The sequence below is a fragment of the Macaca fascicularis genome, chromosome 8 (assembly GCF_037993035.2).
Source record: "Macaca fascicularis isolate 582-1 chromosome 8, T2T-MFA8v1.1".
NCBI classification, from domain to species: Eukaryota; Metazoa; Chordata; class Mammalia; order Primates; family Cercopithecidae; genus Macaca; species Macaca fascicularis.
The window spans coordinates 46,595,421-46,696,486 of NC_088382.1; the positions used below are offsets into that span (position 1 = coordinate 46,595,421).

Below are 101,066 nucleotides of genomic sequence, written 5' to 3' on the forward strand. Positions count from 1 at the left end.
AGACCAGTCTGGCCAACATAGTGAAACCCCATCTCCACTAAAAATACAAAAAATTAACTGGGTGAGGTGGTATGCACCTGAATCCCAGCTACTTGGGAGGCTGAGGGCTGACGCAGGAGAATTACGTGAACCTGGGAGGCAGAGGTTGCAGTGAGCCAAGACCATGCCATTGCACTCCAGCCCAGGGAACAGTGAGAGACTCCGTCTCAAAAAAAAAAAAAAAAAAAAAAAATATATATATATATATATATATGTATATATGCATATATCTGAGCATTACTGGGTGTCTCAGTTGTTTTGTGTTACCATAATAGAATACCTGAAGCTGGTAATTTATACAGAAAAGAGGTTTATTTGACTCATGATTCTGGAAGCCGAAAGGTTCAAGACTGGGTAGCTTTATCTAGTGAGGGCCTCAGGCTGCTTCAACTCATGGGGCAAAGTGGAAGGCGAGTAGTTTGTGCAAGGAGATCACATGGCAAGAGGGGAAGCAAGAGAGAGAAACCAAGGAAGACTATCTATTCTGGAAGAGCAAGAACCCACTTATCCTTGAGGGAGGGCATTCATCTATTCATGAGGAATCTGACCCCATGACCCAAACAGCTCCCACTAGGCCCTGCCTCTCAACCCTGAATGAGTTTTGGTAGGAACAGAACACATCCAAACTATCACCCAAGCACTGGGTGATAACAATGTGTATCTTCAGCTTTCCTACATAATGCCAACCTATTTTCCAAAGCCACTTGGAATTGTTAAGCTTTTCCATTTTTGCCGATGTAGTGGATGTGTATGGTATATAAAGATATTTCTAATATGCATTTTCTTGATTACTAATGAAATTGATAATCTCTTCATGCATTTATTTGCCATTTTGGGTTTTCTGTTTTGTGCAGAGTCTTAAGCTTTTATGTTTTGCCTTTCACATTGAAGTCTATGTAGTATAATGTAGGGATGTAATTTCTTTTCCTCTGTGGGTGCCCAATTGACCCAGCACCATTATGCAGAACACCATCCTTTTCTCAATCTTCTGCAATGAAGCCTTTGTCTAGTCTCAAGCATCCACATATGCATGGATCTGTTTGTGAGTTCTCTACTGTGTCCCATTATTTAATTATTTCTGCACCAACACTTTTTGTTCAACTTTGAACAAAAAGAGGTGATTTAATGCTAATATATGGAGTGGAGAAACTCAACAAGGCCTGTCTGTTCAGGTTTTCCTTGGCCTCACTGTTCCTCCCTGCAACCCCCAGAGGGAAAGGAGTCCTCTGGAACTAGGGTTTAGTTTCTTAACAGCCAGCTGTCACATAGAAAGGCAGGGCTGGAGGAAGGTTAGAGTAGTATTTGCAGGTGCCATGGCTGGCTTTGGGGGAAAAGGGTTCTGGTTTCTATGACCTGTGAGGGGGAAGAGGGATTCTAGTTGCTGTGGCTTGCCTCAGGAGAGGATGAGCGGCCACAGAGAGAAGGGCAGGAGAAGGTCAGAGAGAGACTGTGCTTCTGAAGCTGATGCTTAGACCTTCATTTGGGATATTCTTTTCTGAGCCCCAACAACATACATTCATATGACCCATTGTTAATGCAAAGAGTCAAACTCTGGAAAATACTTGAAGAGATTTATTCCGAGCCAAATATGAGTGATTAATGGCCTGTGACACAGCCCTTAAGAGATCCTGAGAACACGTGCCCAGGGTGGTTGGGGCACAGTGGGGTTTTATGTATTTTCGGGAGGCAGGAGACATCAATCAAATACATGTAAGATACACATTGGTTCGTCTGGAAGGACAAGACAACTCAAAGTGCAGGGAGAGGGGTGCTTCCAGGTCCTAGGTAGATTTAAATATGTTCTGATTAGCAGTTGGTTAAGTTGTTATCAATAGAATGTCCAGGTTGTAATAAGGGGTTGTGGAGACCAAAGTTTTATTATGTAGATGAAGCCTCCAAGTAACAGGCTTCAGAGAGAATAGAGTGTAAATGTTTCTTATCAGACTTAAGGTTGGTCTTGATGTTAACGGCCCACCCCCACCCCCTTCCATCATGGCCTGAACAAGTTTTTCAGGTTAACTTTGGAATGCCCTTGGCAGAGAAGGGTCTATTCAGATGGTTTGGTTTTGGGTTCAGAATTTTATTTTTTGGTTTACACCATTATATCCGAACATATATAAATACAAACAAAAACTTCACCAAAAATTACTTTCTTTTTCTAATGGTGTGTGTTTTGAGACAGGGTCTCTGTCCCTCAGGCTGGAGTGCAGTGGTGATCTCTGCTCACTGCAGCCTTGAACTCCCAGCTCAAGTGATCCTCCCACTTCAGCCTTCCGAGTAGCTGGAACCACAGGCACCCACATGACGCCCAGTTAATTTTTGCATTTTTGATAGAGATGGGGTCGCATTAGATTGCCCAGGCTGGTGTCGACCTCTCTGGCTCACACGATCCTCCCGCCGCGGCTTCCGAGCGGCTGGGTTCAGGCTTGAATCACTGCGCCAGGGCTTTATATTTCGTTTTGAAAATGCTGAGATGGATGCAAAGGGCTGAGTGCTCAGTGTCCGCCAGCCACCCTCAGTTGCGGCTTCCGTCCAAAGAAGGAATCGCACTCCCTGCTGGGGCCACTAACAGCACTAACACGGTCCGAGTGACATATGCAAAGCTCGGGAACGGCGACAGATGGGAAGATGCGTGGGAGCCTGGGGGGCCCTCGGGAGAGCCGCGCACCCTCGCGGCCGACTCAGCCAGTACCCGCACCCTCCTACCCAGATCCCGGCCGCCCGCCAGGACTCTCTGGCCCGCACCTCTATGGTAGGAAACCAAGAAAACAGGAAGTGGCCTCGAGAGGGGGAAGGGAGGGGCGGGGCCTCCGAGGGGCGGGGCCTCCGCCACCACCTCCGCTGCGGACCCAGGCGAGATGGCGGCCACCGAGGGGGTCGGAGAGGCTGCGCAAGGCGGCGAGCCCGGGCAGCCGGAGCAGCCCCCGCCCCAGCCGCACCCACCGCCGCCTCAGCAGCAGCACGAGGAAGAGATGGCGGCCGAGGCCGGGGAAGCCGTGGCGTCCCCCATGGACGACGGGTTTCTGAGCCTGGACTCGCCCTCCTACGTCCTGTACAGGTAACGCCCCCGCGGCGGCCGCGGCGCGGGGCGCTCCCTGGAGGCCCGGCAGCCCCAAGACCCGCGGCGCGCGCTTCCGGCCCCAGCGCGCCCAGGCGAAGTTCCCGCGCGCCGCGTGGGCTGGTGCCGGGCGCTGGGCCCGGGCTGCTGCCGGGAGGTCGCCGCTTGCCAGGGCGGCGCCGGCGCGAGACCGCGGGGACGCGGAGCAGCGAGGTCTCGGCTTCCCTCCTGCTTTAAGCCACGCGGAAACTGCTGCACCCTGGACCGCACTCGTTCAGCTGTTCAGATGTCGCGATTCGTAAATACAAGAAATTTCCCGCTCTCTTTCACGGCCCCAGAACGCTGTGCCGCTAACAACCAGTGAATACCCAAGGGCTAGGGTGCAGTTCTGGTAGCCGGGCAGGAAACCAGGGCCAGATTTGCTCACCCTAAAAACGAGATGTGAGGCTCGTTCCCTTGGCTGGCTCTGCTTGGAGCACTGAGACATTTTCATCCAATCCATATTTTAGCGCCTCGTATCAGCCAGGCTAAAGGCTGAAAAGAGATTTGCTGCTGAACCTCTCTTAAGCCTCCCTGCATCGCCTCGTAGGTAATACAAGTGATGTGTACTGGGGACTGCGGTAACTTTCTTGCCTCTAACACCCCGTCTTTGCTGACGCCCAGTTCCATCAGTTCTTTGCTTTCAGATGGTAATGCTGATTCCCTAATTCCCTGTGAACCTGCAGAGATAATCGCCTTAGGTCTTACTTCTGTAGTTCTAGGTAAACCCATTCGATGGTTTGTTTACCTTGATTTTATGAATGAGTCGTAAAAGCCACTACCCAGATTTTTTTTTTTTTTAACTGAAGATAATGTTTTATTGATTTAAATTGGTAGCCCCATAACCCTCAAGTCGGCTCTCTGGATTGTGAAATACTCAGGTTCTCACATGACTGTGTGTGATTCCCTAGTGACTAAATGACAGCATTACTTTTCCCAGGCCATTCCCCCAGACTCTAGGTGTCACGTCTTTGGTCATGATTTCTCTTGTAGTTCTCTTTGTATAATGGACGCAGTTTCTAGCATTGGATGCCACAGAATATCTCCTGTCAATAGCTGATCATTATAGAGAAATAAAAAGTGAAAGGCGTCTCACGCCTGTAATCCCAGCACTTTGGGAGGCTGAGGTGGGCGGATCACCTAAGGTGAGGAGTTCCAGACTAGCCTGGCCAACATGGTGAAACCCTGTCTCTACTAAAAGTACAAAAATTAGCCGGGCGTGGTGGCGGGCACCTGTAATTCCAGCTACTTGGGAGGCTGAGGCAGGAGAATCACTTGAACCCAGGAGGCAGAGGTTTCAGTGAGCCGAGATTGCGCCATTGCACCCCAGCCTGGTCAAGAGCTCTGTCTCAAAAAAGAAAAAAAAATGGAAAGAATATAAGTGAAAGTGTTTAAGAGAAATTTGGTCACACTGGGTAGTTCACAGAAATTTCTGTAAGCACTCACTGTTGTCACTATACAGTTATTTTAGCATTGCTTATTAAGTAGTCATTGAATGCCTCCTGGGTGCTGTGGATGTTTTAAGCCCTTAACGTCTGTTACCTCATTTAATCCTCCAAAGACCCTTCTAAGGTTGGTAGGTAATAATATTGCCCTGATTTTATAAATGATGAAACTGAGGCCCAAATAAGTAACTTTCTGAAGGTCACACAGCTAGTAAGTGCTAGACCCGGTGTTACAACTTAGGCAGTTGTCAGATTCCAGAGCCTGCTTTCTTATTAGTGATCACCTGCGCCACCTCTTGAGTAAATTAATAGTGCTTATTTTTATCTTAAAATGTCAATTCCTAGTATTTTGTTATTCAAACGTTTTAAAAATGCTGACTCAAAGAATCTTATTAGACCAATGAGTTAGATTGATTTCTAAGTTAAAAATACTGTGAGGCCGGGCATGGTGGCTCATACCTGTAATCCTAGCACTTTGGGAGGCCGAGGCGGGCGGATCACCAGGTTAAGTTATTGAGACCATCCTGGCCAACATGGTGAAACCCCATCTCTACTAAAAATACAAAAATTAGCTGGGGGTGGTGGCGCACGCCTGTAGTCCCGGCTACTCGGGAGGCTGAGACAGAAGAATCTGTTGAACCCTGGAGGTGGAGGTTGCAGCGAGCCGAGATCACACCACTGCACTCCAGCCTGGGTGACAGAGCCAGACTCCTCAAAAAAAAAAGAAAAAATCAGAAAACTGTATACTTGCTGCAAAAACTTATAAAACTTTAAATTTGAAAACTGTTGATTAACTGTTCATCTGAGGGTTTTTTTTTTTTTTTTTGAGACGGAGTCTCGCTCTGTCGCCCAGGCTGGAGTGCAGTGGCTGGATGGATCTCAGCTCACTGCAAGCTCCGCCTCCCGGGTTCACGCCATTCTCCTGCCTCAGCCTCCCGAGTAGCTGGGACTACACGCGCCCACCACCTCGCCTGGCTAGTTTTTTGTATTTTTTTAGTAGAGACGGGGTTTCACCGTGTTAGCCAGGATGGTCTCGATCTCCTGACCTCGTGATCCGCCCGTCTCGGCCTCCCAAAGTGCTGGGATTACAGGCTTGAGCCACCGCGCCCGGCCCATCTGAGGGTTTTTTGTTTTAATTTTACTTTAATAGTTTAATATGTAAAGCATGTTGGCAAAACTTTGTCATGAAGAATCCAACCATGATTGCATTATGAGCCCTGTAAGTTACTAATGTCAATGTAAGTTTTAAAAACACTAGAGTTCTTTTTCTTCTGTATTTGAATGTAACCACTGGTTGGGAAATGTCTGTTTTCAGGGACAGAGCAGAATGGGCTGATATAGATCCAGTGCCGCAGAATGATGGCCCCAGTCCCGTGGTCCAGATCATTTATAGTGACAAATGTAAGTTTGTTTATATTAGGAAAAGGTCTGTAAGTTACACTTAGTAGCAGAATTGGAATTCACAACTATGTAGCAAGGTAGATGACAAATTTCTGTCTAATAAAAATCTGAATGACTTAAGATGAGTTAATTTTGTGTGTTTTTTTATGTATGATTTATCTTTATGATTAAAAGTTTTATTTTGCCCAAAGACTAGACATATTCTAAATAATAAACGTTACAGTATAATAGGTAATAGCTACTATGTGATTGTGGTTTTCTTTTTTTTGCTGGAGACTCCACCGCCTGGGAGATTGTGCATGTAGCACACAATGTAAATGAGTTACTGTTTTTAGAATAAACTTTGGTTGCTGAAACATCAGCATTTAAAAATATATTTTGGCAGTGAAGTGTTTGGCTCAGTTGGAATACATTTATTGATATTAAAATGAGTAGATTTTTTCTTTGACAAAATATTCTTTTATAATGTGGAAATGTAAATTGAAGGTCATGGAAATGTTAATTGTTCTTCTAGGAAAGGGAAAATGAATAAAATGGAATGATAGTTTTGTAATTTTATGTATACATATTTCTTTCAGTTAAGTCTTTACTAAGATCATTCTTTTACAAAAGCGTTTTTTTCTGATAATAAAATGACAATGTTTAAAAAAGAATAATGATGCAGAGGTTTGCCTTATTAAGTGTGCAGATATATTACTAAACTTCAGTGGAAGTAGCACAGAAATAGATAAGTAAGGACTCTAGAAATAGATCCTCACTCTATGAAAGCTTAATATGTGATAAAAAGGACATTTTATACCTTTATGAAAAGGGTGGATTAATCAAATAATGGTTGGAACAGTTGGCTGTGCACTTAGATAAAAGCAGAATTGTATCCCTATCATTCTTACGACGAAGAAGGTATTATTAGGCATTTTGTAAACCTCAGAATTGATTAAGGAAAAGGTCAGAATATATAACTGCACGAAAATGCAAAACTCTCATACGTTGAGAGATATTACATGTGAAGAGACAGTTCACGAAATAGAAATATCTATGAAGAGATATTAACCATACTAGTGATTGGAGAAATATAAACCATAACTTTTTCAGATTCATAAGTACTTATAACAGAGATGTTGGGGAAAACTAATATAATCATATGTTTCCATTGAGGATAAATTAATAACCTTTTTTGCAAGGCATAAAATTAACATTTTGGGCCAGGCTTGTTGGCTCACGCCTGTAATCCCAGCACTTTGGGAGGCCGAGGCAGGCAGATCACCTAAGGTCAGGAGTTCGAGACTAGCCTGGCCAACATGGTGAAACGCTGTCTCTACTAAAAATACAAAAATTAGCTGGGTGTGGTGGCGGCTACCCGTACCCCAGCTACTTGGGAGGCTGAGGCAGGAGAATCGCTTGAACCCGAGAGGTGGAGGTTGCAGTGAGCCAAGATGGTGCCATTGCACCCTAGTCTGGGCAATGAGCAAAACTCTCTCTCAAAAAAATATATATCTATGTATATATATATAACATAGTGAATTCTTACATACACCATGGTTAGAAACCCTGAAGGAAAAGATAAGTTTTAACCTGTCAACCATTTATAGACAGATATATCAATTTAAAACTTACACAGCAAAAGAAACCACAAACAAGTTAAAAAGCAAGCAGCAGTGTGGAAGAAGATACGTCATTTAAACAGTATCCATATTAAAACTAAGACGTTTCTACAACAGGATAAGGAGACAGTTTAATGAAAAAATGGACAAAGGGTATGAACTGGCAATTCACAGAAAAGAAAATGCCATTGGCCAATAAAATAGGAGGAAGAATCCCTTATCATTAGGAATGACACGTTAAAATGAGAATTCCATTTTCTATCCATGATTTAAGTGGCAGAAATGAAAACTGTCTTATGATATTAGGTATGAAGATATATGAAGAGCTCCATGTATTTCATATGGGAGTTTTCATATGTTTAGCCGTTTTGGAAAGCAGTTTGGTATATCTGTTAAAACTGGAAACTGCACTTACCTTACAACCTAGCAGTGTTGCTTCTAATTTAATATTCTGGGTTCATTCTGGCACATGGCATGAGAAGATATGCACAGGAGGTTAAACATATGGGAGTATATTTGTGAGAGAACTTTCTAGAGCTGGAATTACTGGGTCAAAGAGGATGTAAATTTTAATGATTTGTTGTAGAAGTTTTTATACTAGTTTACACTATCTTTAATAATGTATGAGTGAAAAATGCAAAGCCCAGACTTTGGAGACAGACCATCTGGTTCACATTCTAACTTCACATTTTACTGACTGTGTAATCTTGGACAAGTTATTTAACGCCTATGTGCCTTTGTTTCCACCTGTGTAAAATGAGGATCTTGATAGTAACTGTAGATGTAGTAAATTATTCACATAAAATAATAGAATACTTTCTGGTTCATAGTAAGCACTATATATGTTAGCTACTATAATTTGCAGCGTTTTTTTTAAAAAGCAAGATATTGGAAGCTATGCCCATCTTTTGGAGAAATGGATAAAATGTATCATTGTCATACAGTTGAATACTATATAACCATTAAGAGGATTTAGATCTATTATAACATGAACAGATCTCAGAAACAATAAAAAAGTCAAAGTTTTAGAAACTTTAAGCATGACAATATGTTGTTTATATTTTTGTTGTTGTTGTTGAGATAGAGTTTCACTCTCGTTGCCCAGGCTAGAGTGCAATGGCGCAATCTTGGCTCACTGCAACCTCCGCCTCCCGTGTTCAAGTGATTCTCCTGCCTCAGCCTCCTGAGTAGCTACACCATGCCTGGCTAGTTTTGCATTTTTAGCAGAAACGGGGTTTATCCATGTTGGTTAGGCTGGTCTTGAACTCCCGACCTCAGGTGATCCGCCCACCTCGGCCTCCCAGAATGCTGGGATTACAGGCGTGAGCCATCCCACCTGGTCTGTTTTTATAATTTTTGAATTAAAAGAATAATGTTGTTTCGTTTTACCTTTTACATTGAATTGGATTTTGGTTGTTTACCTAGGAACCTGAGGCTTTGGAGCTATCCCAGCCTGATAGCCTCCCAGTTTATTTTATCAGTGTGCATATGTATGTGTGTATGTTTTGTGTGTGTGTGTGTGCGTGTAAAATAATGTATTATATATATATACATTATATACTAGTTAACATGTTATCATTTTGTTTTAAATTTAAATTATTTGGAAACTTGGTTCTTTTTGTTTTTTGAGACAGAGTTTCGCTCTTGTTGCCCAGGCTGGAGTACAATGGTGTGATCTCGCCTCACTGCAACCTCTATCTCCCAGTTTCAATTGATTCTCATGTTTCAGCCTCCTGAGTAGCTGGGATTACAGGCATGTGCCACCACGCCTGGCTAATTTTTGTATTTTTAGTAGAGATGGGGTTTCACCATGTTGGTCAGGCTGGTCTCGAGCTTCTGACCTCAAGTGATGCACCCACCTTGGCCTCCCAGGGTGCTGAGATTACAGGCCTGAGCCACTGCTCAAATTCAACTTTTTAAATATAGTGATTAGAACCAGGTAACCTTTGCATAACTCAGAATTTTGTGAAGAGGAGTAATTGTTCATATTCTTATCCGATATTTTCACTTTCAGTATTATAGGCTAAAAGGAAAAACTGTTTCTCTGTAGTCAAAATACTTTGACACCAAATGTTTGGAATTTTCACACGAAGCAATTTTCTGTAGACACCAACTAGTTGCCCTACAATTTAATTCAGTTCTGACATTACCCAGACAGACCCCACAGGCCAAGGGATCAGTGCTGCAACATCCGTCCCACTTGAGATGCCATTGCAAGTAGTGGGTCCTCACATTACCCACATCTAATATTCTACTTGGCTATAAGTGACCCCTTCCTGTTTTTTTCTTTTCAGAGACAGGCTCTCACTATGTTACTCAGCCTGGTCTCAAACTCTTGGGCTCAAGCAGTCCTCCTGCCTCAGCCTCTCGAGTAGCTGAGATTACAGGTGCAGACCACCATACCTGGCAGTTCCTTATTTTTTTTTTTTTGAGACAGTGTTGCACTGTCACCCAGGCTGGTTGCTTGCGATCATGGCTCACTGCAGCCTTGACCTCCCAGGCTCAAGCGATCCTCCTATCTCCGCCTCCCGAGTAGCTGTGACTGCAGGCCTGGATCACCACACCTGATTAATTTCTATACTTTTTTGTAGAGGCAGGGTTTCACTATGTTGCCCAGGCTGATTTCAAACTGCTGGGTTCAAGTGATCTGCCTGCCTCTCAGTCTTTTGTTTTTTATGTAACCCAGTGCTCCCAATAAATATCCTTGGATACTTGCACACATATGGGAGTATATTTGTGAGAGAACTTTCTAGAGCTGGAATTACTGGGTCAAAGAGGATGTAAATTTTAATTATTTGTTGTAGAAGTTTTTATACTAGTTTACATTATCTTTAATAATGTATGAGTGAAAAATGCAAAGCCCAGAATGTGATGGGATCTCGTTTGCATAAAAAATGAAGGATGGAATTAGGCTATATACTTGTAGATGCATAGAATATATTTGGAAGGATACACTAGAATGAGTTAATAATGGTTGCTTCTAGGGAGGAGGATTGGGAATTTAGTGGAATGGAAATCTAGCGTGAACCTTTTTGTACTGTTTGAGTTTTCTGCCTTTGGGTGGGCATATTTTTCAGATCAAAATAAAATGTCAGAAAAACAGGTATATGAATATATTTGAATATATGCACCCCTAATTTTCCTTTTATACATAAGGTCTATGGGAGATTTGGAATCTGGCATTAACTCATATGCGCACACGTAAGCAGTAAGCATACGGTTATACATAAATAGCCCATGCTTTTTGTGGCTGTGACACTAGGGCATTATCAGGGTGGGGCCACAGCCACTTGACTCTATTTTGCTTGTTGGTATAAATGATACACAGGCAAATAAAATATCTTTATAGGTATAGTGACATTATACATTATAGTGATAATTTTAAGTAAGATGATCCTAATGTAGTTGTGTGCTCTATCTCTAGTTAGAGATGTTTATGATTACTTCCGAGCTGTCCTGCAGCGTGATGAAAGAAGTGAACGAGCTTTTAAGCTAACCCGGGATGCTATTGAGTTAAATGCGGCCAATTATACAGTGTGGTAAGTAATACACATCATCAGTATTCCCTGCTTAAATATTTTACTTCAAGTGGCTTTTCTTTTTTTAAACTGCACTTTTCTTTTTTTAAACTGTACTTTAATTTTTTTAAACTGTACTTTATTTTTTTTTGAAGGGGGGAGGGAGTTTCACTTTTGTTGCCCAGGCTGGAGTACAATTGGTGCAATCTTGGCCCACTGCATCCTCTGCCTCCTGGGTTCAAGTGAGTTTCCTGCCTCAGCCTTCTGAGTAACTGGGATTACAGGCGCCCACCACCACGCCTGGCTAATTTTTTTTGTATTTTTAGTAGAGAGACGGTTTCACCATGTTGGCCAAGCTGGTCTTGAAATCCTGACCTCAGGTAATCCACTCCCCGCAGCCTCCTAAAGTGTTTGGATTACAGGTGTGAGCCACTGCGCCTGGCCTTTAATTTGTATCAAAATAGCAATTCGCGTGTGGGTTTAAAAGTTAAGCTGCGTGAAAAGTAGCGATCTCCAGTCCATTCCCTCCCACTGCCAGTCCCACTCTGCAGAGATGGTAACTCTTAGGGATTTTTTTCTTGAATTAACCTCCATATTCTAGATAATTTGCTTAATTGTTTTTATTTTTTTCATTTCATTTTATTTTATTTTATCTTATTTTTTATTTTTATTTTTGAGATGGAGTCTTGATTTGTCACCCAGGCTGCAGTGCAGTGGCGTGATCTTGGCTCACTGCAACTTGCGCCTCAAGGGTTCAACCGATTCTCCTGCCTCAGCCTCCCCAGTAGCTGGGATTACAGGCACACACCACCATGCCCGGCTAATTTTTGTATTTTTAGTAGAAACGGGGTTTCACCATGTTGGTCAGGCTGGCCTCCATGTCCTGACCTTGTGATCCACCCACCTGAGCCTTCCAAAGTGCTGGGATTACAGACGTGAACTTCTGTGCCCGGCTTATGTTTTTCCTTTAAAACATTATTCTTTCTGTGAAAGATGGTTCTGTGAAAGATGGTTCATTCTCCACTACCCTCCCTACATCACAAATGAGCACTCAGTTTATGTCCATGCTGACACAGTATTTTTTTTTTTTTGAGACGGAGTTTCACTCTTTTTGTCCAGGTTGGAGTGCAATGGTGTGATCTCGGCTCACCGCAACCTCCGCCTTCAGGTTCAATCAGTTCTCCTGCCTCAGCCTCCCAGGTATCTGGGATTACAGCCATGCGCCCCCACACCCGTCTGATTTTGTATTTTTAGTAGAGATGGGGTTTCACCATGTTACTCAGGCTGGTCTTGACCTTCCGACCTCAGGTGATCCCACCTGCCTCATCCTCCCAAAGTGTTGGGATTACAGGCATGAGCCACTGTGCCCGGCTGCTGACCCACATTTAATAGTGTAATTACATTCCCTCTGTCATTTTTGTTTTCTTTGTACCGGTAAGTAATTTGTCTTCCAGATGCTCTGATATATGTGAAGTGTCATTTTTCTGTTGAACACAGGTCATCCTTCAGTTCCATTTTTCTCTTCACCAGTTGGATGCTACATAGCTGGTCTTCAGCTCATTTGTGTGTTAGATCCCCTGTGTCCTAGATCCCATACCTTTCTCTTTCTTGATTCACTTTCTCATTTTATAGAGCATATCATTGAATAGAAGGATGGAAAATAATTTTTGAGATTTATACAATTAAAAATCATTAGTCTCCCTTCAACTTTAGTAATAAAATTCTAGATTGGACATTTCTTTCACTCAGCATTTTAAAACTCTTTTTCTGTTTCTCTTAGCTTCTTTTCAGCTTGAGAAGATTTCCATTCCTTTGTTTAAAACTTTTCTTTTTCTCTTTATGTTCTGGGGATTCTTCTGTGTTCTTCTGATAATTTCTTCTCTTTCCTCTGTTTTCTTTTTCTGAAATGCCTTTTAGTTCTATGTTGTATCTCCTGGATTTTTTTTTTTTTTTTTTTTTTTTTTTGAGATGGAGTTTCAATCTGTCGCCCAGGCTGGAGTGCAGTGGCGCAATCTTGGCTCACTGCAAGCTCTGCTTCCTGGGTTCATGCCATTTTCCTGCCTCAGCCTTCCGAGTAGCTGGAACTACAGGCACCTGCCACCACGCCCAGCTAATTTTGTTTTTGTATTTTTAGTAGAGATGGAGTTTCACTGTGTTAGCCAGGATGGTCTCGATCTCCCGACCTCATGATCTGCCCACCTCAGCCTCCCAAAGTGCTGGAATTACAGGCGTGAGCCACCACGCCCGGCCTTCTCCTGGATTTTTCTTATTTTCATGTTTATGTTTTTATTTACTTTTGAGATATTTCATCAATTTTATTTTCTAACTTGTATGGATTTTTAAAGATTCTGCATACAGTTTTAATTTGGGGGAGCTGTTTTTTTGTTCTCTGAATTTTTTTTAAAATGCATTGTGTGTGTGTGTTTTGTTTTTTTAATTTCATGGACGTGAGATCTTTTCATCTCTTTTGTTCTCTTTCACATAAATATTTTTCTCAATGGTTGGTAATTTTTGATTTTCTCTTTTTGCGTATGAGAGAGACAGGAAAAATCCTGATTGGAAGCCTTGTATGTGGCAGGATTTATCAGTTGGAGGGCTTCACTGTGAAGTTACTGAGTGGGGGATGTGGCTGTGTTGTAGTGAAATCTCACTTGTCAGTATTTAAGTCTTTTCTCTTGGACAGTGTGTCTCTCAAAGAGTATTAAGTGGTTTATTGCCTCAGTAATGTACATTTGACTGCCATAGTTCTGAGGGGTTAGGCAAGGGAAGATGATAGGAGAGTCTCACTGTTTAGGATATCAACTTTTTGCTTTTTTGCAAATCTTATCCTGTTGCAATTTGAAATAGAAACTTTTTTTTTTCTAACTTTGTATATCAACGTTTTAAATGTCCTTATTTCCACCCTTTAACTCACCCTGCCTTCCAATGTGCCTTGTAACCCATTCTGCTTCAGATTTTTCCAGAGAATAAAGCCACTTGTCTCCTGCCCAAGACAGGATGTCACTTCTGCTCAGGGTAGTGGGAACGGTCTTGGCAACCAAGGACTCTTTCTATAGACTTTCCACTGCTTTTAGTCCCACCTTTGACCCTCAGTTTTGGAAATATGTCATACCTCTGACTTCTGGAATTTTCTTAAAGTCTTATTCTATTTTTTAGTCAGTTAAATCTTGTCTATCTGCTTACACTTCCCATAGTGTCGTTGACCTCTTCCAGTTGCCGTGGTGTCTTTGTCCCTGATTCTCTTTGTTCTTGTGGGTTTATTCCTTTGTTGTCATTTTACTGGGGTTTTATTAGGGAGTGAGAATAAACTTGTTTACTTAATCTACCCTGTTTAACTGGAATTCTCAGTGTGTTTCATCATTTTTGGAACTTAGATTACACTTAAAGATTTCCTGTGAGTTTATTGCTGTTTTGAAAGAAGCAGTATACCTGGAATCAATTACCGATAAAAGCCAAGGGCTTATATTTACATCTGGGAAGTCTACTGGTTTTTTTTTTTTTTTTTTTTTTTGAATAATAATGGGGAGAAATACTGTTGTCTCTCCTGTTTAGCGTTTTATTTTACTTTATTTCTATTAATTTTTTTGAGATGGAGTCTCATGCTGTTACCCATTGGAGTACCGTGACATGATCTTGGCTCACTGCAACCTCCGCCTCCCGGGTTCAAGCGATTCTTGTGCCGCAGTGTTGCAAATAGCTGGAATTACAGGTGTCTGACACCACACCCAGCTAATTTTTGTATTTTTGTTTGTTCATTTGTTTGTTTTTTGAGACGGAGTCTCGCTCTGTCACCCAGGCTGGAGTGCAGTGGTGTAATCATTGCTCACTACAACCTCTGACTCCTGGGTTCAAGCGAGTCTCCTGCCTCAGTCTCCCGAGTAGCTGGGACTACAGGTGCCTGCCACCAAGCCCAGCTAATGTTTTTGTGTTTTTAGTAGAGATGGGGTTTCACCATGTTAGCCAGGATGGTCTCAATCTCCTGACCTCGTGATCTGCCCACCTCGGCTTCCCAAAGTGCTGGGATTACAGGCTAATTTTTATATTTTTAGTAGAGATGGGGTTTTGCCATGTTAGCCAGGCTGGTCTCAAACTCCTGACCTCGAGTGATCTGCTGCCTCGGCCTCCCAAAGTGAGTAGTTCATTTTAAAAGCTAATAAAATTAGGTCCTGGAATGTCCCTTACTATATATTGAGTTAAAAATTTTGAAGTAAAACTAGACCAGAACTAACGACGTCTTTAGGAAAATTGTGTGGTGGTGGTGGTGGTGGTTAAACCCCACCTATGGGGAATTTAAAGACAAACTTGTTTCATTTACAAGTAGCATTTTTGTGGTGGTTCTAAAAGTAAATATTTTGTTAATGTGTATAATAGAATTAATTTCTTATATGGATAATGTATCTACACGAACAAGGTATACTGTATAGGGATAGAAATGTCTTTGATTCTCATGTTATAGAACACTGGTGACCAGAGTAGTACCTGAATATAATTTTAGTTGGTTGTCTGTCATTACTTAAGAATAAGAAATTTACTTTTCTTCTATCTCATACTTGTTACCTTTCACTATTTTTTTCTTTTTGAGACGGAGTTTCGCTCTTGTTGCCCGGTCTGGAGTGCAATGGCATGATCTCGGCTTACCGCAGCCTCTACCTTCTGGGTTCAAGTGATTCTCCTGCCTCAGCCTCCCAGGTAGCTGGGATTAAAGGCATGCGCCACCTTGCCAGCTAATTTTGTATTTTTAGTAGAGACGGGGTTTCTCCATGTCGGTTAGGCTGGTCTCAAACTCCTGACCGCAGGTAATCTGCCTCTCAAAGTGCTGGGGTTACAGGCATGAGCCACCGCGCCCGGCCACCTTTCACTGTTTTTACTAAAAGGGCTTGATTTCTTCCAGTGACCAGATAGTCGTATGAATTTGGACACTCACAAGCAGTTAAATTGTTAAATTTTTTTTTTTCTTTTTTTTGGGGTGGAATCTCCCTCTGTCGCCCAGGCTAGAGTGCAGTGGCGTGATCTTGGCTCACTGCAACCTCTGCCTCCTGGGTTCAGGCAATTCTTCTGCTTCAGCCTCACCGAGCAACTGGGACTACAGGCGTGCACCACCATGCCCAGCTAATTTTTTTTTGTATTTTTAGTAGAGACGTCGTTTCACCACATTGGCAAGGATGGTCTTGAACTCGACCTCATGTGATCCGCACACCTTGGCCTCCCAAAGTGCTGGGATTACAGGCATGAGCCACTATGCCTGGCCTATATAATTGTTAAATTATACAGATTACCTGACAAAAATTTATCTAACTCTATTGCTGACTTTTAGCTGTATTTGACATTGTTATTAGGCAACTTCTGTGGAATAATGCGACTTTGGATGTTTTATGTTTGCCCTAGGCATTTCCGGAGAGTTCTCTTAAAGTCACTTCAGAAGGATCTACATGAGGAAATGAACTACATCACTGCAATAATTGAGGAGCAGCCCAAAAACTATCAAGTTTGGTAAGTTTGGAGTCTTGCCGTGTCTCCCAGGCTGGAGTACAGTGGCGTAATCTCGGCTCACTGCAGCCTCTGCCTCCCAGGTTCAAGTGATTCTCCAGCTTCAGCCTCCTGGGTAGCTGGGATTACAGGCACATGCCACCACACCTGGCTAATTTTGTATTTTTAGTAGAGATGGGGTTTTGCCATGTTGGCCAGGCTGGTCTCGAACTTCTGACCTCAGGTGATCTGCCAGCCTCAGCCTCCCAAAGTGCTGGGATTACAGGTGTGAGCCATCCTGCCTGGCCTAGAATTTTATTTAAAAACTACGACTCTAGCCAGGTGCAGTGGCTCATGCCTGTAATCCCAGCAGTTTGGGAGGCTGAGGCGAGCGAATCACTTTAGTTCAGGAGTTCAAGACCAGCCTGGCCAACATGGTAAATCCCTGTCTCTACTAAAAATACAAAAATTTAACCAGGTGTGGTGGCACGCCTGTAATCCCTGCTACTCAGGAGGCTGAGTCAGTAGAATCACTTTAACCCGGGAGGTGGAGGTTGCAGTGAGCTGAGATCACACCACTGCACTCTAGCCTGGGTGACTGAGTGAGACTCTGTCTGAAAAAAAATAAATAAATAAAAAATTAAAAAACTAAAAACTTTACCATTGTGGCCTCTTGATTACAAGATTGTTGTATTTCTAAGAAATTACATTATAAAATAATTGGTTTAATGAGAAAAGAGATTAACTGGAGAGTGTCATACCCTCACTAAAGTTATTTACCCTGTGGAATTAAGGTGCTTTTTTGTAAAAATCTGTAGCTATAAAATTCTGACATCACAGGCATTAGTATTTGATTACATCGTGTTTTTGCTAAAGAGAAATTGTTTTTCTTTTCTGGATACTGCAGACAGTGTCATTAGCACTTCATCACCCACTGTTACGTAAAACACAAAACCACTCAAAGTAGCTGCTACAGAAAGCCCAGCAGTTTTTAAATTGTTGTACATTTCTAGTTGTCCATTCTGTTCGTTTTATAACCAGTATAATACAGGTAATGCAAATTATGTATCCCAGTTAACTAATCACTTTTATTAACTTGTAACTATGAAAACTTATGCTGTAACATAAAGCCCTGTAATTCCTTAAATCGGAGAACATCAGTGTGGACTTTTTCTTCCTCAGTTTGATATCCTGGAGGATCTGATTCTTAGCTTTCTAAATTACTGAACTCACCAGCAACCTGGAAAAATAAAATGCAGGTAGTGTTCATTGACTTGGAGGATTTCTAAAATAAATTTGGAAACCTTCTGTCTAGGCTTTTGTTTTTGGTAGTATCTTGTGTTAATCTGTAAGACGAATTTTTTAATTTTCGAGGCATGTAGAATAGTCATTAAGCATTAAATCCTTCCTTTTTTCCTATTATTCTGCTCACTTTTTGTTGAATGAATGTTATACTCTAATAGATTTTTTAAAGATCCATTTTGAGAGAGAGTTCACTAACCATATAATTCCCTCATTCAAAGTATATAATTCAGTGTTTTTTAGTATATATACAGATCTGTATAATCATTACCATAGTGAAGTTTAGAACATTTTCACTAATAGAGTTCTATAAATATTTCAGCCAAAGAAAAAAATGGAACCCAATATAAAATAAGCCTTAAGTGTTTTCCTAGTACAGAAACTCCTCTGTTGACAGCTTGCAACTTGTCATAGCTACTTGCCGGTGTAGCAGTGAATTCAGTTCTGCCCACTAATTTGTAGACTGAGAAGCTGCTTGTTTGGTGACACTTTGCACTTAGGGAAAATTGATAGGTGTTTGTTAAGTAGAGAAACTTACATATTTAATAAAATAATAGCACATTTTATCTTGTCTCTCATTATACAATCTAGTAATGTTTCTGAATTTTTTGACACAATTTCATGGTTGTCGAAAGATACTACCAGATGTAGTTTGAGATAAACTATCTGATTTTTTTTCTATTTTTTTTTTGTGTGTGTTCCTTTTCTCTCCAGTAGAGTGTTGAGAATTAGAGATGAATTTTTGTTTGTTGCATATCAGCTTTACAACATGTGCTGCTGATGTTTTAGTTCTTGGGTAAATTAACACAAAACTTCTCTCCCTTCTTCTCTGGGCTTTAGGCATCATAGGCGAGTATTAGTGGAATGGCTAAGAGATCCATCTCAGGAGCTTGAATTTATTGCTGATATTCTTAATCAGGATGCAAAGAATTATCATGCCTGGCAGCATCGACAATGGGTTATTCAGGTATTGCCTTTCTTGTACAGTGTTTGTCAGATTTTTATTTTTATTTATTTATTTATTTATTTATTTTTTATTTTTGAACTAAATTACTCTTAAAGTCTGTTTGTAAACCAAAACACACGCATATGTAGATCATTGCACACAATGTATAATAATTAAAAATTATTGGCCATGTTTGGTGGCTCATGTCTGTGATCCCAGTACTTTGGGAGGCCAAGGCAGGAGGATTGAGTGAGGCCAGGAGTTTGAGATCAGCCTGGGCAACAAAGTGAGACCCCCGTCTTTACAAAAAATAGAAAACTTAGCCAGGTATGGTGGCGCACACCTGTTTTCACAGCTGCTTGAGAGGCTGAGGCAGGAGGATTGCTTGAGCCCAAGAATTCGAGGTTGCAGTGAGCTATGATTACACCACTGCACTCTACCCTCGGCAACAGAGTGAGACCCCATCTATTAAAAAAAAAAAGGGAAGAATTATTAAGGTAATTAAAACCTGACATCCTTCATGTTAGCCAATCTTAATAATCTCTTTGGATATGGTACATTTTTAGTATTTTTTAGATTGAATTTGTATCATATTTGCTAACAAATTGAGTATAAAAAGTAGCATATTTTTACTACAGATGTATTATTTTAACTAACAGGTATATATAATATACATTAAGTTTTTTTCATATATAAACTTTGGAATATGATTTTACAGTAACTTAAATAAAACTTAATAAAAGTTAAGTTTTAATAAAAGTAACTTAAATAAAAACTTAATTTTATTTCTACCCACATGTCAAAAGTTTTCTGCTAAATCCTGAATAGAATAGTTGTAACTCCCACTCTGGGTATTTTATTTATTTTAAACAGTTCTAGTATTGTTTCCTGTGAATTTTTTCCAGGAATTGCTACTTTCTGCACTATTCATTAGACCAAGAGCATTTCACCAAGTATTTAAAACTTGAAAATGTTTAAACTTTTCCAAATTTGATTAAAGGGATAACGTATTCTAAAGGTATTCAATATTTTTACTTATTTCTGAAAAACTTAATCACATAAAGGCATACATTTTACACATACAGCTCTCTCCATCTACCACAGTAGATTAAGACATAGAACATAACCAGTATTTTTGAAAAGCTCCCTTAACTGACATGCTTCTTACTAAAATTATCATAAAAGATTCCTATGAGAAAGGATTCCAGAATATCCCTTAATTGTGTTGTAGCTTATGCATTTCTATTTATTTTATAAAGTGTACATAATTGTCTTGTTTTCATATTTGATATATTACGGTTTTATATGTTTCCAGCATAATTTTTAAAAGGTAGTGATTTCAACTATAATGAATTCTGAAAACTGAACAGAGAATCTGTTCTATACATTTTAATATGCGAAATAAAAAGGAAATAACTTGTCCCAAGTGGGACATATATACATCCTTTAATTCATGTGAGTTACTTACCTGGCAGGGGAGATGTCATGATCTCTAAGGTGGTTTTCCCAGGGCAAAGCATACTTGTTGCACTCCGGATATGTTGACCCCTGCAATTTCCCCAAATGTGGAAAGCTCAACTGCATAGTTTGTGATAGGAAGATTGTGTGGCACTTTCTTCCGGTCTTCACGATTTAAGAGCAGGTTTTCTCTGTTTATTTTTATTTAAAAAAAAAAAAAAAGCTGGGTGCGGTGGCTCATGCCTGTAATCCCAGCACTTTGGGAGGCTGAGACGGGCGGATCACGACGTCAGGAGATTGAGACCATCCTGGCTAATACGGTGAAACCCTGTCTCTACTAAAAATACAAAAATATTAGCTGGGTGTAGTGGCAGGCGCCTGTGGTCCCAGCTACTCGGGAGGCTGAGGCAGGAGAATGGCATGAACCTGGGAGACGGAGCTTGCAGTGAGCTGAGATAGTGCCACTGCACTCCAGCCTGGGCGACAGGGAGACCCTGTCTCAAAAAAAAAAAAAAAAAAAAAAAATATATATATATATATATATATATATGTGAGTCAGTGGTTCTCAAGCAGCGGTGATTGTGCCCCCAGGGGACATTTTTGGTTGTTAGAACTTGGGGCATGTTGCTCTTGGCATCTATTGAGTAGAGGGCCAGGATGCTGCTAAACATCCCAAAATGCACAGGACAGTCCCCCACAACAAAGAATTATCCAGCCCGTACTCTCAGTAGTGTCAAAGCCAAGGAACGTGGTCTGTTTCTATATGGAAAGCTGTTTTATCAATATTTCAATTATTTTCAATGAGGATTTAATGAGTTCAGCATAGTCTTTGATGACCTAAAATGGGACTATGAGATGGTTGTTTAAAAAATATTTCGTGACATATATATAAAAAAGTGGTAAAATTTTAGTTTTAAACGTTAGTTTTAAACATGAATCATAAACATTCATGGCCTGTATGTCATTGGCATTGACTGTACTAGAGCCTCTTAAGTGAAGGAGTGGAGGACCCTTCTTTGTCCCCAGCCGATCACAGATTGGATGTATTTTATTGTATTTCATGTATGTCTCATTTATATAAAATACAGTAAAAATCAATTACTTTAAAAATGAGGCTGGGTGCAGTGGCTCATGCCTGTAATCCCAACACTTTGGGAGGCCCAGGCAAGTGGATTCCATGAGGCCAGGGGTACAAGACCAGCCTGGCAACATGGCAAAACCCCGACTCTACAAAAAATACAAAAAAAATTAGACGAACGTAGTGGCGCATGCTTGTGTTCGCAGCTACTCAGGAGGCTGAGGCAGGAGAATCACTTGAGCCCAAGAGGTCGAGGCTATGGTGAGCTATGCTCATGCCACTGCACTCCAGCCTGGGTGACAAAATGAGACCCTGTCTCAAAAGAAAAAAAAAATTAAAAGTGAAATACAGACACACGCAATACTACTCACCAGTCAAAAGAAGTGAATGATCCATACAGGCAACAACTTGGATGGATCTCAAGGGTATGATCCTTAGTGGAAAGGGAATTCTCAGGTTTCAAACTGTATGGCTCCATTGAGATAATATCCTTGAAACAGCAAAATTATAGATGTAGAGAACAGATCAGAGGTTGCCAGGGTGAGGGAAAAGGGGGTACAGCTATAAAGATAGGGGTAGCATGAGGCAGTTTCTGTGTGCTGAAAATCCTGATTGTGGTGGTTATACTATACATGAGATAAAATTGTGTAGATTTATATTCTACCCCCACTCCCCCACCTGTACCACGTACACACAAGTGAGTACATGTAAAATCTGAACAAGGTGAGCAGTTCCATTAACACTAATGTACAGATGTCATTTTCTGGTTTTGGAATTGCACTTTAGTTAGTAAGATGTTTACCGTTTGGGGAATCTAAATGAAGGTCATACAGGGCACTGTGTTATATTTGTAACTTCCATGAATCTGAAAACAAACAGAAACCTGTATAGGGCTGGGCGCACTGGCTCAAGCCTGTAATCCCAGCACTTTGGGAGGCCGAGACGGGCGGATCACGAGGTCAGGAGATCGAGACCATCCTGGCTAACACGGTGAAACCCTGTCTCTACTAAAAATACAAAAAACTAGCCGGGCGAGGTGGCGGCGCCTGTAGTCCCAGGTACTCGGGAGGCTGAGACAGGAGAATGGCGTAAACCCGGGAGGCGGAGCTTGCAGTGAGCTAAGATCCGGCCACTGCACTCCAGCCCGGGCAACAGAGCCAGACTCCGTCTCAAAAAAAAAAAAAAAAAAAAAAAAAAAAAAAAAAAAAAAAGAAACTTGTATAGAAGACCCTACTCCCTGTTTTTCATTATTAGACTCAACAGACATAAAATTGTTACATTGATACAAAAGCTTGTAGTTGTTTACTCTCTTTCTATACTTAGCATGCTGGAGACTGAGAACAGTGGGAGGACACCAATCAGTGCCCACCCTAGGCACTGGTTCCTGAACTTGACTAGGAACTTTCACAAAAATGTTACTTTCCTTAACGTGTTTATTTCTATGATCACCTGTAAAATCGGGGACTATCATAGGAGATTTTTACGTTTTTGCTGTTATCAAATAAGAAGACTCCATTATCTTTTTCAAAGTGAATGTCCCCTACTTTCAAAGTATTTGTAAGTTTTATCATTCTCCTCTTTTAAATTATCTTTATTGGTTCTCTTCCCCCATGATTTTTTTTATTAAGACAGCTTTATAATATAAAAAATTTGTATTGGCCAGGTGCGGTGACTCATGCCTGTAATCCCAGCACTTTGGGAGGCCGAGGTGGGCAGATTGCTTGAGCTCAGGAGTTCAGGACCAGCCTGGCTTGGTTGGGTGCTGTGGCTCACGCCTATAATCCCAGCATGTTGGGAGGCCGAGGCGGGCAGATCGCGAGGTCAGGAGATAGAGACCATCCTGACTAACACGGTGAAACCCCGTCTCTACTAAAAATACAAAAATTAGCCAGGCGTGGTGGCAGGTGCCTGTAGTCCCAGCTACTTGGGAGGCTGAGGCAGGAGAATGACGTGAGCCCGGGAGGTGGAGCTTGCAGTGAGCCGAGATAGTACCACTGCACTCCATCCTGGGTTACAGAGTGAGACTCTGTCTCAAAAAAAAAAAAAAAAAAAAAAAAAGACCAGCCTGACCAACATGGTAAAACCTGGTCTCTATGAAAACTACAAAAATTAGGCGGTTATGTTGGTGTACGCCTGTAGTCCCAGCTACTTGAGGGACTGAGGCAAGAATGTCGTTTTAGCCCGGGAGACGGAGGTTACAGTGAGCTGAGACTATGCCACTGCACTCTAGCCTGGGTGACCAAGTGAGACGCTGACTCAATAAAAATAATAGAAATTTATATCTTTGTCCAATTGTGTATATTTCTTTCTTTTTTTTTTTTTTTTGAGACAGGGTCTCTTTCTGTTGCCCAGAGTGCAGTGGTGTGATCATAGCTCACTGCAGCCTTAAACTCCTAGGCTCAAGTGATCCTCTTCAGCCTCCTGAGTAGCTGGGATCTAGGCATGTGCCACCATGCCCAACTAATTTTTTTATTTTTATTTTTGTTATTTTTATTAATAAAAATATTGGGCGTGCCACCAATAAAAATACAAATAAATTTTTGTATTTTTAGTAGAGACGGGGTTTCACCCTGTTAGCCAAGTTGGTCTCAAACTCCTGACCTCAGGTGATCCGCCCACTTTGACCTCCCAAAGTGCTGGGATTACAAACGTGAGCCACCGTGCCTGGCCTGTCTTTATTATTTTTCCAGATGAGGTCTTGTTATGTTGCCTCAGCTGGTCTCGAACTCCTGGCCTCAAGTGACCTTTCTGCCTCAGCCTCCTGAAGCAGTGGGATTGCCCATGATAGCCACCACTCCTGACCATGTATGCTTCTCTCCATGTATTTTAATGTAATTTTATCATATATGTGCACTTTTGAATGCTACCCTTTTACTTAATTTTCATTTTTGAATGCTGCCCTTTTACTTCGATTATTAATATCGGCCAGGCATGGTGGCTTAAGCCTGTAATCCCAGCACTTTAGGAGGCTGAGGTGGGTGGATCACCTGAAGTTGGGAGTTCGAGACCAGCCTGACCAACATGGAGAAACCCCATGTCTACTAAAAATACAAAATTAGCCAGGCGTGGAGGCGCATGTCATCCCAGCTACTCGGGAGGCTGAGGCAGGAGAATAGCTTGAACCCGGGAGGTGGAGGTTGCAGTGAGCGGAGATCACGCCATTGCACTCCAGCCTGGGCAACAAGAGTGAAACTCCGTCTCAAAAAAAAAAAGATATATTAATATCAAGTCACATCAAATTTATATCTATACTCATTCTCTTACTAGTGAGTTTGTTGGGGTTTTTTTTCCTCAAAATTTTCTTGGATGTCTTTTTGCCTGCTTTCTGTATGTGTCTTTCCAGGCTCTGTAATCAATTTCATACTTATATCCCCCTCTATTTCTTTTACTTGCAGCTGTCACTACTTTCTGAATTTGTGATAAATCCTGTGTCCTCAGTTCCGTCGTCTTTGTTGTAGTTTTTTTTTTTTATTTTTATTGTTCATAAATAATGGGACATTTCTGATTGGATGATTTTTCTAAATTTTTCCTTTAGGAATTTAAACTTTGGGAAAATGAGCTGCAGTATGTGGACCAACTTCTCAAAGAGGATGTGAGAAATAACTCTGTCTGGAACCAAAGATACTTCGTTATTTCTAACACCACTGGCTACAATGATCGTGCTGTATTGGAGAGAGAAGTCCAGTTAGTAATCTACTTCACTTGCTCATTCATTACAAACATGTTTGCATGCCTACCATGTCTCAGGCACTGGGGATACAGCAGATCAAGATCCTACCTCATGGAACTAAAAGAAAGAGGACAGAGTACTGAGTGAAACATATGATAATAAATTTACAAATAATGTAGCATACCTCTACTTCGTTGTATCTTAAGTTTCTTGAAATATTGCTACTGGAGATTGAAAAGAAATCTTAATGTTATGAGGTATTGTTTAAGAAGCTTTATTTTAAAACCATCTCATTAAATTCCGTTGCATTTTAGATAGTTGTCCCTAGATGCCATGTTACCCTAGTGCAGGGTTTGGGGCCGGTAAGTTTTTGTTGCAGGGGGCTATCTTGTGTTTTGTAGGGTATTTAGCAGCATCCTGGCCTTAAAACAAAAATGTTTTCAGACATTGCCAAATGTCCCCTGAGCGGTAAAGTCACCCCCAAATTGAGAACTAGTATACAAAGAGCTATTATTAGAGCTAGAAATTTCTGAATTGGCATCAATTTCTATATTGTATCCATAAACATTAGTAGCCGCGATTTTTTGTGACCTTATTTGTCCATTGTGTGTGAGTGTCTGTTTCATAATTTGAACAGGCTTGTTGTTTTCAGAGCCTGATGAGATGGGAGTCGTGATTTGAGTGTAAACATGTATGAGTGACTATTGGGTGGAGCTGACTGGTATGGTGCATCTCCTCTCCTCCAAGCTCTTGATGTTGCCTGGATCGAGGCAGCTTGCTCTTCTTTTATCTGCTCTATACAGGATTCTGGTGACTTAAAATTTATGAAAGGTTTTAATCCATGTCTCACCTTAACATTCTGCTCTGGGCTTATATCTGGAGCGTGCACTACCCCTCAAGCACACTTTATGTTTTTTTTCTAGTGCTCTCCTATATAAAGCTCTACAGGCATACCTGATTTTTTGAGCCTTGCAGATACTATGTTTTTTGTTTTTGTTTTAACAAGTTGAAGGTTTGTGGCAGTCTTGTGTTGAGCATGTCTGTCAGTGCCATTCTTTATCACTGCACGTGTTCACTTTGTGTCTCCGTGTCACATTTTGGTACTCCTCAGTATTCCATATTTTTTCGTAATCATTATGTCTGTTCCAGTGATTTGTGATCAGTCATCTTTGATCAGTCATCTGTTGTAATTGTTTGGGGGTGCCACAAACTGCACCCATATAAAATAGTGAATATCACTGTTGCATGTGTTCTACCATCTCTCTCCCTCCCCTCAGGCCTCCCTATTCCCTGAGACACAACAATATTGAAATTAAGCCAATTAACCCTACAATGTCCTCTGAGTGTTCAAGTGAAAGGAAGAGTCACACCCTCTCACTTTAAATCAAAAGCTATAAATGGTTAAGCTTAGTGAGGAACACATGTCAAAAGCTGAGATAGGTGCAAAGCTAGGTCACTTGCACCAAACACCAAACTCATAAGAAAGAGTTCTTGAAGGAAATTAAAAGTGCTGCTCCAGTGAACACATGGACAAAATAGCATTATTGCTGATATGGAGGAAGTTTGAGTGGCCTGGATAAAAGATAAGACCAGCCACAGCATTCCCTTAAGCCAAAGCCTAATCCAGTGGAAGCCCTAATTCTCTTTAATTTGATGAAGGCTGAGAGAAGTGAGGAAGCGGCAGAAGAAAACCTGGATGCTAGCAGAGGCTGGTTCATGAGGTATAAGAAAGAAGCCATCTCCATAGCATGGAAGTGCAAGGTGAAGCAGCAAGTGCTGCTGGGGAAGCTGCAGCGACTTCTCCAGAAGATGCAGCTCAGATCACTGATGAAGGTGACTGCGTGTAAACAGAAGGTTTTCAGTGTAGATGAAACAGCCTTCTATTGGAAGAAGATGCCATCTAGGACTTTTCATAGCCAGAGAGAAGGCACTGCTTCAAAGCTTCACACAGCTGGCTGAATCTTGTTAGGGTCTAAGGCAGCTGGTGACTTTAAGTTGAAACCAGTGCTCTATGATGATTCTGGAAATCCTAGGGCCTTTAAGAATTATGCTGAATCTCCTCTGCCTGTACTCTATAAATGGAACAACAAAGCCTGGATGACAGCACATCTGTTTACAGCATGGTTTACTGAATATTTTAAGCCCTCTTTGAGGTCTATTGTTCAGAAAAATTTCTTTGAAAATATGACTGTTCATTGACAATGGACCTGGTCACCCAAGAGCTCTAATGGAGATGTGCAAGGAGATGCTGTTTTCAAGCCTGTGAACACAACATCGGTTCTGCAGCCCATGGATAAAGGAGTCATTTTGATTTTAAAGTCTTACTATTTAAGAAATAAATTTTGTAAGGCTATGAGCTGCCATAGATAGTGATTCCTCCAGTGAATCTGCGGAGTCGATTGAAAACTTTCTGGGAAGAATTTACCATTCTAGATGCTATGAGGAATATTCGTGATTCATAGGAGGAGGTCAAAATATCAACATTAACAGGAGTTTGGAAGAAGTTGATTCCAGCCCTCATGGATGACTTTGAGGGGTTCAGGACTTTAGAGGAAGAAGGAACTGCTGCTGCGGTGGAAACAGCAAGGAAACTAGAATTAGAAGTGCAGCCTGAAGATGTGACCGAACTTCTGCATTATGACAATACTTGATCAGATAAGGAGTTGCTTCTTACGGATGAGCAGAAGAAGTAGTTTCTCAAGATGGAATCTAATCCTGGTAACGACGTTGTGAAATCACATTGTTGAAATGACAACAAAGGATTTTTAATATTGTAAATATTACCTAAACTTAGTTGATAAAGCAGCAGCAGAATATGTGAGAGGATTGACTTCAGTTTAGAATAAAGTTTTACTGTAAAATGCTATCAGACAGCATCACATGCTACAGAGAAATCTTTTACTGTTGTCTTATTTTAAGAAATTGCCACAGCCACCTCATCCTTCAGCACCCAGCACCCTACCCTGATCAGTCAGCAGCCATCAACATGGAGGCCAGACCCTCCACCAGCAGAAAGATTACGACTTGCTGAAGGCTCAGATGATCATTAGCATTTTTTAGCAATAAAGTATTTTTTAATTGAGGTATGTACATTGTTTTTTTAGATATGATGCTATTGCATACTAGACTACAATATAGTGTAAACATAATTTGTATGTGCTGGGAAACAGAAAAGTCGTGTGACTTGCTTAATTGTGATAAAATCGCTTTGTTGAACCTTCGATATCTGTAAGGTATTCCTGTACTGTTCAATATGGTAGCCACTAGCCACATACAGCTATTTAAGTTTCAACCAGTGTGATTATAAAAAATTAAAAATAGAGTTCTTTCATTGCACATGTCCTATTTCGGGCATTCAGTACCCGCATGTGGCTAGTGACTACCATATTGGACAGCACATACAAAGAACATTTCCATCATCCCTGGCAGTTTTATTGAACTTTATTGGTCTAAAGATTGACAGTAGTTAGTGGTAACAAAGTATTTTAAAAGTTGAATATGAAGAGTTTTCAAAATGCAAACTTATAGCCTTTTCAGAGGCAGATCACTGGCTTCCTATTGCCAAATAGAAACAGAAGTATTTAAAATGTGAAGAGTAGCTGTAGGTATCTAGAATTTACAGGTTGTTAACTTTTTTTTCACTCTAAGCATACACACAGATGTACATAATTATTTTGTCATCTTTTTCCTTTTATTACAAAAGTAATACAGTGTAGTTATGGGGGAAATTGTACCGAATTCTATAAAGTAAAACGTCAAAGTCTTTTACTGTTCTTCATCCCACATCCCATTTTCCAGAGTGAGGTATAATTGGGTGAATTTTTCCAAACTTTGTAAATACACTTGCAAACATTTATACACAGCAACCTAATAATAATTATATAGACATTGCCTTTTCACTTAATGTGTCATGGCCCTTTTTCTAGACTATGAGTGCATAGTCTTCTAGTACTACCAATAACAGCATTTGTCAAGCATTTACTATACGCTACTAATTCTAACAGCTCTCTGAGACACTTCATGAAGAACTTGAGGTTCCAGGTAATTCTGTAATTTGCCCAAGAGCACATAATTTATGGGACCAGAATTTGAAGTGAGGTAGCCTGACTTCAAAGTTCATCGGTCTTTTTGTTTGTTTGTTTTCCTAAGAGACAGGGTTTCGCTCTGTCACCCAGGCTGGAGTGCAGTCACAGATCATAGCTCACTGCTGCCTTGAGCTCCTGAGCGCAAGGAATCCTCTCACCTCAGCCTCCGAGTAGCTGGGACTACAGGCATGTGCCACTGCACCCAGCTAAGTGTTAAAAGTTTTTGTAGAGATGAGGTCTCATTATGTTGCCCAGACTAGTCTTGATCTCCTGGCCTCAAGCAGTCTTCCTGCTTTGATCTCTGAAAGCGCATGTTTTAACCATAAAAATAGGTAATGCTTTAGTACACATGTACATAAATAAAAATTTAGATATTGCCAAGATGAAATTAAGAATCTTAAATAAGGACCAGCTAAGACCTGCAGGGACATGGTTTCGCAAATAATTGGAAACAAGTCATGTAAAAGTAGTTGGAAAAATACTTTTATCATGTTGAATGAGTTTATTATTACTCTGTGGAAAAAAAAATTTACAGTAACCGCGCTGCAGCAGAACCATGACTACCAAACTTGTCAGTGACTTACTCATCTGAACAATTATGTGGTGAAGCACGTTCTGTGGCTCCCTTGGGATTTGTAATCGAGTCTGAATTATATTTAATCTGTTTAAGGGGAAGACAAAGGTATGGAGCACCCATTTTGACAGGGAATCACATCACAGTTTACTAGTCATCTTGCTTTGAAATACAAGAAATACGTTGTGTTGATTTTTCATTTTTATTCTTTGTCTATGTAATTTCCATGCCATTTTTTAATGATAGCTAAAGATTATTGGGACGTAAGTAGAGCTTAGACTGCTTTTCCAATGTTGCTTTACCAGTAAATGGAAAGTCTTCTTTTAGCTGATGTTTTCTTCAAAAGGAAAATCTTCCATATTATTTAAAGGAAATATTTTATGTTACTTTTATTCCTATTGTGAATTGAAGCTTTTAGATTAGTTTTGTGTCCTTCCCTAGAACTGAATTGACAGCTGCAGTCTTAAGGTATTCTCTGATTTAAATATGACCTAGAGAGGTGCCACAATGCACTAAGAGAGATGCTTACACAAGTGAAAGTGTGTTTCCAAAGTTGCGCCACAATCTTAGTAAAACTGTGTCTCGGCCGGGCGCTCTGGCTCACGTCTATAATCTCAGCACTTTGGGAGGCCGAGGCAGGCAGATCACAAGGTCAGGAGTTCGAGACCAGCCTGGTCAATATGGTGAAACCCTGTCTCTACTAAAAATACAAAAATCAGCTGTGTGTGGTGGCGGGTGCCTGTTGTCCCAACTACTGGGGAGGCTGAGGCAGGAGTATGACTTGAACCTGGGAGGCGGAGGTTGCAGTGAACTGAGATTATGCCACTGCACTCCAGCCTGGGTGACAGAGCAAGACTCCGTTTCAAAAAAAAAAAAAGAAAAGATGTGTCTCATCCTTGCACTGTTCTTTTAAAATTGTATATATATATTTTTTCTTGCAGATACACTCTGGAAATGATTAAACTAGTACCACATAATGAAAGTGCGTGGAACTATTTGAAAGGGTAAGAGGTTGTTTTTGCTTTTTTTATACAAAAAATGAAGTGGCTATATAATGCATCATGGAGTATATTCCATAATCAGATTCCAAAAGGATAGTAAAGAATTTTTCATTTTTCTGGACCTAAGAGCAGAAGTATAACAGCATTATGGAAACTCTCTGGAAAAGTGCCTTCTGCCCTTCTCTGCACCTGCCAAGTACCTACCAACACCGTTTTCAGAATAATCCACCAGTAAATAATGCCATTTTAATTGTATTTACGAATTCTGTAGTCTTTATATCAAAGAATGGAGCATACACACACCCAGGCTCTGGTTGGCTCAGGAACACAGTAAAGCAGGGTAGTTTACGGGTAGATTTTGCCAATGGGCAGCCAGCCTTTCTGTTTTCATTTCTAGAGATCTCTACCTTCAAGTTAATCTCAACTAGAAAAGGTTTCACTTGCCTGGCCACTGTCATAACTAAGCTCCTTGTTGAACATAAGAGGTCTTCAAGGAAACTAGGCTCAAAGAGCACAAAATATGGAATCAGTCACCCTTGGAGATGTGTCAGGGGAGGTGCCTATAGTATCTGAAGAGCTTGAGGGATGAGAAGCCATCTCAAGAGAAGATGAGGGCTGGGCATGTTAGCTCACGCCTGCAATCCCAGCACTTTGGGAGGCCAAGGTGGGCGGATCACTTGAGGCTAGCAGGTCGAGACCAGCCTGGCCAACATTGCAAAACCCCGTCTCTACTAAAAATACAAAAATTAGTTGAGCATGTTGGTGCACACCTGTAATCCCAGCTACTTGGGAGGCTGAAGCACGAGAGTTGCTTAAACCCGGAGGCAGAGGTCAGAGTGAGCTGAGATCACACCACTATGCTCCAGCCTGGGCGACAGAGTGAGACCCTGTCTCAAAGAAAAAAAAGAAACAAGAACATCTCTCCTGGTTTTGCCCTTCACTTTTTAAGATGATTTATTCTGTGTGTTGTACAGTTTAAGTTATAAATGAATACTTTTAAACTTCATTTTTAAAAACTTTTTTTACTTAGCTCTTAATTATCCTTTTTTTTTTGGAGACAGGATCTCACTCTGTTCTCCAGGCTGGAGGGCAGTGGCATGATCATGGCCCACTGCAGTCTCGATCTTCTAGGCTCTAGTGATTCTCCCACCTCAGCCTCCCAAGTAGCTGAGACTATAGGTGCCACCACTAGGCATGGATGATTTTTAAAAAAATTTTAGTAGAGATGAGATCTTACTGTTTTACCCAGGCTGATCTTGAACTCCTGGGTTCAAGTGTTCCATCTGCCTGTGCTTCCCAGAGTGTTGTGATTACAGGCATGAGCCACTGCACCTGGCCAGTTCTTAATTAACTAATGATCTATGATAAGACTCATGTAATGTAAAAGTTTCATGATAGTTTCAGCCTCATTAATTCAAAATAACTCTCCTTTTCTTGTTTGTGTTTCAGGGTTTATTTTCTCTTGATCTTTCTACTGCTTTTCTTCCTTCACAAAATCAAGTGTTTGTTTTTTGTTGTTGTTTACAGGATTTTGCAGGATCGTGGTCTTTCCAAATACCCTAATCTGTTAAATCAATTACTCGATTTACAACCAAGTCATAGTTCCCCCTACCTAATTGCCTTTCTTGTGGATATCTATGAAGACATGCTAGAAAACCAGTGTGACAATAAGGAAGACATTCTTAATAAAGCATTAGAGGTAAGCTGGTGGGGCTCAGTGCTATTGTTTTTGGTATCTGAGAATTGGTCGGCCCAATGCCACTAATATCCATGTCCCCTTTCAACATCGTTACTCAGAATTCAGTTCAGGGCTATTTCTGGTTAGGGGCAGCATTGATATCACTTGGCAACACAGCCTGTGACTCTTAATAGTGTGTCTCATTTGAATGTGATCTAAGTTAAATTGTATTGGCTCAAAGGCATTTGCCCTTGAGATTGGATTACATATTACTTTAATTTTTATTTTTCATTTTCAGTTATGTGAAATCCTAGCTAAAGAAAAGGACACTATAAGAAAGGAATATTGGAGATACATTGGAAGATCCCTTCAAAGCAAACACAGCACAGAAAATGACTCACAAACAAATGTACAGCAATAACACCATCCAGAAGAACTTGATGGAATGCTTTTATTTTTTATTAAGGGACACTGCAGGAATTTAAAACGAGAGTGGTCCCTCCCTTTGCCTGTGGTGTGAAAGTGCATCACACAGGTAATTGCTTTTTAACAAGAACTGATGCTCCTTGGGTGCTGCTGCTACTCAGACTAGCTCTAAGTAATGTGATTCTTCTAAAGCAAAGTCATTGGATGGAGGAGGAAAAAAAAGTCCCATAAAGGAACTTTTGTAGTCCTATCAACGTGTAATCTAATCCCTTAGCATCAACTCCTCCCTCAGTGGTACACACATCAAGATTTGTAGCAGTAATAACTGCGGGTCACTTGTATGTAATGGATATGAGGTAGCTGAAGTTTGGTTCAGTAAGCAGGGAATACAGTGGTTCCATCAGAGCTGGTCTGCACACTCACATTATCTTGCTATCACTGTAACCAACTAATGCCAAAAGAATGGTTTTGTAATAAAATTATAGCTGTATCTAAAAACAGTGTCACAGTAGTTTGATTTTTTAATAGCATTTATATATTATACAAGACATATTGTCTCAGAAAAGCAGTTAGAAAGAAAATACTGCTATAAAACTATAAACTAGAAACATGATGTGTTGGAGGAAATGTTAAAATGTAAATTGGTCAGTTCTTGACTGAAAGTGACAAAATCCACTCAAGGTAGTTTAAACCCAAAGGGTTTATTCAGGTATATAAATATCTCACAGAAGAATTGCCTGATCTTTTAGAAGTACATTTCCCGAACCATACTACACAACTGGACCATCCCATTGCTGCTGCCTGTGCCCGAATCAGGAAACTGCTGGATGAGGAATGAGGAAGCCACAACCCTGGCTGCCAGCTCCAGGACTGTGCTGTCTCTGCACGTTCCTTGCAAAGCACATCTGCTGCTTTTCCCATGTAGTGTGGTTCCAAGTTAAAGGCTCACTGCAGTGCATCTGATTGGAAGGAACCAACAGGATGTCTTAAAATCTTAACTACAGAGGAATCTGGAAAGTGTAGTTTGTAGCTTTCCAGCATGTATGATGCAGGATGCCATGCCAGGAAAGAGTTGGGAGCGGTTAGCAAGCTAGCTTGCTGTACCTGCACTTAATTCAATCTCACTTTATTTATTTTTATATATTGGGTTTTTTTTACATGGAGTCTCACTCTGTCACCCAGGCTGGAGTGCAGTGGAGTGATTGCAGCTTACTGCAACCTCCACTGCCGGGCTCAAGTAATTCTCCTGCCCCAGCTTCCCTACTAGCTGGGATTATAGGCGCCCGCCACCATGCCTGGCTAATTTTTGTATTTTTAGTAGAGACGGGGTTTCACCATGTTGGCCAGGCTGGTCATGAACTCCTGACCTCAAGTAGTACGCCTGCTTCGGCCTCCCAAAGTGTTGGGATTACAGGCATGAGACACCAGGTCCGGCCTCAATCTCACTTTATCTGTAATTTTTGTTCAATGTCAAAGCACCAAAGTACAACTAAGGAAATCATATAGAGTTAAATAGTCATCCTTTCTCAAGATAAATTTAGGAAATAATATTTTAATACTTTTGGAAGAAAATATATGTAGTGAGTGTTATTTCTAACATTTTACATGTTTTTGTTGTTTTTAGAATCCAAAAATCTCAATTTTATTTTTGAAGCTGCCATAAAGTGCCATTTCCATGTAGACCATTTCAAAGGTGTCATAAGGATCAAAAGCTACATAGAGAAGTTCTCACAAGATAGCCATTACTCTCAGCCGGGCGCAGTGACTCATGCATGTAATCCCAGCACTTTGGGAGGCCGAGGCGGGCAGATCATTTGAGGTCAGGAGTTCAAGACCAGCCTGGCCAACATGGTGAAACCCCTGTCTCTACTAAAAATTCAAAAATTAGCCAGGCGTGGTGGCAGGCATCTGTAATCCTAGCTACTTGGGAGGCTGAGACAGGAGAATTGCTTAAACCCAGTAGGTGGAGGTTGCAGCAAGCTAAGATTGTGCCATTACACTCCACCCTGGGCAATAGAATGAGACTTAGTCTCAAAAAAAAAAAAAAAAAGCCTCAGAAACCGTAATCGGTGACTCAAAACTGATTGGATTTGGGACTTTGGACTCAACAGCTTATACAGACAGCTTAATAAAAAGCATAATGAGGCCGGGCAGAGTGGCTCATGCCTATAATACCAGCACTTTGGGAGGTCGAGGCGGGAGGACTGCCTGAGCCCTGGGATTCAAGACCAGCCTGGGCCCATCTCTACAAAAATTGTTTAAAAAATTATTAGCCAAGAGTGGTGGTGTGTACCTGTAGTCCTAGCAGCCCGGGAGGCTGGGATGGGAGGATCACTTGAGCCAGGGTGGTGCCACTGCACTCCAGCTTTGGCAACGGGAGTGAGACCCTATCTCAAAAAAAAAAAAAAAAATGCATAATGGAAGTTTATTAATTTAACACTTGGGTCACTATGAAGCAGACCAAACAGTTATGTCAGCCTAGCCACTTGGCATTTTTTGCCTGACGTTTAACTGTGTAGCAATTCGTTAACCAAAAGGTTGCTTAGTGAGCACTGAATCAGGTGAGGAGGCTCCGTGACTTAAAGGCAGAATGACTTTAGGCTCTAATCAACCTGAGGGTGATCTCCTAAGGGCAACTGGACACAGGACTTGCAGTGCAGTCATTTCATTAGACCAAAGTGAGGTCTATGGAAAGGCCTGCTAACTCAAAACTATCTGCCTAATAACTGTTATATTTGCATTGGTACAAAAACAGTGGTGGGTAAAACTGCTGGTGCCACAGCATAAAGCAAGGCAGTGGTACTCAGAAAAATGAGTGGCACTCTTGCTTCCCTGCTGTGCATATAGTGAAGAATGTCCTTGATTAGTCATGTATTTTTTTATTCACAACACCCAACCTGTATTTTAATGTGACTGAATGAAAGTATGCATAATACATATCCATATGATTGTCTTGAGGAAAAGCATTTGTGCAGCTGTGTAAGCTGTGGGCTGTACAGGACGCATTTTCATGGAACACCATTTACTTAAACAACAAATACACTGGTTATTCATTCTTGGATGGTTGGTATATAGTCTCTCAAAAACGAATGATAGGCCGGGCGCGGTGGCCCACCCCTGTAATCCCAGCACTTTGGGAGGCCAAGGCAGGCGGAACACGAGGTCAGGAGATCAAGACCATCCTGGCTAACGTGGTGAGACCCCATCTTTACTAAAAATACAAAAAAAAGAAAAAAGAAAAAAAAGGCATGGTGGCGGGTGCCTGTAGTCCCAGCTACTCAGGAGGCTGAGGCAGGAGAATGGCATGAACCTGGGAGGAAGAGGTTGCAGTGAGCTGAGATCACACCACTGCACTCCAGCCTGGGCTACAGACCAAGACTCTAAAAAAACAAAACAAAACAAAACAAAAACGAATGAAATGAGGCTGGGCACGGTGGCTCATGCCTGTAATTCCAGCACTTTGGGAGGCCAAGGCAGTGGAATCACCTGAGATCAGGAGTTGGAGATCCGCCTGGCCAACATGGTGAAACCCCATCTTTACTAAAAATATAAAAATTAGCTGGGTATGATAGCTATTCAGGAGGCTGAGGCATGAGAATCGCTTGAACCTGGGAGGCAGAGGTTGCAGTGATCCAAGATCACACCACTGCACTCCAGCCTGGGCGACAGAGTGAGAAAGTGTCTCAAAAACTGTCTTTTAAAAAAAAACCAATGAAATGAGTTTGTCACTTCAAGGAAAACAACTGAATGTTGCCAATGATAAAATGTGAGCTTTCCTTTTAGTTTTTTTTTTTTTTTTTTTTTTTTTTTTGAGACGGAGTTTCGCTCTTGTTGCCCAGGCTGGAGTACAATGGCATGATCTCGGCTCACCGCAGCCTCCACCTCCCGGGTTCAAGTGATTCTCCTGCCTCAGCCTCCTGCGTAGCTGGGATTATAGGTGTCTGCCACCATGCCCAGCTAATTTTTTGTATTTTTAGTAGAGACGGGGTTTCCTCATGTTTGCGAGGCTGGTGTCGAACTCCAGACCTCAGGTAATCCACCAGCCTCAGCCTCCCAAAGTGCTGGGATTGCAGGTATGAGCCACCATGCCAGGCTAAAACTGTGAGCTTTCAAGTGACAATTTTAGGCCAGACATGGTGGCTCATGCCTCTAATCCCAGCACTTTAGGAGGCTGAGGCAGGTGGAACACTTGAGGTCAGGAGTTTGAGACCAGCCTGGCCAACATAGTAAAACCCCATCTCTACTAAATATACAAAAACTAGCTGGGCGTGGTGGTGTGCACCTATAATCCCAGCTACTTGGGGGGCTGAGGCAGGGGAATCACTTGAACCCAGGAGGCAGAGGTTGCAGTGAGCCGAGATTGCACCACTGTACTCCAGCCTGGGCAACAGAGTGAAATTTCATCTCAAAAAAAAAAAAAAAAAAAAGGTATTAATTCCCAGGGGTTTGGAGATTTTCCTATTATCTTCTGTTATTTCTAGTTGTTTTTATTTTGTTTTAGTGGTTACTCCAGGGGTTACAAAATATTCAACTTTTCACAGCCTATTTAGAATATTTTGTCACTTCAGTTGTCATATGGAAACATTACCACCATATGTCTCCTTACCGTTCACCATTTCTTACACTGAAAGCCCCATCAGATAATTTTATAATTCTTTTTGTATTAAACCACCAAACATAGTTTAAAGAACTCAAGAAAAGAAGGATAGTGAATTGTATTTACCCAGTTATTTGTATTCTCTGTTATTCTTTCATTGCTGTTAACATTCTGTCTAAATAACTTTCTCTTTTTTTGAGACAGAGTCTCACTCTCGCCCAGGCTGGAGTGCAGTGGCATGATCTCGGATCACTGCAATCTTTGCCTCCCAGGTTCAAGCAATTTTCGTGCCTCAGCCTCGCGAGTAGCTGGGATTACAGGCGTGTGCCACCACGCCCATCTAATTTTTGTATTTTCAGTAGAGATGGGGTTTGGCCAGGCTGGTCTCCAACTCCTGACCTCAGGTGATCTGCCTGCCTCAGCCTCCCAAAGTGCTGGGATTACAGGCTTGAGCCACCAAAGAACTTTCTTTTAGCAGTTCAGTTAGAGTAGGTCTGCAGGCTACAAATTCTCTTAGTTTTCCTTCTTCTGAGTTTATTTCAAGGTTATTCCTGAAGGATGTTTTCACTGCATGTGGAATTCTGGGCTTGCAATTCTTTTCTTTCAGCACTTGAAAAACGTTGTGCCACTTTGGTCTTCGTGATCTCAGAGGATAAATTCACTGTCATTAGGATTGTGGGTCACCTAGAGCTTGTGGCATTTCTCTTTGGTTGCTTTCAATTTTTTTCCTTGTCTTTATTTTTCAGCAGTTTGATTTTGATGTGTCTGGGCATGGATGTCTTTGGATTTGTGTTTGGGTTTGCTCAGTTTTTTGAATCTGTAGGTTGGTGTTTCTTTCCCAAACTTGGGAAGTTTTCAGCCATTATTTCTTCAAAAACCTTTTAGTGCTTTCTTTCTCATCTGCTCTAGGATTCTGATGGCATAAATGTTATATCTTTTGTTATGTCCCACAGGTGCCTGAAGTTTTATTAATTTTTCCTTCCTCTCTGTTGGTCAGTTTGGATAATTTCTATTAATCTGTCTTCAGGTTCACTGACTCCTCTGTCATTTCCATTCTGCCATTGAATCTATCCAGTGAGTTTTAAAATTTGATTATTGTATTTTTCTGTTTTAAATGCTTATTTGGTTCCCCTTACTTTCTCCAAGTTTTTTAGTCATACTTCCTTTTCTAAATTATTATTTTTTATTTGTTTGAGACAGAGTCTTACTCTGTCGCCCAGGCTGGAGTGCATGATCTTGGCTCACCACAATCTCCACCTCCCAGGTACAAGCGATTCTCCTGCTTCAGCCTCCTGAGTGCATCTGCCACCATGTCTGGCTAATTTTTGTATTTTCAACAGAGACAGGGTTTCACCATGTTAGCCAGGCTGGTCTCGAACTCCTGACCTCAAGTGATTTGCCTGCCTCGGCCTCTCAAAGTCTTGGGATTACAGGCGCGAGCCATTGTGCCCAGCCCTATACTTTCTTTTGCTTCAAGAATGTTTATAATTGTTTGAGCATTTTCATAATAACTAATGTCTTTTTCTGATAATCCTAACAGTCATTTTATAGTTGGTGACTGTTGATTATCTTTTCCCATGCAAGTTGAGATTTTTGTGATGGTTCGTATGCCTAGCAATTTTGTATCCAGAGCATTTTGAATATTATGAGGCTCTAATTCTTGTTTAAATCCTATGGAGAATGTTGGCATTTTAATTATTGTTATCATTATTTTTCGAGACGGAGTCTCGCTCCGTCGCCCAGGCTGGAGTGCAGTGGCGTGATCTCGGCTCACTGCAAGCTCCGCCTCCCAGGTTCACGCCATTCTCCTGCCTCAACCTCCTTCTCCTGCCTCAACCTCCTGAGTAGCTGGGACTACAGGCGCTTGCCACCATACTCGGCTAATATTTTTGTATTTTTATTATTTATTAATTTATTTATTTACTTATTTTTTTTTTTGAGACAGTGTCTCGCTCTTTCACCCAGCCTGGAATGCAGCGGCGCTATCTCGGCTCTCTGCAAGCTCCGCCTCCCGGGTTCGTGCCATTCTCCTGCTTCAGCTTCCGGAGCAGCTGGGACTACAGGCGCCCGACACCATGCCTGGTTAATTTTTTGTATTTTTAGTAGAGACGGGGTTAGCCAGGATGGTCTCGATCTCCTGAGGTCGTGATCTGCCCGCCTCAGCCTCCGAAAGTGCTGGGATTGTACAGGCGTGAGCCACCACGCCCGGCCTTTTTTTGTTTGTTTGTTTGTTTGAGAAGGAGTCTTGCTCTGTCACTCAGGCTGGAGTGCAGTGGTGTGATCTTGGCTCGCTGAAACCTCTGCCTCCTGGGTTCAAGTGATTCTTGTGCTTCAGCCTCTCAGGTAGTTGGGATTACAGGCATCCACCACCATGCCCGGCTATTTTCTTTTCTTCTTTTTTTTTAAAGTAGAGACGGGGTTCCACCATGTTTTGTTTACCAGGCTGGTCTCAAACTCCTAACCTCAGGTGATCTGCCCTCCCTAAGTGCTGGGATTCCAGGTGTGAGCCACCGCGCCTGGCCAACATTTTAATTTAAGCAAGCACATAAACTAGTTAGGGACAGTCTGTAGGTTGCAATCTTCTTCTGGGGTCCATGTTCCAAAGTGAGTTCTGTGTTCATACCCTCTGTGGGGTTATTTGGATCTGTCTCGTGGCTGCAACCTCCAGTAGTTTGGTACTTGAACAAAAATCTGTTCATGAGCACAGTTGTCTGAGTGTTTGGTGTGCTGGTTAGGTCTATGATACGCAGGTCAGCGGTGAGCCCAAGAGTTCAAAAACAGCTCTCTGAGGTTGCTTGCCAAATGCTCTCACCTTCCACTCTCTTCTCGGTGCTTTTAGGTTCCCTCAGGTTTCAGTGCCCTGGCCTGAAACTTCCCACTTTCAGTTTCGCTTGGTGGAGCTGCCCACTTCCACAGTTGTGCCACAGCGGTGGGAAACAAATAAAAACAACAAAACACCGAGTTTGTGTCTGTCCTCTTGGAGCTGCAGTGCCACTGAATGGAAAGGACTCTCTCTCTCCCTCAGACTTTTGGCTGCTGAAGCTTTTTGCTCTGGCCATGAGCTTGACTGGGGTCTGGAGTGCAAAGAAATGAAGAAATAGAAAGAACAGGGAATTTTCTTCACTCCCTCTGAGTTAGGAGTTTCCTTTTTTGCTCCACGAGCCAGAATCAGAGGGTTTCTCCCGAGTCTCTGTATGTGCCCCCGACACTCAGTTCCAGGCTTTGGGCTACGTTCAGCTTGAAGAAGGGTAACACAACCAGTTTGATAGTGTGTCAAATTCTGCTGTTCTTTTTACTTTTAATTGTTTGAATTTAATTCCTCTAATTTTTCATCAGTGTTAAAATTTCACCTTTCCCCAGCACACCCAAAAAGCCCATAGGCACAAAATGGTGGCCATGTGGCAAAGAACTCAGCAAGGAGAGCTGCCGGTTGGTTTCTATCTTTTTGTTTGTTTGTTTGAGACAGAGGTTTGCTCTTTTGCCCAGGCTAGAGTGAAGTTGTTGGGGAAACCAGCCCCACACCACCCGGCGGGTACCCCGAGTCCAGCGGAGACAAAGTAATTAGAAAGAGACAGAATAAGAGTTTAAAAGGCAGGTCCAGGGGACTGGAGCGTTGGATGTGTCTAAACTACTTAAGATCTTTAACTTATCGGGACTGAAATGGGTGGGAGTGGGTTTCAGGAGGAGCCAAGATGTTTGATTATACTCCACTGCTTCAAAGGAGTGTTATTTCCCCCAGCAACCTGTGGCAGGCCGCTGAACTGTTATGCTCTCAGGGCATAAAGAGATGAAGGCAATAAGGAGACTTTTCTCCTCAGAGGCCACCCATGGCTCCCCATGGGTGTCTCGCACAGGGGAGACCAACTCATCTGGCATTTCAGAAACTTTTTTCCAGAGAAGTGGCACGATTTCATCTCACTGCAACCTCCACTCCCCAGGTTCAAGTGATTCACCTGCCTCAGTCTCCCGAGTAGCTGGGATTACAGGCACCTGCCACCACACCTGGCTAATTTTTTTGTATTTTTAGCAGAGACAGAGTTTCACCATGTTGGCCAGGCTGATCTTGAACTCCTGACCTCAGGTGATCCGACCGCCTAGACTTCCCAAAGTGCTGGGATTACAGGCGTGAGTCACCCCGCCCCCAACCCTGGCTGGCTGGTTTTATCTTGATGCCAACAGCCAACTCTGTCAGCCAGCAGGTTCAATTTTATGAAAAAACTAAAAAACTCGTCATCCTATCTTTATAGCAATTCAGTGGTATCTGCCAAGTAGTGTCTACTTCAGTGTTGAAAACAGGGCAATGCTGGCCACAGCATCTCACACCTGTAGTCCCAGCATTTCAGGAGGCTAAGGCAGGAGGACCACTTGAGTCCAGGAATTTGAGACCAACCTGGACAACATAGTGAGACCCTTTCTCAAACCAAACCAAAACAAACCAAAATGAAACAAAACAAAACCAACTAACCAAACAGGAAATTTGTGTTATGCTTATTTCTTAATGTATCAATCTTACTGAAAGAAATTAGTGTTTAAAATGTGTTATAGATGGCCGGGCGCGGTGGCTCAAGCCTGTAATCCCAGCACTTTGGGAGGCCGAGACGGGCGGATCACGAGGTCAGGAGATCGAGACCATCCTGGCTGACACAGTGAAACCCCGTCTCTACTAAAAAATACAAAAAAACTAGCCGGGCGAGGTGGCGGGCGCCTGTAGTCCCAGCTACTCGGGAGGCTGAGGCAGGAGAATGGCGTGAACCCGGGAGGCGGAGCTTGCAGTGAGCCAAGATCACGCCACCGTACTCCAGCCTGGGCGGCAGAGCGAGACTCTGTCTCAAAAAAAAAAAAAAAAAAAAAAAAAAAAAGTGTTATAGCTGAACTGACTACACTTTATTCGTTTATTTCCTCAATTCTCTACATCTAATAAAATTTCAATGCCTGATTATTTTTCCCTTCAAAGTTCTCATGTTCACAGTTTCTCATATCTCACCCATTTTCCTTTTTACTTTCTTTCTTTCTTTTTTTTTTTTTTTTGGTTCCAAGACGGAGTCTTGCTCTGTTGCCCAGGCTGGAGTGCAATGGCGTGATCTTGGCTCACTGAAACCTCTGCCTCCCCAGTTCAAGCAATTCTCCTGCCTCAGCCTCCTGAGTAGCTGGAATGACAGGTGCCCATCACTGCACCTGGGTAATGTTTGTATCTTTAGTAGAGATGGGATTTCACCATGTTGGTCAGGCTGGTCTCAAACTCCTGACCTCAAGTGATCCACCTGCCTCAGCCTCCCAAAGTGTTGGGATCACAGGCGTGAACCACTACGCCTGGCCTACTTTCTTTTTAAAAGTTATTATTAATTTAATAGGTTTGTTTTATGATCTTTCTAAATGGCTTCCCTCTAAGACATGTCATAATACATGTCTAATACTGCTAGCAGGCTCATGGTTCATGTATGTATATACATATATATGGAGAAATACCTATTACATAAACATTTAAAAATAAATATAAGGAAGAAAGGAGAATTTAAATTGCCCCAAATTCTACTTATTGGAGGTAACCATTGGAATATATATGAATACTTATGATTATAAATACATGTTTTAAAAAATGACATTGCTTACTCTCTTGGCCATATATTATGAATATCCTTTCCTATCAATATATATAGATCTACAGCATAACTTTTTAAAAATTGTAGTAAAAGATACATAAAATTTACCATTGTAACAATTCAGTGTACAGTTCAGTGGAATTAAGTATATTCACATTGTTGTGCAACCATCACCCCCATCCATCTCCAGGACTTTACCATCTTCTCACACTGAAACTGTGCACCCGTTAGACAGCATTTTTCATGGCTATGTGTAATATAATTTCTTTCAGAAAACCCTATTGTTATACATTCAGGTTTTTTTCTCTAGTATAAATATCTTTTACCAGCAATGCTTCAGCAAGATCTCTTGTGTATACATCTTGCAGATGTATTATTTCTTTTTCTTTTTCTTGTTTTTCTTGAGACTGAGTCGTCGCCCAGGCTGGAATGCAGTGGCGCTATCTCGGCTCACTGCAAGCTCCGCCTCCCGGGTTCACACCATTCTCACGCCCGCCACCACGCCCGGCTACTTTTTTGTATTTTTAGTAGAGACGGGGTTTCACCGTGTTAGCCAGGATGGTCTCGATCTCCTGACCTCGTGATGTGCCCATCTCGGCCTCCCAAAGTACTGGGATTACAGGCGTGAGCCACGGTCCCCTGCCGCAGACATATTATTTCTGAAGGATAAATTCCTAGAAATGGATTTGCTAGGTCCCGTAGGAGGAATTCCAATTTACACTCACTTGTATGTGTGAGGAAACTTTCAGACTCTATTGTAACGACAAGAGGTGTTACCATTCTTTTGCTATTTGTCCATGTGACAGGCAAACGTTTCTGGTAGGTTTTTTTTTTTTTTTTTTTTTTTTTGAGAGACTGAGTCTGGCTCTGTCGCCCAGGCTGGAGTGCAGTGGCCGGATCTCAGCTCACTGCAAGCTCCGCCTCCCGGGTTTACGCCATTCTCCTGCCTCAGCCTCCCGAGTAGCTGGGACTACAGGCGCCGCCACCTCGCCTGGCTAGTTTTTTGTATTTTTTAGTAGAGACGGGGTTTCACCATGTTCACCAGGATGGTCTCGATCTCCTGACCTCGTGATCCACCCGTCTCGGCCTCCCAAAGTGCTGGGATTACAGGCTTGAGCCACCGCGCCCGGCCTCTGGTAGTTATTTTAATACTGTTTGGATCGCTAGTACAGACTCAGTTTTTTTTTTAACCCACACCATGTTAGTTTCTTAATTCTGGACTTTCTCAGTGTGTCAGTGTAGAAGCAGCTAACGCTTCCAATGTACACAACCCAGACTTTTCATGACCCCAGCCTGACTTCGACGCTGCAAGCCTCCCTCTAGGTTCCCCGGGGCGAGTGCCCGAGTGCGTGTTGGGCTCCCGGCGGGGCTCCAGGCCGGCCCCGACGGACTTCCCCGCCTTTGCCCAGTCGTGCCCCTCCGCGGAGGCTTGCCAAGGTCTTGTCTGCTGCACTTGATGTGTGCAGCTCAGCTTTACTGTGTCTGGGCTAAGCCCCACAGTTTCTTTTACAGAGTGATTGTCCAACTTCAGGCATCTGGGTCCGCGAGTGGTGGGTATGGGCCGGAGTGGGGAATCAGCCTTTCCAGCAAGGTCCCTGCAGATGCCGCGGATCTGAGAAATACGCTTTGGAAGGCCTGGCAGTGCGTCTAGATCTGACAGCTGCTCTGCATGGGCCTGGCTCCAGGCTGAAGCAATAGTGGGTCAATGCAAAATCGTTCTCTCAAGTTCGGGAAGCAGAAGCCAGAGAGGGAGACTGGGTAGGTGCGCGCTGGTACCGCCGAAGCGTTAGCTCTGGCTTCAGTGCGCGGCCTGAGGAGGACGCCAGGGGGCAGCAGCGTCACGCCCGCCCGCCCAGGACGCGCTTCTGAACGCGCAAGCGCAGTAGGCCCAGTGCGTGCTGTCCTGGGGTATAGCAGGGGGCGCAGAAGCTTGGGCTGCAGGTAGGTCCTGGGGCGAGGGGCGAGAGGGCGAAGCGGTGAGGGGGCGTGTAGCTGGGTTTCTCGAGGGGCCTGTACGTGGCCCGGCCCGCAGCGCCGGCCGCCTGTGCGGAGGCTCCCTGGGAGGCTGCGCTTGGCCTGGGCGGCCGGGTCCACCGCGCCCAGCCCCCGCCTCCGCGTCCAGCCCTGCGCGGTAGCGGGAAGTTAAAGGACCCGAGAAGGGCCAGGCGAGGTGGCTCCAGTCTGTAACCCCAGCGCTTTGGGAGGCGGAGGCGGGAGGATCGCGTGAGCTCAGGCGAGAGCAGCCTGAGCAACATGGCGGAACTCTTGTCTCTGTAAAAAAAAATTTAGCCGGGCGCGGTGGCGCCGCCTGTAGTCTCAACTACTCGGGAGGCTGAGGCGGGAGAATCGCTTGAACCCGGCGGGGGCGGAGGTTTCAGTGAGCCGAAATCGCGCTACTGCACTCCAGCCTGGGGGACACAGTGAGAGACTGTTTCTATTATTATTACTTTATTATCATTATTATTATTATTTGAGACGGAGTCTCGCTCTGTCGCCCAGAATGGAGTGCGGTGGCGCGGTCTTGGCTCCTGGGATCACAAGGCGTCCGCCACCACGCCCAACTAATTTTTGTATTTTTAGTATAGACGGAGTATCACCATGTTGGTCAGGCTGGTCTCGAACGCCTGACCTCAGGTGATCCGCCCACCTCGGCCTCCCAAAGTGCTTGGATTACAGGCGTGAGCTACTGGGTCCGGCAGAGGCTGTCTTTGTTTAAAAAAAACAAAAACCAAACCAAACCGAAACAAAAAACGAAAAACAAAAAAACCAGAAAGGACCTAGGACTCTGTCTCGGCTCTTTGCCTTTGGGTGTTTATTCTGCACGAGATCATTGTTGCCAGGAGGTGTTAAGTGTAATCATATTCTTCTCTTTTTTTAGAAAGCAAAATTTCACTCTTTTGTTGCATAATCTTGTCTTTGTCACCCTTTGCCTTTACTGTAGGACCCTAAGGCTAAATAAGCATTAAGAATATTTAAAATAATCCTTCTAATGTACCTTGTGCTTTATTGGCACAATGGAATTCTACTGTAAATTGCATTGGATGACACTACTCTGTGTCTTCCCTAGTTGTAGAAAATACCTTGTAAGTCGGTAAAAACTAGTTTTGTCCCTTTTCTTTTTTCTTTAAGCCAAGCTTTTCTCTATCAATAAGCCTGCCTATCAGTGTCAGAAATGCTTTGTATATCAATCGTGCCTGAATTTCTCCTGCCCAACCTGCCCCACCATCTTTATTCCTTAATGTGCAGGCTGTTTTCAGGACCAGTAAATTTCAGCGGTTTTTGCTTATTTCTGGACACGAAAGTTCCTTCAGCCACACAGCCTCATGCTATGCTCTGGGCGGCCTACTCCAGAATATGCTCTGAAACAAAAAAGCAAATCGGGGCTGAGGTGGGCTGAAGTCTTCTTTAAGAAACAGGCAGTCCCAGGGTCCCCTAGACCAGTCCCTAGGTGACCACACTGGGTTTGATTTAGTTCAACTCCTGAGCATTGTGGTATTTAGGGGAAAAATGGGCTTGAGTCCAGAAAACTTGGCTCCTCTGTGTATAGTGACCTTAGACATATTACTTCACCTCTGACTCAGTTGTCTTATCTGTGAAATGGAAATAACAACAATTATATCCACTTCACAGAATTGGTGTGAAGTTGACACTGTATAAAAGTCAAATGAATTTTTGAGTTTTTTTTTTATTTTGTTTTGGTGTTTTTTCTTTTTGCTGAGAGAGGATTCAGAAGTGAATGTGAGGACTTAGGGATACATAAAAGGTTAATGGGGCATATAAAATTTGTATTCAGCAAGAAATGCATTAAAGGTTTTCTTAGTAATGCGGAGGGTCCAACACAGATTAGAAAATATGCATTTGTAGAGTCCCACAGAGTTTTGTAGCTGATGTTGGCAGCCTTTGAGTGGAAATGAAAAAGTGGACAGGGCAAGTTACATGGGGCTGGTGAATGATAAGCAGATCTGGGTTTATGATGAAGCTTCTAGTCTCTTCACTTGCTCAAATACCTTCCAAAACTCTGGCAAGGGGCTCAGCACTTTTACATTCATAACTGTGTATTCTTAAAGAATTACCACTCGTCGTCCCAACTTATATAAGCTTCAGGCCCCATAAAATCTGAATCCACCCCTAGTGGCAAGGAAGGATTGGTGGGAGGTTAGGGGTAAGGAGGGTTGGAGGGTTGAAAGGATTTACCACAGGGTTTGAGCTGGGAAACTTGGATTGAAGAAGGAGGTGGCAGATGAGGGGCCTCAGAGAATGGGAGCTGTGAGGAGAGGAAGAGCGGATGCGGTGGGGTGAACACAGGAGAGGGAAAGCAGCCTTCATGGCTGAGGCCATGAAGAGGGAGAGGCGCAGAGTGACCAGGCAGTCGTGTGTCTTTGCTGAGTACCCACTGTGTGCCAGGCACGGGGGTGCACTGGTGAACAGGACAGACAGGCAGGCCTCTTGGTGCTTAGAATTTAGAGGAGGCCGGGGCCTGGGTATCCCAGAAAGGGAGCCTTTGAGGACTGAGGAAAGCTCAGGCGCCAGAGAGTGGGGTGCAGGGAGGGTTTAGGGAAGCAGATAGGGGCTAGATTTCAGGAGGCCACCTAAGAGTTTGGACTTGATCCTGTGGGCCGAGTCAGGGGCTGTTGAATGTTAAGCCAAGTGGGATCACATCAGTACTTAGGAAGCTCTCCCTGCATGGGCCGGACACGGACACGGTGGCTCATGCCTATAATCCCAGCACTTTGGGAAGCTGAGGTGGGCGGGTCACGAGGTCAGGAGATTAAGACCATCTGACCAACATAGTGAAACTCCGTCTCTATTTTTAGTAGCTGGGCGTGGTGAGGTGCCTGTAATCCCAGCTACTCAGGAGGCTGAGGCAGGAGAATCCTTTTAACAAGGGAGTTGGAGGTTGCAGTGAGCCGAGATAATGCCATAGCACTCCAGCCTGGCGATACAGTGAGGCTCCGTCTCAAAAAAAAAAAAAAAAAAAAATAGCTCCCTGCATGTATCAGAGAAACTTTCATGTATGCCTGGGGAGATGTGTACACAGCTTGTCTCACTAATTGTGGAAAAGTCAAACCAGTTGAAAATAGTGAACTGGAGTTTTGTACCTCTGCCTGGATAAATCTCAGAAATGTAATGTTGAGCTTTTAAAAAAGTTAGTTGCAACAGGATAATACCAGCCCATCACTGTTTGTATAAAGCTTGAAAACATATGTATGATTTGTGAAAATAAAAAGCATGTATGGGAAGCGGAGTTTGGTAGCCCATCCCTGTAGTCAGTCCCAGCTGCTTGGGAGGTGGAGGCAGGAGGATCACTTGAGTCTAGCCTGGGCTACATAGTGAGACTCCATGTCTTAAGTAGATAGGTAAGTAGGTAGGTAAATAGATATGATCGATTAGATAGACAGACAGATAGATAGATACATAGATAGCATGTATAGGAATTATATACACCAGTGGTTTTCAGACTTTAGCATGCATCCAAATCACCTAAAGGATTTATTAAAACACAGATTTTCATTTCTGATTTAGTAGGTTTGGAGTGTGGACCCAAGAATTTGCATTTCTCCCAGGTTCCTGGACGATGATGCCACAGGTCTGGCGACCACAGTTTGAGAATCTCTGATGTCCACCGACTTGAAGATAGAGATCACTTCTTGGGAGGGGGTAGAATTGGATGGGGAGGAGTCCAGAGGGGCTTCGACTCTATTTTTAATATTTAATTTCTTTAAAAAAAGATCTGAAAAAATGATGCAATGTAACTTGACAAAGCTGGATGAATGCTTATGATTTTTTTAAATTTTTCTCTGTGTGTGAAACAGAAAAACGATACTGTTTGCTGTGTAATCGTGAGAATGGGCTGCAAGAGAGGAAAAACTGGGTGTCTGCTTGGGAATCTCTTGCGGAAACCCAGGTGAGAGGTGCTGCTGGCTCACGGAGGGGAGTGGAGGGTAAGGGCAACAAGGAAGGAGAGATGCTAGCAGCTGTGAGAGAGGTTTTGGTGGGAGCATTGAATGCATGTGGTAATTGGTTGGTTTGGAGGTTAGGGGAGGGAGGAATCAAGTCACACACGCCTGGTCTGTAACTTGAGCGGGTGGTTGGGTCATGAGCCCATCACAGAGGGAACCCTGGGGGAGGGTCATGTAGGGACGGGGGAGTTCTGCAGTGGACATCCCATACCTTGATAGGCCAGTGAGCGAAGCGTAGGAGAGATCTAGTCTGCAGTGCAGACTTAGAAAGCATCAGAGTTCAGATGGCTGCTAGTGTCCCAGGTATGGGTGAGGTTACCTGGGCCTTTGGCAGACCTGGAGGAATGCCTTCACCTAAGGCAGGGCTTGGCCAACCACAGCTTCTGCTTGTTTTTGCATAGCCTGAGAGCTGGGAATGCTTTTATCTTTTTAAATGTTAAGGGGAGACTTCAACGAAAATATAATTCACAAGCCATAACATTTGACATTTTAAAGTGTACAATTCAGTGATATTTAGTATATTCACAAGCTTGTACAACCATCATCACTGTCTAATTCGAGAGCATTTTAGCTAAAAAGAGACCCGATCCCCATCAGCAGCTATTCCACCCCCCGCCCCCCCAGCCTCTGGGAGCCACAAATCTACGTTCTGTGTCTGAATTTGCTGTTTCTGGACATTTCATGTAAATGGAATCATATGGTATGTGGCCTTTTTGTCAGGCTTATTTCACTGAGCATGATGTTTCCAAAGTTCACCCATGTTGCAGCATGAATTAGTGCTTTATTTTTTATGGCTGAATAATACTCCATTTATGAACGTACCACATTTTGTGTATCCATTCATCTGCCAGTGGACACTTGGCTTGTTCCCACTGTTTGGCTGTTGTGGATAATGCTTCCGTGAACATTCATGTATAAGTGTGTGTGTGAGTGTGCATGTTTTCATGGGTACACACCGGGCAGTGGAGTTACTGGGTCATGTGGTGACTGTGCTTAACCTTTTGAGGAGCGGCCAGACTGCTTTCCACAGTGGCTGCATTTTACTTTCTCACCAGTGATTTTTGAGGATTCCAGTTTTTCCCCATCCCCATACACTTGTGTTTTTACTGATTTTTGTATTATAGCCATCCTCATGGGTGTAAAATGCCATCTTGTCACACTTCTGATCTGCGTTTACCTTGATGATTGGTGAAGCTGAGCATCTTTCATGTGCCTGTTGGCCATCAGTGTATCTTCTTTGGAGAAATGTCTATTCAAGTCCTTTGCCCATTTTAAAAATTTTATTTATTTATTTTTTTGAGACAAGGTCTCACTGTCACCCAGGCTGGAGTGCTGTGGCACGATCACAGCTCACTGCAGCCTTGGTCTCCTGGACTCAAATGATCCTCCCACCTCAGCCTCCTGAGTAGTTGGGCCTACAGGCGCATGCCAACATGCCTGGCTAATTTTTAAATTTAGATTTTGTAGACAGCAGGTCTTACTATGTTGCCCTGGCTGGTCTGGAACTCCTAGGATCAAGTGATCCTCCCGCCTCGGCCTCCCCAAAGTGCTGGGATTACAAGTGTGAGCCACCAATGCCTGACCCTTTGCCCATTTTTTAAATTGAGTTGTTTTTTGAATCTTTTGAGTTGTTCATCAGACATCCACATGGAGATGTCAAGGAAGCAAGCCTTGAGTTCTGAGGAGAGGCTGGGAATGGAGTTTTACTTTTGGAAGTCATCAGCAGGCAGTGATGAAAAGTCCTGAGTCTGGGTGAGCTCTCCCAGGGAGTGTGGCAGAGGCCTGAGCTCTGAGCTCTGGGCGACCCCACTAAGTGGACTCAGAGATGAGGAGCTGCCAGTGTAGTTTCCTGGAAACCAATTATAAAAGGCGTTTAAGGAGGGAGTTATCAATCACGGTAATGTTATTGATAGGTCAAGGAAGACTGGGGCTGTGCTTTGACTGTTGTGTTTAGTTATGTGGAGGTCACCTGTGCTGACTGTGATATGGTCAGTTTGGGTGAAGTGGCAGTGAGTTGGAGAGAATGAGAGGACAGAGCTGGGGGTGGGGTTTGCCTGAGCTGGGCTCAGGGCCAGTTTCATGGTAACAGACAGTTTGTAGTAATAGGAGAGTGCAGGAACCTGGGGTGGGGCTTGGGAACTGGTGGAAATGCTCTCTGATTGCTTCTGTTTTTCTGGTAAAATAGGATGATCTCGTTAGATGATCAGCTGAGAGTGAAGGTGGGGGAAGAGGTGGTACATGTTTGGAGAAGGAGAGTGTGAGCTTCCAGCTAGCCTAAGGCCACTTGGGACACATCTGTCATGTTTTTTGACTCACTGCGATAACCAAGGCTGCACACTGGCAGGACTTGCATATCTCCATCAGAGGGACAGAGAATCATCTGAGAGGGCGTGGGGCAGGAGTCCTTCGGGGCCTCTCTGACCTGGCCCGGTGCAGAGAGCTCGGGATGGAAGTGGCATGAGTGCTAATAGGGGGTCAGAGGTACAGAGGATGTGGGAATGGGTGGTGGAGTGGGGGGAGACTGGAGCTTTGCCATTGGGGGCCTGGGCTGAGCAGGACTTGGAGCATGTGTGATGAGCCTTATGGCAGGGGAGGCTCATGGCCCAGTGTGTGCTTAGGGAAGTGGGCAGCAGAGCAGGTGAGGGACCCACGGGTATGTCACAGGGGTAGGGTGTTGAGGAAGTTCCAAAGCAAGCTAATAGGGGTTATGGCTGGAGAGAGGTCCAGTGTGGGCTTTTGGGGGATAGGGTGGTAGAGGTACCAGGATGTGTGCTAATAGGCTTCTGAAGCCTCGTGTGTGGTGATGAGGGTGTGTGTGATGTTAGCGTTGTGTGTGTGTCTGTGGGGGCCTGCAGGGTAGGAGAGAATGGGGTGCTTATGGAGGGGAGGTGGTTGAAGGATTCTAGTGCTGTGTGTGCACTTGTGGGGGTCGTCTGTGGTGGGTGTGTGCATGTGCATGTCTGGGTAGTTGGAGCCCAGTGCATGCTAATGGAGCAGAGCTGGAGGGACCTCATGGAGGGATCTGATGGAGGGAGGATGGTGGGAGACCTTGGCCTGTGCTGGCGGGGATGAGGATTGTGAATCTCTGTGGGGCAGGGGGTGGTGGTATAGGAAGGGTCTTGGTACCGTCAGAGGCCCAGTGCACTGAGGGTCAAGGAGGTGTGAGGTGTACTTGTGTCCCTGAGCATGAGGATACTCTAGGAAAGGGCAGCCAGATGATTTATGGTGTCCTAGAGGCAGCTACTGTGGGTTTAGAGCCATAGAGGCACTGAAACGTGTGCCATTGCTGGGAGAGTCAGCAGTGTGAGGTCTGGAGTATGCTCAGGAGCGCCAGAACAGTGTGAGCTTGTGTGCTTGCGTCTGTGGGGTACTGGAATGTGTTGAGGTTCCAGGGAATACTGATGCAGGGGGTGAGTAGAGCCGTGGAGGGGATAAAAATAAATTTAAAAGGCCAGGTGCAGTGGTTCATGTCTGTAATCCCAGCAGTTTGGGAGACTGATGCAGGAGGATTGCTTGAGGCCAGGAGTTCAAGGCCAGCCTGGGCAACATCATGAGACCCAGTCTCTACAAAAAAAAAACAATATAAAAATTAGCTGGATGTGGTGATGCACACCTGTAGTCCCAGCTACTCAGGAGGCAGAGGTGAGAGGATTGCTTGAGTTTGAGGCTGCATTGAGCTATGATTGCACCACTGCATTCCAGCCTGAGTGACATAGTCAGACCCTATCTCTAAAAGAAAAAAAAAAAGGAAGAAAATCGTAGAATTTTGGAGATGAGTGAAGTTTAGGCAAATTTAAATGAAGTGGTATTTTGATGGGCTCAAAGCCATGTAGAACTGAGTGTAAAGGGGCCAAGATCTAGTCTGGACTGCAAAGTGGTCCCCTTTCCTTAGAAACTACCAGATTAACATAGATGTACAGGATTATCTCCAGAAACTCCTTATCTGAAGCTCTGCCCTGTTCGGAAACTGAGGTTGCTTCTCTGTGTCAGGGTGACTTTGATCCTCCAGGAAAGAGTGGGATGTTTTATTCCAATTGATAAGTACTTCAAACTGCAAAATTTCTGGTAGTCTGTGATTGTAGAGAACATAATTTCTAAATAGTAAAAAAGGAGTCTTCATCCAAAGGGGGTTTTTGACACTTTATGGCTGCAGTGTGTTCTTAGTGTGTTCTTAGGAGAAATGCTGTTTTCTGTTAATGGTTTCATTGGTGTCTTGTCCCAGCTCTGGAAATGGGAGTGGATTTTGTTTTCTCAAGGAGGAGGTAGTATCCTGGATTTTTCATGGCTGGCTCCTCTCAGGCCTCTTGTCGCAGTGCGAAGGTCACCTCCTCAGAGAGGTCTCCTGGGATGCTTCCTCCAGGGAGTTCCTACACAGTTACTCTCTATCCTTGAACCCCCATCACAGGATGATGATAGACCTATTTGTTTACTTGTTTATTGTCTGTCTTCCCCACTAGACTTTCCCCTAAGCTCCAGCAGGATAGGAACCTTGCTGGTGTAATTCACTGTGTGTGTGTCTCCAGCACCCACTGCAGGGCTGAGCACATAGAAGCTGCTCAGGACGTGTTACGGGAATGAGCAACCACAAGTCAGTGATGGAGGCGAAGAGAGCAGACTGGTACAGAGAGACTCTGATGGGCTTCCCCATGGCGCTGCTCTGTCCTGGGACTTGAGAACTTGAGGAAACCCGGACTTGAAGCAGGAGGAGGGCCCTGGGAAAGTTGGACCGTTTGGACTATGGCGATTTGTCTGGGTACATAGCTGCAGTTTCTGTTTACATACTTCCTGTTTTGTACTTTGCAGCAGGGTGTTTCCAGACCAGTCCCTGGGCGCCAACTAGAGTATGGACTGACCAGGTACCTGGTTGGAGACCTGAGCTGGAGAAGGAGATGCGCTTGGTAGGTAACCCTGCATGTCGCAGCTGTCTCTGACTCAGTTCTGTCTCAGTGTTTCAGCATTCCAGTGCTGTTCAGCTGGCTCCCAATGGCATGGCCACATCCACTGTTAAACTCTCCATATGCTTCCATTCTGCTCCATTCTGCTTCTGTAAATCACCTCTGCCACCCATAGTCCTACTTCAGGCCTCTCTGCACCCAGGCCCCTCCACCATGGCCTTGCACAGCTCCAGCGGTAGAGCCCACATGTTATCAGTGGTTCCTCATCACTGGTGTGACTTCTGAGTGGTCATCTCTCCAATCTCATCACTGTTATTCTAGCTCGTGTACTTGTCAGCTCCTGTCCGTAGTCATAACCAGGGCTTCTTAACTGGTCTCCCCAGCCTCAGTCTCTTTCACCCCAAATCTGCCTTTCATAACTGCTGAAGAGTAGCTTTTATTTCTTAAAACTGTTCAGGGGATTCTGAGTACCTCCCAGGGAACAGGACAGCTGCTTAGCTGGGTTCGAGAGAGGCCGTCAGCCTCCCAGCCTCCACCTGCTACCCTAAGCAGCCTCCTTCTGCTGTCCTTTGGTACCCTCTGTCCCCATCCCACCAGTTGACTAATACATTTTGCTTTCATTTTACTGAATATTCATGAGCATCTATTCAATGCCTGCTACTGTGAGTCGTACAGAGTTAGACACAAACACCTCCCACCTAACCTAATCTAGAGGAACCCGTATTTTAGTTTGTAATAAAAAGTAATGATTATGGGAACAGCTAACATTGGGCATTTGGGATAAGCCTGGTGTTCGATACCTGCTTTAATCCCCACGGTAACGCTGTAACTTACAGGACCCTTGAGTAGAAGAGGAATCTGGACGCATTCTTGGAAATGAAAGCTGACTGTCATGACTTCTTGTTTCATTGTGTATTTTAGGAAATTGCAGAGGCCGTCAACATGGAAAAGCAGCCCCAGAACAAGAGGAGAGGCCTCGCTCCCCGAGAGGTGCCACCAGCCGTTGGGCTGCTGCTGATCATGGCCCTGATGAATACTCTGCTCTACCTCTGCCTCGACCACTTCTTCATTGCTCCTCGACAATCCATTGTGGACCCCAGACACTGTCCCTATGGTCACTTCAGGATAGGACAGATGAAAAACTGCTCACCTTGGCTGTCCTGTGAGGAGCTGAGAACAGAAGTGAGACAGCTAAAGCGTGTCGGGGAAGGAGCCGTGAAGAGAGTGAGTCCGGGTTCATTTCTGATTGCTGTCATCATGTTATTTTGCTTAACACAGTGTCCTCCAGCTCCATCCATGCTGGCACGAATTGCGGAATTTCATCCTTTGTTACTGCTAAAGTGTATTCCATTGTGTATGTGCACCGCATTTGCTTTGGTTGATTCTGTACTTTGGCAACTGTGAATAGTGTACAGTAGGCATAGGTTTCAGCCCTTCGGGAAGCAGTGTAGCATCCAGTGTTAGGAACCCTGCTGGCTCTACGTTTTTATTGTTAAGCTCAATAATCTTATATCTGGCACTTTATTATTATTATTTTTTTTATTTTTGAGAGTCTCACTCTGTCACCCAGGCTGGAGTGCCGTGGCGCCATCTCAGCTCACTGCAACCTCCACCTCCTGGGTTCAAGCGATTCTCGTGACTCAGCCTCCCGAGTAGCTGGGACTATGGGTGTATGCCACCATGCCTGGCTAATTTTTTTATTTTTAGTAGAGATGGGGTTTCATCATGTTGGCCAGGCTGGTCTTGTACTCCTGACCTTAAGTGATCTGCCTGCCTCGGCCTCCAATTGGACTTTATAATCCAAGGCAGGAAAAAAGGCAAATGCATAGAAAACTAGAAACAATACTTGTAGAATAGTTCATTAAATGATGGTCCATCCACTTGACAGAATATTCTGCAGCTGTTGTGTAGTTAGGAACCCCAAGAGGCAACAAGAAGAAAACCTTATGATGATAAGTGAAGAAAAAAATATACAAAATTGTGTAATTGACTTTTCAACTGTGAAATTACGTATATATGTAGATAAATAAAAAAATGGCCAGGCGCGGTGGCTCATACATGTAATCCCCGCACTTTGGGAGGCGGAGGTGGGCGGATCACTTGAGCACAGGAGTTCCAGACCAGCCTGGGCAACATGGCAAAACCTTGTTTCTACAAAAATAAAAAAATTAGCCTGGCACAGTGCCGTGCGCTACTTGGGAAGCTGAAGTGGGAGAATCTCTTGAGCCCGAGGAGTTTGAGGCTACAGTGAGCCATGATCTTGCCACTGCATTCCAGCCTGGGTGACAGAGCAAGACCCTGTCTCCAAAGGAAAAAAAGAAAAATTGAAAATGATAGAAATTGTGCTAGGGTGAAAGGGGGATTATGGACAATTTCTTTTCCTGTTTTTCAGACTCTATGATGGTATTACACTGATTTGTAACAATTTATTTTTAATTGGCACATAATAATTATCCATATTTATGGGGTACATAATGATGTTTCCATACCTACTTACAATGTGTAGTGATTGGATCAGGGCATATCTGCCATCTCAAACATGTATCACTTCTTTTGGTTGGGAACATTCAATATCTTCTTTTCTGGCTATTTGAAAGTGTATTGTTAATTATAGTCATCCTATGGTGCTATGAAACACTATAACTTGCTTCTCCTATCTAGCTGTAATTTTGTATCCTTTAACAAATTTCTCCCTATCCTTACCTTTGCTCTACCTTTCCCAGCCTCTAGAAACCTGTTCTGCTTTTTACTTCTTTGAGTAAGCTTTTTAAAACTTCTGCATATGCTTGTTGCCCAGGCTGGAGTGCAATGACGCAATCTGGACTCACTGCAACCTCTACTTCTGGGTTCAAGCAGATCTCCTGCCTCAGCCTCCTGAGTAGCTGGAGTTATAGGCATGTGCCACCATGCCTGGCTAATTTTGTATTTTTAGTAGAAACAGGGTTTCTCCATGTTGGCCAGGTTGGTCTTGAACTCCTGACCTTGTGATCTGCCCACCTTGGCCTCCCAAAGTGCTGGGATTATAGGCGTGAGCCACTTCGCCTGGCTGCACATATCTCTTTGATATATTGATTTCCTTTCCTTTGGGTATGTACCCAGTAGTGAAATTGCTGGATCATATGGTAGTTCTGTTTATAATTTTTTGAGGAACCTCCATGCTGTTTTCCATATGGCTGTCCTAATTTACATTCCCACCAGCAGTGTATAAGAGTTTCCGTTTCCCTGCATCCTCACCAGCATTTGTTATTTTTTGTCTTTCTGATAATGGCCATCCTAACTGGGGTGAGATGGTATCTCATTGTGGTTTTGGTTTGCATTTTCCTGATGATTAGTAACATTGATCATTTTTTCAGCAATTTATTGGCCATTTGTATGTCTTGTTTTGAGAATGTCTGTTTAAATCATTTGCCATTTTTTGATCATACTGTTATTTTTTTCTGTTGAGATGTTTGAGTTCCTTGGATATTGATCCCTTGTCAGATGAATAGCTTACAAATATTTTCTCCCATTCTGTAGTTTGTCTCTTAACTCTATTTGTTTCCTTTGCTGGGAAGGTTTTTGGTTTGTTATAATCCCAGTAGTTTATTTTTGCATTTTTTTTTTTTAACTGAGTCTTGCTCTGTCACCCAGGCTGGAGTGCAGTGGCACGATCTTGACTGACTGCAACCTCCACCTCCCAGGTTCAAGAGATTCTTGTGCCTCAGCCTCCTGAGTAGCTGGGATTACAGGCGCCCGCCACCATGCCTGTATTTTTAGTAAAGATGGAGTTTCATCATGTTGGTCAGGCTGGTGTTAAACTCTTGACTTTAGGTGATCTGCCCTCCTCGGCCTCCTGAAATGCTGGGGTTACAGGCTTGAGCCACTGGGCCCGGCCCTCAGTTATAATTTTACAAAGGCGGTTTCAATCCCTCCCTTTGGGGTTTCATAGCATCTTACTCTTAAGGTGTGCGCTGTGAAGATGGGAAGAGGCCATCGATCGCTCTGGCTTCTTCATGCTGACAGGAGGCATAGTTGGGGTCGGAGTTGACCGTAAGGTGAGAGGAGTAGAACTGCTTTGCAGCTGTCTGAGTATATTCATGCAGGCTGGGCTGTGGTTCCAACACTTTCATGACAAAGGCAGTAGTATCTTTATAGTTTTAGTAGAGCATTTGAACAGACAGTCTACTATAAGGTAAGTAACAAGTTTTAGGATAAGGAGTGCAATTTCCAGTTTTAAAAGTAAAGATTTGAAAGCATTAGTTTGGGGACTTCATAAAGCGCATCAAGAATAATTTTTTTTTTTTGAGATGGAGCCTTACTCTGTCGCCCAGGCTGGAGTGCAATGGTGTGATCTCGGCTCACTGCAACCTCTGCCTCCCGGGTTCAAGCAGTTTTCCTGCCTCAGCCTCCTGAGTAGCTGGGATTACAGGCGTGTGCCACCACACCTGGCTAATTTTTGTGTTTTTAGTAGAGATGGGGTTTCACCATGTTGGTCTGGCTGGTCTTGAACTCTTGACCTCATGATCTGCCCGCCTTGGTCTCCCAAAGTGCTGGGATTACAAGCATGAACTATTGCACGTGGCAAGAATACCTTTTTTTTTTTTTTTGGTAGAGAGGGAGTCTTGCTCTGTCACCCAGGCTGGATTGCAGTGGTGTGATTGTAGCTCACTGCAACCTCTGCCTCCCGGGTTCAAGCAATTCTCCTGCCTCAGCCTCCTGAGTAGCTGGGACTACAGGCGCACGTCGCCATGCTCAGCTGATTTGTTTTGTATTTTAGTAAAGATGGGGTTTCACCGTGTTGCCGAGGCTGGTCTTGAACTCCTGAGCTCAGGCTGTCCGCCTGCCTTGGCCTCTCAAAGTGCCAGGATTACAGGCATGAGCCTCCGCACCTGGCTAGAATAATTATTTTTTACATTGGCTTTTTAAATTGGCTTTGATGGAACTCTGTTCCATAAGGAATCTCAGATAAGACTTTTTAAAGCTGAGTCTAGCCATAGGTTTGTACTTTCAAATACTTACGAGTTGGGTAAGTTCCTCTCGTCTTGATGTCCCTAGATAACTTGGGGCTCCTGGGCCTGTCAGAAAGTGACATTCTATACTTACCATGGGTCAGGAACCCTGTACAGGGACTGCATAGACAAAGTATGAGGCCAGTTTTCCCAAGGGCTTTTACTGGCTTTACAAGTCAAGTTTGATTCCGTAAAGGAAAGCATGCCATTCCAGTCAAACCCTTGGTAAAATAACCAGTTTTTTCAGTTGTGTCCTGTTACAAAGGAAAACAGATTCTTATTGTATTTATGCAAATAGCTATATTGCCATAAATTAAGAATACTCACAAATAGTTTTTAAATTCTGGAGAAATCAGGTAGAAACAAATATGCTCCAAATTTTATTCACAGGAGTGTACTTAGTTGCTACAAGCTGTAAATAGCTTAAAAGAAGTTAATCAGCAGCATTTTAAACAAAAAGGTTACTTCAGACTTTTATTAGTTTAGTCCATGCATTTAACTTCTGTTTGATATTTATGAACACTTCAGCTTTCCATGAGAGTTCTAAAAGTTTTTTTCCTTTATTCTAATGTCATAATCTCCAAAGTTATCAGAAACTTGCATTCAAGAGCACATACCAGAGTTTTAACAGCTGATCATAAAACCATCTTCTATAGAGGACCAAATTAAAACAGCAGTTGTCTGTGGATGAGAAAAACATTTTAGGGGAGCCACCAAGACACAATTGACAAGGAAATTTGTTAACTCTGTGACGCACAATAATTCAACACAACAATTATAATTATTACTGATGACATATACTGAGGCATATCAGAATTATAGGAATTTTATACGATTTTGCAGCATATAACTTTATATCACAAATTTATATTAATATAACCCAAAGAAAATTAAACACCATTTTCTATTTGACAGTGTTTCCTGCATGATTTTAATAAATTAAATAAGCTGAATATGTCTTTTGTCCTTTAGGGGACTTAATTTTAAAAAAATTTTAACTTAGAGCTTGATTTTGAAAGGTTTGTTAAATACCAAACTTTTAAAACATTGGATATTACAAAATGGAGTCTTAGGTTACCATAAGTCATTCATTTAGCCAAAGTAACTCAAAAACTTTACAAACGAAAAGCCATTATTCTGATAGAGAGGAGACTCAGCTTTCCAAACAAGACCCAATGAAGATAGCATGATGCTGATTGCCTCCTCTCTCTCCCCTCCCTGTTTTTTCTTTTGTAGTTTACTTAAAAGGTAAATAACCTTTCATTATCTTTTAATATTACATAAAAATCCTTTTTAAAAGAGAAAACCAAATTTTATGTTTCCATTAGTGTATTTTTAATGTTAAAGCCAGTTTTAGTTACATTTTATAAATCTGTCTAGTTTTAATTAGTTTGACCATAAGGTAAGATTTTTTTTCTTTTTTTTTTTCCGAGACGGAGTCTATCTCTGTTGCCCGGGCTGGAGTGCAATGACACAGTCTTGGCTCACTGCAACCTCTGCCTCCTGGGTTCAAGTGATTCTCCTACCTCAGCCTCCCAAGTAGCTGGGGCTACAGGCATGTGCCAACACACCTGGCAAATTTTTGTATTTTTAGTAGAGACGGGGTTTCACTACGTTGGCCAGGCTGGTCTCGAACTCTTGACCTCTTGATCTGCCTGCCTTGGCCTCCCAAAGTGTTGGTATTACAGGCATGAGCCACCACACCTGGCTTGCCATAAGGTAAGATTTTTATAAACCTTTTATAACCCTTTACAATTTTGTTTTTTTCTTAGAACAAAACTGTTTTAAGAAAACTCTGTTGTGCTTGTATTCCAATGTCCAATTTATGGAAAAACTGAATAATGTGACTTAAACTTTAGCCAATATGTTCACACACACAATCTCTTACAATTACGTTTTTATAATCTTTTCACAACTTGTTCAAACCTTTAGATTTTTCCTATCTCATTTAAAACAGTCCTTTAACCTTCTAAACTTAGGCAAGAAATCCACATTCCCATGCCTTCTCGTAGTCTTTTACCAAAAGTCCATTTTACTTCCCTTACACGCCTTGCGTGTAGAACTGTTTCTTCAGTAATCTCAAATACATGTTACACTGTTAACTCAGCAACTTTTACTTTTGGTGAAAAGCCTGGTGAGTAAGCAATTTCAATTATGTACCAGGAGTGGAGCCTAGGACACCATAAGGTCTGACTTTTTCCAGTATAGCTAGGGGGTGTGGCTAACTCCACATGTCTCAGTTCTTACCTAGCTATAAAGCAGGCAAGTTGTACAGTAAGAGTCATAGTGGCATTTTATGAAGCCTTTAAGAGGCCTAACAACCTTTGAATTGTACAACATTTCTTGCATAAATTGCCTTTTCATGAATACGTTCATGACTTACAGAGACCATGTACAACATGCTTGGACTTCTCCCCTCCCCTCCCCTCCCCTCCCCTCCCCTCCCCTCCCCTCTCCTCCCCTCCCTTCCTCTCTGCTTCCTCTTTTTGAGATGGAGTCTTGCTCTGTCACCTAGGCTGGAGTACAGTGGTGCGATCTTGGCTCACTGCAAGCTCCACCTCCCAGTTTCACGCCATTCTCCTGCCTCAGCCTCCTGAGTAGCTAGCACTACAGGCGCCCGCCACCACACCCAGCTAATTTTTTGTATTTTTAGTAGAGACGGGGTTTCACTGTGTTAACTAAGATGGTCTCGGTCTCCTGACCTCGTGATCCACCAGCCTTGGCCTCCCAAAGTGCTGGGATTACAGGTGTGGGCCCCCGGCCCATGCTTGGACTTTCTGACTTTCCTAAACATCCCTTTTTTTAAACAATAGTTTTACTTTAGGACCAGATTTTACGATATAAGATCTTTTCTTACATAAAATTTCTTGGCTGGGCATGGTGGCTCATGCCTGTTATCCCAGCACTTTGGCAGGCCGAGGCAGATGGATCACCTGAGGTCAGGAGTTAGACACCAGCCAACATGGTAAAACCCCGTCTCTACTAGAAATACAAACATTAGCTTGGCGTGGTGGTGCGTGCCTATACTATAGTCCCAGCTACTCGGGAGGCTGAGGCAGGAGAATTGCTTGAAGCCAGGAGGTGGAGGTTGTAGTGAGTCGAGATCGCGCTGTTGCACTCCAGCCTAGGGGACAAGAGTGAGCCTCTGTCTAAAAAAAAAAGTCTTTATAACCTTTGTTTTTGCTAGGGACCATGGCTAATTCACATGTCCCCAGGCCTTATCTAGAATCTGGTGGTTTCAAGGTAGGTAAATAGAACAATTTTCAAAAGTCAAAGAATCTGTTTATGACCTTAAAGCTTGTATGTTGATTTTTGTATCCTGCAACTTACTGAATTTACTTTTTTCAATTCTAAGAGTTTTTTGGTAGAGTCTTTTTTTTTTTTTTTTCTGTATCAGATCGTATCATCTGCAAACAGGAACAGTTTGACTTCCTCCTTACCAATTTGGGTGCCCTTTATTTCTTTCTCTTGCCTAATTGCTCTGGCTAGAACTTCCAATGCTATGTTGAATATGAGTGGTGAGAGTTGTCATCCTTGTTCATTTGTTAGAGGAAAAACTGGAGCTTTTCCCCATTCAGTATGATGTTAGCTGTGGGTTTGTCATATGTGGCCTTTATTGGGTTAAGGTACGTTCCTTCTGTACCTAATTTGTTTGGGGTCTTTTATCATGAAGGGATGTTGAATTTTATCAAATGCTTTTTTCTTCATCTACTGAGATGTTGGTATGGTTTTTGTCCTTCATTCTCTTGATGTGTTACATTACTGATTTGTGTGCATTGAGTCATCCTTGCATCCCTGAGGTGAGTCCTACTTGATTATGGTGTATGTTCTTTTTGATGTGCTGTTGGATTCAGTTCACTAGTATTTTGCCGAGGATTTTTGCATATATATTCATGAGGAATATTAGTCTGTTGTTTCTTTTTTTCTGGTGTCTTTTTCTTGTTTTGGTATCAGAGTTGTGCTGGCCTTGTAGAATGAATTTAGAATTCTCTCTCCTTTAGTATTTTGGAATAGTTTGATAATAATTGGTATCAATTCTTCCTTAAAAGTTCAATGGAATTCACCTGTGAAGCCATCTAGTCCTGCACTTTTGTTTGTTGGGAGACTTTTATTACTGATTCAATCTCATTACTCATTATTGGTCTTTTCAGGCCTTCTGTTTCTTCTGGGTAGTGTGTATGTGTCCAGGAATTTATCCATTTCCTCTGAGTTTTTGAGTTTGTTGATGTATAGTTGTTCATAAGTCTCTAATGATCCTTTGTATTTCTGTGGTGTCAGTTACATGATGACTCCTTTTTTAAAAGTTTGATTTTTAAAAATGTTTTTATTTGAAAAAGATAAAGCACCAGAGGAGTGAGTTCAGTTCTCAAATAGAAGCTCGAGGAGCCTTTGTCTCATTGGCAACCAGCATGTGCTATATTTTGTGTGGTCGCTGTTTTATGGTAACTGAGGCTTACTGACATAACAAAGGGTGACTCTAGGAACCCCTTATGAATTGTTGAACAGAGACAGTTCCTTATGAGGATGCATCGGACATTGGCAAAAGGTGGGGAGATACGTACATGGGAAATGGAAAATATGTCCATGAGGCTGCAGCTTGATAAATTGCTGGCTTGTATTTTCGGAGACTAGGACACCATGGCTACCTCCTCCATGAATATGGAAGGGAGATAATCTTTTTTTTCTTTTTCTTTTTTTTTTGAGACAGAGTCTTGCTGTGTCATCCAGGCTGGAGTGCAGTGGTGCGATCTTGGCTCACTGCAACCTCTGCCTCCTGGGTTCAAACAGTTCTCCTGCCTCAACCTCCTAAGTAGCTGGGATTACAGGTGGTCACCACCACGTCTGGCTAATTTTTTGTATTTTTAGTAGAGACTCACTTTCACCATGTTGGTCAGGCTAGTCTCGAACTCCTGACCTCATGATCCACCCGCCTCGGCCTCCCAAAGTGCTGGGTTTATAGGTGTGAGCCACCACGCCCGGCTGGAAAGGAGACATCTTAAAGGAAGAAGCCCTTTAGGAGAAGGGAGAGAGTTTATGGAAAGTAAAACCATAAAACAAGGTACTGTTTCTTTTAAAGTTTTCTTCACTCATTGTAGGTGCTGTGGAGGCAGGAGTTGTGAAACAGAGACCCTGCTGTCTTCATGAAAGGTGCTTTTTACTCAGGCAGTCAAACACAAAGGAAAATAAGAAACAAATATGTGATACAATATGTTAGTGACATGTGCTGATAAGACAAAGCAGGGCAAGGACAGTGAGTGGTGGGTTTGTCTCTTTAGGTGGACAGAGAAGGCCTCTGGCCAGGATGATGTGAGCTCATAATGAGAGTGTACTTCGGAATATGTTCCAGTAAGCAGGAGGAGGACGATGGAGGCCCCAAGATGGAATGTGCCTGGTGGGCCAGGAAGGAAGCCAGTGTCACCAGAGATCATGACAAGAAAAAGAGAGGTCATGACATGAGATCAGAGAAGGTTCAAGTCGGAGCCAGATCATGCTGGGCCTCGAAGGCCTTAGAGAACCACTGGAACAATTGTAGTAGAGGAATTTGCATTTTAAAGGGATTATCTTGGCTGCTTATCTGCAGGCTGAAAAGTAGGGTGAAGGCTGGAAGGTTGGTTACGGCTGAACCAGGTGGTAGCAGTGGAGGCAGTGAGAGGTCAATGGATCTTGGATATCTTTTAAGGTATTTGCAGGCCGGGTGCGGTGGTTCATGCCTGTAATCCCCGCACTTTGGGAGGCTGAGGTGGGTGCATCATTTGAGGCTAGGAGTTTGAGACCAGCCTGGCCAACAAGATGAAACCCTGTCCCTACTGGAAAAAAAAAAAAAAAATGAGCTGGATGTGGTGGCATGTGCTTGTAATCTCAGCTACTCGGGAGGCTGAGGCAGGAGATTTGCTTGAACCCAGGAGGCGGAGGTTGCAGTGAGCCAAGATCGTACCACTGCACTCCAGCCTGGGTGACAGAGTGAGACTGTCTCAAAAAAGAAAAAAAAAAAGGTATTTCCAGTACAATATCCTAACAGATTGGATGTGGAATGTAAGAGAAAGAGAGGATGACTACAGGTTCTTGGCCTGGCACCAGGAAAAACCACATTCTCGCTACCTGAGATGAGGAAGATAGAGAGGAGCAGATTCTGTGTCCAAGGTGCACACATAGTTGCACGTGTGGATCCTGGGCCGTTCGTTGAATGTGCATGTCTGCATTTGCACAAGGTCTGGAAGGAGAAGAGAACTTTGGGGCTTGTTATCGTTTAGATGCTGTAGAAAGCATGAGTATGTGAAAGAAGTCACCAAGGAAGGGATGTGAGTCAAGAGGAGGACTTGCAGTTAATTTCTGTCTCCTTCAAAGACATCACCTTGAGGGCCACTCCCTTGCATCCAGGTTGCTGCAGTCACCCAGAAGGTGTTTGGAATTTGTCAGGATTGCTTTTCACCTTGAAGGATATGTTCCTGAATAGCTTTGGCGGTTGCAGATCACGGTAGCTTGAGGATAGATTTAATTTTAGGGAGCCTTGACAAATCATGCCCATCCAACTGTGGGATTTAATAATGTTTATAATAAATTAGATTAATGTAGTTTTATTAAAGTGAAATGTGACTAAAATGCTGTTATGTTGATTTTTTATTTTTTATTTGGCTGAAACTTAACCATTGGGACAAAATATTTTTAGCGCTTAAGTGGAGACCGTTGGTTGGTTAGAAGCCTTGTCCCCATGTGCAGGTTCTGGCACAGAGGAGACCATTATCCTGAATGTAGTCACTCATTTGAACAACCGACCTGTAAGTGACCCATTTCTGATCGGGGCACCCTCCTCACTCTGGCAAGCTGAAAGGCATAGGTTTTTCAATAGGAATCTCTTTTTTTCTTATTTTGTTTTCTTTTTTTTTTTTTTTGAGACGGAGTCTTGCTCTGTACCCCAAGCTGGAGTGCAGTGGCGCGATCTTGGCTCACTGAAGCTCCGCCTCCCGGGTTCACGCCATTCTCCTGCCTTGGCCTCCCCAGTAGCTGGGACTACAGGTACCTGCCACCATGCCCAGCTAATTTTTTTTTTAAATTTTTAGTAGTGATGGGGTTTCACCATATTAGCCAGGATGCTGTTGATCTCCTGACCTCGTGATCCACCTGGAGCCTTGGCCTCCCAGAGTGCTGGGATTACAGGCATGAGCCACCGCGCCTGGCTGGAATTTCTATATCCAAAGTTCACGACACCCCACTCTGATCTCCACCTCCTCTCCTAGCGCTCTTGCTCCAACAATTGCTCAATCTCATGGCGACTTCCAGCGTCTCAATCCCATCTCTGACAGTCCCTCTTGTCATCACTCCCACATTCACCCAGCGGAGATTCCACAGGCTTTTGATCTTATCACTCGTTTGCAAAAACCTGGAACAACTTCCTTGCACCTGTCTCCATCATTCCTGGCCAAAGCAGCCCCAAGCCTGGTTGAACCTGACTCTGCATCTGCACTGGAGCCACTACACGGGAGCAGGAGAGAAATCCCACAGCCACATGCTTTGAATGCACAGTACAGACCTCAGATGTGCACCCCACACACCCAGTAGTCTCACTGTGTTCTCTTAGTGAGTTTTTATTCCTCTTCTCTGAGACAGATATTTCCTCAAATACCCCCATGCTGCCTTGTCTTAGCTCATGATCTTGTTTCATAAGTTAGGAAAACAGAAGCCACCCAAAGGAAACATCCTCACCTTCCTACCACCAGGTCTACAAACCTGCCAACTCAGGTGTCATCCTTGACTTCTTTTTCATGTCTCCTTTTTTTTTTTTTTTTTTCTTAAATAGACAAGGTCTCACTCTGTTGCCCAGGCTGGAGTGCAGTGGTGCTGTCATAGCTCACTGCAGTCTTGAACTCCTGGGCTCAAGGGATCCTCCCACCTCAGCCTTCTGTGTAGCTGGGAGTACAGGTGTATGCTCCACGCCTGACTAATCCCTGATTTCTCACAACTTCACACATTCAGCTCATTCCTTCTCTCTCTCATCATCAGTCTTTTCCTCTCAATACCTATCCCTGTTGCTGTTACAAATACTCTTTAAAAAAGAAAATCCTGTTCCCTGGCTTGCCTTGTCCACTGTAGCAAGGCCCTTCCTCTGCCTCCTTTGTAGTAGAGCTGCTCTGACTCTGTCTCTACCTCATCTCCCCCAGCTGCACCTTTATCCTGTCTCAGTGTGGCTTCCGGACACCACCCCTCCAGTGAATCGGCCTCATCAAGGCCATCAGCACTCCTGGTTGGACATTTCTCAGTCCTCCTCCTCTTTGATCTTTTCAGCAGCTCTTGATCCAGTTGATTCCTCTCCCTGCCCTGGCTCTCTGGGGAACCATGTGCTTTTTGTTTTCTTTCTCCCTCCCTGGCAGTTCCTAATTACTCTCCTTTGCTGACTTCTGTCCCTCATCTTACTATAAATCACTGGGTCTCAACCAGAAGCAATCTTGCTCCTCAGGGGGCCATTTAGCAATGTGTGGAGACATCTGTGGCTGTCACAACTGGGGAGTGGGGGTTGCTACTGGCATCCAGTGGGTAGAGGCCAGGGATGCTGCTACACATCCTGTAACCCACAGGATGGCCCTCAGATAACGGCCCCTCAGCCGTTATCTGGACTGAATGTCAACAGTGCTGATGCAAGAAACCTTCCTCGAGGCTCCTTCCTGGACCCTCTTCTTGAGTCTTCTTTAGATCTGGTCCTAGGTGATGGAATCTAGTGCCGTTATTGTAAATACATTTCATATATTGGTGACTCCCAAGTTTCTATCCCCAGCCTGTACCTCTACCCCAAGCCACAGATTTGTATATCCCACTACTTAGTGGGCATCTCTACTTGGAGGTATCTTCAGTGTCTCTGCATGTCCAGCGTGGAACTTGTGATATTTTCCCCTCTGAAACCTGTTCTCCCAGCCTTCTCTGGCTCAGCAAATGGCATCACTTTCCACCCAGTTGCTCAAGCCAGAAATGTGGGAGTCACCTTGAGTCCCCCACTCCCCCTTTAGTTAAGTCAAGAGCATTTCCATCCATTCTTTTTTCACAATGTGTCCCACATGTGTTTGATAATCTCTGCCCACTGGCCCATTTTCAGTAAGTCCTCATCTCTTACCTTCCACAGGTCTCTCGGCTTCTTTTGCTGTTCACCATGCACAGTTATCTTTTTTTTTTTTTCTTTTCTTTCCTTGAGATGGAGCCTCGGTCTGTCGCCAGGCTGGAGTGTAGTGGCGTGATCTCGGCTTACTGCAACCTCCGACTCCCTAGTTCAAGTGATTCTCCTCCTTCAGCCTCCCGAGTAGCTGGGATTACAGGCACCTGCGCCACCATGCCCAGCTAATTTTTGTATTTTTAGTAGAGACGGGGTTTCACCATGTTGGACAGGATGGTCTCGATCTCCTGACCTCGTGATTCGCCCTCCTGTGCCTCACAAAGTGCTGGGATTACAGGTGTGAGCCACTGCGCCTGGCCCATGCACAGTCATCTTTTAAATGCACTGTCATCTTTGGAATTGTCAGGAGCATTGTATCCTCTACCGAGAGCAATGGGTAGCTTTGCCCCATGGCTGCACTAATTGGTTTGTGAAAGACAGATTGACTCCTTGCTTTTTCTTTTTTTTTTCTTTTTTTTTTTTTAAATTATAAAAGCAGTACATTCAATTCAAATATTCAGTAGGAGGTGAAGTACAAAGCAGAAATTCCCTTCTCCTCTTGCTGCTTTCTCTCTCCCCAAACCAGGTCGTGCCACTTTACTCCTTAACCCCAGGCCCCACTTTCTGCCCTATGGTCACCTGCTGTTTCTTTTGTTCCCAGATCAAACCAAGCCCTTTCTCACCCTAGGGCCTTTGTAGTGCCTTTCTCTGCCTGAGATTCTCTTCCTCTTGCCTTGGCCAAGACCTCATCATTCAGGTCTCAGCTCAGGTTCTCTCTCTTTGAGAAACTTTCCCTGATGTTCCTGACTTCCATCCCATCCTCCCTCCAGCTCCCTTTATCTTGTTTTCTGTTAATCTGTTTTATAAGTATGTAAGTCCACTGAGGACATAGAAGGTGTGTCCTTGGAATCTAGCCAAATTATGTGGTTGTACCCAGTTTATATTTTAAGGGCCTGAACACAAAGGCTCATAAGTTAAATCCTCATAAAATCTTGGGAGGCCAGCTCGGTGGCTCATGCCTGTCATACCAGCACTCTTGAGAGGCTGAGGCAGGAGGATTTCTTGAGGCCAGGAGTTTGAGACCAGCTTGGACAATATAGTGAGATCTCCTTTCTAAAATAAATAAGCAAATAAATAAAATAAAAATTAGATGAGTGTGGTGGTGCACACCTGTAGACCCAGCTACTTGGGAGACTGAGGTGGGAAGATTGCTTGAGCCTGGGAGGTGGACGCTGAAGTGAGCCAAGATTTGCCCCTTTGTACTCCAGCCTGGGTGACAGAGCAGACCCTGTCTCGAAATGAAATGAAATGAAAGAAATGATGAAATGAAATTAAATGATGAAATGAAACGATAAAATGATGAAATGAAGTGGTGAAACGAAATGAAATGATGAAATGAAATCTGTTCCTCGACTGTGAATATCTGGTTTGTGCTTGGAATTGTCAGGAGCGTTGTGTCTTCTACTGAGAGCAATGGGTAGGTTTGCCCCATGGCTACGCTAATTGGTTTGTGAAAGACAGACTGATTGCTTCCTTTTTCTTTATTCTTTTTAAAAAAATTATAAAAGCAGTACATTCAATTCAAATATTCAGTAGGAGGTGAAGTACAAAGCAGAAATTCGCTTCTCCTCTTGCTGCTTTCTCTCTCCCCAATTTATTCCCTGAGAATACAGTTGGAGATTGATCCCTTTGAGATTTTTAAACCCAAGATTACATTAAAAGAAACAGTTATGCACTCTCTCAGTCATCTCAAGGACACAGCACTCCTGTGTCAGGGGAGCTGCTTGAAGTCTAGAATGTAGATTTGGGGCAACAGGAAAAGTAAGAAGAAAGGTTATAGCAGAGCCAGGAGTCAATTTTTTTTTTCTCATTGTTATAATGAAATGACTTATTGAAGGACCTGTTGTATAGTACATTAAAAATTCATACAGTAGAAGAGTGGATTTGATTCTTTCTCTTACATTATTTTGTAACTCTCATTTTGTGTAACCTTCGGGAGGATCCCTCGTGATGTCTTAATGTTTGAGGCTATATTTAATGCTTACCATCTGGAAAGATGTTACATGAACAGTCCATTAAAGCATGGAGGAATAGTGTCCACTCCTCGGCCTCTTGTCAGCTCTGCCTCTTCATCCCTTCCATCCCTTCTAACCCTGGACCTCTCGTCTTCCGTGCTTGCCCCCGGGTGACCTCATCCAGCCTTCTGGCTTTATCTGTGCAGAGACCGCTTCCCTGCACTTTTCTATCCAGCTGCCTACCCGACATGTACCTGGGGTTTCTCAGAGGCTTCTCAAACTCACCGTGTCCCAGATCTCCCTCAGAGCCTACACACCTTTTATAAATTTCCTAACTCCATCAGTCCTGCTGTTCAGGCCACTTATCTGGGCAATATCCTGACCTCTCTCTCATCCACATTCAGTTAATCAGCAAGTTACATTGTTGCTACTTTCAGAAGAGACCTGGAATTTGACCACTCCTCAGGCTTGCACCAGGACCCAGCCAGCCCCCAAAGCCACCCTGAGCCTGGACTTACATTGTTTCACTAGCCTCCAAAAATGGTCTTTCTGCTCCACACTTGCTCCCTACCTCTTCAGTCTATTCTCAGCACAGCACTCAGAATGCCTCTACTACTAAATTATTAGTCAAATAGTGTCACTCCTCTGCTCAAAATCCTTTGGTGCTCTCTGTCTCATTCTGAGTAAAAGAGCCCTTGCAACGACAAGGCCCTGTGAGACTTACACCCTCCCTCCAGCTCTCTCCTGCTCCATGGTCCCTGTCTGGTCTACTCCAGCGTCAGAGCATGCTGTTCTGGAAGCCTGTGGGCATGCTTCCACCCCAGGGCCCTTCACCCTTGCTGTTTTCTCTCTGGGCTGTAGTTCCACAAATAACACATGACTCCTTCCCTTACCTTCTTCACGGTCTTGCTCAAAGGCCACCCCAGTGAGAACTCTTCAACCCTGTTTAAAATTGCAAACCATCCCTGCTTAATTTTTCTCTAAAGTGCATTCTCTTTCCAATATACTTTATACATTTCCTATTTATTTTATTCATTGTTTGCTTCCTGCACTAGTATGTAAATTTCATGGTGGTAGGGATTTGTTTATTGACACAATGAAGACGCATTTGACTACATAGCAGTTAAATTATTGTAAGACCACATTAACTAAGTTAATTATTTTCTTTTTCTTTTTTAGAGACCGTCTCTCTCTCTTTTGCCCACTCTGGAGTGCAGTGGTGTGATCATAGCTTATTGCAACCTAAACTCAAGCGATCCTCCCACCTCAGCCTCTTGAGTAACTGGGACCACAGGCATGTGCCACCATGCCTGGCTAATTAAAACAAATTTTTTTAAAGAGTTGAGGTCTTGTTATGTTGCCCAGGCTGGTCTCGAACTTTGGGCTCAAGTAGTCCTCCTGCCTCGGCCTCCCAAAGTGCTAGGATTACAGGTGTGAGCCACTGTGTCTGGCCTAATTATTTTCTGGATCTTGTCTTTTACATTTATAATAAAGGATCTTGACCCTTGAACAATGTGGAGATTAGGGGCACTGACCCTTCACATAATAAGAAATCTACTTATACTGTTTGATTCCTTAAAAACTTAACTAAAAGCCTACCATAAATAGTTGGTTAACTGTACTTTATATATTATATACTGTATTCTTAAAGTAAGAGAAATGTTATTAAGAAAAATCATAAGAAAAAATGCATTTACTGTTCATTAAATACATTTACTGTTCATTAAGTGGAAGTGGATCCATCATCCATCACGAAGGTCTTTATCCTTGCGTTTTTCACAGTGAGTAGGCCGAGGAGGAAGAGGAGGAAAGGGAGAGGTTGGTCTTGGTATCCAAGGGGTGGTAAAGGCAGAAGAAAATTTGTATGTAAGTGGAACTGCACATTTCAAACCCCTGTTGTTCAAGGGTCAAGTGTATATAAAGAGCTCCCAGTAATATTAATAAGCACAAGGCAGACAACCTATAGAAAATTGGATAAAGGACAGTAAACAGACTTTTGACAGCAGAAAAACAGAAATGCCTAAAAACATGACAGATGCCTAGCCTCCTTAGTAATCAGGGAAATACAAATTAGAACAGTAAGGTATTTTTCATCCATTGATTGGCACAAATTACACAGTGGTAATATCTGGTATGACTAAGGGTGTATTCCTAAGATTCTCTCATGCACTGCTGGTGAAAGTACATGCTAGCACAGGCTTTGGAGGGTAATGATAGCAATAGATATTCTCATTCGGTAATCTGTCTACTTACCTAGCTTATAAAATATTTGCACATATGCATAGACATGTAAATATAAGGCTGTAGCATTGTCATTAGCATTGTCATTAGAAAAGGGACTAACTTAAATGTCCAGGTCTTTAGAAATAGATCATATAAGATCTTATTAAAGGTCTGCAAAATTATAGCTACATAATAATCTAAGAAGGAATCCAATCCATTTTGACAGCATCTATTGCAAATTCTTTGTATTTTTATTATATTATACTTTAGTTTTAAAGAAAAAAGGAAATATTATCTGTAAAACCTTACTGGAAATACACTAGCATAGGTATTATGCCTATACTATGAAACATTACTCAGCTTTAAAAAGAATGGCCTAGATCTACATGTATATATGGAAAGGATTTCTGAGGCTCAGTTAAATGAAAAAATTAAGCTGCAATGTATGTATATTATAACACCATTAGTATAACAGCAAACGCAAATGCTGTTTTACAGGTGTACACTAATACATATAAAGGTATAGAAAAACTTACGGGAGGATAACAGCCAGTTACCAGGTTTCCTTTGGGTTGGGAAGTAAAACTGGGGGTAGGGAGACATCCTCCCTATCCTCTGTATTTGAGTTTTTACCAAGAAAAGTGTTCATGATTAATTTTATAATAAAAAAGGTAAAGTATATTAACTATTCTTTCCAAATAAAAGTCTTTGAGAAAATGATTAAAAGCAACTAAATTAGAGGTTGTGAGAAATGATTCTTAAACAGTCCATGACTAGCAAATTTTTTATATTGGAGGATTCAAATATTTGTGTGTGATCTCAAAGACTAATGGTATTTCATAATAATATTTAATAATCTTCATGTATCTGAAACAAAAATGAATTAGACATAAATGAGGGCTCTGGAGTCCTGGGGCCTGTGGCTGAGCCTCCCCCCCTTACTGCTTTTTTTTTTTTTGAGACAGAGTCTTGCTCTGTTGCCCAGGCTGGAGTGCAGTGGTGCAATCTCAGCTCACTGCAAGCTCCTCCTCCCGGGTTCACGCCATTCTCCTGCCTCAGCCTCCCGAGTGGCTGGGACTACAGGTGCCCGCCACCACGCCCGGCTAATTTTTGTATTTTTAGTGGAGACAGGGTTTCACCGTGTTAGTCAGGATGGTCTCGATCTCCTGACCTCGTGATCCACCCACCTTGGCCTCCCAAAGTGCTGGAATTACAAGCGTGAGCCACCGCACCTGGCCCCCCACTTACTGTTGAATGTGTAGAGCAGCTTCCCAAAAGCCAGCATTGTTTTTAGGTGAAAAATGGACCTAGAAAACCAAAGCCATTGCCAGTGTTGGTGGGTGTAAGGAAGCCATGGATCTGAACAAAACCTCAGTTGTTTGTATTAGAGCCAATTATCAGATTCAGTGGGATGCAAATCTTTGGAGAGCATGTGTTCAATATGAAAATTAAAAAACCGTGAACTTTTAGAATGTGGCCTTATCCAGTCCTTAAAATTTAGAAAATTTTTAGTGCATGTAGCAGCCAGAGTGAAAAATAGCTTTTTTTTTTTTTTTTTTTTTTTGAGATGAAGTCTCACTCTGTCACCAGACTGGAGTGCAGTGGCGCAATCTTGGCTCACTGCAGCCTCTGCCTCCTGGGTGCAAGCAATTCTCCTGCCTCAGCCTCCCGAGTAGCTGGGACTGCAGGTGCGTGCCACCATGCCCAGCTGATTTTTTTGTGTTTTTAGTAGAGATGGGGTTTCACCATGTGGCCAGGCTGGTCTCGATCTCCTGACCTTGTGATCCACTTGCCTTGGCCTCCCAAAGTGCTGGGATTACAGGTGTGAGCCACCACGTCTGGCCAAAAAATGACTTTTTAATAGAAATTATTATCGTTAGTGAAATTTCTCAAATTTGAGGATTAGAGAGTCTTGAAAGAGTTCTCGTTTGAATGTTATGAGCCCATCAAAGTTATCTGCGTTTTTCCGTAATGAACCTCCCTTCTTAGATCCAGAAAAGATCTTCATGGTCCTTGGGTCCACCTCCATTTTATATAATATTTCTTTTTCTTTTTTTTTTTTTAAATTCCCAACGCCAATTTTTCTGAAATTTTATATATTTTTGAGTTAAAAAATTTAAGTTGTAAAACTAATGTATATTCATCTTGGAAAATACCAAAAGATATGAAGGAAAAAAAAAATCACCCAGAATCTTACCACATAAAGACAGCTAAGGCATTAGCATATTTCCTTTGATTTCCATGTGCTGTAATTTAAATTTGTCTCATTTTATGCAGTTGGAACAATATTATACAAACGTATTATACAAACGGTTTTATATATTTCTCATTTGTAACATTGCTTTTTTTTTTTTTTTGAGACGGTGGAGTTTCACTGTTGTTTGCCCAGGCTGGAGTGCAATGGTGCGATCTTGGCTCTCCACAACCTCCACCTCCTGGGTCCAAGCTACTCTTCTGCCTCAGCCTCCTGAGTAGCTGGGATTACAGGCGTGCAGCACCATGCCCGGCTAATTTTGTATTTTTAGTAGAGGTGGAGTTTCGCCATGTTGGCTAGGCTGGTCTCCAATTCTTGACCTCAGGTGATCTGCCTGCCTTGGCCTCCCAAAGTGCTGGGATTATAGGTGTGAGCCACCACACCCAGCCGTACCATTACTTTTATCTGTTATAACTCTATAAATATATACATTTTGGTGACCACATTTTTTATATATATATATATATAGTTTTTTTTTTTTTTTTTTTTTTGAGATAAGTTTTCACTATGTCACCCAGCTGTGCAGTGATGTGATCAAACACCTTGACTCGAATGATCCTCCTACCTCCGCCTCCCCTGAGTAGCCGGGGCTATGCGTATGCTCCATTACACCCTGCTAGTTTCTTAATTTCTTCTTTTTTTTTTTTTTTTGAGACAGAGTTTCATTCTTGTTGCCCAAGCTGGAGCACAGTGGCATGATCTTGGCTCACGGCAACCTCTGCCTCCTGCGTTCAAGTGATTCTCCTGCTTCAGCCTCCCAGGTCGCTGGGATTACAGGCATGCACCACTACGCCTGGCTAATTGTGTATTTTTAGTAGAGATGGGGTTTCTCCATGTTGGTCAGGCTGGTCTTGAACTCCTGACCTCAGGCGATCCACCTGCCTTGACCTCCCAAAGTGTTGGGATTACAAGTGTGAGCCACCACGCCCTGCTAGTTTCTAAAAAATGTTTTGTAGAGATGGGTTCTTACTATGTTGATCATACTGCTCCCATCTTTTGATAAGTTTCAGTTTATGCTTTTATAAATAATGCCAGATTTTTATTCCTGGAACTTCTTACCTATTTCTGATTATTGCCTTAGATTTTAGATTTAGATGTTAGAGTCTCTTGATAAATAATGCAACAAAACTGCTTTGGAAACCATAACCTTTATTTGAATGATGACATGACACACTGCTTGCAGAACGAGCCTGGGGCAGGAATCTCCTGAGTCCTGAACCTGCTTTCTCTTTTGTAATCTTCTGCCTTCTCTTGGGATTTAAGCAAAAGATCAGAGGTTCTTTCTTTAATTACAGTGTTTCCTGCAAGCAAATGAAAGGTGGAAATCCAAGGCAGAAATGTGCACTTGCTCTTCTGTTTGCTGTGGACTCTATGAGAAGGTCTCGTGTTTGTGTAGCATTTCAGCTCCTGCCTTTACAGCTGAAGTAACACCAAACCACAGAACATGTAAAAATGTTTTCCTTACATATAAATATTCCTATTTATGATTTATTGTGCCACCTTTTAAAATTAATGAGTAACATTGTTACATGTGATGGGCAGGGCTTCACGCCCTCATGTAGGCTTTTCAGGGTCTCCACACTTACCCACTTTTCCAGTCCACTCCCCTGCCTCCTCTTCTTCCCCACCCACTGTGCGGTGGTCCATTGGAACTGGCAGTCTACTTTGCCACTCCTCCCTGTGATGAAATTATATGGAGTCTTTCCTCCTGAGCCAACACTCCCCTGCCCCACATAGAATCTGGAAGTCCCCTTCCTTCTATGAGACCTTCCAGCACCAGGCCTTCCAGAAGCCTTCCAGCACCCTCTGCAGCAGCTGTCAGTGTCCTGCCCAGAGGCAATCGCTTCCTGCCCTGAGGTTCCACACACTAATGTGGCACTTGCCTTGCTGAATGCTGTGTTTGCTCTTCAGTCTGTCTTCATCACTAGACGGAGAGCAACTCTGCGATGGGGTCTGCACCTTGTTAATTTCTGTATCTTCTGCAGAACACCTGCCACTTAAAAGATATTCGTTGTTCTTTGGTCACTAAATTAGGTGAGAGTTCAGGCCTGATGTTCTCTGTGGCTTTGTTGCAGGTCTTTCTGTCTGAGTGGAAGGAGCACAAAGTTGCTCTCTCACGGCTTACCAGCCTGGAGATGAAAGATGATTTCCTCCATGGACTGCAGATGCTGAAATCTCTACAAGGCGCACATGTTGTCACGCTGCTTGGCTATTGTGAGGATGACAACACTATTCTTACTGAATATCACCCTCTAGGTTCCTTGAGTAACCTGGAAGAAACACTAAACCTTTCAAAGTACCAAAATGTGAACACGTGGCAGCACAGGCTGCAGCTGGCCATGGACTATGTCAGCATCATTAATTACCTGCACCACAGCCCCATGGGCACACGGGTCATGTGTGACTCCAATGACCTGCCCAAGACACTGTCTCAGTATCTGCTGACAAGCAACTTCAGCATTTTGGCAAATGACTTGGATGCCTTACCCCTGGTGAACCACAGCTCTGGGACACTGGTGAAGTGCGGCCACAGGGAGCTGCATGGGGATTTTGTGGCTCCAGAGCAACTGTGGCCCTACGGAGAGGACATGCCTTTCCGTGATAATCTCATGCCCTCATATGACGAGAAAATTGACATTTGGAAGATCCCAGACATCTCCAGTTTCCTTCTGGGGCACATTGAAGGGAGTGATATGGTCCGATTCCATTTGTTTGATATTCACAAAGCATGCAAGAGCCAGACTCCCTCAGAAAGACCCACTGCCCAGGACGTTCTGGAGACCTACCAGAAGGTCTTGGATACACTTAGAGATGCTGTGATGTCTCAGGCAAGAGAGATGCTGTGAAAACCAGTCCAGCCAATGAAGGTGGGATTGAAGGGCTGAATGGAAGTTATAGCATTCTGCTCTGATGGTGGAGTTTTTTGCCTGAGTTTCGTGTTTTATTTTTTTATTTTTTATTTTTTATGGCTTAGCCACGTGGTTCTTTGTCCACATCCACATGTACATTTGCATGTGTTCCACATTGGTTGTTAGATTTTTTTTTTTTTTTTTTTTTTTTTTGAGATGGGGTCTCACTCTGTTGCTGAGGCTGGCATGCAGTGGTGTGATCTCGGCTCACTGCTGCCTCTGCCTCCCAGGTTCAAGCAGTTCTCCCACTTCAGCTTCCTGAGTAGCTGGGATTATAGGCACACCACCACGCCTGGCTAATTTTTGTATTTTTAGTAGAGACACGGTTTTGCCATGTTGGCCAGGCTGGTCCCGAACTCCTGACTTCCTTGGCCTCCCAAAGTGTTGGGATTACAGGTGTGAGCCACTATACCTGGCCAGTTGTTAGATTTCCATGGATTTGTAGTTTCCAAAGTTTCTTGTTATTGATTTCTACTTTTCTTCCATTGTGGTCTGAGAAGGTACTTGATATGATTTAGATTTTTAAAAATGTATTGAGACTTGTTTTGTGGTCTAACATGGTCTATGCTGGAGAATGGTCCATGTGCTGATGAGAAGAATGTATATTCAGCTGTTGGAAGAAAGGTTCTGTAAATGTCTGTTAGGTCCATTTGGCCTATAATGCAGATTAAGTCTGATGTTTCTGTCTAGATGATCTGCCCAGTACTGAAAGTGAGGCATTAAAATCCCCAGCTTTTTTTTGTATTAGGATCTGCCTCTCTCTTTAGCTCTAATAGTGTTTGTTTATATATGTGAGTGCTTTGGTATTGGGTGCATATACATTTAAAATTGTCGCATCCTTTTGCTGAATTGATCCCTTTATCATTATGTAATGATCTTCTTTGTCCCTTTTTATGTTTTCTGACTTAGTCTATTTTGTATAAGTATTGCTATTCCTGCACATTTTTGTTTTCAATTTGCATGGAATATTTTTTTCCGTCTGTTCACTTTCAGTCTATGTGTTTTTAAATGTGAAATGAGTTTGTTATGGGTAACATATAGTTGAATCTTGTTTTTTTTAAATCCATTCAGCCAGTCTATGTATTTTAATTGGAGAATTTAAATTATTTACATTCAAGGTTTTTATTGATAGGTGAGGACTTAATCCTGTGCTTTTAATTGTTTTCTGATTGTCTTGTATATATATTTTTCCTATCTTTTTTTTTTTCTTTTTTTATTTTGAGACAGAGTCTTGCTCTGTCTTCAGGCTGGAGTGCAGTAGCAGGATCTCGGCTCACTGCAGCCTCCACCTCCCAAGTTCAAGCGATTCTCCTGCCTGAGCCTCCCAAGTAGCTGGGATTACAGGTGCCCACCAGCACACCCAGCTAATTTTTGTATTTTTAGTAGAGACGGCATTTCACCTATCTTTTGTATTGTTTACAATTTGGTGGGTTTTTTTTTTTAATACTCATAATGTTTGATTCCTTTTTCTCATTTGTGTTTCTGCTCTACTAGTGAGTTTTAAGACTTTGTGTGTTTTCATGATGGTAGATACCATCCAGTCTATTTGAAGATCAGATGAGATTGGGCACGTTCAGGGTGGTATTATTGTGGGAATGAAGGAGGACTAGAGAGACCATGGGGGTGAGACAGGAGGATTTTTATCGAGTGCACTCAGACCCAGCTGATTAACATGCAAAAACTGGGCCCAGAACAAAGACAGCACTTGACTTTTATACCCACTTCTAAAAGGGGTTGGGCTAGCTTGAAACAAGCTTACAGTGGCACGAAGCAAAGATACAGAGGCAGAACAAAAGCAGCTAATCAAACTGTGACAGGTTCATGACCCAGGATTACATATGACCCTTGCTATGCAGCTCGGATGGCTAATTTTTTGTATCTTTAGTATAGACGGGGTTTCACTGTGTTCACCAGGATGGTCTCGAGCTCCTGATCTCATGATCCACCCACCTCGGACCTCGTGATCTGCCCACCTCAGCCTCCCAAAGTGCTGGGATTACAGGTGTGAGCCACCACACCTGGCTAGTTTTTTTTTTTTAAACTAAATTATCATTAATGTTAAAATTTAACTGACTGTGTATATAACTGTGCAATTGCTGCTTTGTCACCAAACTAGGATTCATTCAACAGATCACAGAAATGAGGTCTGGCATTTAACAGACTAATGATAGAAGAAATATACTGATTTATACAGGAATATCAAAACACTGTCATGTGGTTTAGTGTAGCTCAAGTTATGAATAAGTGCCAACTCTTGCTGCAGTGTCTCCGACACAATTTTATCTTGGAACTTGGCAATTTGACTTTCTTCACTGAAAGAGTTCTTTCATGATACTCTTCATGAGTTGCTCATATAGCAGCTTAATCTCTTTCATTTGCTCTCTCCTAACAATGCTAACTTGTTGCCACCTCTTTTGTTGCTCTTGAAATATTTTAGTTTTTCTTCTCTCCTCAGTCTTCTACATGTCTGTGTTGTATTCTTGAAGCAAAGTCAGCAACTGCATAGAATATCTATAATTACGTTTCTGCCTTTTATGTTCTCAAAATATCATTTAGTTATGTTCTTGGTTTTGATGCAAGCTTTTGTATACTTTTGAAGCCTTTTTCTTTTTGCAGCAAGACCCTGTTTAATGGCAGCTGCAATTAGTTGTAGCTTCTCTACATCAACCCCCATGTCTTCCTCATCTGTTTCTGCAAAAGGTTTTCTTTCCCTGTGCTCATTAGTTTCTGGATCCTTTTCTCCATGTTCCATTTCCTGGGTGGCCATGACCTGAGCCTCCAACTGAACTTTGGCAGCCCTCCTGTTGCTCCTCCTGCATTGGGTGCAATTGCTAGTTGTCCTGGGATGCCAGAGGTGACTTGATGGTGCTCCCTCAGAGGCTCTGTATAATGCCGCACTATGAGGCTCCTCTGAGGGCCTGGGGTCCTCCTTCCCTCAGTTTTTACTTGTCTGGGAAGGACTTTATCTGTCCTTCAATATTGAAGGATAGCTTTACTTAGTTTAATATTCTTGGCTGGCAGTTTTTAAAATTTATTTCAGCACTGTAATATATATTATTCCATTCTTCCCTGACCTGTAAGGTTTTGTTTTTTTGTTTTTTTTTTGTTTTTTTTTAATAGGAAAGTCTTATAAGTGACTTGATGCTTCCCTTTTGCTGTTTTTAGAATTCTGTCTTTGACTTGACAATTTGATTGTAGTGTGCCTTGCAGAAGACCTTTTTGGTTTGAATCTTTTTTGGGATTACTGAACATCCTGTATCTGGATGTCTGTATCTCTTGCAAGACTTAAGAAATGTTTGACTATTATTTTGCTAAATAGGTTTTCTATGCCTTTTCCCTTCTCTTTCCTGAAACACTCAGAATTTAAATATTTGTTTGGTCTGACTGGGTTATTTCAAAAGACCTGTCTTCAAGTTCAGAAAATCTTTGTTTTGCTTCATCTAGTGTATTTTTGGAGCTCTCAGTTGTATTTTTAAATTTTATTCATTGAATTTTTCAGTTCCAGGATTTGTTTGGTTATTTTTCTTTATCTGTCTCTGTTGAATGTCTGATTCAGATCATGAATTGTTTTCCTAATTTCTTTGTATTATCTGTGTTTTCTTGCAACTTGCTGAGTTTCCCTAAGATCATTATTTTGAATTCCTTTTCTGGCATTTTTATAGATTTCCTTTTCTTTTGAATCTGTTACTAGAGAATTATTGTGTCTCTTTGGCAGCATCAAGTTTCCTTGCTTTTTCATGTTTCTTGTGTCCTTACGTTGATATCTATTGAGCTGGTGGAATAGTTGCTTCTTCCAATTTTATGGATTGGCTTTCATAAGGAAAGACTTTTTTGTAGGTGTATCTGTAGTTTTGGTTGTGATTAGGATGTTTTGGCTTTGATTTTGGTGAGCACAGTTGTATAGGCTCAATGATTTCTTCAGCTGTAACCAATGTCACTGGTGTCTGTGAGTCCTCAGTGGCTTAAGCTGCCATTGTTAGTTGAGGCTGTTGTGAGGCTTTTCTGGGGACAGGGATGCCAGAGGGGCCAGTCCCTGGGCCTTTTGGTGGCATGGGCAGGCTTTAGCTGTGTTGGCGATGGGCTGGGCCTGCTAGACCTCAGGACCCCAGCTGGCATAAGTGCTGGTAGTTGGGGGGCCCAGGTGGGCTGGTCCTCAAGCCCCGAGGCAGTATTTTTGGTGCTGGCAGTGGCAGTAGCAGCAGTGGGCTAAACACTGGACCCTCAGGTGGCAATCACAGCTGTTGGCAGTAGCTGTGGCAGGATGAATAGGCCAGTTTCTAGCCCCTTAGGTAATGCACTTTGGTAGGCACTGGTGGTAGTAGGTGGGGCGGGCCTGTTCAGGCCTTGGGATTGTGTGCATGGGCACCAGTGGTGTTGGATGGGGTGGGCCAGTGCTCAGGCCCCCGTAGAGAGCATATAGGCACCAGTAGTGGCATGAGGGAAAGATGGCACCTGAGAACACTGGTGACGGTGGGTGGAGCAGGCCTGTCTTTAGGTTCTTGGATGGCACATATGGACACACTGGTCCTCAGGCCTCCTGAAGGTACACACAGGCGTGCTGTTGCCCTGCTGAGAGGGGCAAGGTTCTGTTGGTGGCATTGGTGTTGGGAAGATGGCTCCCAGGTTCTGGGAGCTTCAGCTCCCTTTTTCCCGGCGACAGCCTCCCTGGTGTGCGCTACACTGCCTGTTCCCTGGGATATAAGACACTTCATGGGTCAGAGTACTGGGGACCTGGCTGCACTGCTGGGTGATTGTGATACTGCAACCTTCTGGATGGATGTGGGAAGATGTTCTTGGGGGCCGCAGGGATGTAGACTGCAGGGGCTTATTGGACCCCAAGGCAGGATATAATCTGGTGGGGGCTAGGCTGTTAAAATGGTGCTGTGCCACAGCAGCATGTTTCTTGGGGTGTGAGTAGGATCCAATGGAATTGCCTTTCTGGAACAATGTATTTGCATGGATTCCAGGCAGCTCCGTATACTGGGCTCAGGGCCTGTGAAGGCTGACAGCATCCCCTGTGGGTGCCAGCATCTGTGCTGGGAATGTGGACCACTGCGGTTCTTTGACTTTTCTTTCTTTTTTTTTTTTTTCTTTGTTTTTTTTTTTCTTTTTTTTTAAATTTATTTATTATTATTATACTTTAAGTTGTAGGGTACATGTGCATAACGTGCAGGTTTGTTACATATGTATACTTGTGCCATGTTGGTGTGCTGCACCCATCAACTTGTCCCAGCCATCCCATTACTGGGTATATACCCAAAGGATTATAAATTATGCTGCTATAAAGACACATGCACACGTATGTTTATTGCAGCACTATTCACAATAGCAAAGACTTGGAATCAACCCAAATGTCCATCAGTGACAGATTGGATTAAGAAAATGTGGCACATATACACCATGGAATACTATGCAGCCATCAAAAAGGATGAGTTTGTGTCCTTTGTAGGGACATGGATGCAGCTGGAAACCATCATTCTTAGCAAACTATCACAAGAACAGAAAACCAAACACCGCATGTTCTCACTCATAGGTGGGAACTGAACAATGAGATCACTTGGACTCAGGAAGGGGAACATCACACACCGGGGCCTATCATGGGGAGGGGGGAGGGGGGAGGGATTGCATTGGGAGTTATACCTGATGTAAATGACTTTTCTTTTCCCAGAAATGGGATGTCTCTCCTGTCTCTGAGCCAATCCAAGACACACTGGCTGCTTTATTTACTGCTCCTTTTGTGCCTCAGAGGTTCCCTGTCACTTCCCTGTTGAATAGTGTTCTGTCTTTGGTGTTCTACCTGACAGGTGGTTACCTACTTGCTTTTTTGGTCCTTTGTTGTGGAGGAGTTGAGTGCCAGGCTCACGGTTTTTTGATTACTATAGTTTTGTAGTATTTTTTGAAATTCAGAAGTGTGAGACCTCCAACTTTTTCTTTTTCAAGATTATTTTGGCTGTTGAGTCCCTTGTGATTCCATATGCATTTTAGATGGATTTTTCTATTTCTGGAATTCTGCCATTAGGAGTCCGATAAATACGACATTGAATCTGTAGAGTGCTTTGGGTAATATTGACGTCTTACCACTATTAAGTCTTCCAGTACATGACCACAGGACTCACTGTGGTTTTGATGTGCACTTTCCTGATGACTAATGATGTTGTACCTTTTCATATGCTTATTGGCTATTTGTATAATCTTCCTGGGAGAAATGTCTATTTAGATTATTTGCCAATTTTTAAATTTGTCCATTTAAAAAATCAGGGTTTTTTTTTGTTGTTGAGTTGTAGGAGTTCTTTTTGTATTCCTTATACTAGTCCCTTATCAGATATATGATTTGCAGATATTTTCTCCCAGGTGGGTTGTCTTCACTTTCTTGGTAGTGTCTTTTAATACACAAAGTTTTTAATTTTTATGAAGTCAGATGTATCTACATTTTTCTTTGGTTGCTCATGCTTTTGGTGTTGCATCTAAGAATCTACTGCCAAATCCAAGGTCGTGAAGATTTACCCCTATGTTTTCTTCTAAGAATTTTATAGGTTTTGCTATTACATTAAGGTCTTTGAGCCATTAAGATCCTTGACTTAATTTTTGTATATGATGTAAAGTCACTGTCAAACATCATTCTTTTGCATTTGGCTGTCCAAGTATCCCAGCAGTATTTGTTGAAATGCCTAAACTTCTTTATATTCCCTTGACCCCTCTAACCAAGGCAGTTGGTTGGACCTTTGCTACTACCACTGCCCTGAAACTGCTATCACTGGGTTACAAAGGACTGGGTAGCTTAGTTGAGTGGATAATCTTTTGTTGTTTCCTCCTTGTAATATACAAGCCGTGGCTTCTGTGACATCATACTCTCCTAGTTTTCCTCCTGTCACTGGCTTCTTCTCAGTCTCTCTCCATCCCTGGTGCTCCTGAAGGTTCTGTTCTCAGCCTTACACACATTACCTGGATGATCTCATTCTCTGCCATGACTTCACTTGCCATATATGTGCTCATTTTTCCCAAATTCCTATTTATCCCGACTTTTACATTTATTTTATTTGCAGGTCATATATCTAATAAGGAATTGATATCCAGTGTACATGTAGAACTCCTGTAATTCAACACAAAAACCAAACAGTCCAATTAATAAATGGAGAAGAGATTCAAATGAACATTTTTCTAAAGAACAACTCAAGCTCAAGATTTCCCAGATAACTTTTCTCTCTTCAAAATCTGCTTCTGTGTTTCCTTATCTGTAGGTGGCACAGCATGCATCTGATTTCCCAAGCCAGAAACCTCAGAGTCATTCTTGACTCCAGGAAGAAATACTGAGTTTTTAAAAACTCAACTTATTGATTCATTATTTTATATAATAAAATGCAACAGTTTTAAGTGTATATTTCAATGAGTTTTGATACATTTATGTACTTGTGTCACTATCCCCATAGATAAAGAGACAAAGCATTTCTATCACACCGGCAATTTCCTATGTGTCCCATCCCAATCAATCCTTTCTTCTCTGCTGGCTCCAAGCAATGACTCTTTCCTATCTTTTTGGAAAGATTAGAATTTCTTTTCTAGATTTCCAGTAATGGAATCATACAGTGTCTAAGTCTATTTGTGGTGCTATAACAAAATACCTGAGACTGGGTAATTTATGTAAATTACAGGAATTTATTTCTCACAGTTCTGGATGCTGAAAAGTTTATGATCAAGGTACTAGCAGGTTTGGTGTCTGAGGGCCCAGTTTCTTCTTTGAAGATGGTGCTTTGAACACTGTCCTCACATGCTAGAAGGGGCAGATAGGCAAAAAAAAAAAAAAAAAAAAAAAGAGAGCAAATGCTGTGTGCAGCCCCTCTCATAAAGGGCTTAAGCTCATTCACCAGGGAAGAGCTCTCATGACTTAATCACCTCCAAAGGCCCCATCTCTTAATACTATTGCATTGGAGATTAAGTTTCAACATAAATTTTGGAGGGACACAAATACTCAAACTGTAGAATATAGTAGTGTAGTGTAGTATATATTTTTTGTGTCTGTCTGCTTTTGTTCAGTGTATGTTCTTGAGGTTCATCTATGTTGTTGCATGTATCAGTAGGTTATATCTATTGGTGCATAGTTATTCCATTGTATGTCTGTACCACACTCTTCATTTATCTGCTGATGGATGTTGCATTGTTTCCAGTTTTGGGATATTATGAATAAAACTGCTGTTAACCTTAAAATATAAGTCTTTGTGTAGACATGTTTTCATTTGTCTTGAGCAAATACCTGATTGGTCAGATGGTCATATGTCAGTATATGTTTAATATCATATACTTCCAACTGTTTACCAAAGTAGTTGTACCATTTTATTTTCCCACTAGTGATGTATGAGTTGTATTTGATCCATATCTTTGCCAACACTTGTTATTTATTTCAGCCCATTTAATTTTAGCTGTTTTAGGGTGTGATTAGTGTCTCCATGTAGGGTTTTTTTTTTTTTTTTTTTTTGAGGGCCTCTCTCTATTGCCCAGGCTTGAGTGTAGTGGCACAATTGAGTGTAGTAGCTCACAGCAGCCTCAACTTCCTAGGCTCAAGCGATCTTTCCACCTCTGCCTCCCAAGTAGTGGTTAGAATCAAGGTTTCTTTCCATGTGGATATCCAATTTTTCCAGCATTATTTATTGACAAGATTATCCTTTCCTTCATTAAATTCCTTTGTCAGCTTGGTGAAAAACCAGTGTGTGTGTTTATTTCTAGGCTCTCTATCCTGTCTTTCTTTTTTTTTTTTGAGATGGAGTCTTGCTGTGTCGCCTAGGCTGGAGTGTAGTGGCGTGATCTCGGCTCACTGCAATCTCTGCCTCCTGGGTTCAAGTGATTCTCCTGCCTCAGCCTCCTGAGTAGCTGGGATTACAGGCATGTGCCACCACGCCCGGCTAATTTTTGTATTTTTTAGTAGAGATGGGGTTTTACCATGTTGGTCAGGCTGGTCTCGAATTCCTGACCTAGTGATCTGCCTGCCTCAGCCTCCCAAAGTGCTGAGATTAGAGGCGTGAGCCACCGCTCCCGGCACCTATCTCTTTTTAGTAAATCTTAACATCAGGTAGTTGTAAGACCTGCAACTTTGTTATTTTTCACAACTGTTTTGGCTATTTTAGGTCCTTTGTATTTCCACACACATTTTTAGAATCAACTTGTCAATTTTAACAACAACAACAACAACAAAACTCCTGGAATTTTGACTGGGATTGTATTGAACTTATAGATCAATTTGGGGAGAACTGGCATCTTAACAGTAGTGATTCTTCCAATCTATGAACACAGTATATCTCTCCAACTTTTTAGGTCTTGTTTAACTTTTTGTAGTTTTCGGTGTTCTGGTCTTGTACTTGTTTTGTTAAATTAAAAAAATTCTCACTTTGGGAGGCTGAGGCAGGCAGATCATGAGGTCAGGAGTTCGAGACTAGGCTGGCCAAAATAGTGAAACCCCATCTCTACTAAAAATACAAAAAAATTAGCCGGGTGTAGTGGCACACACCTGTAGTCCCAGGTACTCGGGAGTCTGAGGCAGGAGAATCGTTTGAACCCAGGAGGCAGAGGTTGCAGTGAGCTGAGATTGTCCCATTGCACTCCAACCTGGGCAACAAGAGGAAAACTCTGTCTCAAAAAAAAAACAAACAAACAAACAAACAAAAAAAAACAACCATTCCATTGTAAAAGAAAAAAAATTCAATTGTAAATTCCAGTTTTTTCAGTGTCAACATCCAGTTGTTTATGTCCAGAAAATAAAAATACAATTGATTTTTGTATACTGACTTTCAATTCTGTGATCTTGCCAAACTCATGATTTCCAGTAGCTTTTTGAGGGGTAGATTACTTGAGATATTCCACATGTACAATCAGGCCATCTTTGAATAGAGCCAGTTTGTTTGCTTTTTATTTCCTTGCCTTACTGTGTATCCTTGCCTTGTTCTTGATCCACAGGGGGAAGCATTCGGTCTTTGCAAGTGTCAGGTTAGCTGTTTTTTGGAAATGCCTTTATCATACTGAGGAAGTTCCCTCTTTTTCTAGTTGCTGAGAGTTGAATAGGTGATGAATCTGTTGATCACATGGGGCCATATGACTTGATCTGGCCAGAGAAATGTGAAGGAAGTCATAGACATCTCTTCTAGGTAGGTGCTTGAAGAGCCAGTGTAGGATTTGCTACGTTGTCCTCCCACTGCCGCTTCTGCTGTGATGAAGCATTGGGCATCAGTACGAACAAGAAAGGGATTGTTGTTGGGGTAAGCCATGAGGTTCTGGAGCTGTTTGTTAATGTATTACAGTCAAAGGAGAAGGTTCTTGCCTGTAGGACAAACTCCTTGCCTTCATGGAGCTTACATTGTCGTGCAAGTGGGGCAGACAAATGCACGTAATGTCAGGTAGAGATTAGTGTAATGAAGAAGAGCAAGATCTGAGGCTCCAGCACGTTTTAGCTTTAGATAGAGTTTTTGTGGAAGGCCTCCTTAAATGAGGCAGCAATTGGCCTGAGAGCTGAATGAAGTGAGGGAGGAGCCATGAGGTGTCTCGGTAAGGAAGGGTCTTCCAGGTACAGGAACAGCTATGCACAGCCCTAAGACAGGAACTCCAGACTCCCCTGGACAGGGAGGGTGTCAAAAAGGTGTCCTCCAAGCAAAAAGAGAAGGGCACATTCACCCAGTGACTCCTGTGGTTTAAGCCAGGGCTAGGCCAGAGAGGGCCGCTGCTGTGTGTTAGGCAGATGACGACTAGTTGGCCATGGCCTGGCCAGACCGCTCCAATGCCAGCATTCTTCAGCTCCTGGGATTTCGAGCCATGGGGCAGGGGGCAAAGAGGAAAGAGGGAGTACCTGAATGTCCTGACATTCTGGCATAGGGGCTTTCTTTGAGAAAAATAATTTGACTGAACTTGAGTTTGTGAGATAGCTCATGACCATTACTTTCCTGAGTTATTCACCTTCAAACTCACCAACAGCTTCTACTGAGGAAGAAGCCTATACTCAACTCTGCTGTCTAGTTCACCTCCTGTCTCCCCTCTCCCCTTACAGAGCCCTGCTCTAGTCACCCCAGATTTCTTTCAGTTCCTTCACAAAGTGACACTTTCTCTGGGCTGTTGGAAAGGCTGTTCCTTCTCCTGAGAACACTCTTCCTGCTTTCTCCTGGCGAACAGCTCTCAGGGCTCAACTTAAATGACAGTCCTCCTGGAAGCCTTCCCAGACAAAAGCCTGGGTGCTTCTGTCAAATGCCACCTTAGCACTGTCCTTCTAATAGCACTAATCACACTGTCTTGTAGCTTTAAAAAATTATCAAATAGAGGGGCGGAGCAAGATGGCCGAATAGGAGCAGCTCCAGTCTCCAACTCCCAGCGCGAGCGACACAGAAGACCGGTGATTTCTGCATTTTCAACTGAGGTACTGGGTTCATCTCACTGGGGAGTGCCGGACGATCGGTGCTGGTCAGCTGCTGCAGCCCGACCAGCGAGAGCTGAAGCAGGGCGAGGCATTGCCTCACCTGGGAAGCGCAAGGGGGAAGGGAGTCCCTTTTCCTAGCCAGGGGAACTGAGACACACAACACCTGGAAAATCGGGTAACTCCCACCCCAATACTGCGCTTTAAGCAAACAGGCACACCAGGAGATCATATCCCACACCTGGCCGGGAGGGTCCTACACCCACGGAGCCTCCCTCATTGCTAGCGCAGCAGTCTGTGATCTACCGGCAAGGCAGCAGCGAGGCTGAGGGAGGGGCGCCCGCCATTGCTGAGGCTTAAGTAGGTAAACAAAGCTGCTGGGAAGCTCGAACTGGGTGGAGCTCACAGCAGCTCAAGGAAACCTGCCTGTCTCTGTAGACTCCACCTCTGGGGACAGGGCACAGTAAACTAAACAAACGCAGCAGACACCTCTGCAGACGCAAACGACTCTGTCTGACAGCTTTGAAGAGAGCAGTGGATCTCCCAACACGGAGGTTGAGATCTGAGAAGGGACAGACTCCCTGCTCAAGTGGGTCCCTGACCCCTGAGTAGCCTAACTGGGAGACATCCCCCACTAGGGGCAGTCTGACACCCCACACCTCACAGGGAGGAGTACACCCCTGAGAGGAAGCTTCCAAAGCAAGAATCAGACAGGTACACTCGCTGTTCAGAAATACTCTATCTTCTGCAGCCTCTGCTGCTGATACCCAGGCAAACAGGGTCTGGAGTGGACCTCAAGCAATCTCCAACAGACCTACAGCTGAGGGTCCTGACTGTTAGAAGGAAAACTATCAAACAGGAAGGACACCTACACCAAAACCCCATCAGTACATCACCATCATCAAAGACCAGAGGCAGATAAAACCACAAAGATGGGGAAAAAGCAGGGCAGAAAAGCTGGAAATTCAAAAAATAAGAGCGCATCTCCCCCAGCAAAGGAGCGCAGCTCATCGCCAGCAACGGATCAAAGCTGGACGGAGAATGACTTTGACGAGATGAGAGAAGAAGGCTTCAGTCCATCAAATTTCTCAGAGCTAAAGGAGGAATTACGTACCCAGCGCAAACAAACTAAAAATCTTGAAAAAAAAGTGGAAGAATTGATGGCTAGAGTAATTAATGCAGAGAAGGTCCTAAACGAAATGAAAGAGATGAAAACCATGACACGAGAAATACGTGACAAATGCACAAGCTTCAGTAACCGACTCGATCAACTGGAAGAAAGAGTATCAGCGATTGAGGATCAAATGAATGAAATGAAGCGAGAAGAGAAACCAAAAGAAAAAAGAAGAAAAAGAAATGAACAAAGCCTGCAAGAAGTATGGAATTATGTAAAAAGACCAAATCTACGTCTGATTGGGGTGCCTGAAAGTGAGGGGGAAAATGGAACCAAGTTGGAAAACACTCTTCAGGATATCATCCAGGAGAACTTCCCCAACCTAGTAGGGCAGGCCAACATTCAAATCCAGGAAATACAGAGAACGCCACAAAGATACTCCTTGAGAAGAGCAACTCCAAGACACATAATTGCCAGATTCACCAAAGTTGAAATGAAGGAAAAAATCTTAAGGGCAGCCAGAGAGAAAGGTCAGGTTACCCACAAAGGGAAGCCCATCAGACTAACAGCAGATCTCTCAGCAGAAACTCTACAAGCCAGAAGAGAGTGGGGGCCAATATTCAACATTCTTAAAGAAACGAATTTTAAACCCAGAATTTCATATCCAGCCAAACTAAGTTTCATAAGTGAAGGAGAAATAAAATCCTTTACAGATAAGCAAATGCTTAGAGATTTTGTCACCACTAGGCTTGCCTTACAAGAGACCCTGAAGGAAGCACTAAACATGGAAAGGAACAACTGGTACCAGCCATTGCAAAAATATGCCGAAATGTAAAGACCATTGAGGCTAGGAAGAAACTGCATCAACTAACGAGCAAAATAACCAGTTAATATCATAATGGCAGAATCAAGTTCACACATAACAATATTAACCTTAAATGTAAATGGACTAAATGCTCCAATTAAAAGACACAGACTGGCAAACTGGATAAAGAGTCAAGACTCATCAGTCTGCTGTATTCAGGAGACCCATCTCACACGCAGAGACATACATAGGCTCAAAATAAAGGGATGGAGGAAGATTTACCAAGCAAATGGAGAACAAAAAAAAGCAGGGATTGCAATACTAGTCTCTGATAAAACAGACTTTAAACAATCAAAGATCAAAAGAGACAAAGAAGGCCATTACATAATGGTAAAGGGATCAATTCAACAGGAAGAGCTAACTATCCTAAATATATATGCACCCAATACAGGAGCACCCAGATTCATAAAGCAAGTCCTTAGAGACTTACAAAGAGACTTAGACTCCCATACAATAATAATGGGAGACTTCAACACTCCACTGTCAACATTAGACAGATCAACGAGACAGAAAGTTAACAAGGATATCCAGGAATTGAACTCATCTCTGCAGCAAGCAGACCTAATAGACATCTATAGAACTCTCCACCCCAAATCAACAGAATATACATTCTTCTCAGCACCACATCATACTTACTCCAAAATTGACCACGTAATTGGAAGTAAAGCACTCCTCAGCAAATGTACAAGAACAGAAATTATAACAAACTGTCTCTCAGACCACAGTGCAATCAAACTAGAACTCAGGACTAAGAAACTCACTCAAAACCGCTCAACTACATGGAAACGGAACAACCTGCTCCTGAATGACTACTGGGTACATAACGAAATGAAGGCAGAAATAAAGATGTTCTTTGAAACCAATGAGAACAAAGATACAACATACCAGAATCTCTGGGACACATTTAAAGCAGTGTGTAGAGGGAAATTTATAGCACTAAATGCCCACAAGGGAAAGCAGGAAAGATCTAAAATTGACACTCTAACATCGCAATTAAAAGAACTAGAGAAGCAAGAGCAAACACATTCGAAAGCTAGCAGAAGGCAAGAAATAACTAAGATCAGAGCAGAACTGAAGGAGATAGAGACACAAAAAACCCTCCAAAAAATCAATGAATCCAGGAGTTGGTTTTTTGAAAAGATCAACAAAATTGACAGACCACTAGCCAGACTAATAAAGAAGAAAAGAGAGAAGAATCAAATTGACGCAATTAAAAATGATAAAGGGGATATCACCACCGACCCCACAGAAATACAAACTACCATCAGAGAATACTATAAACACCTCTATGCAAATAAACTGGAAAATCTAGAAGAAATGGATAATTTCCTGGACACTTACACTCTTCTAAGACTAAACCAGGAAGAAGTTGAATCCCTGAATAGACCAATAGCAGGCTCTGAAATTGAGGCAACAATTAATAGCCTACCAACCAAAAAAAGTCCAGGACCAGATGGATTCACAGCTGAATTCTACCAGAGGTACAAGGAGGAGTTGGTACCATTCCTTCTGAAACTATTCCAATCAATAGAAAAAGAGGGAATCCTCCCTAACTCATTTTATGAGGCCAACATCATCCTGATACCAAAGCCTGGCAGAGACACAACAAAAAAAGAGAATTTTAGACCAATATCCCTGATGAACATCGATGCAAAAATCCTCAATAAAATACTGGCAAACCGGATTCAGCAACACATCAAAAAGCTTATCCACCATGATCAAGTGGGCTTCATCCCTGGGATGCAAGGCTGGTTCAACATTCGCAAATCAATAAACATAATCCAGCATATAAACAGAACCAAAGACAAGAACCACATGATTATCTCAATAGATGCAGAAAAGGCTTTTGACAAAATTCAACAGCCCTTCATGCTAAAAACGCTCAATAAATTCGGTATTGATGGAACGTACCTCAAAATAATGAGCTATTTATGACAAACCCACAGCCAATATCACACTGAATGGGCAAAAACTGGAAAAATTCCCTTTGAAAACTGGCACAAGACAGGGATGCCCTCTCTCACCACTCCTATTCAACATAGTGTTGGAAGTTCTGGCTAGGGCAATCAGGCAAGAGAAAGAAATCAAGGGTATTCAGTTAGGAAAAGAAGAAGTCAAATTGTCCCTGTTTGCAGATGACATGATTGTATATTTAGAAAACCCCATTGTCTCAGCCCAAAATCTCCTTAAGCTGATAAGCAACTTCAGCAAAGTCTCAGGATACAAAATTAATGTGCAAAAATCACAAGCATTCTTATACACCAGTAACAGACAAACAGCCAAATCAGGAATGAACTTCCATTCACAATTGCTTCAAAGAGAATCAAATACCTAGGAATCCAACTTACAAGGGATGTAAAGGACCTCTTCAAGGAGAACTACAAACCACTGCTCAGTGAAATAAAAGAGGACACAAACAAATGGAAGAACATACCATGCTCATGGATAGGAAGAATCAATATCGTGAAAATGGCCATACTGCCCAAGGTAATTTATAGATTCAATGCCATCCCCATCAAGCTACCAATGAGTTTCTTCACAGAATTGGAAAAAACTGCTTTAAAGTTCATATGGAACCAAAAAAGAGCCCGCATCTCCAAGACAATCCTAAGTCAAAAGAACAAAGCTGGAGGCATCACGCTACCTGACTTCAAACTATACTACAAGGCTACAGTAACCAAAACAGCATGGTACTGGTACCAAAACAGAGATATAGACCAATGGAACAGAACAGAGTCCTCAGAAATAATACCACACATCTACAGCCATCTGATCTTTGACAAACCTGAGAGAAACAAGAAATGGGGAAATGACTCCCTATTTAATAAATGGTGCTGGGAAAATTGGCTAGCCATAAGTAGAAAGCTGAAACTGGATCCTTTCCTTACTCCTTATATGAAAATTAATTCAAGATGGATTAGAGACTTAAATGTTAGACCTAATACCATAAAAATCCTAGAGGAAAACCTAGGTAGTACCATTCAGGACATAGGCATGGGCAAAGACTTCATGTCTAAAACACCAAAAGCAACGGCAGCAAAAGCCAAAATTGACAAATGGGATCTCATTAAACTAAAGAGCTTCTGCACAGCAAAAGAAACTGCCATCAGAGTGAACAGGCAACCTACAGAATGGGAGAAAATTTTTGCAATCTACTCATCTGACAAAGGGCTAATATCCAGAACCTACAAAGAACTCAAACAAATTTACAAGAAAAAAACAAACAACCCCATCAAAAAGTGGGCAAAGGATATGAACAGACATTTCTCAAAAGAAGACATTCATACAGCCAACAGACACATGAAAAAATGCTCATCATCACTGGCCATCAGAGAAATGCAAATCAAAACCACAATGAGATACCATCTCACACCAGTTAGAATGGCAATCATTAAAAAGTCAGGAAACAACAGGTGCTGGAGAGGATGTGGAGAAATAGGAACACTTTTACACTGCTGGTGGGATTGTAAACTAGTTCAACCATTATGGAAAACAGTATGGCGATTCCTCAAGGATCTAGAACTAGATGTACCATATGACCCAGCCATCCCATTACTGGGTATATACCCAAAGGATTATAAATTATGCTGCTATAAAGACACATGCACACGTATGTTTATTGCAGCACTATTCACAATAGCAAAGACTTGGAATCAACCCAAATGTCCATCAGTGACAGATTGGATTAAGAAAATGTGGCACATATACACCATGGAATACTATGCAGCCATAAAAAAGGATGAGTTTGAGTCCTTTGTAGGGACTTGGATGCAGCTGGAATCCATCATTCTTAGCAAACTATCACAAGAACAGAAAACCAAACACCGCATGTTCTCACTCATAGGTGGGAACTGAACAATGAGATCACTTGGACTCAGGAAGGGGAACATCACACACCGGGGCCTATCATGGGGAGGGGGGAGGGGGGAGGTATTGCATTGGGAGTTATACCTGATGTAAATGACGAGTTGATGGGTGCAGCACAGCAACATGGCACAAGTATACATATGTAACAAACCTGCACGTTATGCACATGTACCCTACAACTTAAAGTATAATAATAATAAATAAATTAAAAAATACTAAAAAAAAATTATCAAATAATTCAGACACCCAAAGTAGTATAAAAAATAATACAGGATGCACCCTATCACCCAACTTAAGCAATGAAACACTGTCAGTGAAGCCCTTTAGCTTCTCCTCCCTTTCTGCTCTCAACCCTTACTGGAATTTAGTGTTTACCTTTTTTTGTTTTTTTTATTGAGACGAAGTCTCGCTGGGTTGCCCAGGCTGGAGTGCAGTGGCCTGATCTCAGCTCACTGCAAGCTCCACCTCCCGGGTTTACGCCATTCTCCTGCCTCAGCCTCCGGAGTAGCTGGGACTGCAGGCGCCCACCTCGCCTGGCTAATTTTTCGTATTTTTTAGTAGAGATGGGGTTTCACCGGGTTAGCTAGGAAGGTCTTGATCTCCTGACCTCATGATCCGCCCATAGTGTTTATCTTTTTGAGACAGCCAGGTGGGAAGGGGTCCCCAGAGAAACTCCAACTGGCCTGCACACTGGTGTGCTTTGCATGTCTGTGTGGTTTGGAGGGAACTTCACTGCAGGCCTCTATCTTGTTTTACAATGTGGGGGCATGGCCTGTAACTCCCTGCTAAGGCTTTGTTTAGCAATCCTGCCTTAGGGAATGAGTTCCTTTCTGGTTTGATAGCTGCATGTTTTCCTAGCCCTGTCTCTTAAAGGATCCCACCCAGTGACTAGGGTTTCTTCTGCCTGTCTGTGTAACCAAATATATATATGTTGTGTATGATGTCTGCAAAAAGAGCTCTAATTAATCTGGCCTAAAGAAAGACAAGCGCTTATTTTTTTTTTTTTTTTTTTTTTGAGACGGAGTCTCGCTGTGTCTCCCAGGCTGGAGCGCAGTGGCGTGATCTCGGCTCACTGCAAGCTCCGCCTCCCGGGTTCACGCCATTCTCCCGCCTCAGCCTCCCAAGTAGCTGAGACTACAGGCGCCCGCCACCACACCCGGCTAGTTTTTTGTATTTTTAGTAGAGACGGGGTTTCACCATGTTAGCCAGGATAGTCTCGATCTCCTGACCTCGTGATCCACCCGCCTCGGTCTCCCAAAGTGCTGGGATTACAGGCTTGAGCCACCGCGCCCGGCCGCGCTTATTTTTTTTAAAGAGAAAATAAAAGCTGTGGTACCTTCAGTTTATGTGACTTTAGTCTTTGAGAAATAAAAACAGCTTCTTTAAAGATTATTGGTAAAAAGCAGATGCCATCAAAATGTAAATAGGCGGACTAAATTATGCAGGTCAGATGCAAGATTTGCTAAGTGTTTAAGGTTATAAACTGCTTTTTGGGTTTTGAGAACTATTTGACTTGCTGGCTTCATAATTATTAAGGCCTGGGAACATATGGAACTAACCATGCCCTTAATTATGCTAGGAGTCAAACCTTGGCTGCATCTAGCACACAAAACAACTTACCAAGTTTTACATTTAAATTAAAAACTGCTAGGAGTTACTGTTTTAACATGTAATTGAGACTACTGGAAATAGATTTATATGTGAGGTGTGTTAAGAACAGTAAAAAATTTTTTTTTTTTTTTTTTTTTGAGACAGAGTCTTGCTCTGTCGCCCAGGCTAGAGTGCAGTGGCATGATCTCGGCTCACTGAATCCTCTGCCTCCTGAGTTCAAGCTGTTTTCCTGCCTCAGCCTCCCAAGTAGCTGGGATTACAGGCATGCGCCACCATGTCCGGCTAATTTTTGTATTTTTAGTAGAGATGGGGTTTCACTATGTTGGCCAGGCTGGTCCCTAACTCCTGACCTTGTGATCCACCCGCCTCAGCCTCCCAAAGTGCTTGGGATTACAGGCGTGAGCCACCATGCCCAGCCAAATGTGTTTTTTTGTAAAAGGTTATAAGAAGGCATGGAAATGTAAATTTTTGCCTAGGGTTAAAGGATTGTTTTAAATTAGATAGGATGAAGTAGCAGGTTCAAACAAGTGGTGGAAGCATTGTGGAAATTTATCTTGCAAAGGGGTTCTCTATGTGAACATATTGACTAAATTTCAAAAGGGTATTATATGATTTTTCTGTAAATTGAGCATTGAAATAAAAGCACAACAAGGTATTCTTAAGGCACTAATCTGCTCTTTGGCAAATTTTGTAAAGAGTTATAAAGGTTTTTGCTTCTTTAAAATTTCTGAGTCATCATTTTGGCAAAATAAATAATTTAGGGTAATCTGGAATTGTGTTTCATAACATCAAGTGCTTTAAACCTCGAACATATTTAACAGCCTTCCCAAAATCAAACTTCAGTTTCAAAATTGTCTTTTCTGATGTTTGGCTTTTTGGATGGTTTGGAGTGCTCCTGAAATATCAAAAAAATAGGTAAATAGGATCATTTGACATGTTTAGGTACATGGGATTGCCAAAATGATGTTTAGTTTTCTTTAGGTTATATTTTTGTGAATAATGCTAATGTATGTTCCAAAATTGTATGGGATTTCTAAAATTCTAATTAAGTATATGCTATCAACCATAATTAAGGTTGTTATGTTAAGTTATTGTAAACTACAGAGATAGCCAAACTTCTTTGTCAATTGTGTTTCTAACTGCAACTAACCTGGACATTTTGCTATTCACAGACAATTGTTGTCTGGTTTTAATCATTTTCAAAAGATGGTTTATAATAAACAATAGGACTCTGGCAGGTACTCTCAAATACAGGTTTCTGATAACTTTGGAGATTGTCATGTTGGAATAAAGGAAAATGTACAGGACTCATAAAGAGCTGAAGTGTTCACGAATATCAAGCAAAACAAGAACTAAATGGACTGAACTCAAAGCTGAAGCAACCTTTTTGACTTGCTGGCAATATTGCTGATCCTTGTTTTTTTTTCAGAGTCAGGGAAACTTATTTTAAACTATTTATGGTCTTTAATAATTGAGTGAGGTATACTCCTGTGAACAAGATTTGGAGCATGCTTGTTTCTCTTTGCCTGGTTCCTTTTTTTTTGTGGACAGTCTTGCTCTTTTGCCCAGGCTGGACTACGGTGAAGGGATCTTGGCTCACTACAACCTCCGCCTCCCCGGCTCAAGCGATTCTCCTGCAGCAGCCTCCTGAGTAGCTGGGACTACAGGTGGGGGCCACCATGCCCAGGTACTTTTTGTATTTTTAGTAGAGATGGTGTCTCACTATGTTGTCCAGCCTGGTCTCGAACTCCTGACCTCAAGTGATCTGCCCGCCTTGGCCTCCCAAAGTGTTGGGATTAGCCGTGAGCCACCGTGCCCGGCCTGGTTCCTCTAGAACCTGGAAACTATCTGTGAGTATTCTTAACTTATGGCAATATAGTTGTTTGGATTGGTGCGATAAGAATCCGTTTATCTTTTGTAACAAGACACAATTGGAAAAACTGGTTATTTTCCCAAGGCTTTGACTGGAAGGCTATGCTTCTGTTTAAAGAGTCAGTCTCGACTTGCAGAGCCAATAAAAGCCCAGTGGGGAAACTGGCCTAATACTCTTGTCTACACAGTCCCTGTATAGGGTTCCTGACCTGTGGTCAGTAAAGAATGTCACTTTCTAATGGGTCCCGGAGCTCCAAGTTTATCTTGGGACCTTAAGAGGAGAGGATCACCCAACCCAGGGTGTATTGTGGGACCTTAAGAGGAGAGGATTAGCCCAGCTCATGGCTGGGCTTGGCTTTATCTTACCTGAGATTCCTTGTGGAACAGAGTTCCATCAAAGCCAGTTCAAAAGGCCTTTGTAGAAATAATTATTCTTGCTGCACTTTATGTAAATAATCAGGCCAAGTGTAAGACTGAAGTCTATTTTGCAAATAACTGAGTCCTATCATAATTTCTTTTTTTTTTTTTTAAACAATGAGGACTGGAGAGAAATTATGTTCCAAGACTTATACATTTATCATTCAATTCTAAACTCAGTTGTTTTTAAGTTTTTGCCTACATTTTTAGGGTAACCCTGCTTGTGAACCAACCAGCAATCTCCAGCTACAGCTCAGAAAGAACAAGAGGGATGCGTAATGTAAAAAAATCTGGATTAGTATTCTAGTTATAAGCAATTATCCTGCAAATTCTGCCAGGCGATGATAATAAATAGGGTGCCCATCATCCAGAGGTTTCCTTTTGGGAAAGTAAGACCAAGGGAGCTAACCAAAGCCAAGCACCATGCACCCAAATCCTAGCAAGCATAACTATAGCCACCAGTTATCTGGGTGTGTCACAAGACATGCTTTTCTCTCCCTTGTTGGAGGACTCAGTTCCACAGTTTTTCTTTAGTGTTTGGCTTATGAGAAGGAGTCCATGCAACCCCCCAACCCCTGAGCATAAGTGAGGTCTAAGGAATTCCAAGATTTCTGATGCAAGCCGCTTTGGCACTCATGGTAGCACTTGCCAAGGTTGCCAGGACTTGGGGATGCAAGAATGGAATAGGACGCTATTCCTTCTGTCCCTCACGTACCCCAGGTATCTGCCAGGAAGAGAAGGGAACCAGGGATGCCTGCTCCCCTCTTTCTATATGGGTAGCCATTTATCTTCAGTCTGCACCACTTTCAAATGCATCTTGAACCCTTCGGATTCCTTTGAAAAAATGCCTTCTTTTTTCCTTTCTCCTTGGTTCACAATTACAATGGTAATTGTGTCTCCATACTATGGGACGCTCTCCTCAGATGCATTTTTCAAACTGGAAAGAGTTAATTTCCCAAACCTTAAACTGGCTGGCTTAGGATTGGTTTTAGGGGAAGGGAACCCAGAAACCCAACATGCAACATGCCAGCAAAAGAGTAAACTGTTTACCATTCGGACTTTTGGCCCCCCTGTACAAATTGGTAAAAGGCCTCAGGATTTTTGAGCTGTCCTTATCCCTCCCCTTGTCCCTCCCCTCCCCTTGTCCCTCCCCTCCCCTTGTCCCTCCCCTCCCCTCCCTGAGACAGGGTCTCACTCTGTCACCCAAGCTGGAGTGCAGTGATGTGGTCTTGGCTCACTGCAACCTCCGCCTCCCGGGTTCAAACGATTCTCCTGCCTCAACCTTCTGAGTAGCTGGGAGAACAGGTAGGCACCACCAGGGCTGGCTAATTTTTGTATTTTTAGTAGAGACAGAGTTTCACCATGTTGGCCAGGCTGGTCTCGAACTCCTGACCTGCCAGGCTGGAGTGCAGTGGTGTAATGTCGGCTTACTGCAACCTCTGCCTCCCGGGTTCAAGTGATTCTCCTGCCTCAGCCTCCTAAGTAGCTACAGGCACCCGCCACCACACCCGGCTGATTTTTTGTATTTTAATAGTGACAGGGTTTCACCATGTTGGCCAGGATGCTCTCCATCTCTTGACCTTGTGATCCACCTGCCTTGGCCTCCCAAAGTGCTGGGATTACAGGCGTGAACCACCGTGCCCGGCCATATGTGTTTTAATAACCCAGTTTGTCTCTTCCTGCTTTCAGGACATCAAACAGTCATGCAACTGGAGCCTTGGACCATGGACCCTTCTGCCGGGGATCCTTAGATAGGCCTATGAGGGAGATCTGATTGCCATTTTCCCAAAACAGTGCCTCCTGTCAGCAGGAAACAGCTAAGATCCTTCTTTGTCCCTATCCTTATTCTAATGGCAGTTAGACGGACTTTAGAAGGGGGAATGAGACAGCCAGATGGGAAGGGTTCCCTGGTAAAATTCCCACTGGTCTATGCACTGCACTGGGGCGGAGCCACAGAAGTTCGCTCCTCAGTTTACAGCTGGGAGGAGCCTGGCCCTCTTCCTCCGTGGAATCTGGGATTTAATCTGTGAGGTGGGGAGCCTACAACTAAAACTCTGGCTCTGCTGAGTCCCTGTTCCCCTTTTTCTTCCTTTACACCCAATAAAACCCTGCCTTACCCTTCATATGGTCTGAGAGCCTAATCTTTCCTGGCATGTGACAAGGACCCCCACCGTCCCGCATCATTTTCATGTGTGCCTTTGTATTTTCCTTACACATATGGATATCCCTAAACAACATACATTATTGTTTTGCTTTATATAAGTTATTACAAAGGCATTCTGCAATTTGCATTTTCCCCAGCCTTGTGTTTTGAGATTCATCCATGTGGATGCGGGAAGCTGTAGAGCACTTCGCCTGCTGTGGGGCAGTTTGTTTTCTCGCTGGTGAACATTCAGCTTGACAAGGTTTTGCAATTACAAACACGTCTGCTATAGGTATTACTGTACTCGTCCCTTATACCTGCGATAGCGTCTCCCGGAATACAGCCTGGAACGGGTGTGCAGACTCCTCGGCCTGCTCCCTTCCCCTTTGTCAGCCTGGCCTGGGGCTCTTCCAAGAGATGGGGCCGCTTGGT

At 42.9% G+C, this 101,066-nt stretch overlaps 2 protein-coding genes and 1 non-coding gene across 14 annotated transcripts; all 3 read left to right on the forward strand.

The window, feature by feature from the left end:
• The first annotated feature begins 2,890 nt into the window (after positions 1 to 2,890).
• On the forward strand, positions 2,891 to 33,283 carry FNTA (farnesyltransferase, CAAX box, subunit alpha). Of its 5 annotated transcripts, XR_012416413.1 has the most exons (11): positions 2,891 to 3,097; positions 5,897 to 5,982; positions 11,008 to 11,122; positions 12,221 to 12,301; positions 16,487 to 16,591; positions 18,710 to 18,836; positions 24,887 to 25,035; positions 27,941 to 28,104; positions 30,622 to 30,684; positions 32,209 to 32,380; positions 32,658 to 33,283. XR_012416413.1 is itself a non-coding variant. In XM_065519172.1 (10 exons), exons 1-10 carry the CDS (start codon positions 2,898 to 2,900, stop codon positions 32,778 to 32,780), a joined length of 1,221 nt encoding a protein of 406 aa, XP_065375244.1. In that variant the 5' UTR covers positions 2,891 to 2,897; the 3' UTR covers positions 32,781 to 33,283. The 5 variants fall into 5 exon arrangements, 3 of the variants coding, with proteins under 3 accessions (XP_065375244.1, XP_073854850.1, XP_005563298.3); XR_012416414.1 differs by lacking the exon at positions 12,221 to 12,301; XM_065519172.1 differs by lacking the exon at positions 27,941 to 28,104.
• LOC123575428 (U1 spliceosomal RNA) lies at positions 20,276 to 20,435 on the forward strand. The gene has a single exon (XR_006700715.1). It is a non-coding gene; the product is annotated as a U1 spliceosomal RNA (small nuclear RNA).
• Positions 33,284 to 44,872: 11,589 nt separating the features above from the next.
• Positions 44,873 to 100,614, forward strand: POMK (protein O-mannose kinase). 8 transcript variants are annotated; one of them, XR_012416416.1, is made up of 6 exons: positions 44,873 to 44,923; positions 48,796 to 48,924; positions 53,746 to 53,840; positions 54,759 to 55,061; positions 76,529 to 79,364; positions 84,406 to 85,564. XR_012416416.1 is itself a non-coding variant. In XM_065519180.2 (6 exons), exons 3-5 carry the CDS (start codon positions 53,832 to 53,834, stop codon positions 77,297 to 77,299), a joined length of 1,083 nt encoding a protein of 360 aa, XP_065375252.1. In that variant the 5' UTR covers positions 44,873 to 44,923; positions 48,796 to 48,887; positions 53,746 to 53,831; the 3' UTR covers positions 77,300 to 77,320; positions 97,772 to 100,614. The 8 variants fall into 8 exon arrangements, 4 of the variants coding, with proteins under 4 accessions (XP_065375252.1, XP_065375254.1, XP_045254149.1 ...); XR_010577268.2 differs by having other exon boundaries at positions 48,796 to 48,887; XM_065519180.2 differs by lacking the exon at positions 84,406 to 85,564 and adding an exon at positions 97,772 to 100,614 and having other exon boundaries at positions 48,796 to 48,887; positions 76,529 to 77,320.
• Positions 100,615 to 101,066: the final 452 nt, after the last annotated feature.

Coding starts and splice junctions, on each gene's coding strand:
- POMK (XM_065519180.2), top strand. Junction 55,062..76,528: donor GGGAAGGAGCCGTGAAGAGA/GTGAGTCCGGGT, acceptor GCTTTGTTGCAG/GTCTTTCTGTCTGAGTGGAA.
- FNTA (XM_065519172.1), top strand. CDS start 2,898: ATGGCGGCCACCGAGGGGGTCGGAGAGGCTGCGCAAGGCGGCGAGCCC. Junction 11,123..12,220: donor GCGGCCAATTATACAGTGTG/GTAAGTAATACA, acceptor CTTTTTGTCCAG/GTTGGAGTGCAATGGTGTGA. Junction 32,381..32,657: donor TTCTTAATAAAGCATTAGAG/GTAAGCTGGTGG, acceptor TTTCATTTTCAG/TTATGTGAAATCCTAGCTAA.